Source organism: Manduca sexta, chromosome 11 (assembly GCF_014839805.1).
Source record: "Manduca sexta isolate Smith_Timp_Sample1 chromosome 11, JHU_Msex_v1.0, whole genome shotgun sequence".
In the NCBI taxonomy this organism is placed as follows: domain Eukaryota; kingdom Metazoa; phylum Arthropoda; class Insecta; order Lepidoptera; family Sphingidae; genus Manduca; species Manduca sexta.
Window position 1 is genome coordinate 6,309,919 of NC_051125.1, and position 124,507 is coordinate 6,434,425.

The following is a 124,507-nucleotide window of genomic DNA, read 5'->3' on the forward strand; positions in this document are numbered from 1 at the left end:
ACCCGGCGACGTCAAAACATTTCAATGAGAATAACATACGAGCCATTTATACGGTTTTACACCGCAAAAAGCGGATATTTACCGCGTTATCGGTAAACGGTTGATACGAGTACGTTGCTTCTTTAGGGGTAGACAGAATTTATCGCAACTTATTTATCATTGATATTCTAATTGTATAGAATTTGTATTCTGTAATTATTATTTTTCTTCATTTCTAATATAGTTAATATATTCGTAAGCTATGGTAGTTTCCGCTGAAATTCTATGATTGAAATACGTATAAAGAAAATTGCACTAATAACACGTCCTTGCTTGCCACAAAAAATCCTACTCATTCTAAATATTTCTTTTCTGAACAAAGGCTCTAAGAACTAACTAAGGACCTGCATAGGCAGGTTTGCTGTTCTTCCTTTGTACATTTACTTTATCCGTCGCAATTTTAAGGACTTGTTCCATATAAATATGTAGTAATTCGCTAAAAACATTTCTTTTAAACCGGTTTAATTGCAATACCGTACATTTTTGGTGTTCCACGAAATTGATAACATATTAATTATATTTTACTGTTTTACGAGTGTTTAAAAGTTTAAATGCTTAGCAACAGAGCAGCGTTTTTTCAACTGTAAAGTGCAATAAAACCATTTTACTTCCAATTCGTACACAAAATGGTTTATCTACTAACCTTAACTTAAGTTAAGCGTGTATATTTTCCTTTTTTATGTCTATTGACAAATTGTTTTGGTTCGTGTCACGCGAACTTCACTTAAATTATTCGTTTGCACTCATTGTAGTCGTCTGCATAATTCGACTGTTTGTTTTGCATAACGAGTCCAGACGCATGAATAACAATATATTGAGACATTCACACTCAGCCACCCCTCGCTTATACAGGGTGTGTTAAATACTTCCTGCTCATTCTCCTTGCAGTACCTACAATTTCCACGTTTCCGTTTACGTTCACTTGCCGCCTTCCATTATCAACTTGCGAAATTCCTTCGACGAAAACTATTTTCCTCTAATTCTTGTTTTCCCAACTCGAGATCGGATTAAACCCATTTTAACATTAAGCTGGATTAAAATCCTTCTCAAATCGTCGGAAACGGCCGCGGGGGATTAAATCCTATTTGTCTCTGAACTGAGCACTTGATAACAAAAAATTCGCGGCAAACGGTTGACTCCGGTGCGGGCCACGTGCGGCACGGGCGGGCACCACGGGTCTGACTGCGCGGGTTGGATGCGCGGTTACCTACCCTTAACGGTCCTCCTTGTGCCCTCTTATTAATAAACCAACCGATCCGCTAAACAAAGGACACAAATCAATTTGGTGCATTCCGAACGCTCCGCACACGATTAGTGCACGCTCCGTATATAATCTGAAATGTGGTGTGTAGTCTTTTACACTTTTCAAACACTTCAAAGTACGTTCACGGCTCGACACTGGCATATGACGCGGCAAAAGAAGAAAAACGCGCAATATGCGCTGAAAAGGGACGGAGATATCATAACAACAGGCCGTCGGAATAAGACGGCCTCAGACGTTTTGTAAGCTGATAACCAGAGGCAGTGAACAGAGCGAGGGGAACCATATTCTGGCGCGACTCTCCATGAATGTAATGAATTAAAATTCAATGGTACATTGGCAAGACTTTGTGCGTGCGTGAGAATCGCTTTTTACACAAAAGCTCAGTGCGTGGCTATTACATAGCTGGTATGTGGAATTATATCGCGAATGGTGTATGCGGTCTTCTTAATTAGAAACCAATTAGACTTTTAAAAGACTTTCGGATATATATCATGAACATTATACTATAAGGAGTAAAATATCTAACGCAACATTACACAATGGACCGTGGAGGAAAACATTTCGTAAGACTTCTCAAGGTCCGACTGACCTTATTGGCCGAGATAAGAAAACTAAAAAACAAGAAAGCTCACAGTTTTATTCATGCTCGCAAGCCACGTTATCCCTATCGATTCAAGGATACGTCCTTACATCGGAATACATGCGCTACGATATAAAGACGGCTGCGATTTTAAAACAAAGCACTCGCAAACGGCGATCGAAGAGGATTTCGGTAAACGCGCACCGCACCGCCAGCCAACATCCACACAAAAGGACGAAAGAAATTTTCTAGTGATATTACCTACACATCCATGGAAATGCAATCCATCATTGTATCCTCGCGTAACCACGCGCCACGGCACGCACACTGGCCCGCCAGCGCGCACACTAGCGCACCGCGCCTCCTCACGCGAAGGGAAAATCTTCACACACGACACAGATAAACATGTCAACTGCTAGACATTGTTACCCTAAAGTCCTTTCACGTTTTTCACCACAAAATCACCATTATTCACAAAACATCACACAAATAGCATATATGAACACAGAAACACTGGATTATTTTGCAATATCACCCGCGTTTGAGTCACGAAGACGACGGATACGACAAAAATACGCGTAGGTATTGTAATGTCGATTCGGCGACTGTTCTCCCCGCCCTGTTCCAGAGGCGAATGGCGCCGCCATATTGAATCTCACTTCACGGGCGCACAGTGGAGCATCTAGCGGCCAATTCTGGAACAAAATTGTGTGGTTATTAACCGTTGGCGTCTCATTTAACTTTCGTAAAACTGTATCAATCTGATTATTTGCATAAATGTACTAATGTTACCAATTAGTCCATGTTATGCAATCGAACGTAGTATTTATAATCGTATAAAGTCTTAACGTGATTATTTTCAATGCGATTTGAACAGGGGCGTTTGTCGATGTTCATATTGTTATCCAATATTGCCACTAGATAGCGTTGTGTGAACTATATATAATATTAACGTAGTTGTGTATACGCTCTAGTGTGTATACTGTGTGTTTATGTTTTTCTAGTGGTAGAGCTGTGTATTGTCAAAACATTCCATTCCGGAACTGAACGCAACCACAAAATATTCCCCAATCGTGTTGCATAATTTACCATTATTTTTGTTTGTAAAAGACTTTTCCGCGTTATTTGTTAGATAGGTGTGATTATTTCCATTATCTATTCTTGCAATATTAACAGTACTTATATGAAATACTATTTCCGATTATAACAGTAATTAGAAATCAATCCATCTATTTCGAATGATTATTTTCTAAAATTAACGTACCTGAAATCATATTTCCACTTTTGAAGTTATCGTAATATATAGTTCTCATTGACTAATTCATCTACCGTTTACGTAATCTCAACAAAATAAACATATTTGTAAATAGTGTTGTGTTCGTAAATTTCTTTATGTTTTTATTTTTTATTGCTTTGAATGACGAGACGACCTTACTATTCGTCTGATGGTAATTGATACAACTGCCCATAAAGAATAAAATCACTAATTAAATGTTAGGTATAAAAATATTAAGCCGATTATTATAATCGTGGCTACCGTGGTTACATTATTCGGTTAACATTTTTCGTGCCAAAACAAAGTTATTTTAGTTCTTAAAGATATAAACTAGACAAGCGTATAAATTATATTTTTTATTACAGCACAACGCTTAATTACGGTACGTACATAATATTACGCAAATGGAATATAAATCAATTCGCATAAATAAGTTGATTACATCGATTGCGGTCGACCCACATGCTCACTCATGTTACAGCTTACGCTGCCTCTGTTCTAACTTTTGTGTGTTAAAAATCTGCAGCGTCTTCTATTTGCAAAATATTTGCAAGTTTGTTATACGAAGTACCTGTATTTTATTTTGTGGATGCCAATTTTTTATAGTTAATACTGTCGTATCTGAACTTTTATTAGTTATTTTTACTGTAGTAGTAGCTACACTCTAGCATGTAGGTAGTAAGCAGACATTTTCAAATTCGACGTCGGTAAATACTTAAAAATTAACAAATAATTTCTATTAAACAAATATTTACAAATTGAAAAATCCATTTGTACATATAAACAAAAAATATAAGTACCTGTGTTTGTTGATAGTCATATTTTATTTTTTAGAGCTCCAAATAAAATTCAAACACATTTTTACATAAATGCATACAGTAGTTTGAATCAGTTAAATGTAACACTAGTTTCCAGTCATCACTGTTCATATAATTCTTTCGAAAGAGGTACGATACTAAAATTATATTAAATATTAATCTTGAAGAATGGCACTAAGTATTTTAAAGTACTGTTAACAGATATATAGAAATCGCGATAAAAATATTTAGGTGCTTTTATTAGTTCATAGGAATCGACTGTACTTAAGTAACTAATGCAGTAAAATAAACAATTATTTATTTTTCTCGGGCTTCATACGAGTGTAATATTATCGTCACCTCTATGACAAATTATTATGTATTTATATAATTTTAAACATTCATTTGATTATTACCAATAAACATATATAGTAGGTATATCTAAGCTACAATTTGTGGTCTAACGAGCAGATGTACCTAATAACTTTGACAGAAATTGGCATAGTTTTCTTTTTCAATAAACTCGGACAAAAAAGTCTTATGCGACTCAATTATCTTCGATTTGTGAAAGTTTTTAAAAGTCTTTATTGTGAATAAACTATATTCAAACATAGCCACTTTCAATATACCCATTTAGGATAAATGAGGTGGGTTAATAGTGCACACCTTATTCGGTTTCAAACAGTTTCGACCTACTCTCTGTTTTCTTTTAGCAATGCTCGTAATATTAGGTATATTATATATGTAACGATAACACGTGCTAGTTATGACAAAGTCCTAATCTATACAATAAATAATATATTTATTTTAGGTTCTGAGTTTTAGTAAAATTACATCTAGGTAAGCTGTTTGGGCCGAGTCTTAAATGACTGAATCACGTTTTAGGCAGTTTTGTTTAAAACGTCAAAGAGTTAGCCCGGCTGGGGCAGGTCTACGGTGCAGAAAATGTACGTGATACTTTTCTGTTGATTATCAATCAGCTAACTCACATGCTGGTTGGGTGACCTGCTGCTACAAAATAAAATTGGAAGAGAAGTTTTTTAATTTTAACTTATGAAGACAGTATTTTAAATCAAAAAACTTTCTTGACACAGCTCACTGCCCACTAAAAGTTCCTGTTTATGAGTGTGTCTGGATTGAGTTATAAACTTGACTTACTTTATTAAATATAGAACAAATAATATCTTAAAAAATGGTTGTATTCCAATAACGGTAGAGTGCAACTAAACAAATTTCGTGTATCCTCCAATTTTAATATAACTCATATTCCCGAAGCCTACAAATTCTTTTTTTTTACCACGTATTTACACAAATTGACGTGGGAATATCAATCAAACCACAATCTGTAATCTCGGCACTAGTTTCATTGCAATGTAAAATTTCAATGAAAAATCGAACCACTTCGGTATGCGCCGCGGAACTCATTCTTTGCTTATTCCATTTCAGTTTATCATGGTGCCACGGAAGTGGATACAATATCTCTTTTCACCGTAATGCATCGTTATACGTTGCACTCTACATATTGCTAAACTGCATTACTGGATGACAAATTGCTGTTAATAATACTCGCTTCATGCGTTCACTAAGAACGTACCATTAAACGTATACTAGTAATATTGAAGCCGAAGAAAATCGTACATACTAAAGCAATTAAATTAATTAGGTGAAGTAGAGTTAGGAAATTTGATGCAGTTGAGAAAAGTGCAATTAAATATAATTGCGTCTAAGGATGTTGGAAAAGTAATTGGAGATCGGAATGTTTCGCTGCATTATCGGCTAATATTCTGCACGGTTTAAATATACCACTCTAATATTACGAAGAAACTTTTAAAGAGTTTAACCGCCATGGATCTTTACCGACGAAAATTGAGAAAATTTAAGGAATAAAATATTTCTGCACAATGCTGACATTATATTATGTGAAGATATCATATTACTACATAATTTATGAATAATTGTATATTTTTTGTTATGTTGTAATGGTTAAACGACATGTAATATGTAACAGTTTCATTAAATATTTTCCCTGGACATACTAAACAATAAAAAATTAACAAAGATGAAAAAAAATGTATGGCTATTTTAAATTCAGAAATACGCATTACATTAGTCTCGGTTGTAGGTATAATTCGTTTTAGTTGCACATTTGTTTGCGAAATTATATGATGATTTAATATTCTTAACTGGATATGGCCATCCTGTTAGTTCCTTAGTAGGTAAATAATAAAAAGTGGAAAGTGGATTATTAGAATTTTAGGTGAAATGCAGCTTGCCGATTTCATCACGACAAACAAAGAATTTAACTAGATGATTTATTATACAAAGGCGTAAGTTATGGATAATGTGTTTAATTTTTAATGTATTAATAATATTTATCAAACGTAGCGATGTAATTTTATTAGAAATTACGATGATATCCACTTTAGAAGTAATAATGTATAAATGAATTCCTACAATAAAAAAAGGAAATTTATTAAAAACTTGTTATTAATATAGTTTTATTAAATACAATTTCTTTAATATGTCTGGTTTTTAACATAATATATAAAATACACTTTGAATTTACTTTTGCGTCTTCCTTTTTCCTGTTTCTCATTGCAGTTTTTTATTTAAATTTCATTAGAGTCCGGGCTGATCGGATGTTCATTAGTTCCAAGCGATATTTTAAAACCTTGTTTCGCTTTGAATATTGTAAAAAGATACTTCCAACAATGTCATGAAAGAAATATTTTACAAGTAGACTGTGAGAGCGGAATTAATTCAATAGTTTTTTTTTATTGCTTTGAATGACGAGACGAGCTTGCCTTTCGCCTGATGGTAAGCGACACGACCACCCTTAAACAGTAGAAACACCATTCAACACCTTAAATTACAAAGTATTGTTTGGTATACTCGCACGCCATCCTGAGACATGAGATGTTAAGTCTTATTATGTCCAGTAGTTTCACTGGCTACAATGTCCTTCAAACCGGAACACAACAGTGACTTCACAATGTTGCTTGGCGGCAGAAATAGACATTGTGGTGGTACCTACCCTGGCGGACTCTCGCGTATGAGAAACCTACCACAAGCATGAGTTATGAAAATAAATATGTAAAGCATAAACTTGAAATATCTAGTATAATAAGTTATATAAAGAGAGAAGAAACTCGACAAGTATTATTTAATTTCACTAAAAGTATGTGGTCATTGTCCTCTTGTTATTTCATTCCGTAATGGAATGTTTAGTAATCCAGCGAGCTTATATCTGAGATGAAAACGTAAAATCATCTCATCTTATAATTATTATAAGATGAGATTACTTTGTTTGTTGGTCACGTGATAATGATATTAAATTACCACTGTTAGTTACAACTAAGCATCTAGATGTTTCATTTATAAGAATCATGAACCAATGGACACGTGGAACCTTCGTAAATTCGTATTCTATTCAGATAAGTACCTAATAAAATGATTACTGCAGAAAGATATCTTTATTATTTTCCGCAAGGATTCAAGATTGTTAACAATTCCTTTGACTTATGCGGAATGAGTTGGTTATACTCTTCGAGGCAGCGCTCTATTTTTATAGATCGCTTGCCGGCTTAAAACGAATGCAAAGATTTAGAATGATTAGCAAAGAAAATCGAAATTTATTGTTTTTACATTAAATTTTTAGTAAATGTATTTCAAAGGGTATACAATACTACGGAAAATATATTCTCTAAATATCTCCCCACAGACATCTATTATCATCATTAATATAGATATCTATTATTAAAATGACATAAGATATATATTTTTCCGCTCACGGTCGCTTGTATCATCCAAATGATATTTTGTATTAAAAAACGACAACTCGTTTCTATTATTCAATAGTCATAAAAAATACAATACGCTCGGTAAAAAACAAAAGTATCGTATTTGGAAAGCCAGTGGGGCTTCGGACCCGCCTACGTATTGTCACAAGAAGATGAGTAACATGAGCGAGTGAGTGCATGCAGCGATTTAAACGGGTTTTCGGTCATGAGACTACACAGTAGTATAGATATTTTTATCGGCTAGATTTTTCATATTATCGACTAAGGTATACGTTAATTACGTTATGGCGTCATTTACTTGATAATTTTTCTTTTTTACATGCCTAATAAGGTAACAACAACATATGTTTTCATCAACAAAATATTTCTTCATTCATCATCATCATCAACCGGGTATCGTTTACTGTTGGACATAGGCCTCCCCCATTGAGCGCCATAGGGACCGGATTTATTTATTCATTTCTTCTTTAATAATATTAAAAAAGGATAAAACAAACATTTTGTTTAATACGAACTTTTATTTTTTCGTACAGGAAAAATTACGCCATTATGTTAGCCAAAAACATCGCAATCATACGGATTGCTTTACACTATTACTGTAGTAAGTAAGTTAACCAAATAAATTGCACAAAAGATGATGCTGACAAAACAATACAGAAAATTGGTTTTCATTTAAAATTAACTTTTTGATTAGCCAATCAATCATGCGAAGGAACGGACGCGAAGCAATTTGCTTAGACCGAAGCTTATTTGCCGTACGATTAGCTCATGAATTATTCATCCAATCCGCTATCACCCGTGCCTTACGCTGTTTACACTGAGTCATGCTTCATTTGCCACATTATCGACAAGTAATTTGCATGGCCGGTAATGCCATCGGTGTAACGGGAGGCAAATTGGAATAACGCTTCTTGTCATATTCCATATCTGTTGTAGAGGAATCTTCGATATTAATCTATATTTGAATAGGTAATTGAATGTCTGCGGTCGACGGGCGAGCTTGCACAGTTTCGAATTTCGAATAAATGTTCTGTAATACCTTTATGATAAATGTAGAGTTTAACGCATTCATTTGTTGTACTTAATTATCTGCTTTTGTAATCCAAAACTCGCTTGTTTAAATAATGCATATTGTACTATAATTAAAAGAGGGTTCTACGGAATTTACCTAGGGATTCGTTTAGTAATAGAAGCATTCACCTATAGAGAATTTTACACTTACCGGGTTTTGAAGCAAAATACTTTGATATTTCGAACAATTGTTGCAATCAGTCACAATTGCGAAAAGTGACTTCAAATATTACAACTTCAACACAACCGAGTCCCGGGATCCCGGAACACGACAAAACACGGGAAAAATTTATGTATTCGTGTATCTCGTTGCATGTTCGCTATCACGTCCAAAAATAAAATGAGAGGATTTTTTCCATATTTGCATTTCATGAATTATTTTCGAGATTGCTACAAAACCGCAAAAGTTGTTTTTAATCTAACAACTTTCTCAACTAGATAATAGAGAAATTTCTAACAAAACATAATTAAAATTTGGTTAATGTCCCAGAAAATCAGAGGTATCATTTTAACTTATTATTCCGAGCACAAATACTGTTGTCAAACAAGGCGCGGCAGATTCGTTTCAATGTCGTGCATTGTGCCTTACTTGAATAAATAATTACAATCAATGTCAGGAACTGAAGAAATTGCAATGAATTATACTTACATACATTAATTATATGCACACGTACGTAACGTATAATGCTGTGCTATTTGTTACATAGTCCCTACATAATATAGGTAGTAAGTATATCTACTACCCAGTAGCGTAACTATAGGGCGGTATCAAGGCAAAATGCTACGGAACCTAAGCATCAGAGAGCCCCTGACCCAAGAGGAAGAGAACCGTTCGAAATTCAAAAAAATATGTTTTATTTGCAATATTCGTATATCATTTTGCCTGATGTTCAGGCTATTTAACAGATAGATTTTGCAAACAAAAATAGTATTAGTGACCTAAAGATAAAGATTGGATTTTGCACTAGCGAGGAAACGGAGAATCTAAATGTACTATTTCATAAATTTGCCACGAGCCTTGTCGAATATTTACGAGCCATCTGCGTATAACAATACTTAATTTATATTGTAACATGTTCACCGTTAATGATAAGTGTATCAGATAAAGAATTAGCGACATTAAAAATCAACTTAAATGATCAGTGAGATATCCGCAAGATTTGTGCAATATTATTAGAAACTGTCCTGCTATCTGCTTCATCGACACGCGGCGTAATGCAAAGCGTGATTACAGAACTACGCTTATGCATGATTTAATTATATAATGACAGACCCGATAAACGGTATTAAATGGAAGTATGAAATATTTACGTCAGAATTAATTTGTGTCTGAATTTGTGTAAGGAGAATTTTCTTGCAGTTCAATTTAGTAGTAGTAGTTCAATTTTATTCGCGTGAAGACTTTTCTCAAAATAAGTATTAATAAAAGACAACCACACATCTCGCATTTATCCGCGAAGGGGTATGCAAAGGTACAACCAGGGCACCCACTTTTCGCCAATTGTGTTCCGTCCCATGATGTGATAGGGGGCGACCCTATCGCCATATTGGGCACAAATTCCAGACTCCGGGCTGATACTGAGCAAAAAAAAACAAATATCACTTTCCCCGACCCTGGATTTGAGCCCAGGACCTCAGAGCGTTGCTACACCGCGCATGCAGTACAACCACGCCACCGAGGTAGTCCAAGTATTAATATGCGGGTTAAAACGTAGAATTTATATCTACGACTTAGTTCATTACTGTGCCATATTTCAACGTTCAGCGGTTTTTACGTTTATTTCTAACACACATCGAAATTCACTTATAAGTAAACAGATTTAGCCCCAGTGTATATTCAAAAGTAAATTACACAGGGGTCGTAGGAGGGGACAAAGAGATTTGAAGCCGCGCCCACCGTTGATACCTATAATAAAAAACAGGTCACGGAGATTGATTCTGGTATGTTGAGTATGGAAATTTACTAGACATTGAGCCTATTACATTTTTAAGACCGTCACCATTTTTAAAATACAGTTGCATTGTTTCAAGTAAAAAGTATAATTAATAAATATTCCTAATGCGCGATTTACAACTCGTCATTTTTTTTATTGCTTTGAATGATGAGTCAAGTTTTCCGTCCCTTCCGTTCGTCCGTTCTAATGGTAAGCGGTACGACCACCCGTGGGCAGTAGAAACACCATCCAACACCTTGAATTACAAAATATTGTTTGGTATTCCACTGCGCTTGCCATCCACCCCATAAGTCAACAATTATACCAGAGTATTCATTCGTCTATTCGCAAAATTACACGAATGATTCTATCGCAGTTGTAATTACAGCGCTAAATACGAATCGCAGCGATATTCGGATTCGCAAACGGTATCCCCATCGGGACAGGGGAATCGCAGAATTAAATAGGTATACCCTGTTCTAAATATTTTTTGATCCCCTTAAAGTGTAAAAGTAACAGTATGCAAATTTGTACAGTCAACAAAATATTTGTCTATTATTGGTGTATATAAGTGTTTAGGCAGTGAGAAGAATTTTGCAAGCCAACTGGTTCAATTTGAAAGACCATTGAGTCCCACTAACGCTACCTGTCCAAATTATACTACGTAAACTCACACCAATAAATCTCTTTCTGTCGGGAAAACGTACATCATCCTATTTGCGTAACAGACATTTTTCTTTGGAAACACAGAAATGCGAGAACAGGCGGTCGGCACCGAACCAAAGTTTAATTGAGTGGTTTTTGCTTGCCACATTACGCGTTACGAAACAGTGGGTAATGAGCGTTTCCATTCGTGTCTTGTGTGTTGATTGAATGCGGTTCGGTTGAAACAAGTAGCCTTGTGTGTCCTGTTTTTAAGAAATCGTAAATGCCCCGGTGGCGTAATTGTATTGCGGTACTACTGCAGCGCTGAGGTCTCAGGTTTGATCCCGAGATTGGGCAAAGTGATAGTGGGATTTTCTACTCAGTATCAGGCCAGAGTTTGGAATTGGGGCCGTTATGGCTCGGCCCGAACAATCATACGACAGAATATGCACGGCGAAAAGTGGGAGTCCTGGTTAGCGATTGCACCTTTGCTTACCTCCTAGGAGATACAGGCGTGATGTGTGTTTGATTTGATTATTTTAATGGTTGTGTAGATTGCAGTATAGATATGTTTTATTGATGATTTAATATTATGTAAATAGTGGTACAGCCCTACAGAGCGGTCCCATTTATTATATAGACAAATTTTATATTATATTTACAGCGGGTCTAATATTTTTACGTTAATAAAAGTCGACGATTCTTTATATAAAATTTTAAATCTTCGTTTGCACCAAATTAATGTCAATCGTCTTCTTAAATTTTCGACCACAATTACAAAAACATGCTCTACTTCCAATCCATACAAATAGACAATAAACTGTATGTATGGAACCCACCTCTACTTTTTAACGTGCAGTAATATGCATTCACATTAATTATGTACTGAATGTTTATATTCGTGACATTGAAGCGAATACTAGTTTTGGGAGCGCGTTAACCATGGCCAACATACGATTTCGGTGTAAATGTTATGTTGAATGAATTCATATCATGTACATTGTACATATGGCATAATTGTTTTATTAAGGACGTTAATAAATATAGATGAATATGAATAAGTGAAAATAAAATGGCGTACTGGTTTAATACATAAATCTCTAAAACTAAATGATGAGGTATACACGAATGGAAGATGATGTAGTTAGTATTGACTCGACCATAATTAAATTGGCTTGTCCTTAGTAGTAATTTTCTTATAAAACAAAACAGATGTGGATAAAGTAGAAATTACTTTTGCGGTTCATGCGATAAGTTAGATTTCCGAGTGTTCATTCTCCCTTCCAAAATCTCCTTTTTGTAAAGGTTGATGAAGTGTTCCCGATTTTTGTAGTATTGAGGTTATTATTATCAAAAGACCTATTTCCTTGTAGACTACTATTTTGTAATAAGTATTTAGTAACTTTGCGACTATACTAAATTATCTAAAGTGAGGAATATTACGCCACATAGTTAAGCAAATTTAAAACCGAGGATAATGATAATAACGTCGTAAATAACTACTAATATATCATTATAAATTTTCCAATATAACGTATCAAATCGTAACGATCAAATGTAGAATTAAAAATAAGAACATAAATAAAATAGCCACATTATCATATTTTTGTAACCGCCAAATTATACGTGAATCTAGGTTAGACAATTAAATTTCAAAGCAAGTTAAAATTGTTTTTACTGACGGAACGTCCGGTAAGTGTTACGCAATCGTATCACAGGGCAATTATGAACAATGAAACTAATAGTTTGGACTATACGGCGCATTATATTATTTACGTTTGTTTTAAAGTTTGAGTAACTCAGTTGTTGGGCGCAGTTCAGACTGCGATGGAAGAAAGTTTGTTATCAGTTTCTGTAAGTTTTGTAGTTGAATTGTTCTTGTTTTATTGTTTTTAGTATTCTTGTTGTAAGTAAATAATCCCGGAAAAAGTTCGGAATAATTTTTTTTTGTTAAAATAGTTGCACTGAATAAAATTTACCGAATGCTATTAAAACGCATTATGATATGAAATTATAATAATCAGTTAAACTAGTAAAGTATATTTTTTGTCCGAATAACCGATATTATTTTGGAATGCCACATTAAAACCTCTTGTACCTACTAAAAGTTAGAATGCCATATTCAAAACCTCTTATTACCTACTCTAAGTTATTTTTTAAACTAAAATGCAAAATACTGCGGCAATAAACGGCTGCAACATTCACGTTACAAAAAATCTAGCATAAATATATTCATAATATGACTTGCAAGTCCTTGAAAATTAAAATATATCTTACTCGTGCTACCTTTTAATTTAATGTTACAATTACACGTACCATGGGCTAGGTATTTCACAATATGAATAATATGTTTTTATTGTCTCCATAAAATGTACCTACTACTAATACAATTTTTTTCATATATTTTTTTGCAAACATATTTCTAGATAGATAAAATTATACATACAACTAAACCTATTTATCTCTTACCACGAATATAATGTTTCCAAGGAGGGCAGTCCCGCGATAGAAAGCTAGTAGCCCAGTAAGTACCATTGCAATCAAACTGTCATACAGATAGGCTGTTCACATGTTTAACACCGTTACTAATTAACACTTCAAATTTTTTCGACACAGACGCAACCTCGTTAGTGGTTTCGAAACGATTGTCAATACTAACACAAATAGTGGTAAACATTACAAAGCAATACGATCTAGATTACAAATATTTTATTTGGACCTAGTTTTGTTGTATAATTTTTGGACTTGAGGCAGTGGCATTCTGATAATTATCGCTATTCTTAATTTTTCCTGCATTTCCATAAATTTAAATCCGCTTATTTTAATGCATATATTATCCCCCTTTTCTTTCTCCTTCCCTTATCCAATTCTAATATCAGATTAGTTCAACACCATTTCCAAGCATATCGCAAAAAATATTTCGTTTAAGTATGTTCACCGGCCGCCAGATAAAACCCTCTCTGGGATTTTCAGTGCCGTACAAATCGTGTTTCCAAAGTCTACACAGTGTTCCCCAATCTGGGATTAATGTCATACGTGTATGCATGAATAAACGTTGTAACAGACCATCAAATACCACAGTAACACTTTTATTTCCACTACATTTCTTTTAAAACCGAAAATGCAGTCCATATTTTATTTTCAATTTTTCCGATAACCAATATCTTCAAAGCCACTATCGGATGTTCTTTTACGACATATGCAAAAGCCTTTCTTTATCGAATAGACAGCTTGCAGATGTTTTAAAAATCGCATTCAAGCTGCTATTGATAAAACGAAATACTCCAACATTGTTTCATGTACGAATTGTATAAACATATTAAGGTTGTTATAATGTAAGCGTGTAATTTATTAGCCAACTCAAGTTGAAATACATACCATTTATATAACGGAAAATTCATTGACGTTAAATGATGTGCCTATTACAACTCATTATATCCAATTTATTACCGTTATCCAACATTCGGTGCTTAAATCAAACCTTATAACATAGTCACGCGTATTATTCATAAACAATATTACGGATTAATTACGTGTGCTGAAAAGCCGGCAAAAAGCCGAGCACGCATAATAATGAAGTTTAACGCTTGAAACTGTTAAATTGCAACTCGCCGCTCCATTGGATCGCGTCAAATGATTATTAATTTTTCACCTGTTTCATAATGTTCGATCGCAATCAAAGGTATAAGGTGACAGTTTAAATAAGTTTTATAAAGTGTTTTTCAGTACGATATAAAGTTTTATTTTTGTAACAAAATTGTTGTTAAATATGTTCCTTATGTGTTGGTACTTGTAGATGTAAGCCTTGAGTTCGTTCATTAACCACGTGGGTCGAAATATCATGAGTTGATAGTAAGTATTCGGTATGTTATCCATATTTTTGGACTTTGTTATCAAGATGACTTTCCCGTCACCTGACGGACACAAAAATCTTTTGCTTATTTATATGCTTGTATTTTGCGGTTCGACTGTTAGGTCCTAATCTGTCTATTAATTGCGCTAATATAATTTAATCTATAAAGTATAAATGTATCTGCTAATAAAAGTTTTGTCTTCACTATTACAACAACGCAATGGAAACAAACTTTAAAATGCATGTTTTTATAGCGGAAAGAGATGAGTTAATCATTAATCTGAAGGTAAATTATCGCTATGCGTGTTCTACCCACAATATCAGACGAATCGTGGGTATTTGGAAGTTTGAAGCCAGGAATAAAAAGTTAAATATGTGATACGTGTTCATACGGCAATAGTATCATTGACTTAGGCTTTTTTCAATTAACAGATCAAAGTGTTCCATCAAATAAATTATAACTTACCTCAATAGAGAAGTCAAACACTCGTTCTAATTTATTCTTACAACTGCATCTTTTACTTTGTTGATATTATTTTATTCGAAAACAGAACAATTGCTCCTAAGATAACATAGTTGCTGTTTTTTAGACGCTTTCATTCATGCCCTCACGTCAAATTTCTGTTCCACCATATTCGAGGTTTTTTTTTACTGTAGATTTAACCGACTATAACATATCACAGATAAGATCATTACGATTATATAAATCTATCTATTGTCTAGTAACTGATAGAGAGTAACTAATTTAAATTAAATCTACTCACTTTTGTATTGGTAGTTTTCTAATTTAGTTAATATGATATAATCAATGCTATCTACCAACGAAAGAACACAATGCGTTCTAATGAAGTTCTTATATAACAATTTAATGATGACTTTTCACTGAAACGTAATAGGTACCTAACTTATGAAAGTGAATGTACTGAAACAGATTACAACAAGCTTCTTGCTCGATGAGACCTCTTTAAGTGAAGAATTTCCAAAAATCCACTCTAAGATCTCTCACCTTCAGATCTGCCATCTAGCAGTTCCTTAAGTAATTGAATGTAAACATTACATTTTCGCAGTCACAAAATAATAGAAAATACCGGCCAAGTGCGAGTTGGACTCGCGCAACGAAGTTTGTTCACAAACTTTTAGGTAAGGTATATGAGTTCTAACTCAAAAAAAACTTAACATTCTCGTTCGATCTCTAGGTTCGATTATTGCACCCACCGTAAATAATATTAAGATTTTTTTACTTTATAAGTATGTCTTGTAACACATTGCTTCCAATTTTCATGATTCTCGGTTAACGGAAAGAACCCTATAAGTTTTCATTTCCTCGTGAAATATCAAAATAAGCGACACAAACAGTCATATATTTTGCTCGCGGTAACCTACAAGTTTTATTTTTACCCAGCAAAATAGACAGTAGACCCGAATGATTGTTATAAATTTCAATTTGATATGACAACATGTTCTGAGAAAAAGGGTCTTAAAAGACCGATGTACAACAAAGTGATCCTAGAAAACTACCTTTTGGGGTACGGAACCGTAAAAATTACTACTAATGCAATTTTATTTTTTAAGGCAATTAAATACATAATATTCATGCTCAAGCCTTCATATCAGTTTTGAAACCAAATACAAATCAATTACGAGACAATTACTTAACGTAGTCAGATAAAAGCGTTGATAATAATTCAGGACAATCTCGCAATTTCATTGACAAGGGTAAATTACCTTGGGTCAGGGGCCGATAGAAGTGCTATCGAGTACTCGTGAACCCACACTTGCCACGTTCTGAAGTCCTCTCTCAGTAGATTTGACTGGAACATTACACCGGTAATCTCTTCATGGAGTATACTTTACAATATTAATAACTCTAATTCTTTATTTAATAGCTAATGAAATTTAAAAATAAACGTTCCTTAGTCCGTAATTTCTAGAATTACACTGATTACTAATAACTCAACACACGATAAACTTATTAAGCACTCAGAGGGAACTCTAGATGCGTTAATAATGAAGGATCCCCATCAATTACCATTTTACCGAAATACAAGTGACTTTAGGTACATATATAATAAGGTTCAATCAGTAAATATCACCCGACTATAATCATCTAGCCTCTGATATTAAATAGACACTTTATGACGGTACTATAATCGCATAAGGCTTAAATTAGCTTCTAATTACAGTAAAAAATTGTTTTATGTCATAACGGAATGTCGAGGTGAAGATTACTACGTCTATAAGTTCAGGTGAACATCATTAAGTCTGTGCTGCTAAACCTAATTTCAATTATTTTTTGTCTTAGAATATACCGGCCTGTATTATAATGTCCCACTGCTGGTCACGGATCTTCTCTACTACTTAGAAGACTTAGGCCTTAAATTGACCGGGCCTAGTGGGAGTTATTTTTTGGATTTTCATTAATATTTTTTTTTCCAGTTACTATACTACTTTAAAAACAATATTTATTTCTCCTTCCTCCGATTAGAGGACATGTTGTTGCAATCAACAAGCTGACAAGAATTTTAATCATATCTATTGTTAAAGATACTTGTCATATTGATCTGGTGGTAGCGTATGTAATGAGATCTTGAGTTTGATTCCCAGGAGATGTAGGTTTTCTATCCTAATGAGATTTGATGATGAATCTTTCACCGAAAGGATCCTAAACCTAAACTAAATATTTGGACCGCCAAATCCTTGAAAAAATGGGATAATGCATTAAAGAAATATAAAAGTAGATGGAGAAAGAAAAGAAGCAATTGGAAAACCAGTCATGATTGTGATAACCATCATGAAATGCATCGTCTCTCTCTTGACAACACTTTACTAGGGCAGCAATTCGTGTAAAAATTTTATCTTATTTTATACGTTTAATAAAATTGTTTTGGTAAAATATTTTTGTAACAGCATTCTTAAATGAGTCATACATATTTTTGTTTTGTAAATAAATGTTAATAATTCATACAGCTAATTTCATTAGCTCGTACGCAGAAATATAAAATAATACTGCAATTATTCACCATCATAATGAAATCCTATAAGTAAAGATCCATCTGAAGACTTTACAGGTAGGAATTATCTTCCATCTAAACGTTTCTATTGGAAATAATCACTCAGGTAAGGCTATATACAATTATAGTGGGTATCAGGGTTAAAAGCAAATCACTGACCCTCGTGTCTTTATCATGCCGACCATCCAGTTTTGCTTACCATGTAAGAAAAATAGCCAAGCCCGACTTGCAGCGCGGCATTCCTCGGCCGACGCGGCGGTCCGACTTCGCTTGCTCAGCAAAGAGAATCTTGAATCAGTTCGAAAGTAGACTCTCGGCCGTGTGGACGCCCTCGCGTCGTTCGAACCTCACGCGCGTTGTGGAATTCGGTGGCATTCCAAAATCAAATTTGAAATTCCAACGTTTTCAAAACATAAAAAAAAAAATTGTGGCCAGTGTCGTGTATTGGATTTATTTGGATTGTGTGTCAAATATTTGGATACCTTTATTAAAATATTTACTGAATTGTTTATTGTGTAAGTATTCGTAGATTTTAATTAATTAGTTCTACGTTTCTAAAAAATTTAAACATCTTGACAACGATTTTTTTACATTTTAATTTAATTAAGCATATCATCGTTATTCGGCAACTAAACAACAAAATAAAAAAGTTTCTACTTTAAATGAGAGTTTTAAAAAGTTTGCAACACAAACTAGTCATATGTAAATTAAAACTTTTATTTGTAACGTAACGTTCCACGCATTTTCCAATAGGCTGGAAACAAGTTTTGAATGCAAATTGATTACTTAAAAAGCTATAAAACATATTACTTCCTCATGTTTTCCTTTTAATATTATAACTTGTCCCCCACCCAAATCTGTTAAAATTGTATAACAAAAAGTGATGAATATTCTAACATCACCAAACAAACTTTTTCTAAAAATATTTAAAGTAAAAAAAGTTTTATTTTCTGTACTGTCGTAATTCATGTTTACAAATATTTTTGAGTTCAATAGATATCGTTATTTTTTTAAATTTCTAAAATCAGTACCTATACCCTTATTATGCGCTAATTTCAGCTTGTGGCTTTAATTACGACAAAAACTATGTATTCTGGTATACATCTGTTACCAGTTATTATTGTCATCCTTACCGAGGCGAACTGTACCAAAAAAAAATACGATTCCAAACTAACGAACATTCTGAAGCCTAAAACATCATAAAGACCGAGAAACACTGCTTTATCGGCTCTATTACGATGATGATACCTTTTATCCACTCTTTAAAAAGTTCCTTAAAAACAAAGTTGTTTAATTATAATTGGTACTTCGACCTGCCGTCGCGTCGGTACCGTATATTTCGAGAAATCGTTTTTGGCACGCACCTGCGCACTTAGGAATGAACTTCCCTTTACACTATTTCCTCGTTGTCGTACTTCGAATGAAGTTTAAAAATATTTTTCGCGACAAATTGCAGTCTGCGACTTTAGCATACCCGATGTTCTTGTGTGATGGTTGATATGTGTATCAGCGCTCAGACAATTGTCTCGTCTGCCTATGAAGGCAGTAAATGTTATTCTTCTGTGAAATAACTATAATGTAGCGATGAGTAACTATAGTGCAAAGTCGATAAATAATCTAAACGGCCCTTTACGATGCTTCAATGCGAATGGTGTAGACTTAACCGAACACCCCACGGCTATCATATCTCAAACATCTCCACAAATATAATATTTCCATACAATATTTTCAATTGGCCATACAAATTCAATTTGCCATCCGCATGCTCTCGGCGTGTGTTCCGACCATAAAGATTTATGTAAACACCCGCTGGACGCATTTTCACTCGCCGTACATTTACATTGGAATCAAATATGTTTGCGAAGTCGATTTCTCGATGCCGTGCGCCGAGCGGCCTAGATGTATGATGCGTGCATAAAACAAAACACACTAACACCGAAACATTGGACAAACCTCTATCAATGCAGTTTCGGTAACTTATCTAGGTCGATGTCTTTATATTGGCAGGTGTTTTCTCAATATTTTGTATTGCATTGATCCTCTTTTCGTGCAAATGTAAAGATATTCCACACTCAGACAAGTATTTTGTTCTATATTTTTTATTACTAAATTCGTTAGTTAGTTAACAACTTATGGTAAAGTGTTGTTTTCAAGAAAATAAGTATAACGTTTTTTATTGGGATCTATGTCTTCATAGGTCGTTACTCAGGAAGGTATAAATAACTATTCTATACATAAACTCTACATAGCTGTCTTCTAAAACAAACAAAAACGTTATATGACATCATCCCAAAATATGTTTAAACACAAGGCCGAGAATTTTCGTAGATAAATCTCTTATATTATTCTTATTTTCTTTGATATGTTTTCTTATTTCACATACGAATATTATGATATCGTTCTGTTTATAGGAACTCTAAAGAAGTAGTTGATAACCTGAATCATCACAAACCCCATTTCGTTCATGAGTAATCAAAATTTATATCTTTGGTTGTGTAGCAATAAGTAATAACTATTTTTACGTGTTTGTGAATTTCAGAAAAATGTTCATAAATAGATTTCCCGTCGAATATGTCTTATTTTAATTTTGACTTCACATAATTATGTTTACGATGTTTCGTTGCACATAATTTTAACTTTCGCAGAAATAACTTAATTTTATATCGGGTAATAGCAGGAAATGTGTAAAGCACGTTTTATGCTTTAAGTCAAGTTTATATTTATAGGTGCTTTAAAAGATCTTTTGGTGAATCCATTTCCTCGCATTAATTTTGGTATATCCCGGAATATGATTATTAATTTAATGGCACCCTGTGATGTATGCATAAATATACGATAGATTTTAAACATACTTAGTTTATAAATCCTAAACGATAGGGTCGCCATGATTTCATGCCATCGCCTCGCCATACATCGCCATGATTGCATTGTATTCTCATTTATCTCTTGGTAGTGGTTTTAAAGCAAGTGAAGATTTTATTTACCTCCTTATAGGCGCAAGCTTATTGGGCATATGTATACTAATATATAAAGCTCAAGAGTTTGTTTGTTTAAAGGCACTAATCTCAGCAACTACTAAACCGATTTTAAATAATTTCACGAATAAATAGGAAGCTACATTACTCCTGAGTGCTTATAGGCTACTTTTATCCCGGCAAAATATAAAACGGGACTTTGATCCTAGAAAAACTTCTTCACGCAAGCAAAAATGCGTACTTTAATATATATACTTCCCTCCTTTCGTATATAAAAATAAATGTAACACTATAAATTAAATAAATTTCAACTGCCACTTTGATCTCTGATTAGCGTATTATGAAATCAAACATCAAACAAGCGTTATCATACATTGCCTACTTCCCCTACAGACGAAAACAATACAATTAAAACACCCGAAGCATATCGTGGCCTGTTATAAAACAATCATACAGCAAGTGCGAATTACGTAATTAACAGTTATGAAGTTTTCAAGCCTGGCCTGATTTACTGGCGAATTATTCGCAAATTATACACTGTAATTAGAAACTCGGCTTAATGCCTTTCAGTATTAGAGGGGCCCGTGCCCAGCAGTAAGACAGTATATAATACAGGGCTGATATTATTATTATTATTTTTATTTAATTAGATCCGCTTTTAAAGTTCTGTTTAGTTGGTTCATGTTTAAGTTAGATAGAAAATGTTACGGCGAATTTAATTGTATCGTCAATCAAGTTTGACAAGCATGGCAGCTGCTTAATAATGTCATTAACTGGTTATGTAACTAATAACTATGATACTGTTATGATTTCACTGAGAGTAGATGTCTAGCATTTAGTTGTCAAATAGATGTTATTAAAATTTTATATAAAAAATAAGAATTTATGACTTCCTGCATTTACAAGTGGAGGTATATATGTGCAATTTAAAATAGTATATACTGTAGTTTAAATGCGCAGTCATATTTTCCAGTTACTCAACAGTAGATTGTACTTAATAAAATGTTGTCACTTGTCGTACCTAAATATTTAATAAAATGGCGAAACGTATAATTCACACTGTGTGATAAAAAATGACTCTTGATTTAAAACTTTAAAATGCACATTTATTTTTTAAATACCATCTTGACAAATCACTTATATTAAAATTACAAACTATTTTGGGTGCGTCAATATTTCTTTAAAATACCCATACAGTCTTAAAAATTATACTTACATCTACAAACATTAGAAAAATAGGCGACACATTTTATCTCGCATAGATCCCATTTTCATGTTACTATAAGCATCGTAAAAAACATTTCTTATTATGTTCTAAACAAAATTCATGGAATGCACGCAAAAAGACCGCTAATATGAGAGACAGAGCTACAGAGCTATGTAGGCCGAGAAGATTAAAAGATATCTGATATACATTACAACCGAGATTTTATTTCATTACTGTATCTAGCGGCCATAGCTATTACAATTTATTGCTTATTCGAGATCATTGGAATATTAAATGGGAAAAGGAAAGGAGAAATTTTGCATCATACGTCGAGTATAATGGAATCGAACGTCCATTACACGTTCATACAAACGGTATTCAGTTCCATCACTCATGGTTAACGAAAAAATGAGTGACTGATGGAATCAAATTGACATTAAAACATATTTGGCCTCCGTCATCACGTCTCTCGATTAGGTTGAAGTTAAAAAACCAGACAAGTGCGAATTGGGCCCGTGCTCCGAACGTTCCGTACCTGTAGGTAAGGTATCTAAGTATATAAGTTCAAACTTGATAAACTTAAGTTTGCCATTCAATTCATAAACACGGCTATGGCACCAACCAGAAATAATAAAATTGTAATAGTAAATTTTGTTTTTTTGTTTGTTGTTACATGTTTACGGTTTTGCAGATAACTTTACTTGTGTTATACATTGCTTCTTGCCAAATTATAAGAGTCTAGGTCTACAGAAATTAACCTACAGGGTTTGATTCCCTTGTAAAATCGCAAAATATGTGACATTAACAGTCATATTTTAAGATCGTGTTGACTTACACTGAAACTTATATTATGAAACTGAAAGAGACAATATATCCGAGTATTTGATATTTCAAATTGATACGTCTACGGGTTCCTGAGGAAAAGGGTTTTGACAATCAGACAGACTGAAAACAGAATGATGCTTTAAGGATTCCCTTTGAAGTATCTAACCCTAAACATACATGACAAGTATGTGATTTATATTAACTTAAATAGATTTTATTCCCAGAAAATGTGCTGTTTTATTAGGGTCCTGTACCGCAAAAAGAACCCTTATAGGATCACATTGTTGCCCGTTTGTCTAAAGATTGGAGAAATACATTAATAATACGGCGTGTGAAATTACTCACTTTCAAATAATTTCATTTTATTAATCATTAAAGTTATTGAAATCTCCCACGCAAGAGATGGCCAATTGAATATTCATCTCTCTTTAATACTCCTCAAAACGATATTCTAATAGAGCTCTCAAAGTTTCTAAAATCTTTGCCAAAAACGAAATGAGAGATGGATTTAAATTCGTATAACTTAAAAGATTTTGATAATAAATTTGGATTCATTCAAGATTTTTTATCAATTTTATGATCGAATATCGTTTATCATCAAGTATATTCCCGCATTCTTATTCCAAATTACTGTTATAACTGTCCCATTTTTTAAATACTTCAAATACCACTACATTTCTCGGATCCATTAACAATGATGTATCTATCAACTCATAAAATATTTTATCGTCCCCAAAACGAATACCAACAAGACCACCAAAGTAGTTTGACAACATAATAAATAAGATAAATACATTTGACTTCTTTATTGTGCTCTCTTTTAATACAATGCGTCATCTAGATTATTTATCGCCTCGTAGTGAAGCACTTAGGAGTATCTTCACTTAAGATGCCTCATACTTGAATGCATTTTTTACTTGCATATTTGTAGACACCAACACCTACTCGCATTCCGCGCGAGCGTCTTCGTTGTCATGTTTTTGTAGGATAATAATTATCTGGTGATCAATATTTTTGCTGGGAATGAAGGTGCTATCGGAGAATGTTCCTTTAAAATGTAATTATGACTTTTTTGTTAAAGAAAATTTAGGTTATTAAAAATATGTAGTTTAATTTAAGTTTTAAGTAATCTAAGCGCGTATATTTCTTTATAGAAATAATAGATATGTGACAAGATTGGATGTAGTCATACTATGTATAAAATTCCCTATCTAAACTGGAAACGAATTCTGTTTTTTTTTGTTATTAACTACTTTCTTTTTCAACTTACTTCTTAAACTACGTTAGTCTTGCGGTTAAGATCATACTACGACATAAATGTACTTAATATATTCAAAGTCTTAATTTCTAGTTTAAAACAGTGTTATTAAAATCATAAACTCAAGTTCTGACCATAAATCAGTCAGTTTCTAATAATTACATCAATCTGAAACCCGCCCCGTCTTGAAACTACCACCGTGTATTTAGAAAAAGTTAGACAAATATAGTTATTAATTACCTCCGGTCTAATAAATTCTTAGTTAATTAGCAACGTGCAAGTTTTGCGGTATGCTAGATCCCTGTTAGCGGTTTCCAATGTAGTTATGCGGAACGCGGCGTGAGCGAATGCGGTATGTCATGAAAATAAATACCCAAGCCTCTACCTGTAACTGATCTTGAAAAGTATATGAAATGTAGAATGTAGTAAGTTAACATAGCATGTTTTGTTCCAATTATAAGGAATAGTTAGGTATTGTTAATTGTTTAAAATGATTACTATATGCTTGTTATTAAAATTAAAGATTCTGTTAAGCATCAGAATATTTTACAATGATGATTCGTAATGTAGTTTTCAGTATTTAATGAATAATAAATTGTGTTTATTATAACTTCATTAGTTCGTCGACCTTTTATTTCAAGATGTATTTTGTCGAATTAATTTGAGATCCACCTTCCCACGTTACTTTGAAAACAATAAGCTATTATATTACTTTTCAATGAACGTGTATTCAAGTTATCGCGCATAAATTCATTTAAAATTGTGAATTTGATAAATGAGCATCGTATTCATGCCTCCAAATATGACGGGATGATGACCTACGTACGTTCCTAGCGTAGGATTCATACAATTTTCATCACTTATCATGTGATTCATGTAACTGTAAGAATAGATGTTGAATCAACACCCTCGCAAGCGGGAGGTGAACTATAACCAGTATAAGAGCGCAGTTAGCTTATATTTAGACCTAAGTGATGCCGACGATACCATGACATCATGCCTTTGCACTGAGTACATCTGCCAGTAATGTAAGTGATTTTGCGTGTCTAAGCCTAATTATACAATTGAAGTTCATTGTGTGAATATGACACAATACAACGCAATATAGCACTTAGGGGCATGGACCATTAATTACTATGTTGAGTTTAAAAAACTAATCAGTTATTATGAATGGTTTTCGATTATTATTCTTAGATTTTTATGAATAAAAGCAGCATTTATTATTATAAAATACATAAATCTAAGAGCATTGAAAAAATATGTCTTTAATCCACCAGCGGATTTGTCACACTTAAATACATAACTTACATGCAGAGGCAACGAAAGGTAATGCATTTAAAATATTGTTAGTTATTTGTAAGGTTTAGTTAATATAATGTTATTACCCCCGTATGTGATTAAAATAAATTAATAAAATATTACCGCTCCACTATTTGGACTCCATAGATACGATCGTAAAATAAATAAAAAGTCACATAGGAATATATTTCAGTAAGAGCACAATTTATTACATTAATTATATACGATTAGTGTAGATTGTTACTGCTTTAAAAATAATGAAAAAACAGATTTAAAAATTGAATCAAAGATCTTAGAGTTATTTTCATGTGACTTTAAAAATATCTGTTGCTTTGATATAGCCCTGAAGAGGTTGCTTGTTACGTAACAACCAATAAATAAATCTTGTATCACGTTGAAAGCAGATTTGTGTTCGTTTGGTTACATTAAATTTGTTTATTTTGTTAAGTCTAACATTCGTAGGGAATGTTTACGTTATGAAAACTAGTTCAGCAAACTAGATCTGGGCCAAAGCTTCTAAACATTGTTTATAGAACATAAAACATTATAATTTGTTTGGTTATACAGGTTGTAAATCTAAGTCAGCCAATTTGCAATTTCTAATACCAATGAGATAAAGTTCAAAATACATTAAATAAAATTACTTTATTGAACGCTTTGTATATTTTCCTAATGCGAATCTTTAACAATTTTAGTGCCATCACCATTATACACGTGGAGTGAACATGACTTTCACTTCACAACCATCAAGTACTTCACTAAAGCTCATAAAGGAAACAGTTTTTAACGGAATACAAAGTACTTCAAAGCCAGTAAATCAGTTCTCTCAGGTTTGTTTACAGTCACTTTTTGTTACATAAATCTAACGTTCTTTGCTCTTTCCTCTCTCCGGCGCTGCGAGCTACATTTTTATTTTGTTGCTGTTACCATCCGTCTGTTTACATTATGCACTTGTCGGAAATATTTATAATGTAACCGTGTCTTATTTGATAGTTTTACGCAGTTCCACAAGCGTAAAGTTACTTATGTTTTGCTAGGATAACGGCGGTAAAAAAATTAGGCCAATTTTCGTAGTTTATATCAGATAGTTTATATCGAGTCAGAGTCGTGAACAAAGTGAAGAGACCGCCATATCATAGATGCCTTTGAAATATGGTGCTGGAGAAAGATGTTCCGAATTCCTCGAAGAACTCAGGCTTGACAAAAAACCGAGGCTCTCTAAAATTTGTCTGAAGAGATTTCTTGAGTTATGTTGAGTTGATAACCTCCAGAAATTGATAATGACTGGACTAATAGAGAGTAAGGGATCGAAGGACAGGAATCCTATGCGCTGGACGAATCAGATCCGCACCCCACTCAACATTAATATGGGTGAAACGGATTATGTCGCCAAACACTGGATCAGATGGCACGACATCGTGCGCGAAGAACTCTTTACCTCATGACTCACAACCCCCAGCACTGGGGAATCGACGGAGGAGGATCTATTATTAAACTGAGATTACGAATAACTGTTAAATCTTTATTTCGTTGTATTAGTATTTTGTGAAAACTAGCCGCACGATTTGAACCAAGGCAAATCTTTAACATTCCATTTTACTGAGTTACCGGTATATTGTCCATAAATCGGATCAATAGAAGGTCTTTTTTGATTTCTAGTTGATAAAAACAATTGGCCTACTATTAAAAGGTACATTCGCGTGCAAAAATCTGTGTTTTATTATTCTGTCTCAGTATCGACTACGGGCAGACACAATGTGAAGTCACGGAGTACATTTACCTAAAACAACGCCTGTGACCCCGATAAGTGGTTGGTACCTTAAGAACGTGCCCCGGGTCAGGAGGCAGGCGAAAGCGGACTTATAACTGATAAGTTGATATGGTATTCTAAAGGTCATGATGCATGTCACTAAGAGAGATCAAAATAATGTAATAAGGTAATTTTTTCTACCATTCTGAGGTTTAAAAATAACAATTTAATAATTTTGTAGAAAAATAATCAGTGTAACATGTTCATGTTATTAAAAAAATAGTAACGGAATAAAATAATGTCATTACGTAATAAGTTGAGCGCTAAGAGAAAAATTATAAAGAAAAACAAAGTTTAAAAAAAATTATAGACCGTGTTTTGCGTGTAACTCAAATTTCTCAACACTTTTAAGGCAATAACAAACTCAATTTCCGATAAAAGCCTAGGCAAACTGGAACGAAGATTAAATATTTTAATCCTTACATAGCGGTTTGCTAACAACTTGGCCCCTTTCCGCTAAGTCCGTGTTAAATGTATACGTCCGGCGATTTGTCGTGGCTCGGTTGACAAGAAGTACACTTAAGCCATCGGTGTTGGAAGTACTTAGTTGTTCGGTCGTCTGCCGGTCTGTGTGACAGGCGGACGCGGGTTATAATGAGAAAGAATTATAGGCGTGTCACGTAGTTAATTTTTATTCATAATTATAATTTATCAACGAAGCCTTCAAGCAGGGGGCGTTTCTTAATATATTTTATTTTAGTAACTTCTAGAAAGTTAGGTAGGTCTACTATAATGTTAGTGGCCCATATTCTTAAATTTTAAATTAATATCTGGTGTTAAATAAATACACAATAAATTCACAATATCTACTGAACATTTTATTTTTTTAATGGAATTTATCTATTTATTGTAATATTCCGAATTTGAAATTGTGGGAGTCGAAACGTGTTAATTGAGCGATGTTACTAATAGCCCTAAATCCGTCTAATTGTCTTACTATCGCGAGGTATTTATTACAGTAAACGATCCAATATAAGATTAACATTTAACGCTTCGGTGAGTACGGACTTGTGAATAAGTTTGGGAAGTTGTTATTAATTGCAACGAAATAATAATAATGTTGGTTCATCATTTAGTTAGTGTCATTTGGTTCGTCTATAATGAATGATATATTATTATTATCGAAGGTGTAATTCACATGCAGGTTTTTTGCATTGTTTCTCTAATAAATTAATTATTAATAATTAATAATGTCACCAACATCAAGCTAGTGGCGAGAGCTGGCGTAGGACAGGGACAGTTGGAATTCTGTCCTGTCGGAGACCAAGGCTCACTTAGGGTCACTAAGCCAACGGATTAACTAAGAGTAAGCAATAACATAAATAAATTTAAGTTTAAGATCTTTTATTTCCTTATAAAGAATTACATAAATCCACTTACTGAGAAAATTATTTATAAAATAAAATCACGGTTAACTACGAGCGTACATAATTTAAAAGAGTAATACAATAAATTAAGGTTATATATAGAAATGAGTGGGTAAACTAAAAAAATAATAATTATATCAGCCCTGTATTATATACTGTCCCACTGTTGGGCACGGGGCCTCCTCTACTACTGCGAGGGATTAGGCCTTAGTTCACCACGCTGGCCTAGGGCGGATTGGTAGACTTCACACACCCTCGAAAATTCTTATAGAAAAATTTTCAGGTTGCAGGTTTCCTCACGATGTTTTCCTTCACCGTTTAAGCAAGCGATAAATTCACAATTAAGAATACATACATAATAAAAAATAAATAAAATACTTTATTTATGACGTAGGCGAGCAAAGTTGCACATATGATACGTCAAAACAATGTATAAGAATAAATATTATTATTTCTAAGCAACAATTAAAATTACTTATATAACTATGGACATTTTAAATTAGGGATAAAATTTATAATCAAAATAAGGTACAAACCGAAGTAACCAGCTCGGGCTGGCAGGTAGGGGGAAATAAAAGGATAACGCGTCGCGATCCTCACCAGCAAGGACATGAGCCCTAACCTAGCCAACCTACCAATCTTTCACTAGCTACCTGTGATGACTACCCGAAGAAGAAAGGCAGAAAGAAACTCCGGGCTTACTTTTTTGTTATCAATTGTTCAGTATATCTTTTGTATTTTCTTTTTCCTAGTTTTTCTTGTACACGTCCAAGTCTTTCTTGTAACGAATGATGATATCCGTCTAAACGATAAAAATCAACGCAATATTATGTGTATTTTTTTTTCTTATCTAATCATGACTACCAAACCACATTCATGCTATTACACGTATCCAAATTAACAATAATAAACCAATTCTATTTTTTATTCTTGACGCTATTCGCGTGCAGAAAATATTGTCTAAATTACAAAGTAAGTGCTTTATAATAATATGGGTGCGGTGGGTTCGTAATCACCAAAGATTTTTGCCAGATTTTGCCTTGATTATAATTGCATACTAAATATATTTATACCAGTCTATATCCTTTTCTTCTTTGCTACAAATTTGGGTTTCAATGTAAAAGAAAAAAGAAATTCATGTTATTCGGTGAACGGTACTATGAAGCTAACTTTTCTCATGTCAATTATAAAAATGACAAGTTCAACTGTTTCGCATGCTCTGGATTAATATACCATTTCGAGACGAACAGCAGTTTTCGTATTTTCATTATATCGCAAATTTGAGAAAACTATAGAAATTGAAATGTCTATGTGAAATGTACAAAATTCTTATCGGTTTTTGTTAGTTACAATTTTTGAATTTAATTGTACGAAAATTAAATATCTACAATATTACTTTCACTAGTAATCGAATAAGAAATTTACGGTACCATATTAAATTAATTTATTCGTAAAAAGACTTTATTAGTGAAACTAACCGGCTCTAAAAACTAAACTAACTAAACTAACATGCGTGTGAATTACATCTTTAACGATAATAATAATAATAAGCCTAGCAAAACAGTAGCAATTCCTCTCATCGCGGGTCAAACGTACAAATCGAGACTACTCCGCGGTAAATGTGAATGAACTACAAAAGACGCCGCAAACGAGTCATTGCCGTGCGAACTCAGATCGTCAGATACACTATCAAGGTCAGAGATTTTTTAATAATTGCCACTTTTTACAGACACACATAAAAAATTTAATCGCTCAGAAAAAACTTTTCCATCAAATACATTAGTCAATTGTAGTTTTTCCTATACGTTGAGAATGCTTTACTAACAAAATTATTCCATATAAACCAATGGAACTTGATATTAACATAGTATAATTGATAATATTTTTCAGAAACGTTTATACAACACGTTGTACTTAGTATTTAACTTTAAAAAATAAGCAATATGTACCTAAATAACTGTTCAATAAACTGGCAAAAAAGATCCACCACTGATGACAAAAAAACATACCATTTCGTGCAAGAAAGCGGAAAAGTCAAGCGATGTGGCGATGGCCGGCGACGTGACGTTATTGCGAAGTAAATACGTGACGACACGCCTTATTGGTGAGTATTATGTGATTTCAATAATCCCCAGGAGAACAATAGCTATTGAGGTAATCAGGGCAGTCTTTGTTTACCAAACACGAATATTCCAAGGTATAAATGTCTATCAGGGAGAAAGTCATAGATTTAATGTGATTTGACTTATGACAACAGCAAATAACTTCCGTTCGGGTCATCAATATGACTGGAAACACTGTTTAGCTTTTAAAATCTTCTGACTCTATTCCTCTTGGGCAAACTGATAATATGTACGAAACAGAAAGAATGTGAAAAGTACGACGAATAGTATTTTATTTTGTAAAAACGAAGTTTTAAAAATTGCGATTTATTTTAAGACAATGCCTGTTTTTTGTACCTAACTCTTAAACAAAACAATTTACTACCATATTAAATCAAGATAACTATATAACAGTAATTGTTGATTTAATGAATGAAAGGTCCGATCTTTCCGTGTCGTTTTGATTTTTAAACATGTTTTTATGGCTACAAAACACCTATGAATATTACATGGCTGGTTGTTCAAGTTAGAATTAGTAAATCCGGATTCCATTACAAACGTGTTTTGATTTCGTAATCGTCTGTAAATGACTTTAAGTACAAAAAAGACACAAATTGAGCCAAAATGTGAATCCAAACAATACAGAAGCGCATAGAACATTAATTGCAATTTATTACTACTCTTCTTCACAAAGGGGCGATAGCCTAGTTGGGTGTGGAACGGACTGCCGAGACGAATGTCCGCAGGTTCAAATCCCAAAGGCACACACCTCTGACTTTTCTAAAAAATCATGTGTGTATTCTTTGTGAATTTATCGTTCGCTTTAACGGTGAAGGAAAACATCGTGAGGAAACCTGCACATCTGAGAAGTTCTCTATAGGAATTTCGCAGGTGTGTGAAGTCTACCAATCCCACTAGGCCAGCGTGGTGGACTAAGGCCTAATCCCTCTCAGTAGTATAGGATGCCCATGCTCAGCAGTGGACAAGTATATAATACATGGCTGATATTATTATTACTACTCTTTGAAATAATATGGTTATTTCGTAAAGTCATGCGACACGGTAAAAAAACTTTTACCCATTATGGCGTGAGGCAAATTATCGCGTACGTTGATAGACGTGAAAACACTTGAACGGGTAAAACAAATTGTTTGTACTGTGAAGAAATTGGTTACAGTGTAAACTACAACCGTAATACATTGTGTAACCGGTGCATTGCGATCGCTCGATAAAACGAAAGTTAACGTTTCTGCTCACGCGCATGTGTTGATGGCTATCTTAGGTCTTCCGCAAACTCATAAGGTTTTTTAAATTGCGTTCATATTATGCGTTGATTATTTAATTGGTAAATGGGTTTTGCAACAGCATATAAATTTTCAGTTTCATCGTCACCTACGGCTACGTGCTGATGTCGGAGTGAAGCTTCTCTATTGATAATGGTTTATGATATGTCATTGATTTATTTATTGCTTTATTATTTTTCAAAGAATGAAATTATAAAAATAAATGGTCGCCATCATCTATAAGCGTGACATGTTCGTTTTAGTCATATAACGGGAGATGTTCAAATTAAGCTTTATCTAAAAATACCAAATAGATCTACATTTACAAGGAACAAATCAATGGAATTCCTCAATGACATAGACTTGCAACACACGTAGAAATTTTTTCGTAATGTTCGCAAACTGATAAGGCGAAAACTCTACCAGTCACGCGTAGCATATAAAAAAGACTCAAGTAATGCGTATAGCCAGTGTAGTTGGTAGCTGCCACATTCTAGAGCAATTTATAGTCTAGGCTCTCTAAATGTTGAACATAGTTTGAACTAAATAAATGAGTGTATATCTCAACTAACGTTGTAAAATTGTGTTTTCCAATGTATCCTTTTTTATCTATACTAATATGTAAAGCTGAAGAGTTAGTTTTTTGAACGCGTTAATCTCAGGATCTATTGAACCGATTTTGAAATATATTCACTAATACTATTAGTACATTAATACTGTTATTACATTAGTAGCTACATTACTCTTGAGTGCTATATGCTAATTTTTATCTCGGTTAAATATAAAGCGAGGTTTTTATCCCGGAAAAACTTGGTCACGCGGGTGGAGCCGCGAGCAAAAGCCACATGGTAACCAATGGAAATTTGGACTCACTTTATAAGTGAGTCCAAATTTCCATTGGTTACCATTACAGTTATGTCAAATAATATAGTTTCTCCAACTATTCTGTGCATTTACAAAATAGTCTTCGATAATTCGTCAAGAATTATTGACAGACGTTTAAATTTTTTTGATAGACGTTTCATTATTGTTACTCAAAAAATATTTTGAAGCCGGCAGCAACACTCGACTAAGTATAAAATATTTACTAAAAACAAACACTATTTGTCGTGTATTGCATGTATCGCTTTATTTCCTACATCAGCTATTCTCTACAAAACATGCTAACAAATCAATGTCGTTCGAAAAAGTAGCAAAATCGCGGAAACGATGCAGGAAACGGCTAAAAATGATCACCTGTCAGTAATACCAACATACGTGTTGTTCGTGTCTCATTTCAAGTAGTCGAGTAATTGGTTTACGGCCAAGGTTACTACGAGGTCGATCTGATTCATTTCTAAACAATTTTAATAAACAATTTAAATTTTCATATCAACCTTTTATTACCATCCGAAACTTTTGTTTCGAATATATTTTGAGCAACGTTTTGTTTCCTATAGAAATATTATTTAGTTATATAGTCAGTAATATATTTTAATCAATATATTACTTAATTATCAATAAATTAACAATAAATATATTATTTTAATTATCGGATTTTACTATATACCATACAAACTTTTGCTCGCGTCTCAACTCCGTCCGAGTGAAAAAGTTTTTCCGGGGTAAAAGTCCCGTTTTATATTTTCCAGAGATAAAAAGTACCCTATAGCACTCAGAAGTAATGTCGTATGTTGTAGGTTCCTATTAATGAAAAAAAAAACAAAATGATTTAGTATTTCTTGTGATTACTGCATTAAAACGAACAAACTCTTCAGGTATATATTTTAGTACAGATTGGTGGAAACTCATAACAAAATTCTGCATAATTCATAAAACGTTAAAAGGGAAGGTTCAACAAGATTGTAAATATCAATGCTTTGCTTAATCTGTGACATTAAACATGATGCTTTCCAGATGTTGACGCAAGCTGAGGACCGTCGCGTCGTTAGGACTTCTTTGTCAATGTCGCACGCCGCCTGCAACGGAATGTCCGTTTTCTAATAAAAACTTGTTTTAATATGCACGTATAACAAATAGAATTTAGCTTCTCGAATACCGGGCCATTGAACCATATAAACGTAAATATTTCAGACAGATAAACGGTTTTGTTATTGTTGTATACAATAGGTATTGTTCCAACTACCGACAATAAATATTTTCCTTCTTTCTTTCAAATTCGTCCCACTGTATATGACATTGCGTAAAATTTTCTCTAAATTAGATTATAAAATTACCTGACGAATATCATCATAGATATTCTGATTAAAGTTGAAGTTGCAATTACAAATATTGGCCTACAATTGCTCTGTTTTGGAAGCACTACAATTTACTTATATTAAAACGAAATAATAGGAAACAAAACTCGAAATCGATTTTTATTTATCATTAGATTTATTGTGTTATTATTTTATATTGGAAGATAATTGAAATTTCGATTGCAGTAACGCCTTACATAATTATTTGACGGAGTTGACAACCTACCTCGAAATTTTAAAAAGAAATGTACAGTTTTTAATAATGTACTACCTTCAAATAGTCTGCTCGTAATTGTGTCACGTCCAATATTTACAATAACAGTGTGAAAAACTAACGGCTCTGCAGATTTTAAAAGGCTAAATAAATAAAACCTTATATTCTGAGAAACCTGTTTGTAAAACGATTGAATGTTTTGGAAACAGAATTCAGTATAGCGTAAAATTCTTTGGGTGCTAACAAAATACTTATTTTGTTATTTTTGAATAAAAGAAAATAATTTAAAATTAAATAGCGCAGTAATCAGTTCTACAGAAATACAATAACGAACGTTTGAAGTTATGAAATCGCTTTACAAAGTGTAGATAGCAATAAGTATTACATTTGGTCGATAGCGTCGTGAACCGGCTTTCATTCGATAAAAACGTCTTGAAGCGATACGTGATCGCAATGAATGGAACCACACGTTTAGACTCCAACAAAGGCGTTGAATTGATTTTAGATCTATTTATATACGAGGCATTGAGACTTCCTCTTTCCTTTCCGCAGCTACGCATTCTTGGCTACATATTTTATAGGTCTGGATATTAAATAAAACTCTTAGAACTCAATACCGTGGATTGTGGAAGGTTTGTTTTTATCATCATTTTCCTAAGTATTTACATTATACTCGTATAGCATTTGGTTGAATAAGTTATTTATTTGACTTAACACAAATCAAATCATTTTATAATTTGTAACGGTTTTAAAAAGATATTTAAGTATATTAAATTTTTGAATAATATTGTTTTAATGCATAGTAGTATACCTTATCTTACTAGTATTATAAATGCGTAAGGGATTAAAAATATTTGAATGTTTGTGAGAAGTAAACGCAGGAAGCTGAACAGATTTGGATGAAATTTTGCACACGGGTAGAACAGTCCTTCTGGATTAAAGCATGGCTTACTTTTTATCCGGATAATTTACTCCCTAGAGAAATAAGGGTTTATAAATCATATTTTTTTTAAATAGATAGCACTGAAGTTATGTAGGGACTTTTGTAACGAGAAAAGCATTACACGCGGGCAAAGTCGCGAATAACACCTCGTATTTCATAGAGTTTAAACATCAATTATTTACACGTTTATTTAAAATAAACCTATTTCAACATATGGTATACATTTTCATCCACAAAATTAGATTCAACGAGTATCCGTTACTGAAATTAATGATATTAATTGGACAATGATATATAGGTGCTAATTATCAATAATTAAAACCTCAATTATCGTTGCGAGGAAGGAAACCGGTAATTTCGAAATAATTCGGACTTAAAATTGCTGGAGTTCACCAAATATAAATTCACAGTTACGTAAACAAATACATTACAACAGATTTTTAACAGCCAATTAAGTTCGTAGTTCGTACGCAACCGCCCTAATTAGCAAATTGTTTCGCAAAACTATACGGCAAATTTTTTATACATAATTTAAGATGGATTAAAAATGTAATATTTAAGTCGATATTAATTGTCGGTTTAAAAATTGTGTTAAAGGTTTTGAGGGTTACAATTAACTCGATGTTACTAATCTCTTAAATATGTATGTTAAAGAAAGTCGTTTAGACGTAGTGTAATATTTGGCCGTAATGTTTTCGTTATAGTTAAATACTTAATTCGCTTCAAAAGTGACGCCTACAGACTGTGCCTGCTCGCCGACTTCGTTTTTAATTTCATATATTTCAATATATCCGCAATAAATATAGGTGCTTATTATTCTAAAATATTTGTAATAATCCCCAAGAAAGTATATATAGTTTCAATTCTTTTTACATACTGTTAACAACTAACCTTTTAAAAATAAAGTCTAACACGAAAGGTATCAAGAAGGTAATATAAACAGTACCATAAAACGATGAACATAAAAGTGTTTACATAAATCCCTTTACAATATCTCTCAACAGACGCGGCGCAGGTATAAACAGTACCTATGACCTTCTCAGTTAGGAGCGGCTGAAGGTCAAAACATAATGATGACGGCAGACGTCCGAGACTTGTTAATCTTATGCCGATAAAAGGCTGGAAGCAAACGGGCTTCTCCTTTTTAAAAGTGTTAATTGTGCATTTAATTTTGAATGTTTAAAATAATTCGATCGTTAATGTTAGTTAATATTGAAAAGAGTTTTAAGAGTCCGTGCCGATCTGAAGCCCAGTATATGTAGAGCTAATTTATTTTTATTTGTGAAGTAATTTTCTTTAACATGTTTAAATATACTAATCTATGACATGTATATCATACATCAATTCATGTAAGGTATATCTAGAAAATATGTAAGATATAATATAAATCACACAGAAATTTCTCGAAAAGTAAGAAACTACAATTTTCACTTTTTAATTCTAGACAAGCAACACAGTGCAAGGAGCATTTTTCCTTTTAAATTATTTATTTTATTTTATTAAGGCTTTTGTGATTCACATAAAATCACAAAGATGACATCACTGCTACTTTGTAATTTTAAATATTTAACAGATGCATATGTTTTAAGTAAGCAATGAATACCTGTATCCTATGTGGTAGGCCATACCTTGGCATTTATGAAGTGACATGTTCAGTCTGTTTTAGTCTTGCTTCGACATAAAATCCTAGATAATCTGGCAGACATGTCCAGTAGGCCCTGATTAACATTCCATAATCGTTGTCAACTGAACAAATAAAACTGCAGCTGTGAGTGTATTTGCACTTTATGAATATGTATTTGCTAGATCGCGGTAGAACGATGCAATAAATTTATTTATATCGCGCGGTAAACAACAATAAGTAGAGAAGTATATTACGTACTATTTACACTGGTTTATTTAGATAACCTAGTAGCCACGATGCCTATCTACAATCGCAAACGCTAATACAATACAAAAAAATATACAGGAATGATATATCATATAGGGAAAGATATCGCTAGGATATGTCATTCTCATACATAATGTTAGCGATAACGATTGCAGGAAAGCATCTTGTTTACAAAGACAAGATGCTTTCCGTACCCTGCTTAGAAATCCTAGATCGGGGGCGATATTATTATATGTAGGTAAATTTGGGTTTGCCCTGTGTCCAGAAAACCACTTGCCGTGTGTTTGGTTTTTGATTAATAATATAAGTTGTGATTATTTGTAGTAAAAGTCAATATTTTCCCAGCTTTCATTGCTGCATTATCACTACTGTATGTAATATATATCATTGTAGATATCAAAATAACATATTTGCCTTAAATTGCGTAATTCCATTTTGCATACCTACATTTGTCACATGTAACGCGCCAGAATAAAATGAGTCAACTTTTGGACCATTCAATTTATTTAGAGCTACAGTGCACAACGTTTATAATTACGTCTTAATATTTTAGCAGTGTATAGATGAATAACTGATCGTAAATTTAGTAATAAGCTGGAGTTACTGCATGCCAGAGGATTGTGAAACTATTGTGTAGCTAAATGATAGGTAGTAGGAACGATAAATGATTTTGTGTCGAAAATAATGTGCGGGTGTTGTAAAGTACTTGATGCATCAGAACCCACACGAAGAGCTGTAATTTGGTACACCAAAACCGCTACAGTTTTATAATCAAACAAATGTGTTGAAATTTAATGTTGTACAGTCGTGAGTCGTCATGATATGTCGTTTGGTAGAGATATCTACGAACAAGCTTTTACTTTATACTGGAGGACTCGAGGTTTCTAATTTATAACACTTATAATTATTTTATTTTATGGAATTGTAAAGGTTATGCTTATTAAAGAATGTCATAACGGTAGACCTGATGATTCAAATATAATTAAAATTTATCTTCTATGCATTATATATACATATCAGACATACATATCTTTAAAAACATAAAATTTAATTTGATGTTCAAGAAAATTAAAAAATGATTTCGATTTCTATAACTTATTAATGTATAACCAATTTAATATTCCGGCTGTTAAACAGTTTCCCTTAACGCTGTTGGAATGATAAAATACCGACCTTCTTGTTCAGTCGATACGAATTGTACGTGCGTTTAACTGAATAGCAATGCATTTTTATTCGTCTCCATTGTTACATACGTTACGTTTTTAATATTCAGCTTTTTTATTAACTGAAAAAAATAACAGCTAAATTACAATGCATAAGAAATGTCACACCACAAACGTTGTAATTTAGCTAAAAGCGACGTTAAGTTAGTATCTAATTTACTCAAAATTGTGTCTTAATAACTATTTCATGATGTCTAAGTAAATACTACTCGTCAAATAAAATATACGACGACCAAACACAAAAGCATTCTATCAATTGCACTCCTAAAATAAATCTTTATCATACTTGTACATATACATTTTTTTTGTTGCTTTTAATGACAAGCTTGCCTTTCGCCTGATGGTAAGCGATACGACCGCCTATAAACAGTAAAAACACCATCCAACACCTTGAATTACAAAGTATTGTTCTGTATTCCACTGCGCTCGCCATCCCGAGACATGAGATATTAAGTCTTATTATGTCCAGTAGTTACACTGGCTACAATGTCCTTCAAACCGGAACACAACATTGAATACACACTGCTGCTTTGACTCAGAAATAGACATTGCGGTGGTACCTACCCAGACGGACTCTCACATATGAGAGACCTACCGCCAGTAAGCTTTTACTTTAACTGACAAATTAAATTCACTTGAACATTGTGAAATAGGGTCTAATTTTGTGTACAACGTATGTAATAAACATAACTGTGTCGACAGGTGCCACCACAGATAGGTTATTACCTGCAAAACACCTGCTACAAGCATTAAAAAAACTTAAAGAAAGAAATAATTGGTCAATTAAAGTCAGCAAAAACTTTCGCTTACATAAAGGAAATCGTTTATTGAATTAACATATTCCCATTAATCGTACATACAATGGAGCCGCATAAATTATTTGTTTGTAAACATTGAACGTGGCTCAATAAAATTCGACCTACATTCATCACGAACTAAACAAAGCCAATGTTAATTGTTAGAATCAACTGCAATTAGCTTATATTGTTTCTTTTAAAACACAAAGTTATAGCGGCGAAGGGTAAAAAATTTCAAAACGGAAGCCACTTACAGTATTTCATAGCATTTATTTCTATTTCTTAACCGCCTTAAAAAAAAGGAGGAGGTTATCAATTCGACGTGAATTTTTTTTTTATTTGTTAAGTTTGTAATGGCAAGCCTAAGGAGTTATTGGAAATGTTTATTACAATATCATTAATTATAAATTGAATCAGTCTCATTGATGTTTAAAATAAAATATTGTATATATAAACGAAATACCTATCACTGCATTAAAAATAGCAATTCCGAATTCGGAGAAAAACAACTGCAACATGCGATTAGCTGAAATGCAAAAACGTTGGAATATAATGACTCTTTTTAAATTATCTTTAATTCGACTTTTGTGTCAGAAAATTATTTCGAACCGACGCTTACGGCGAACCCTCGGCACATGTTTCGTAATGTATCGGTATGAGCACGATTTACGATAGTGTTATGGTAGTTATTTGCTGATTTCGGAAGGTTAGGTTAGCAATCGTTACGCACGTTCTAGTGAGGTATCTGCGTATTATAATATTAGATAAGTATTATTAGCCATAACCTTACTGTTATTTATATACAAACAAATTAAATTTAAAACTCTAATTAAATATTGTAGCTGCCATATGTTACGACACGTATTTATTAAACACCTTTACGTACGACATCTTTAGTTCTTTCATTTAAAGAAAAGAAGAAGAAAAAATAAGTACAATTTTCAAATCTTAAACTCAGCTTGGAAACCACACTTATCTCTAATATCAATGGAGAACAACAGTTATAGTTTATCCACCCAACATTGAAGTTAGTTGAATTAATTTTGTGAACAATATTGCCCACAATACAGGAAACAACAGGGTATATGGCACGCGAATGGTAATTTCCTCGCCACAAATGGAACAGCGACATGAACAAGTTGCACGAAGCCTTAGCCTTGCCTACATTGTAGATAAAAAGTTTCATTAACTTTTAATAGCTTTTAAACTTCTGTTTTTCTGACATTGTTCTTACACCAGGGCAACTATTATGAATATCCATTTGAAAACAATTTGTAAGCATTAAAAATATAGACTTTTTAAATTGTAAATGTCTTAATGAATTAACATCAATACCAAAATTTTTATTCTATAAATAGTAAATATTTATCATTGGCCTGTAGTCGGGCAAAACGGGCAATTTTACCATGTCTTCGACTTATCGCATCCAGCTTTTCAGCTAGCAACCTTTCGCAGGTAGTCACCTCACCTAGTTGGATGGCATCTTACACTACGCTTGCCAACTCGTAGTCTCGACTTAAAACTTCGTTTATCCCAGTGGTTATCAATTCTTTTACAAATATTTTTAGAAATGTAATTGGATTGGTATTTGATAGATTTGATTAACGACACAACAATGCTGGTTCAGTTGGGGCGGAATTTCTGTTGCACAGAAAAGCATGGTGTTAAAGATTGCTTTAATTTTGATTGCTTAGAAGTCAAGCCTTGGCTAACTGCATCCATTTTCCTAAAAGGTTGCGTACTCGTAATACGTCTGTGTTAATACGTGTCCACAGATGGTGATTACAACCAATCGTAACGTTACCGACATATCTGCCACTCTGCTTTAAAACAATTAAAATAAACCGAAAGCGATCAAAATCTCAGCAATTAAAAAACAACGAGGATTAAAGTACGCGTGGCTCCCTGATGAAAAATCAAACAAAAGCCATTGTTCCGAATCAAAGCCCTGTTTTTATGCCGGTGAGTAGCATGGTAACTGTCGACCTTGACTCCGTAATTATAATTGCATGTAACCTCCCACGAGCTTCATAGTTGTGATGCTGATGAATGATAACATTTAACACCGTAACGGTAAAGGTAATGAGCGTTGTTAAGACTCTTCCCAAACACTTAATGGCAGTTGTAAATGTATTATGTTGTAAGTTGTAAGGTGCCGTTACGTAAACGATGTAATGGTAACGTTTTGTTCAATATACTGATAGTGAGTTGTGTTTCGTCCGATATATTTCTAAATGAATTTATTTTTGTTTATGTTTGTTTTTCAAACTTTAATGAGGTGCAAAGTGTTCTTAGAAATAGGTATATTAGTATATTTTTTTACGTAAAAAGCTATTTACAATTCATTCTTCTCTACTCTGTGGTTTGTTAGCGACGTGACCAAATCATCTTAAGCGATTACAAACTATTTAACCAGAATAACCTTTCCGCGGTGTAGGAAATGAAAGCTTTATAATATAACTGTACAAATATTGCCGTTCAAGTAGTTATTTGTTTTGTTTTTATAAATGCTACCATCGAAATACATGCCATTTACCATTGTGTTATTATCCTATAAACAACACGAATAACTTTCCTTAACGTTTATGATTATAAAGAAAATCTTTTATGACTACTTACATTAATAAAAAAATAAGAACATTGTTTTAATGATTTTGTAAACAATCTCAATACTTTGATCTTTATTTACAGTTCAAACTCTTGGTGCTTCGGGTAAATTTAATCGTCTTGTTTTTCTAGAATCGCCTACACTCAATAACAGCGATCCCTCTTTCAGAGACTATTACAAATTGGTTTGCCTTTGTTGTATTGTCTCTTATATTCGACATCCGACACAATCCAACGATATTACACCATCAAATACCGCAAGTATTACGCTCCACTTCACTGTTTGGAAATTAAAATAAAATCTAGATCTATCTAGGTAACAATATTATATTTGATGGCAAATGACTAGCTATATTACTTATTACTAGTTACACCACTTACTTCTTACTCTAAAATTTTATAGGAAGTAAAGATGCTTCGATGCTTTTTTTAGAATTGAAATTAGAAACCACTGAATGGATTTGGATACAATTTGGCACTCAGAACATGTCGTGGATTAAACCTATAATTTTTATATCGGAAACGCACTGTTTTATTGCACAGAGAAAGGTCTAGCACCCCGCGGAGATGCAGGTAATATTAAGATATTGATATATTTGTATCATGAGATCTTTACTTTCTTCAAAGTGACACAAATTTATAACATTTTTGCAATCATTTATATATATTTTTCTCTCTAACTATAGTTCTTTATACATTACACAAGACTTAAATGGCATGTTAAAACAAAGTTTTTTTACATGCCATGCAAAAATTACTAGATTAATAAATAGTGTTTTTTTATTATCATGCCTAAACAATCTTCTATATTATAACTTTAGATTTTAATATATATTAACGCGTGTTAAAATAGTTTCTTGATATTACTTTCTTTGTTTAGTTATATAAGTTTAAAAATTTCGGATAGTTAACGACTAAAATCTAGATCAATTCATTGCATCAATAGAAAATCTATACGTGTTTATTGTATACAGATGTAGACAATCTTAAGAATGCTGCATAAAAACTATCTTACAAGGTCTCTTGCAACCTTATATTATAAAGTAACGGTACTTTTTCTAACAAGTGGCTAACAACGACTGCAAATATATAGACTCTATATTATGATACATAGAGACTATATTATTTTTACAATGATAAGGCATTTTTGTTCTTTAGTATATTATTTCATAAATAATCACATGCTATCAAGGGAACAAAATTTTTATGAGTTGTCCATTTCTTAAAAAGAGTTTTTATTTACAATTATTGTTACTGCCTATTTGGCACTGGAAATTGTTAAGATTGCAACTAATTACTGTGAATTATTGTTAAAATTCATTGAATTTCGAAAGGACGCTATGGTAGGTTTTCCACCATGGTTACATTATTTCCGCTACCTTCCCACCAACCGAATTAGAAAAGAGCTGTCAGAATTTTAGTTTCCAATTTGCCGAACCACACATCAAGTGACACTTGGTTCTAACAAAGTTCTCCAATCCCTCCAACGTGATCAAGTGGTAGTCTGGTATTTAGATATACCTTTTTGAGGTTTTATTCAACGAATTGTTGCTTTATTGAATAGTACACTCTTTTACCACTCGTGGTTGGCTATAGCGGATATTATTTGACGGTTAAATGTTTGTACGCAATACCTCAGGTCGTATCCCCCTCAAGACAAGAGGCCCGTGCTCAGACGTTACTAATATTACTAAGAAAAAGTAATTGCATTAGAAATGAGCTGCTATAATTGAATCCGTGCATGATATATCTAAAACTCATCTGCATAGAGAACTTCATGCATACAAATGGTATCAAATGCGTAATAGAACTTGTATGTGAGTCATGACATACGGCATACCCAGGACCACCCAAGGTAAATATATTTTTTTATCTATTTACTTATCTAGTGCGAATGATAAGATTGTATTATTTGTGTAAGTTTTTATTTATTTAAATAAGGTTCTCCAACAGTACACACATTTCTTGTTAATAACATAAAAGTAGTAAGGTCACATTCTGATGTGTGTACCAGTTATAGGAGTACACAACACTCACAAATTTTTTGTCAAGTTCATATGTACTTTGATATGTTTTTATTACTTGTTTCTGATTCCATTGGAAATATTATTATACTTAAATAGACACATACTTCTGCGGTAGAGTTGTATTTATAGAGTCTGTTATCATTTGACTAATTAAAACTTTATACTTATTTGTTCATACTAAATCAATAACCTAATATAGGTGAGGGTCACTTAAATAATAATATAATGAGTTGTTAGTCTCAAAGTGATAATATATAGCTATATTTTAACGAATATTCAGTAATTCATATAAAGTGCGTTTACATAAAAAATAAAACTGTTTAAATTAATACCTAGTTTGTCATTATAACATCGCTTTAGTACTATGACTATTATGGTGTTATATATTTAAATAAAAATGTTAGGGATTTTATATCATTCTAAAAATATGTAAAGAAACAGGGGACTTCACTTAGGTATCTCTTAAAATATGAAAGGAGTTTTCTCAATGTGTGCTAGATTTTCTACGTGCGAAGCAAGCAAACATTACTCGGTTATAAAAAGTGAACCGCATTGGTTGTTTAAGTCGTAGCGCATTTAGTATGTGTGTCAAACATCGGAATGTTTAGGAGGGGCGCATGCTGTGTGGATTGAACTGTTAGGGTTGTCACTGATTACAAAGTTTTTGCTCTCATTAAAAAATTGATAAACGACTTAGGGAGGTTGAATGGGGAACTGGAAAGGATTAAGCTCGCTAACCAATGTAATCGTCTACATAAACTGAATTGGCTCTAGTTGTACTTAAATCTAGAAGTGCAAATAACCCCTAAAAATTTTTTTGGGGATTTCTCTATCTCTCTCTCTCTCTCTCTCTCTCTCTCCTTTCCTTTCTTATAATCCAGTATAAATTGATAAAATGTAGTAGCCCCACTATGGCGCTGCGCAATTATATTATTTGTCAATAACGCCCATTGTATATATGGAAATTAACTGATTCTACAGAATGAAAGAATGAAATTTGTACGTTTGATTTTTAATTATATATCAATAAAAATAAGAGTTTTGGATTAATTAACGTAATTCTCATCCGTTACCATTTCATAATTAAATATTATAAAATCCAAACAGAGTACTATAAATCCGTTCTGTTTTACCGATCAGCACCGTATCAGCACTATTTGTTTACTGGCAACATATGTGCATTTTCAAATTAACTACTCCGTCGAATCAAAAACTCGAGTATAGTTAAAACGGAATTCATCTTGACAATTTTATAACATACATTCATAAAGTGACTCGCCAGCTCCTCTGCGGAATATTGCAAAAAAAAACATATAGATACTTAAGCAACCCTGGCACGACAGTTTGGGACAATGCATGCGTCTAATGGTTTTACGCTCTTACTTCGTGCTTGAATCTGGTAGGACCTACTCTCCTTGGTTTGAATATATTTAGTTAGTTCTTGATTTCATTTTAGGTATTCGGTCCGAAGCAAGGACTCGACTATAATCGAATCTCAAAAAACACGCGTAACTGTGCAGTATTTATATATTTTAATGAATTGATCCCATTACCATTCAACTAATTTATCGTGTCATATTGATTTCTTATGTTTACGCGAATGTTAGACATTAAAATTAAACTATTTTTCGGATTTTTTAGCGGTTTTTATATTTTCATTTTCTCCCGACGTTTTAGGGTCCAGTAACCTCTCCCTTCCCCCGTAACCACGAAGGTGTCAAAGGCTTCGGAACGTCGGGAGAAAAATAAAATATAAAAACCGCTATAAAATCCGAAAAATAGTTTAATTTTAGTTATCGTGTAATGATAAAATTAGTAATAATCGTTTTAATAATCTGATTTCTCAAAAATTGTTTAACATAATTATGTCTCGCTATGTACCAGATGAAAGAATATATTAAATATAGTTAAATAATATACGGATAGACTTTTATGCACATCTGTGCTTTATTGACAGTCGTCACCAAAATAACCAATAAAATAAATTAACAATAAAAGGCTTTTAATAAAGAACAGTCATGTTTTAAAAGTTTAACAATTACATGCAACATTGAAAATGTTATAGTAATTTTGATGTTTTATTTCCATCCCCAAAGGTCGTAAATATTATCAAACACGAAAACCATTAAACCACATATTTGCAAATAGAATTAATTTAACTGCACATCAAACGTTACCATAGTAAATTAAATATACATAAGTAGGTTACCCCTACTACGTGTTTCGGTAGTCGACTCGCTAACTATTGCGCTAAGTGTTTACTCACGGTCGGAACCATATCCACATTTTATTGCACGCAACAAAACAGTATTTACTGGTCTTGTAGGCTCGCAGAATTCAGCCAACGGTTCTATAAAATAACTGTACCGATAACTAAATAGTAGCTAAATCAATTGGATCTCTAAAGCGTTTGAAAGTGTGTTTATAGGTTTGATTCTTGCTGTATCATGCCAAAATGGTAAGTTATTTAGGACGATGCGTATGAGATCTATGGTATGTATTTAGTAGAAACTATTATTAGCGATATTGCGATTGTATTTAGTAGTGTTTGAATAAAAAACCTTGTTGCTATAATATAGTAAAGTAGCAGATGTGTCATTAATGGTAAATAATTACAAACGCTCATAAAAACGATATGCTGATAAAGGAATTGTGACTGCATTGACAACCATAGGATAAGAAAAGACTAATTGGACCTTAGTCCAGGCCAAGCATTAACGACAACTTCATTGACCATTGCCAATGAGATCTTCGTTATGACCAACAAAGGTACCACTTCAAGCCGGTTTTTTTTCGGACAGCGGTACGATCCTAATCTATCCATATTGCACACAAAACTATACAACGTGACTTTATCACTTACAAAACGACTATAGTATCGCTTATAAAAAGACCGTCTGTCATATTTATCACAAGGACGGCGTCCTAAAAGGGTTAACGTGTCCTTTCTACCCTAACATAACATCTGATCGTATTTGGGGTCCACTAATATGACCGGACGCGCCCCGGGTGTCGGCTGAAATGCGGTCGACGTAATTGAATCAACCCGGAAAGCTTCGATGACAATACCGGCAACAGGTTAAATTGATATAGGATCTTGATGCATAGGCTTTCAGTACAGTTTATCATTTATAATCAACCCTTTCAAATTCCGATTGTATGTAGAAATAATTTGATAATTCAATTGTTTTGGAATGATCGTCTATATAGCAGACAATGAAGTAATATAAATATAAATCATAAAATCTCGCACTGGAATATACCCTGTTCAGAGGCGACCTTGTACAGATGAGGTCACGCGAGCCGTTGTAAACACGATAGGTACCAACTCGAGAAACACATTAAAACCGACAGTAATTACGAATGAAATTAATCGATTACAAATTCAATTGGACATTATATTGGTAGTTGGTCGGCCTGCGGTCGATCGATGACAATAATTCATTATTCCTAATACTACCAGTGTTTGTTATTGTAATTTATTGCGTTCAGTTTATATTGTTTTAGCCCTTAAGTCATGCTTCTGTAGTAAATAGCGAAATATTTATGTATTAATTAACAATATAAAGGTTTTATTATAATACTTATAAACGACTCGCTTTACCTGCGACTCCACCCGCGTGAATAATTTTTTCCAGTATAATTATTTTCCCGGGATAAAAGTAGCCTATAGCACTGAGAAGTAATGTAGCCTCCTTTTAGTGAAAAAAAAAAAAAAACAAAGTTGGTGTAGTAGTTAATAAAATTAACGCATTCAAACAAATAAATTCTTCAGCATTATGTATTGGTATAGATATAGATTAGATAGTATCGCATTGAAAGGGGTTCTTGTGCCTCTTACCAATCGTTCTAGTACAGAATATGATTATTTATGTCATGTATTTAATCTATGCATTTAATAACAAATAAACATAAATATATTTAAAATATGAATAATATTATATCTGTGACTTTATGCAATCATCTATAACGTATAATTTTATATTACATTATTATTCCATCTTCAAGAAATGTTAACGTAACACCGGCGGCCGATTGTAAATATTAAACTAAATCTATTTCAAATCACGTGTGAAAACGCATGTTGCAGCGACCCCACATTAAAGTCAGATAAGGGCAGGAGATAATTTATCGTTATAGATGCTACCAACAACTATGTAATCTATCATCAACACGTTCTATTGATAATGCTTATATATCATAAAAATATCTCGGAACTATTACGAGGGATCGTGGACACATGGTAGTGGTAAATCAACCCGCTGATTAGGAGTGTGCGGCCGGTCGGATCATTATAACCGTACGATCCGTACAACTGACGATTACACGGCCATCGACGGCGACTAATGATAGGAAAGCGTTTAGAGCTTTTAGTTTTCACATAACATAAGCGAGAGCTGTCATTTCACTTGATGTGTTAATAATTGTTATAATTGTTATAATTCAAGGTTTATTGTATGTTTTAATCGAATGTGAAGGTTTGATAACTATTTCAAGATTGGATTTTTAAAAATCTGTCACATATTCGTTAAATTCTCTGGATGTAGGCTGCTTCCAATAAGTCTGAAAAATTTTAGGAGAGGTTTAAATTCAGCAATAGTATTTCTTACGGCGGTGGTGAAGCAACCATCAAGTATAAATTTTATTTATAAACTCAAATTTTTAGGAAGAAACATTTTTAGGCGATTTTTAGAAGCTAAGAAATTTGCGTATTAAAAATTTAAACTTACAGATATCTCGCCTGCAACCTTTCATGCTCAAATGAGATAATATTTTCTGTTGTCTAACGTTACTTTCTCTACTGTTACTAATCGATACTCAAGAAAGTTTAATGAGTATGTAATAACAGTTATGTCAGACTATGTCAGACAATGTCATTTTGTAACTACTGTTACATTGTATCTGTGTTGAGTCTACAAAATCAACACGTAAGTAATAAGATTACTATAATACACATAATACACTAAAATTGTTACGAAACATATAGAGCTTGAATAAATTTTAACTTTAATCCAATTAACAGACAGCAATGTAATAATCAAAACCGATAAGAAAGAATAATAAGAATGATACCCTCTATTCCGTTGGAAAGCTGCAAAAGAAAACAACCACGGATGCGAAGTCAGAGAATTTGAAATTGGAACTGAATATTTTCTTATGAATAATAAATAATATAAGTTTATTAGTCTCAAGTTTTTATAAAGTAATTAATTTCCTGTACACGTGATATTAATTCTTTTCAATGTGAGTTCACGCTCCGGCGGCGATGACGACGACCGCCATTATATATAAGAATAAATAGCATCTTTGGTAATTTTTCTTTATACGATACATGTAAGTGCGAGACATTGGTATACTTATAAATTAAACTAATTCATTGTGGTTCGAAAAGAAATCCGTTTAAAGTTATTGTTGCCAATGTTGTTATTAAAAGAAATTTTGGAAAGCAAATTACAAAATACCGTGTAAATCGATAAAAGTTCACTTTCATTCATTAATAATAAAACATTTTATTATCCATTAACGTCCTCTACATCTTTAAGAAAAGTTATTGAATAAAGAGACATTTAGCAGACAGAGGCTTTCTTGGAAGTAATTTCAGCAGGCGACCTCGATGTGTGGCCATCATTCAGATGACACTCGCACTAAGTGACACTAAGTGATAATTTCCTGCATTACCTCATAAACAAATATAAGCGTGGTATAAATATAAATCTTGAATCAATCATTACAATTAGAGATCTTTAAATTATAAAATAATGAAATTTTTTGAAGAAACAATTTTTACAATTATTTTTAATATATTACAATCAAGCTAAGTGAAGCCCTAATCCGGAGTAGGATTAAGTAATTCAGATGTACTTGCTACTAAACATAAGACAATAAAACAAAAAAAAAACTTGTTTACACACTACGGCAATAAATGTCAATAAAAATATTAGTACTAAAGTTATTTATGGTTATAATGCGCATTCATCAAAAGCAAATAATTAACAATAAAAACATTAGTACTAAAATTATATGTTTATAAAAATGTGTATGAAATAAAAAGATCCAAATACACTACAAGACTCCGAAATATACTTTTATGATTAGGTGGAATGCTCAATCACTGAGAGGCATGAGGGCCCGTTCATATTGAGAGGACAGTTACCTCTATTGTCAAGGTCATTGATCTGAATCCACGAGGAAGGATGGTGGAATAACTATAGCTATACACACCTTAGTATTGTTTAACTACCAACTCAAAACTGTACCGTTGGAAAGAAGTAAAAGATTTAATGTAGGTGTTAGAGGTGCGGCAGGACCGTAAAATGTGTTTACGTATTTTAAAAATAGTATGGTGTAAGTCAGGAACTGTTTCGCATTATTGCCGAAAATCCATTATTCACAGAGAATATTAGAAGGTGACAATACTGCTAAGTAACGGTAAAGTAGAAATTCCAATTTCAAAATAATTATAGTTTGAAAAGTTCCCCGTAAATACACCTTTATCGGTTAGTTAGACTGTTCTAAAACAGTTGTGATATTTTTTATTTTGTAAGACATAAAATTATGCCCTGGGTGAGGATCGAACTCACGACATTAAGATTATGAGACTTACGCGCTGCCTACTGCGCTACCGAGGCTCCGGTTACCGTAGACGAAAAATGGGATAGAGTCTTTATGAATTATAAAACAAAAAAAGTCGTATCAGGATGTGTATTTAACTACATATGAAACTAATCGTTGAAGAAATTACTCGCAATATCAAGTTTTGTCACGTCTATTTTTTACTTACGAAATATGATAGCATATAACTTTCTATAACCGCCGCGTAAAGATGGGTACCCTGTCATCGATTTATTTTGGAGACTTTGGTGAAAGTCAGGTTATGTCATCAACACCAAACGGGCGACGCGATGCGACGTCTATGCACACAATATAGGTAATTTATTTTTCTGTGAATTAGGCTTGAATATTGGGACATTCCATAACACATCTAGGAATATCCCGGATATTAACACCGTAGATTTTAACTATATACAAACGATTGCGTTCCTTTGCTTTTTATTATTTCTTATATGTAATAAATTTAATATTTAAGTACTATTCCCACCATTTAGTATATTCAGTTGGAAGTAATTGCGAGCTCAGTAAGATATTATCATTATTTTTCTGCACAGTTTATACTTGTCATTATAAATTTGAAAGTATAATCTAAAGTGGTCATTTTAAGTAGGTAAGGATTCTTAAGTGTTGTCGAATGCCTCATTGATCTTATGGTTATGCACTTAAGCCATCACTATGAGGATATTGATTAGTTTCTCAAATCGGAAAACTAAAATTTGCGCGAACTATTTTATTCGTTAAATTGTGACCTGCTCGGGTTAGATTCTGGAAAATGTCTCTGAACTCTGCGATATCGCAGTCGCGGCGTCTATTGCAGCATGGGACTGCAATAAACCAAGCAAACTTGCATCCATTAGGAATAAACTTCATAACACTAACAAGTATGTTGGGTTTACAGTATGTTTCACGTTATTGAAGATATAAATTCCTTATCTGTCATATTTCTTTTACTTATTACGTCCACAGCGAAGTTATCGATATTGGTTTCACTCAACAAACAAATGCAATAACCGTGAACACAGTATGCAGTGTCCAGTAGAAAATCCGCGAGTCCCATACTTTCGCGACTTTCACTACGACACGCTGCGCCGGCGCACCTATCAACCCAAACTAATGGACGCGACACAATAGACACTTTGATTATTACGACACGATTTTATGATATAAACATGCTTTATGTACTTGAAAGAATGGCTTGTTATCATGCATTGTGAGGAAATAGTTCAATATAACGTATACCTTTAAATATCGTACATGTAATTAATGTATTACAACTAGCAGCTTTTTTTCTTCTTTTATATTATAGCTGCCACCGATTATTATGACCTGCAAAACAAAAAGAGGCAAAAAAAACAAGCATTATCAAGAAAACTCAATTTTGAAAACCTACGTTTTTTATAATTACACATTTTTATTATTAAATATCAAAAACTGACAGCACAAAGACAAATATTAGACCACCAAAAAGGGTTTTTTGTCTCCTGATCGCCACCACAGACATGTCCGCGCAATATGTTGGCACGAAGCCAATCTAATAGAACTGAATTTATCCGCTTATATAATATAAGACATGATATTATATTGCATATTATACTATAATAGGAATAATTTTATCTTCTACTTTATATAGCTTTTGTAAAACGTAGGCCAAGGAAATTAATATTAAAATTCGAAAGTCGAGTTTTAATGAAATAAACAAAAAAATAAATTGACGCAAAAAACGGATTCGTTTCAAAAGCGTTAAATCAATTATCATTTTTAATAACAATTACAATGAGTCGAGTTTGGTTCGATGATTTTTATCGTGTATTCATAGTTTCGCTATAATTTTACTATGTTTACCGAATCAATTAACTATGTTATAATTTCTATTTGAATAAACATAATGTTACAACCACTTAACACTTATTTATTACCACATTAAGTAATTTAATAATTGCCGCTACTAACGTAAGATGTTAAAACGCCACATAAAACCTAATTACAATATTTAAACTTAATCTAATCGCAACAAAGTATATTTACGCGCTGCGTTGGTGTACGTTGATCTCGAAGTGGAGGACCGTAGTTTTTTTTCTTTTCAGACAGACGATGCAACCATGAAGACCGTATAAATCCTTCAAATATCGATTAAGCTTAAAACTTTTTAATCTCTATTTTCAGAATCGAGTATATGAATGGTACATTTTTAAATAAATTTTACACGTAAAAGGCCTTGAAGTCAATGAACCCGCCGCAATAGTGGCAGGTGTTTCAGATATTTTAGAAAAAAATACTTCTCGAAAAAACACGTTTCTTCTGCCACTGATGTTGTATATCACTACACCTAAATTATGCAAGAATCGAATTAAAAAGGGTTTACGCAGCTGGCGAACTCGTGCATTCCGAATTTAAAATCCAATCAAACATCCGAATAGGGGAAAGAACGCATAAAAATGCCGGTGAATTAATTTTATTTAGGTTCAAATTCCAAATCTGGCTGTGTAAGTACGCAATAAACCGAGCCATAAATATTTACTGGCAAATCTAAGTTAGGCCTGGTATTTCTACTTAATATGTTGAAGATGAGCAAGACATTCACGACTTTACCCTTACTGCTTACATGGTATTTGGTATGAAAGACGCCTGTTTAATACTAAATGGGACCAGAGTCACGATTTAACTGTGTAAATGTGAACTGCGCAAATTGTTTTACTTAAAGAATGTCTAGCAGCCTTGATCATTGATCAGGTAGCTAGAGTATTGTTTAGGTTTTTTAACAAGTTCGTGGATTACTTAATCTACGTGAACATTTTCTTCGAATGTTTTCAATCAATTGTAAAGTTAATGTTTTGTTATTTTATTTTATTCAAAACTTACTGAATTTTTACAAATAAATTGTAATCGTTTATTTGTACATATATTTTTAAGGGATTTAATCAAATAATCGTCTGAATAACTTATAATTAAAAATATACATATTTAACAAATAATTCCTTTGATGCGCGGCATTTTAACACCACTTAGGCAATAGCTTACACACGGATGGGCTCCAACTCTCGTTTGTTTTTCGTGTTGCAGTCGAAAGTGAAACGGCTAAATTACCGCGGTTACGCACGCGGCTCGTCAAAATCACACTCTGTTTACTGTTGAGTAACATTCGTTACTCATTATTTCTTTGCGTGATCCTTGCTATCGTTCATTTGTACCTTTCCTTTTACATTTCATATTATTTGTAAGCAGTATACAATTCAAAATTTACAAATCGATTGATCCAAAAACAAAATTATTAATAAACGCACTTATTTATATTTAGAATTAACAAGAGTTACTTTGAAGGCACACCGCAGTTCAAAGTTGTACTACTCTATAATTCAAATATCCAGTGTACAACTCTTTGCCGCGCCAGGATAAAAAAAACTAGACCCAGTCAAAAATAACATTCCAAGGAGCAATCACACGCTTGTGTAATGCAAATGACATTACGCATTGCAAGTCGGGCGCGAAGCGTAGGCGCTGAAATAACGCCCCATGAATATCAATAACAGGGCGCAGTGCTATCGGGGCTGCATTCAGTGTGACCCTGGGGCACAATATTCTGAAAAGCAATTGTGCCAGTCGCATATTGACTTATATTATTTTGATATTATGTGGGGAGGGTGTGTAGAGCTGACAAAGAGTAGCCGTGTAGAGGGGAATATTTTTTCTAAGTATTGTGTAGTGTGATTATGGAATTATCACACATTAATCTTACACTAACCATAAAAATATATTGTATTTTTATATTAAGTTTGGATTCATGTTTGGTAGGTTATCGTCGATGTTGCAATCATTCAGTATCGAGTTTATATTTTGCTTTGTAGCAAAACTTAAGTGGTCAACATGTCATCTACCTCAAACCAACAAAATAAACAATGTTGATAGTACTATAATTTCCCTTATAGTTTTGATTGACCGCACATTCATCACAAAAAGTTAAATAATTTTATAAAACATGTCACACTTTATCTTATTACCAGGGGGTCAATCCCCTCACGTTCCGCACCGTGGCTCTAGTCCTTTATTCAATACGACACATGCGTGTAACGTTTAAGTCATGAGGGCCAAGCTAATTGTTTTATACGATGCAGCTCTATTAGTAATAATAGTGCTATAATATAAGTAAAGGTCCACTATGAATATTACCGTTCATACTGAAATTATTAGAAGACTAAAGTTGATCGTTAAGTTTATAGTTGGTGAGTTGTTTAATAATGTTTATATCTCGCTTGCATTTGCATAATATTTTAAGTTTATTTTAATTTCAAGCAAATAGAGATAAAGATAAATATATATTTAAGTTTCGAACAAATTTAAGTGAAGTATATCCTAAAAACTATTAACACTTTAAATTCATTTATTTAAACAAGCCACGATATCACTATCTCATATGACTTGAATCGCAATAAGCATGCTAAGTGCACGCCATGGTTAAGCAACACTATAACGAAACGGCACTTCGGTCGACTCTACAAGCATATGTCCACGGACTAGTAATAACTAATAACTCGACACACATGCTGCAATTGAAAAATCAGGCTAATTGGCTCATTAAATAACAGGAATGAGCTGCATTTGTAATCATAGAAGTGGAGTGGGTGAAGCTCTTGAATAACTGTTCTGGTTCCGGCTCAAAAAGACGAGGTTGGCCTTTAGGGCACTTTCTAGAGGATATTGTTAAGTAGAACAAGAAACAGAATATAAACTAGCAACTACACAGAAACAAGAGGTCATATTTGGCTGTCTTAATATTATAAAGTTCCATGGTATATTTATTGCAAAATTTTAAGTATACATATCTGATGATTTTATGTCTCTTCAGTAAAACATTTCTTGTCATCTCGAATGATAAATTATTCCTAAAGAGGAAACGACGAATAATTTTTCTTTTCAAATTTGTTAACAATATGCAAATTTGGAATCAAATTTCTCTAAAATTAACAAAAATTGTATCGAGCCGTGTAATACATAGTGCAGTTGTCAAAATGAGCAAACCAATAATAATAATTATTTAAATCCATTATACTTTTATTCCACCTACTCCTTGAAGTTGGGACTAGTGCGCATTGGATCGATGTGGTTTTCACAATGTGATAGCACATTGCAGAAACAAAAATACTTTATCTACACAATATTACAAACTTTTTAAAGACATGATATAATATGTATTCATGTTTTTGAATTTTAATCCATGTTGGTAGAAATGAATCTAAAGAATTTGTTATTATCCAGTTAATAAACAAGTGTACAATGCGTATTGTGATTGTGAGACAAATGTTCGACTATAATAGTACATTCAAAATATTGTCTCAACGATCGCCTTTGTTCTATGCATGTTTGGTACAAATTGAAGTGTCTTGTTTTTTAAATGACTCGCACAGATTGCGTTCTGTATTATCTGTGTAGAATAAAAGTAATAAGAATATTTACTAACATAACTACGAAATACTATTAAAAGACTCCCAAAACTATATAGTACAAAATGTGATTTTTTTATAAACTACACCATCCATTAAGTTATATTAAATTAATTACTAAGATAAATCAACCATCTCTCAAAAGTTTAAAAGTTCTGTATTCTAATCATCGAGGATATCTCATTAAAGTTTTTTCAAAAGCTTCTATTTTATTTTTAATATAGCGCTTAATAATTTTAGTTCTAAAACAACTTTAAAACATTTTCCAGAATTGCAATAAATATTCCGCAAGATTCAACAAGCTGAAACATAGATTTCCAACATCAAAACACCACTTGTATTTCGATGAAGACCTCACTATAATTTACGATGCCGAGTGGATCTAAAATAAACACAGAATTCTAAGTACATACATAACGTTCTATTTTATTGCGAAAAGGAACATCACAGGACGAATGGCGTCGGCGTCATCCAACGGATGTTCTAAATTTAAATTTCAACGGGCCGCAGCTCTTGCTATTCATTTATGTTGTATAGATTATGTTATGAGTGGTATAACATGAAATGAAAATTGAATTTCGCGATGTCGATTAAAATTCTTATTACAGCAAATTCATTTATTGAATAAAACTATTTTTCTATTAGTCATAAAGATTAGACATGATCTAGACAACGTCTAAGACCTTCAAAACGGCAATTAGCTCCTCAAGACGGACTGAACATTAAACTCAATTATAGTTAAAACACCTTAGTGCAATTGTGGATAGATGTAACAAACGAAGCCACCCACTACGTTCTACTAACGCCCGAAATTAATAACCAATCCTAATCCAATGTATGCCATCTAAGATTGATAATTCATTCGTTTTTATGGATAAAGCATGCCAATAACCAATCCATAGATTCAGTAAGCTATCTCTAACAATAATCGATCTTTGAGAGGACGGATTACAGATCATAGATTACCCTCTGTTTGAAAATGACAGTTTACGCTTGCCAATACTCTATCTACCCGTTTTGACATTTGATTTGATTGTTGTAAACAATCGAATTTTCCAATCGGACCAATTCCTCAGTTTACTCCATATGTTTTGAATATCGCTTACACTGATTTTAAGGGAAACGAAAAGGCAATGGAAATATCCATATTCTCTAGTGACAGTGACGACAGTGATTTGGAGGGACTAGCGATACTGATAGCGAAACTGAAAGTCGCGCTTCATCACGGGTAATGAAAAGAGTTAACTACATGCAGACCCTGAATGAGTTTGATTTCACGTTTGGATAGGCTTTCGAAATCTGCTTGCCAATCATTGTTAGTTAAACTGATCTCGTATATTCGTGTTACTTCTATGTACAAGGTAAATAATTTTTGACATTATTTACAAAAAATACCGTACCTACCGAACTATTAGATAGGTACTAACAAGGGAGCAATTGCATCGTTTTTCAGGAACTATGGTGTTTCTCCATTCCATCAACTTTTGCTAAGGAATAGGAAATATTTATATTATCTTTTTCAGGACATTTGGTACATGGAAACGTCGCTTCCCTGTGATTGCATTGACATTGCGTTTATCTTTACCTAAAGTTCAAACAATAATAATTGCAACTGCAGTTTTGCACAATATTTGTCGGAATCACAGGCTAGAGGAAATTCCAACCCAAGTGGAATTATCAACTGCTGATATTATTAATTATGAGAACAATATAGAGAATCAAGATGTTGGAGAAAGAACATCATTAACAAATAACTTCTTTACTTAGTAAAATAAAATACCTTTACAATCACTGCTATTTAGTTTTATTGCTTTATCTACATTTGTCATTCAAAATAATAATTACAAATTAACATAGTTTTATTAGTTGAAAGTTAAAACATAACAGGCAAAATTTCCATACATTATCTATACTATTATATAAAGCTGAAGAGTATGTTCGTTTGAACGCGCTGGTCTCAGGAACTTCCGGTTCGAATTGAAAAATTCTTGTAGTGTTGGATAGCCCATTTATTGAGGATGGCTATTATAGGGTATATGTATATCATCACACTATGACCAATGGAACCAAAAACGGCTAAAATTGATTACTTTTGAGAGCTTCCGTTGCGTGCGCTGCATAAACGGTTAAAGTTATGCAACAATTATGTATAACGGAATTGTAATTTGTTCCATAACACTGGATAATGTGTACAGAGTCCAATTATTATTATATGGCACCGAGTTTACTGCGTACTTCATACTAAAAACTAAATCCTTTAAAGATTTATTAATATATTATGAACAATGTTATTAAACTTCAGTGTCAAAATATGTCAGCAACCACATTACTCACGTTCCATTTTGAAACTAATTAAAAAGTTTGTATCTTAAATATGACATGTACTAATTATTAATTATTTCTTTTGAGGGCTAAAATACATAAAATATTTTTTATTACTCCAAGTCTTATTTTTCGCAATTAGGCAAATATTGAAACGAATAGTTTGTATGGAAAATACAAAAAGTATTTTTTTTACGAATGGAATATTCTGCATAAAATGGAATGGTCAGGAGGGAACGCATCTGGAAAGGATTGCCAGCGATCTATCGTTGAAGGCAAGCAAGGATAGGCGAGTTAAGATATTGGCATGCCAATAGGAGAGCAATCGAAAGATAGTCGGCAATCTAAGATAGGTTTCAGTCTTCGATAGTAGATACATTATTAATTTCGGGCGTAAATGAAGACTAAATTTGCGTAGTATAATGAAATGTCAATCAACTAAATTAAGTATTTAACATTCGTTTATAAATTACGAGTAACACCATTACCATTAGTTATAATATAGTACCTACTCTATACCATCAAATGTCTGATCTAGAAACCAAGTTAAATCTAACCACATAACCCTAAGTACTCTATGGATAAGTAAACCGGGATATGCTGTTAAGCTTCAACGTTACCGTTTGTTTGAACTAGATCATCGGCGAGTAGATCCTGATCAAACACCGAGCGTAAACTTGTTACTGCAGTTACTGGCGCATCGGTGACGAGGACCGATGTTGATAGACATTAAAATTAGTAAAAACTTTTTATTTAACTCCTCTATAACAAATAGAAATAACGATAAAATTCAATTAATTTTTGTTTTATTATGTAGGGATATATACATTACGTTAAATAATTATTGTATTATTTACACAAGTAAATCTCCTGACAGGATTTTATCTCCACATACAGCAATCAAATTTTGGTTCAATTTAAAGGTTTTTCTCTTTAGAAGATTTAAATTAAAACTTGTTTATAAATATATTTTTTGACTATTGCTTTTTGTCAGCAAATCGTTTAATTAAATACTTACCTATTATATATTATAGCAGTGCGTAAAGAATAACTAACCTGCCAAACTGGATTTAAAGTGTAGTCATTTTTTTTTCTCAGCATCCCTTTATTTGATACCCAAAACATGGGCGTGCACAAAAAATAACTAGTCCATCATCTTGGGCCGTTCGCCATATTACATTTAAATGACGTCACTTAACTAACCACGCATTATCATCCAAAATAAACGTGTATGCAAAATTTTATCTTAATAGGCTGAGGATAAATGCATTAAATATCATTTGTAAGTAATGTGTGAGTTTTTTAGAACAATATACAATATTGCTTTGCATCAGCTGTCTCAATCTCAAAAACTAAAGCGTCCGAATACAGACCATCTGATAACAGATAGCACTAAACTAGCTTCTTCTTTATCAGTGTTGACCTCACGTCCAATTCTTAATATGAATCACGTACAAAATGTGACCCTGATCTTGCGGTGTTATCGCCGAAAACAATGCACAATGATTATTCCCATATTTTTGTCTGTCTGTACGTGTATTTGTATCATATCTCGTAATGATAACGAGCGTAGTGATTATTTTCTTACCATCTGCTTAACTAATGTTTTTTGTATGCAAATGTTATTGCTATTATACGGCAGTTGTGACGTCATCATCTAATTAATACGAGCGTTATATTATACACATAGACCATCCCATTATTAGACATAAAGCTTCTATTGTTATTATACGATTATAATATGTGATTATACGTTGTATTTTGAATAGTTAAAATATTTATTTTCTTATTTTCAGTGACCATATTTTGTTGATAATTTTTTTTAAATAATGTAACGAAACCCTCGGAAACCCACCGAATTAAACCTTGATTGAAATGAAAACAAAAAATAAGTGTAAACAAAAAGCTTTAATTCAACTGCAACATATACAATTTAATAATAAAAGAACTAAGTAACAATAATCGTAGTAAGTATTCGCATTAAAATACAAAAAAAATATATATAATAGGCCATGTTAGGAAGTGGCTTTCTTCGGATCTTACACTTTATTAGGTAATTAAAATTGAATAAAGAAAGGCAAAGATTAAGTACTAAATTATTAAGTTAATACCTAGCATAAATCTTAGTTTAAAGTTTTAACTTTGAAAGCGTCTTGAAAACAGACTTTCAAATTATACTCACTTAACAAATATTTTACAACACCGACATTAAATAACTCTAATTGATATTATTTTATTTGTGTTATTTTACCTATCCATGAGCATGCTATAAGTAGGTACACATTATGAACGATCTTATGAATCTTAAATTAAATAACCGTGAACGCGATCAGTTAGAAATTATATTTTTATTTTATATCCGTTATAAGAGAGTATTATCTTTATGTTTATACTTTATCTTGATTCATATTTTATTTGTGCTGGTCGACTTTCATGCGGAACCATTAAGTAGATAGTTGGTTAGAAAAGTATATACTTTCTTTTAATAATGAGCCATAATACGATAGAGAAATCTTACCGTGTGCAGAGATTACAATACTTCAGTGATTTATAAATTACACAAAAATTTAAAAATAGGTACATCACGCTAAACACAGTTTGGCATTAACAATTTAAAACAATTAAATACTCCCAATGTTGTCCAGATTTTTATGGCTATTTCAACGATTCGTAGATAAGTAGTTTTTTAGATTACTTAATATACAAATATTGGTTACTTCCTAACCCAAATATGCATTGGAAATGATTTACCGATATTATCTTTAATACAACATTAAATTATCTAAGCGGTTACAATGAGTATTAATGGTCATGGGTGGTAAAGTCACATATTAGGAATGCGACAAAATGTGAGAAGCTCATTGTTCATACAACGGTGTTGATCCCATTACGTTCATTGTTTGCTCAGCCAACATCCGCCGTTTCTTACTAACTATAAACATGCTAAATGTTCAATGAGTAGATCGGTGAAGGACACCATCCGTTGTTTACGGTTCTTTTTCCCTTGATTAGAGAGGTTATAACGCGTTGTTTTAGCACTGTTAAGTACAATGAAAGAGTATATGCTGCATGTTTCTGCAATATGTACCTACTGTTTCTAAAAAAAGGTTAAACTGAAGTAATTACAACTATAAAAGAGCATTTACTTTACGACACAACTCACGCCTTTTATCCCCGAATGGGGTAGGCAGAGGCGCAGTTAGTCACCGTCCATATAATACATGTACTACGAAGTATAGGTCAATGTAGTGCACCCACTATTCATCGCGTTTATTCCGTCGCATGATGTGATAGGGGGCGAGCTTATCGACATATCGGGCAAAAATTCCTTCCTGATCCTGAAACTGAGTAAAAAAACCCAATGTCACTTTGCCCGACCCGAGGATCGAACCCGAGACATCAGGACTGCAGTCGTACCGTAAAAGCACCACGCCATCGAGGCAGTCATTTACTCTTTTCTAAATGATAAAGTCGATTTTATATTGGAATCAAACTTTCGGTAACGTTTCGGCCGATCCAATCCATCAATGTAATAATTCCATGACAAATTTCATCCCTATTTGCCACGCTTGACCTTTATAAAATTTTTACTTCTATATCTTACGTATAAATATAATTTTTAATTAAATTAACAAATAATTAATTGTTACAGATCGTTATAATGCATGGCTTCTAATCAAGAAATGGATCCCCTCACTTGGTTGTCGCTGGGGTTGCAATTAGCGGCCCTATGCTCCATCGTGGGAGCTCTCCTTCTGTACCTGTTGAGGAAAGTCAGAGTAGCCGAGGTCCTGCCAGTAGACAGCGCTAAAACCGTACTCGTCACTTCTGTGGACACTGCACTGGGACTACAGGTATCTACCTACCACTATTATCATTAAGGTCCGATTTCCCCTGGGAGAGAGGGCTTCCACAATGAATATTCATTTCTATCAGTCTATATTATGTAAAATATCACTAGTTACGTCGATATAATTTAAAAAATGCGAAAGTTTGTTTGCTTGAATTTTGATTAGAAGTAAACGCTGATACCGTTGGCCGTGGATGAAATTTGGAAAACGTATAATATATTATAGGCCACTTTGTATCCCGATAACCAAACAATGAAAAATGTATACGCTTCTTTTTAAAATGTCAGAACCAGCCTCTATTAATTCAATGAACTACCTTTACTACACGCAACGTCTAATCAAAATTCAAACTAGCACTTGGATTACCGATGGCTTACTTACAGGAAATCATTTTTGTCATACATGGTATGTTTCGTATAAGTATGCCTAAGTTACTTACTACTTATAAGTGAGATTTAAATCTTAATTGGAATAAAATCGTCGATAAATAATAGGGTTAGGTCATAGAGCTTTTGTATGCAGCATATCGAAGGGGACATTGTCTTACAAAAAATCGAAGTGAAAGAAAGCATTGCCGCTAAATTTCATACGCCTAGAGTGATTTAGGAAGGCTAAAAAAACACAACATCACTAATCCATCTTGATGGACGGCAAAACATTCAAATTTCACTATCAGTGTAATAGTAAAAAATCCTGAGAGTGTCCACTTATAGGTATACGATTAACTTGCCTATAATTTACTAAACACTCATTACAGATAGCAACTTACTTAAGCAGTCGTGGATGGCGCGTGATCGCTGGTTGTCGTTCTGGCGGCCTGGGTGCGCGGCTGGCTGAATCGTGGCTACAGACACACGCGGCGTCTACGCCTGAAGACGAGCCCCCGCCGAGGCTCGTCACCCTGGACTTGGATGTGGCTAGAGAAGACTTACTGGAGGAAGCGGCGAGGGCCACAGCACAGCATTTGCCGGCCGGAGAACACGGTACGATGAGCGTATTTTTTTTTATATCTTTTTTATTTATGTTTTTTATTTATTTGGCCACATTGTTCACACTAATAGTTATGAATTAATTATAAAAACTAATACAATTAAGTTGCACAAATGTAAGAATTATTTAAAGGTAATGGCGTAATATTACGTGTAGAAAATGTACTTAATTGGAATCACATATTTTTGGCTTTATTTTCTGGATGCATTTGTAAATTTAAAAGCACGAAAAATCTCGCTATTTGCGTTGCATTATTCGAATCATAATATTTTACATTTTTATGCATTCTCGACTTTATCCTCGCGCCATATGCCATCGACATTTATGAAAGTAAGTATTTGTAGAAAGTACATAAAATAACATGTCAGTTTAGTAATGTGTAGGTAATACACTAAAGAAACATTTCTCCATAAGTCCCTGTATGGGAAATAAGTACCTAGTGGGTAGAGATTTATGCATTTGATAGGTAAACCAGCTTTCACCACATTCCTTCCAAGATATTTTTTTTAATAGAAATAAGAACGGAAAATAATATTTAGATTACATTTAAGATTATTTAAGGTTAAGTAAGTAAGTATTATTTAAGGTAGTAAGTATTATTTAAGGCGATACCTCATATTAAATTTCGTCATATTAAATTTTAAAGGCCGAAATATCCATGATTATTAATTATTTTTACGTTTTTCTTTCAACTGCGAGAACTAATCACTAACTAGACGTGAATTTAAATTCTTTACTTGCCAATACTTGTTTAGTTACCCAGATTAAAGCCGAAACAAAATGTATGAAAATGGACCTTGAGGTATCGCCTTAAGGTAGTAGTGAAACATGGGTATAAAATACATTTTAATAAAAAAATTAAGTAAAAGTTAAAGTGCACTGCCCGGGAATCGAACCCGGGTCGCAAGAATGGGAATCTTGCATGATACCACTACACCAGCAGTGCTTGTGTAACTAAGACGAAATAACTATATATAAATGTAAAAATAGACACTATCTATTCAATAAATGTAATAAAATTATAATTAATATTATAACAATCTCTTTAACAATTAACATATTAATCGGAATACAGCCTACAATCAAAATACTATAATACTTAGTTGATGTTTATATTGCGCCATCTGTTATCATTTTCTCAACTAACTTAATGCGCAGCTCGACATGCACTTCCAAGTTATTGTGATGGTAATGTAACTGATTCCTAAATCATTCCATAGATGGCGTTGTTTAATCTCACAATATTTACAACTTTTTAATTTTATAAAATATCTTTATCTTGTATCAGTATTAGAAAACTAGCAAGTCTAGGAAGACTAGGAAGTAGAAGCACACTTTTAGCTATTTTTTTTACTATGGGACCACGTTACATTTTATATTTGGCGCTAAGTATGAAACCGATCTTTAAAACGACCCTAGGTCAATATTATTGCTGCATATCTGGGTTTATACAATGTTACAATTGATAAACGCAGCCTATGAAAACCATGTCGTCTGTTGGCAATATAGTGCAATATCTCGTCAGTCGGTATCAACTAGTGGTGGATGTAAATCTATGACTTAGATAGCGAAAATTATTGCACTATAATAAATTTCACCTCCATACGATTCAGTTTGTTACACAAACCTATTTATTGTGCAATTATATTGAAAGTCCATATGTTACCCGTTCAAATATTGTGCAATCCGTATTGCGCAATACTATTGTCCGTTCAAGAGCCACCGCGCCATGTCGGCTTGCGCAGTGGTCTATAGTTACTAATAGCAACATGGTTCTATAAAATCTATATGATTCTTGATACTTACATAAAACAATCAAATACACATATTTCGGGTCTATCCATTATATCCCCGAAATATGCGTACTATTCTCGATAGGGCAAAGGCGCAACCAGAGCAACCGCTTTTCGTCAAGTGTTTTACGTCCCATGATGTGATACGGGTGAGTCTATCGCCACGTCGGGTACAAATTTTAGACTCTGAGCTAATACTGAGCAGAAAATCCCATCACTTTGCCCGGGATTTGAACTTAAAACGTCACAGCAGTGTCGTATCGCGCATGTATACAACGCCGCCAAGCCAATGCTAACGCATACATAATACTTTTTTAACAAGTTTGTAAAGGCAAGCCGGTTAAATTGTATTATATGGGCCAGTGGTACGCTTGTCGCAGGCATATGGGCGGTGATCAACACAGCGGGTAGCAGCGGCCGCGGGGGTGCCGCGTGCTGGGAGAGCGCCCTGCGTGGCAACGTGCTCGGAGCGCTGCGAGTCGCGCGCACCTTCTCTCCCCTGCTCGCCGCTGCCGCCGCCGACCATCCTCACGCAGGAAGACTCTTTTACATCGGTAATAAATGTCAATCATAACATTATAAACTGACTTTTGCTCTCGACTCCGCCCGCTTAAACGATTTTTCCGGGACAAACGTCTCAAACAAAATATATTTTGAGATCTTTATAAGTATTTGAAACGTTTTTCATTGATGCTCCGCTCCTATCGATCATAGCGTGATGTTACATAGCCTACAGCCTTTCTCGATAAATGGGCTATCCAACACTAAAATAATTGTTCAATTAGAACCAGTAGTTCCTGAAATTGGCTTGTCCATACAAATATAGTCGTCAGCTTTATATAATATTATAGGTAGATATGATTTTTTATCTACAACACACGATTAATCCGATAAGAAACCCATGGTGGCAATCAGCTTCGTCTTTAAGAATGCTTCTGTAACTATTTTTGCCAATGACGAAAATATTTTTTTATGTTCAAGGACTGACATCAGATACAGCATGCGAGAGTCTGGCCCGAGCTGACGGCGGCGAGAACGGTGAGGGTAGCGCCGGAGCGGCCGCGGCTCGGTGGGGGACTTGGGGCGCCGCGCGGGCCTTGCGCGCTAACTTGCGGGCGCGGCGGCTTCATGTAGTACTGCTGCACGCGCCTGATCTATCCGCCGCTGAAATATACGCCCCGCCAATGCAACTGCAGCCCTCCACTCAGCCAGAAAGGTAAATTCCAATTAGATAAACATAAGATTAACGAGTATGTTAATTTCATACCTCTCTGTCCGACGAAGTAAAAACAAAATCCACTGGTGACCATTTGAAACAAAAATATCTCAATGAAGGAATAACGGCACGGGGATTGTTATCGGCTGCTCCCAACGGAGTTCACGCATCCTTACTTAGGTAATTTCATGTTATATTTTTACTCTTTCTAGTCGGCCAGATACTCCGAGCTCGGAAGTGAGCGCATCAACAACTAGCTGCGCTGTCACAATGCCCGGTGAAGCCGCTGAATACAGCGCCAAAGTCATTCCCACCAGCGCATTGAAGGTGCTCGAGGAAGCCCTAACAGCACCATCGCCGAGGGACTCATACTATCTTAAGCTAAAACATGACTCCTGGTTCACAAGAATGCCGTCCTTGAGAGTCGCGCACTGAAGAACTATATTCTATTAATTCAATGCCAAAATATTGTGCTTGCAAAGTTATATTTAACTATATTTGGATTTATAAAACCATATTATTTTCGTAAACAGCGTCAGCATTTTTCTGAACCAATCATTGCTTGGTTTTTAGGGGCCAATTTAAATCTAAAATATGGAGCATATACTTAATATTGATATACTAATATTAATTATACACATTTTATAAGGTGAGGGATGATCAATTCACTTCCGGTGGTTTTATAATATTTGCAAATGTCTATCACGCTATATTTCTTTATGATATACATTTATCTGATTTTAGTGTAAGAGATTAACTTTCTTAAAAGTAAGTGTTTTAATGTTCTGTTTTATAGCCACATGTGTATTTTATTATAATGCGTTATATTTACTCACCAATCAATTTTTATCGACCTACTCATCCCCCAAAAATCGATGGCACGGGATAGTGGATGTAGCGTGCCCTATAATGTATCCAAGATTTGCTAAATGTGACGACACGGAAAGGAAATTTTTTGTCGTTGTTCACATCATAAAGAAATTGCTGCAAAAATGTTATATTAAGTGCTTTAACTGTGAGAATTGTAAATATTCCAAGCTCACATAGTGCCAATGATTTTATATAACTATTGGATTATTGATATGAGATAAGAGGATCTGTGCATGATTGTACATTTATAAAGTCAAATCTTCACTGTTTCTTAAAATTTGCTTATCAAAAATAGTGAAGCTTTGTATTTATTAGCAATTATTCCAAGATAAGAAATAAATGCGATTATATTTTAAATTTTAGATCCAGTGAAGCCAGTACGTTAATCTATGGATTCATAGTGTTACAAGTTCGTGGTAATACGTCTAGTTTTTTACGTCTCGTTACTTGTGTGTTACAATGAATCATAATCATGTAAATAATGTTTGTGTTGTATATTAAACATTTTATCTTAAACTATGGTTTTATTTACGATTACCCAATTGCAAAAGGCTTAAAGTTATACTATTTATTGAGCTAATTAAATCCGATAACGAAACCTTTTTATTTTAAACATGGGTGGTATATGATTGATTAGTATACCTTATAAGTACTAATATATTGTAACTTCACGCATAAACAACCACGAATATGATTTCTCAGTCATGGGATTGTAGACTTTATAGGAAAAAAATAGGGATAAAGAAGGGAGGAGAATCTTTATTGTCCTGAATCACCACTTATTATTAAACCTTGGTAGACGGCCAATGGCCCGGGACGTCATGCTTTAGAAGAACCTCCTGTCATGTCCATCTGATGCCATTATTCTTATGAATATCTTTTCTATTCAATCTTATACACTAAAATCGGGCACCTTTTCTTTGCATCCTACCGGAGACTTCGCGCCAACTAAGGCCGCCACTGCATAGTGATACCCCTCTGTTGGAGGTAGCATATTTATGTTGTAGAAAGTTTGAGCCTCGCTGTGTAGCTACTGACATGTTAGTTATCAGTTAATCATTGTAAATATTGCCTACTAGCTGACCCGACAGACGTTGTCCCGTCTTAACTATGAATTTGTAGCGCGCATTCTGTCAATCGCCGACAGTTAATTCAAACAATTGACAGTTATATAAAATTAATATTTTCGTTAAGTTTTCTTAAATTTTCTAATTTTCCGCGCAATGTTTTGATTTTTTCTTTCATAAGAACCTTCTCCTGACAATAACAAACACAACAAAAAAAATTGTGAAATCGATCCAGACGTTCACACGTCAAGGCGTGACAAAAGGAAATAGGGATTCATTTTTATATATATAAATTTGAATTGTCTGAATTGCTGTTGTAAGTCACAAGTTTCAAATTTAAACACAACTAACAAATACATTAAAGAGAACCAACACGTACAGCATACATCGATATTACTAGAAATAAAAAAATAAATACTTTCGTATTAATTACTTATGTACGGCAGTTCACACTGGGTCAAAGTATGAATTTGTAATAATCAGAACATTTATGCAATATTATAGCAATTGATTATTCGATATTGGTATGTATTTATTGTTATTAAAAGTATTGCGTCATATTTATAATTTTTTATTATACGATATAAATATCAAGAACTAGACTGTAGCGAACAGTTAAGATCATTACGTACATAGTTTTATCTTTAAATGTGTAATACCTAATACTACTCTTTATTTTATTAATTTTATTGAACACCATAATTATTTTATTGATAAAAACTAATTATTAACTGACTTTCTTCTCCAAGAAGCAAACGATCACGGATACAATAAATCATTCGTAAAATCCGTACCGTATTTCATATTTAAATAATATACACATACACTTATTCACTAACAACACTATAAGAACGCACAGTGCGCTGGAATAAATAGTAACGGAAATTTCATAGTTTTCTTTGGCCTTGTTCGACTTCGTTTATTTGACAGCCCAGGAAGCAAATTTGTATCGCAATATTAGCCAACCACAGCGCGTCTTTACCAACGCCCTACGAAGGTGGTCAAGCCGCATGCAAAAACAGACTTATAATAGGATTTCATATACTTGGCTAGTAATGTTTGTAACGACGGGCCTCAGTCAATCCCTTCATTTGAGGCTCTATAGATCTCTAATGCCAAATTCCAATAGAACACTGCAAAGACTACTATTTGTGAGTAGAGTTCTACAAATTATTTTAGCTCCATTACGGCGTTTATTAAATTCCTTTACAAAATATTCATGTTAAATTTTTTGGTATCAGAAGATTAAGAGGGTCATGAGATTCGTCATTGTCTTTAAGATTAGAGCTGTTTCGGCGACCACAATTACGACAGTTGAAACTTTGGTAGTCTTCATTTTCGTAATCAGAAGTGCAGTCTGGCGATGTCGTTAGCACTTCACTTTTAGCTACTGTTGAAGTTTGTAGCCTATTGTCTGGATTGTGGTAGGTCAAATTACAGCTGCCAATATTACAATTAGTAGTTTGGGGGCCAAAATAATTTTGGGTTAAACCAATACAATGAGACATCGACAGCTGTCCCATTTCCGCCATAAATAAGACTTCATTTATCATTTTCTCTGCCAATAATCTTTGTGTGTCATTCCGTATATCCTTCATTTTCAAAGTCACATTTGTGGCGAAAATTTGGTATCTATCATCTCCCCATTTACGTTTCTTGGAATTATTTTCTTGTTCCTGTTGTATGGTTTCAGTACCGTCTGGCGGGTTACGCTTTGTCAGGCTCAGGAGCTTCTTTGCAGGTATGTTTAGATCTATTGATAACAAGGAAGGTGATTGATCCTGGAAAACACAAGATATTGGATTCAGGTACTTGTGTTGGGAGGATTTTTGGGAATACAATATACGGGTGTCCCAAAAATATTACGACAGACTTAAGAGAGAGAAGATAGCTTGTTCAATCTGATATAAAAAATGACATCCATAAAAGTGTCACTCTTTTTTTCTCTCTTCTCTTTTTAATTCGATATTTTTATCGAAAATAAGCAATAACTTTCAGATACATATTTTTACACTAGGGGAAATCGTATAATATTTTTATACACATGCGACTACGCGCAAGTCCTACAAACTTCAAAATATGTAGAAATTCGTTTGCCATGTCCGTTTACTCGGTTAAAGTTGTTTGGGGAAGTCGACCTCTGCTAGTTATTTTGCTAATCTAAATATCGCTTAAGACACAAAAAAACTGATAACAGAAATAAATCCAAAACAAATAGTTACCTGTTTCAAAATAACATCAATTGTTTATTACCTGCGCAACTAGTGATATTTTTTGTGGCTGGTTACTAGATGACAGAACTTCTTGGAGTCCGTTAGAAGAATTTGTATCCTGACTTTCAGAAATATCATCCACATATGCTTCGGTCTGTTGGCCTGCAGTTAAATCCTGAAATAAATAAATACATTTTACTTACGGTTAAAATGCAATTAACAAAATTTTAACTTTGGTCATACTTTTAAAATAATAACTTTTAATTCAATTTGTTAGGATTACTGTGAGTTACATTTTTATTTTTACTTATTGCATTAAAAATTACCCTCTAATTCAGAGTAAGCGGTTTGAATTAAATACTCTATAAAAAAAATTTTGCTTCGATATTTTGATTACCCACATCACGCATTTATCCCCGAAGGGGTATGCAGAGACGCAACAAGAGCACACACTTTTCGCTAAGTGTGTTTCGTCCCATGATGTGATAGGAGGCGAGTCTATCGCCATATCGGGCACAAATCCCAAACTCTGGGCTGATACTGACCAGAAAAACTCAAGTATCACTTTGCCTGTCGCGGGATTCGATCCCAGGACCTCAGAGTTACCGTTACCGCAACAGAGGCCGTCATATATTTTTTGATATTTTGATTGAAACATATTAAACTTCATTTCTTATTACATGCACGCAATCACTAACATACCTATCTGTAGAGTGTAGACTGTAGAGCCACGACCACACACCTATTTATTCATAATATGTCACCAATACTTACAATAACAAACATCAGTACACTAATATAAATAAATAAATTTGGAATTTAGGATACATCTAAAATAAGGGGAATCACACACAAACCAAACAAACTATTATAATATGATCACAGCACTGGCCACTAGATCTGTATAATATTCCTTGTCAAAATGTTACTTACATCTTTTTCATTTCCGTTGTAAGTTATTGTATAATTTTTATGAGTTTCCAAAAAATCAAATAAGTGGTAATACCACAATTTAGGAACATAAGTGCCGTTGCCGGACCGCTCTGACTCTTTAACTTTCTTCTTTTCCTTCCTGTGATTAGTTCTTAATATATTTATTTTCTTAACAACCGTCATACGGTCAGCTCTGGGCTCTAGGAGTTGATAAATGCGCAGCAACTTAGCGTACGCTACTTGTTTTTTCATTTTATCATGATAGTCCTTTGATTGGGTATCCCAGAGGCATGGCTGGCTTTGATAACACTTGATAAATTCTTCTAACAGTTGTATAGTGCCTTTTCTTCCTTCGCTAGTCATTATGCATGAGTAGTGACTGATAACAGAATAAGCAATAATCCAATCGCGTCTGACACTATGGAGCTCTCGAGAGCGACTGCCAGCGATTGCCGCGGTTTACGCTTGCGCCTTGCGCAAGCATAATATTGGGGAAAGTAAAGTTGCGCTATGCATGCCCCACACATCCAGTTATAACTGTACAGCTTTTGACTCTTGAGGCGCAATAAAAATTGCCTTAAGATTGTGACCAAGTATGCTCTGTTTCATCGTTAGACTTTTCAATGTGAAATTGCTTTAGAATGGGAAGAACAAGTAACATTTAAGTTAAACATAATGTCGACTGGGCTTTCAATTTGATAAATATTGCTGCAATAAAAAGTTATAAGGAATATTAAGTATTTTAATACCTAATTTAGACGTCTAAAGAAAAATTGCGAATCTATTAATTAACGTAACTTGCACTTTACTTTTTTTGGTCAGTTAAATTTGAAATTTACTCTCTCTATTATCGTCAGGTGTGAGGTAACAAACAAAACTTTAAGGCTAAGTCAGAACAAAAGAAAGTTAAAGTAAAATTAATATTGTTAATGTTAAACTATAATAGATTTAAGTAGATAAGATGATAAATGGATAATAAAAAAAAAAAACAAAATACGCAAAATAGTGTTTTAGGCGATAAGTATAATATGTTTTATGTCATAATCGTCACTATTATCCAAGTACCCGAGACACATTTAGGTAAGTAACTTCAATGGAGAAAGAATTAAGTCATTGAAATAATTTACACAAATCTAGCATTCGGGTTCCTTTATTTTAAGGTTATCAAAAGTCAACCAAACTTTGTAATCTTCTACGCAAAGTATTAATCCTCCTTTAGTGGTTTTATCTTGTCCCTCTACGTTGCTAGTACATGTCCAGTATTGTTGTGATCTCGACGATCTTCTTTGCCAATGTGCTGTAGTACTCACTGCAAATCCTATGCGATCGGTCCTATTGTCTATGTAAAATACTTTTTCTGGGTATTTAAGTGATATAGCATCAATGCTGCGGATACTGAAAATTTTAAATACGATTTAATAATGCTGTAACATTTCCAGTAGATTTAAGTATTTCTATTTGCTAGGTCAATTAAGATCCGCCTACTGTTTTTAATGTTTCAAGATGTCAAATATACATCTTTTGGCCGCCTAAGAAATTGGTGGTTTGATGAATGACGTTCGTCGCCCCTAAACCCGTAATACCAGGAAGAATCATTGCGGTTCATATAATAATAGAAAAGGGGACGGTGTATTTAGGCCTCTGGAATTCTTACTAACTATTTTCTTAGCCAACAACTGACTGAATCTTCACGTTGGATTTCTATGATTAAGTGGTAAAACCCTGACCGAGCTAGTTCATTTGGCTATAGGTAAATATGTCTACAAAGTTACTCTTCCACTTTCATCCTTACTTCTTAGATACTAGTTCCGGATAAGTAAAAGTTTAACAATCCTTCCAGATGCAATTACCCAATATTTTTTTACCTATAGATAAAGCCAAGCCATAGATTCGTCTTTGTCCACATACCTGTAACCCTTGTCACAAAAAGGTTTCCTACGCAAATCGTGTCTATAAACATCCAGGACAATGCCATTGTCTCGGGCAAAGGATTTGTAAAGGCACCTCTTATCGCCTGGCGAGCGGACCATCATCACTGCTCGTAGAGATTTCTTTCGAGTAACGAATTCGAGCGGTGGCTTGCTGGAAGAACGAATTATTACGAAAGGTGCCACATATTAGACTGTGAAACGAAGAGATAACGCTTGTATTCCAAATTTGGCCAAATCTTAATTCTAATCTAGCAAGGCCCATAGAATATATTTATTTCGATGCAATTGAAAAATTTACATTTGAATGTCAAGGGGACTTAAAATTATCAACTCAATTTGATAATACATACTTATATCATGCCATGTCCAATATTTACTAGGTAGGTATGATGCAGCACAATTAAAAATGTTGGCGATAATAAACAGATCCCTAGAGATAGGTACCTAATTAGTTATATTTTTTAGATTATACCTACCTGTAATGCGCTATTATCATTTAACACTATTTGCGTAATATTTTAACCTAATGTTGAAGGGCGCATAATGACTAATCAAAAATAAAAGTTTATTGCATAATGTTATTTCTTTGCACCGTTCGGAGCAATGTTCTATAATATTTATAAGTGTTAATAAAATAAAAAAGAGTTAGTAGACACAATACATACTCGTGTACCTAGTTATGGGCAAAAATATGCTTTAATCCATATAATATACCTATATATACCAGCAAAACCCAAACTTAAAAATATCTTCATTATCGTTGCTTGCAGTGATGGGTCTACATAATATCACTGTATTATGTTGCACTATATATAATATAATAATATCAGCCCTGTATTATATACTTGCCCATTGCTGAGCACGGGCCTCCTCTACTACTGAGAGGGATTAGGCCTTAGTCCACCACGCTGGCCTAGTGCGGATTGGTAGACTTCACACACCTTCGAAATTCCTATAAAGAACTTCTCAGATGTGTAGGTTTCCTCACGATGTTTTCCTTCACAGTTAAAGCGAACGATAAATTCACAAAGAATACACACATGATTATTTTTTTTAGAAAAGTCAGAGGTGTGTGCCCTTCGGATTTGAACCTGCGGACATTCGTCTGGCAGTCCGTTCCACACCCAACTAGGCTATCGCCGCTTTTGCACTATATAATGTTATCAAAATTGCGTTGTTACGACCATAGACTATAGCATATTTCATATGCTATAGTCTATGGAAAATAGCCATCAGATAACTAGCGGGCAGCGGCTTTCTGATCACGTCATACAGTTACATAAAAAACACTTAGTTTAGTAAAGGGCACAAGTCGAAAAGACAATTGGACGAAAGTGCATAGAAGCCGGATGCCACATGTAAAACCATAGAAAAATTTCATCGTCTTACCGCCATTTTCAACAAACGATTCCAAACGCTTTTTTCGAAATATCTCAAAAATGGACCAATCAGAACAAAGGTTTTTTTTGACATGCTTAAATGAATTAATTTGATTGGTTCATTTTCGGGATCGGATTGAAAATTGAAATTGGGATCTTGTAGAGAGAACGGCTGTAAGGAATCAATCGCGTGAAACACCTACGGCTTGTGTGAACGACGTCAAACTGACTAATTCAATATAGACTGTGCTCACGACTTTACTAGTTACAAATTTTTTTAACTCACCTACCTACTTAAAGGAATCCTGTCTATGGTCATGTACTCCCAATCAGGTAAGAATGGTTGTATCGCCGGTGGAATTTTTATGTCAACTATTTGTGGAGTGACGGTTCTCAGCGAAGCAGCTACCTCGTTCAGTGTTACGAGATCTAATGACATGCACATTAACATGTGCCCTGATGATATTTCCTGTTCAGGGAACGTCGGCCTATCTCCTACAACATCAACAGTAAGTTTGTAGGTAAGTACTGGTAGGTTTTTATGTGATTCTTCAGGTATTTTTTCATTTCGGATATGAGAAGCATACATGTTGTAGGTGCATAACTCGACGCTTTGATCGCAATACAATCTAGGACGGCTCATAACTCATTAAGGGTTATTAATGTATAATATATAATAATATAATATAATTAATATATAATGTATAACCTATATATTGGCAACCCCCAATGCCATTTTTATGGACAATCTTGCCAGTAGTCAACGATTGCATTTTTCAGAAGTAGTAATTTTTTTAAATTCTGTCTTGAAGAAATATGCTTTATATGTAAAAAAATGTATCACGCTATTTCATTTCTAAACCAATGATTGGTAAAATTTTAAATGAAAAACTTAAGCATATCACAAACGTCTCAAGTCCGGAAATCCTTTAACTGAATGAGAGATCCAAAGACCGCCCATTTCATCCGCCATCATGACGCCAAGAGCTGAGGAGCCTGGGAACTCCTCGTCTTCTTGTTTATCCGTGTATGCCACCATTGCGAGATAATCTGTGTAGGTCGGCTAAAAATGATGTTGCGTTATTTTTATAACTTTTTTTTATGCATTAATACTTAATTAACTACATGGTGTAAAAATATATTTTTGTTAAAAAATATTGTTGCGTGTTATAAAGAGCTAGACCATTTTAATAGATTACTATGGTTGGCCAACGCAAGGTATATGTAGATGTCTCAGGGAGAGAGCTGGAGGCTCTACGCGCAACTAAGTCGACTAAGCGACTCTGAGATTGACTGCAACGCAAAGAGCTGGTTCGTTACTTTGAAAAATAAAATATTTATATCACTTGCCCTAAACAAAGGCGACATAGTGTACTGAAGCATGGAATTGGCAGTGATGTATCTATCAGAGGTCTGCCAGCGCCCTGAAGTGTCCGGCGTGATGAAACTAAAGTTGCGGCCCGATTCAAAATATACACCGACATCACTTGGAGGCTTGTATATATACCACCTATAATGCAACATTTATATGGGTTTCTTAAGTTTACAGAAATGGTAGATGCAAAAAATAGTTATTTGCAGATTTTATCACGATTTTTGATATATTTTTACACCCGAATTTGCGAAATCTTTCCAGCCTTCATGGTTACGGGGCGGAATACTGAAGACCGTATTTCAATGTAACTGATACGGCCCAAACGATTCCAATCGCTCTTTTTGATCGATCGCGGTAATGGCCCAATCAGAACAAAGATTTTTTTGACATGCTCACAATGGCTTATTTTAATTGGATTATTCTCGGGATCGGATCGAAGGTAAAGATTGGGATCATTTATTGAAAACATCCGTTAATTTTGTAATAAAGTCAATGAATGTAATAACGCATGTTAAACAAAAGATGCTGAATAAACGCGCAGACAACAAAGATACTGAGATAAAAAGTACGACCATAGCCCATTAAATGTAATATTGATATGATAATAAACGGTTTTAATTTATCTATGACCATTTTTCATGCTAACTTCGTCAAACCCTGTATATTATTATTTATCAGATAAAGGTAATATACCTTAGGCGTATTATGTAGATTAGGCACACCTCAACTATGTTGCAAAAAAATTGTTCTCACCAATCAACAGGTTTGTTGTCATTATCTCTGCAGTGCAAATTAATGTAATTCCAACCTTCAAGATGGTCTAGTCCGTATAATGCAGTTATATAATCACAAGTAATAAGAATATAAGCAAACGACAGCCGCATAATTCAATACTAGACCGTAAATATAACTATTTCACATAAAAGTTATGGATTTCATAGCACACAATTATCGTAAAAAAATTCTAACTTGTTGAAGAATAAGTCAAACATTTTAATATATTTTTTTTTATTATCACTACAAATAAGTACAATTATCTTATATCTTAAACAACGAACTTAACAGTAATTAAGAACGCCAATACCCAAATGAGCGTCTTGATCAAGATGAATACTTAAACTAAACATATACTATAATCACAGAGCATATTCGCTACATTAATCGATTTTTAACGATTACGGTCGTATTGGCACGGTAAAATTATTGTACTAACTTACCTACGTTTATGTATAGAACATTTTGTTATAGCTTAAAAACAATTCATTACGACAACCATAAAGAGGTAAATGTTTTTGGCAGTCGAGAGTAAAGTAGTAAGATTTTACCAAATCTCCACATTTGTGACTATCGTCGTTCTCTTTAAGCCACTCTCCAACTCAGAAAACTACATATTACCCACACGTTGCGACGCGTTTCGTTACATTGAGCGTTGACTATTAATAATTGAATAACAATCCACTTAAGTAAATATTAAATTTACATTTACATACGCATAAAACAGTTCATGCTACTCCAGACGAATGGAGAAACAACTTGATAAAAGTCGGAGGTATTCGGTGGATCTAGGCCGGTTCCACCAGGTCGGTCTAGAAATCTTTGGGGTAGGCTAACTTTCACAATATACATCCTGTGGTTGATGGCGATGTTAATCAAAGTTCTCCCAGAGATTTAATAAACGCGGTAGAGTTGCGTCTGTCATAATTATATTATAATGTTTTGTCTCGCTTCCTGTGATAGTTAAAGTCATCCACTATAGCAAGACAAAACACTGAATAACTATAACAGACGTATACAACTATTATTTGGTAATTTTATAGTACGCTTGTATTGCAAAAAAATCACGCGATATTCAATTTAATGGAAAACACATTTGAAAATGTAATTATCTACCTAATTATAATTCAGTCATTAGCAATTTTCTAAAACTTATTTTACTTAATTACATGTCTGAACGGATTCTATGAGATGTGCGAAGTTGCCCCAGAGTATTGGCCCTGACGTGCAAACTGTACCGCCTCCGCGCGATTCTTGTGGCAGCTGAAATAGTTGAACATATTATAATGACTGCTATATACAAAAACGCTACTAAAAATTTAAAAAAAGAACAAAGAAGAGTTGAATTAGGTACAGTTTAAATACATTTTCTGTTTCGTATGCAATTTTATCATATAATACTTAATTTGTTAGTTTTATTTAAATTAGGTAAATATTTTGCGTATGGTAATGCCCCAAATCCAAATATGTCCATAATCCAAATACCTATAAAACTTTAATTTTATAATAATTGAAATTTTGGTTTAATAACATTACAATACAAACAGCATTGAATTTAAAACTCGAGCTGTTTTGGAGGAATTAAATCATGTAATACCAACTATTAAATTAATACATACCGCTCTATTTATGTCTCCAACGCAGACCCAATAATCTGCCACTTTGGTATCTTGGCTGTTGTGCATTTTATGGGCAACCGCCACGGCCCATTTGGAGTGATCGTTGTGTGATGTGAAAGACATTTTCGCTATGGGGAACTTTAACCGCTCTATGTTTCTGACTCTACGAATAGAACAATAAATATTAAATATCTATTTATCGTGTATGAAAATTGCCAGCAATGCACTGGATATTCTATTACATTATACTGATAGTTAGTATTATGCTTCATCTGACCAATTCTTTTAAATTGACAAAGTATTGCATGAGTAAAATAGTGAGGAAGCTAAATAAATATGGGCTTATTTAAACGAAGATTGTTTGGTTTTCTAGGTCGCAGAGGCAACTATGTTCCTCTGATGAAAAATGTCTTAGTCTTATAATAAAAATGATTCGATGTATTACTTTCTATGGTTTAGCTGCTAATTATGATGGAATACGACCTTTTGTATATGGTAGAGCAGCACTTTACACTACAATCTATTGCATAAATATGCCGAGTTTGCCGACTAAACAAAACTACTGAGTCACCGATGTTACGCGTGTAAACGTACCATAATATGCTACGTTTACACGCGTTTTGAGGCTTGGCAAATTTCCATAAGCACCAAGTCCTTACAGACGCTTGGATGCCATTTACACGCTTGCGAGTGTGTTAATGTGTTCCGGGCAGGCAAACTGTCCAGACAAATATGGCAGACGTGGACGTTAAAGTTGTGTCGGCTATTGCGTATGGACACTAAGAACGCACCAACGTGTAAATACGTCAAAAACGCTTACTGCAAGTTTCTTTTGATCGGTTTTCTAATACCGACACTAGCCCGGATCAGCGATAAGCTCACGCAACACGCTCACGTCAAGCCAAACACCCTATTCACCCGCTTGTGTTTGTGGAAACTTGTCGAGACTTGCCAAGTGTGTAAACGTAGCATTAACTGCTTTGTTGTTGTGTAATGAAGGTCAGTGAAATTGCGAACCTACCGTCAACACTATTCTCCTTTGTCAAAAATTTATAATGAACCAAGCAATAAAGGAAATAACTTACAGCAATAATTTATGCCTTATTTACTCATATATAAAAATATATATATATATATATATATCAATTTTACTTACTGAAAGTTTCTACTGCATTCTGAATCTAACGTGCCTGGACCGTTGGTCCATGATTCTACGAGCAGATCTGATTGGAGTACTTCTGCTACCAAACCACTGTATAAGTCATCGTTGAACATAGCACTCTTGGCAAATGACAAGAATTTACGACCAACTAGGGTTTCGAAACTTTCTATATGGTACCTGAAAATTAATAAAATATAGATATAATTATATCAAAGATACTAAATCCATTTCACCTACACTTTCGGTATATTTTTTTAGCAATTATCTGTGAAAAATTAAAAAGAACAAATTATTAGTATGATTTGAAAATAATACTCACCATGGTGAAGCATCAATTGTCTTATTATGAACAACATCAACTAAATTGGGTAATTCGCTTTCAAACTCTTGAGGTATATTCTGGTACACAATAAGCGGTTCATTGTACTTCAATTGGGTTGCAATTTGGTTCAATGTAGATGTTTGAACCGACACGCATAAGAAAGACTGGCCGTACTTCATACCAGTTGTGGGGTAATCGTATGCACTTACGTTAAAACCGTGGACAACTGAAAAAAGTAAAGAGATATTCATGTGTAAGTTTAAATTTGTATAATAAAATAGAAATGAGTATATTAAGCCACCAGTACATATACAAATTAGATTAGGAAATACTGCATATTTTTTTAAACCCGAGTTTAAATTAGACAGTATAAAACTGTCAGCAACGATATATTTAATTTCCGACGTTAGACCGTTAGATTGATCGTCAATGAAAACAATTAACAGCCGACCAAAAACAAACCTGTGTCATGTCTGTCCGTTTTAAGGGAAACAATATGTATCTGACTAAATCGAATAATGTGAATAGACTTATATAGATAGATTTATATACTGATATATTTTTTCTGTTTTATTAACGTTAACGATTGTAGAAACGTAACTTGGCTGCGATCCTAGGTGTAAAAATATGTAAAGTTTGGCGATAGTAGTTACCTATCTATTTTTATTACGTTTAATTGTAGGTTCGCCCACTATATCCTGGGACAGAACACATGTGACGAAATGTGAGTACCCAGGTAGCATCTCTCCCTACCCTTACGGAGATAAAGAGGTAATGTGTGTGTCTTCAATCATGGTAATAACAATCTCATTTAATCATTTGAACATGGTAATAATATAATAATATAATCTTACGGTCAGGTACAGGCGGGAACCTCGGCACCGAATGCACCAGCCATAACGAAGTGAACTTGTCTCCAAGTATCACGCCCTTGGTGTGCCCGCTCTCTACTCTTGTCTTCATAAACTTCGAGTGCATCTTACACATCTCCGCTAAGTCGTAGTCGTCGTAGTATTTGTCCCCTAATTTAAATTTCTTGAATTTCTTTACGCCAGCTTGTTTCATTTGACCTGGAAGTATTGTGAAAATTAATAAGGATTGAAAAAATGAACATATACCTATTTCAAATCTGAACTATGAGCTCTTAATGATTAACTAAAACTGTATTGAAAATATAAAGTTTTTTTATCAGATGTAATCAAGGAATCATCATTTCACAAAGTGCATGCATTTAAATCAGTGACAAATTATAGTCGGCCTCAAATAAATCTATACATGGATAAGGACCGAATTTATATACGGTCAGTCACAAAAATAGCTAAACAAATTCAAAGTCTAAAATCGCCTATATGCTTAAACTTTGCTGGTATGGAACGTTTTTATCTCAACGTAGACGTTAATTTAGAGCTGACTGTAGGTAAACAAATTGTGTTCTGTAATATTGCCTTACCTCTTTTACTTTTGGAATACATTTCTGCCACAGACTGCAAGATGTCTGGTTGATTTTCTGAGGCTGGCGGTTGATCATTATAAACCAACGAAATTATGTTTTTGTCCTGCAAATATACATAATGAATTCAATCATACCATATTACAGACAGCTAAAAAACTTATAAATGTAAACAGTTTACAATATCTTCATATAAACTTATGCCTTTGTTCGAAACCATTAATTATAATTATAAATTCAATTTAGTGGTTCATTAATTGTTTACATTTTGTTTTGCCTTCCTTGAATACGGTATCATACTGTATGACATCGTAATAACAGAATATAATTATATTTTACTCATGAAATTAAACCTCAAAAGAAACCACATCAAATGCCCTTTTGCTAATATATTTCAGTGACATCATTATAATGGAAACATTGCCATTATTAATTATCCAGGCTTAACCGAGTATAATATAAAATATTGAAAAGATAGTTCTGAAGACAATCATGGCCCAATCTATCCCAGGATCTTTTTCGTACGCTATCTAGGCTGATTAAGAAGACAATTATGTGTTACTATTACCTGATACAAAGGCGCTAAGGTCCTTCCAAGCATGGACCGCGGGTCACTGATAGCTATATCGGACATTATCCATCCCCCTCTTAGTTTGGACGGTGTTAAGTGCATATACGCCACGCCCCTGCGTACAAGGGGATTAAGATGGTTCTTCTCTCGAGGCAACTTGTACATGTAAAACCTGGAATGATATAAAATGACAACCACGATTTAGCTTGAAATGAGGACTGAAACTAGAGACCCAGCGTGGTGGTGTAGTCTCCTCTTAGCACTAATTAGGGGATATCCGAGTCTAGTTGTACAATAGGTACCTACCAAGGCATGTAGGGTAAATTTGACATTGCATTAATAAATGAAACCACATGCTAGTCTTTACCTCTCCTTTTTTTTTTTTTTTTGTTTTCGCGGAGAATGTGCCTTATGACTACCGCTCAGCCTTCGTGGGGGGCGACTGAGCGGTTATGTTGGGGTCACCGTGCCTTACGACCCGACGTTGCGCCGCCCGGAATTGATGTAGACCTTCGGGCGACCGCCGGGCCGAGTCCCTAACCTATGTACAACGCACGGCATACCAACTAAAACTCCGCGGTGGCCCTCTACTAAAACTCCGCGGTGGCCCTCTGTCTTTACCTCTCCTAACATTATGCCAAAAATGTATATATATTTTCGCCAAAATCCCGGTTTTGGTTTGGTATAGTTTGATAATTTTGTTCTTAAGAATATGGCGTGTACGTGAGTATATTTTTGACTTAACGTGTTATGTTGCCACTGCGACAAATTCTCTTAGTACTGGACATTAGAGTGTGTACAATTTTATAATTATTTTTTAAATATTTATTTCGTTCGAATTTTACATTTCTATTTTACATATATACTTTGAATAACTTATTGTAAAGTGTTATTTTCAAGAAGACAAGTAACAGTAGCATGTATTATAATGTCTGAGTATTATGAGCCTTAATATTACATGTCTCAGTATTGTGATGATAAGCGCATGCGTCATCTATTTTTTTGTGACTCAATGCTTTCCATATATATTATAATTCTCTTTGCTCAATGCTCTGGGTAGTGCTGTCAGAGTTATAGGAGTCACTCGTTTTAAAATTGAATATAAAAACAGTTTTTAAGCCGGTGAACTAAATTTATTCCAAGCAGTACCTTCCTGCCCATGCACGGTTACCTACACGGGTTGGGTGTGAATGTTTATAATGCCCATTATGCACAACCGAACACTGTGTAATCAAAATAATAACATACTACAATAATGATTAAGTAGGTATTCAATAACATAGTATATTTATATAACTATATAAGGAAATAATGACCGGTAGGTATGTAGGTAACAAAATAATTTTTCGACCATTTTAAGTGATGTCTTTCAGTAATTTATACCTAAGGAATTACTAACATTGGGGATTTGTTCAGCACATTATAAATAAAATAAAAAATACCGATTATAAAATGGGGTCATAATATTAATTTTGTCAAAACATTTAGTAACAGTGGCTTTAAATATTATTAACGATTAATCAATAGAATGACTAATACCTACCAATTAATAATTGTATCAATTCATAGTCTACTCATCACTAAGAATTTAATACTTAGGTGCCTACTAAATTAAATAGGTATTTATTATCGATACAAATAAAAATCACATGGACAAAACTAATAATATCGACGGTTGAAAGGCTAAATCATTTAGGCAACATTTATTGCGACACTATATTTAATACATATTTAAAATCAACACTTTTTTCTATGTTTTTTCAACTTAGATAATTTTTTTAGAAAAATAATGTCGCAAGTCAATTAGCCTTTTTATCAAAGATATTGAATTCAGACTTGTTTATTGTCAAGGCAATTTTACTTAACTGTACCTAACCGATGTCATATTAATAAAAGGGTCTCCCAAACCCAAAATAATGCCTCGGACAGAATAATAATATAGAGATTTTTTAAACTCACCAATCGACCGGTTCGCCCTTTTCGTTCCTGCATTGCGGCGTCAAACATACACAATAACTTAGCAATAAAGATACAACGAACAACTTTATAGAGCACATAACGTGTTTGTATCTCGGCGACCTCCCACAAAGTAACTAGACACGCAGGAAGTCACTGGCGATTTGTTTATGACGTCATGTCGCTCATAACAAGAACTAATGTATCAAACAACCATTGTTGTGATAACAATAACTATTATTTCCTTTCTAATAATGTACGTATAAGTTTACATATTGGCTATACTGTAATACTGTAGAACAAAGGGAAGCGAATGCAATTTTTGTATTGTAATTGGTACTGTTAAAATGAACCTTATTTATGTGTATTTAAGAACTATACTAACAGAAAATATTTTTTTAGAACGCATAATGAATCGGTACTTATTGGATCTTGCGGTAAAATCAATGTGAAGTATAGAGATTACACAAATAAAATGCATATGATAATTATAAAATAAATTTATTATTTAAAAACAAGTAGAAAAATAAAACGATCGGTGAACAGTATTGACTAATGGAAGACAAGTTGTTGATTGTGTAAATGCTTTGTACACTTTTGCTTATACCTTTAAACATTAACATTATTGTTGAGTGGGCATGGAGACCGCCGCTTTCGTGTGAGACACATCACTCTGCCTCCAGAACGATACAACCGTTTTCAACTCAGTGTAGAAATCGATTCCTTGCTTTCCACAGAAGTGATTTGTTCCCAAGAAGCTGCCCCTTGTACCACTGAAGGAGAACATAGATAAGGGCACTGGAATGGGCACATTCACTCCCACTTGTCCTACATCGATTTCGTTTGCGAACTTCCTGGCGGTGGCTCCGTTCGTGGTGAAGATGGCCGTTCCATTGCCGTAGGGGTTCGCATTGATCATTTGTATGGCCTCGTCTAATGTGTCGACGAACAAACAGACAAGCACGGGGCCGAAGATCTCTTCCTTGTAGCACTCCATGGAAGGTTTCACGTCGGTAATAATGGTCGGTCCTACAAAGTTGCCCTTTTCGAAACCGGGCACTTTAATGCCGCGACCGTCGAGAACAACCTTTGCGCCTTCTTTGACTCCTGCGCAACGAAATGTTTTATATTATTAAATGGTATATTGTGCAACTAAATATGAAAATGATTAAGAACAAATTTCAAGAAATAATTCTCAAGGAAATACAGGGAAACCACTTACACGGAAATGACAGTAATATTATAAGACAATAATTGAATAATTATAATGTACGCAATTTTGAGGAAATGAAATATTTTTGAAAATGGATATATATATCCATTTTCGAATTTATTTCGAATTCAAAGTAAAAATTGTAGTAGTTTTTAAAAATATATATATATTTTACTACAATTTTTACTTTCTGTCCATAGTTCCCTGCCACAAGCTAATGATACGATTAATCTTTACCTGATTCCACAAGCCTCAGGATCCTCTCCTTAGCCTTGACTGAGATGACGGGACCAACATCAGTGCCGGGAACGTGGCCAGCATTCACTTTCAGACCCTGAGCGCGGTTCACTAGGTCTGGGATCCATTCCTTTGCCTCACCTAAGGGTTAAACCAATAAATATAAATTACGAGTTTTTATAAACATTTTAAGGATTTTTGATTTTTAAACCACCAAAGCAGAGATTTCTGTAGTAACCAAAGTAAAGATTTTTGTAACAACCAGAGTAGAGATTATTTATGTAAAAAATTATAATTTCGAATAGATAGCTTCTAAAAACGGTTAGCGTGCCGTTTTGCTGGGAGGAACGCCGTCGCTACAACAAATCGAGGTAGGGTTAATACCCGGGCGGATATAAATAAATCTGCCCGGATAGCGTACACAAGGTGTATTGACCAATGACCCAGATTTGTCACGTCCCTGGATCAGCCTGTACATATCCGGTTTCAAACGGATCAGTATAATAATGTAGACTAGCGACAGCGGAGCTGGTTGTGTGAGCGAGTGTACGTACCGACGAAGACGGCGGTGCTGAGCGCCATGCAGCGCTGGCCGGCGAGCTGGTTGTGTGAGCGAGTGTACGTACCGACGAAGACGGCGGTGCTGAGCGCCATGCAACGCTGGCCGGCGAGCTGGTTGTGTGAGCGAGTGTACGTACCGACGAAGACGGCGGTGCTGAGCGCCATGCAGCGCTGGCCGGCGAGCTGGTTGTGTGAGCGAGTGTACGTACCGACGAAGACGGCGGTGCTGAGCGCCATGCAACGCTGGCCGGCGAGCTGGTTGTGTGAGCGAGTGTACGTACCGACGAAGACGGCGGTGCTGAGCGCCATGCAGCGCTGGCCGGCGAGCTGGTTGTGTGAGCGAGTGTACGTACCGACGAAGACGGCGGTGCTGAGCGCCATGCAGCGCTGGCCGGCGAGCTGGTTGTGTGAGCGAGTGTACGTACCGACGAAGACGGCGGTGCTGAGCGCCATGCAGCGCTGGCCGGCGAGCTGGTTGTGTGAGCGAGTGTACGTACCGACGAAGACGGCGGTGCTGAGCGCCATGCAGCACTGGCCGGCGAGCTGGTTGTGTGAGCGAGTGTACGTACCGACGAAGACGGCGGTGCTGAGCGCCATGCAGCGCTGGCCGGCGAGCTGGTTGTGTGAGCGAGTGTACGTACCGACGAAGACGGCGGTGCTGAGCGCCATGCAGCGCTGGCCGGCGAGCTGGTTGTGTGAGCGAGTGTACGTACCGACGAAGACGGCGGTGCTGAGCGCCATGCAGCGCTGGCCGGCGAGCTGGTTGTGTGAGCGAGTGTACGTACCGACGAAGACGGCGGTGCTGAGCGCCATGCAGCGCTGGCCGGCGAGCTGGTTGTGTGAGCGAGTGTACGTACCGACGAAGACGGCGGTGCTGAGCGCCATGCAGCGCTGGCCGGCGAGCTGGTTGTGTGAGCGAGTGTACGTACCGACGAAGACGGCGGTGCTGAGCGCCATGCAGCGCTGGCCGGCGAGCTGGTTGTGTGAGCGAGTGTACGTACCGACGAAGACGGCGGTGCTGAGCGCCATGCAGCGCTGGCCGGCGAGCTGGTTGTGTGAGCGAGTGTACGTACCGACGAAGACGGCGGTGCTGAGCGCCATGCAGCGCTGGCCGGCGAGCTGGTTGTGTGAGCGAGTGTACGTACCGACGAAGACGGCGGTGCTGAGCGCCATGCAGCGCTGGCCGGCGGCCCCGAAGGCGGCGCCGGCCAGCTGGTTGAGGGTGTGCTCCTTGTTGGCGTCGGGCATGATCACGCCGTGGTTCTTAGCACCCATGTTGCTCTGCACACGCTTGCCTGCAACAAGCAAACAATTTTATGTTTATAGCCTGACAATGATATCCATAAACTTAAAGTAAAAGAGACACCCCTGTTTTATTTTTCTAGTCAAGCTAAAAATGGCATAATTTTTAGATTGACTAGGACAAAAGTTATGTTTTTATTTATGCAAAAGAAATATATATTTTTAATACTTTATGTAATAGGTGGCATATTTCACTCTGTTCTCAATAAATTTAGGAACGGATTCATGTATATTATGATCCGATATGCAGTGTCTAAATCTGATATGAGGGAATTTCGAAAATATCCTATTAAAACATGAAATAATATTTTTTTTTTTATATTTTTGGTCCAAACTAAGTAAAAAAAAAAATATTTTATTTATTTTTCTGTCAAATTTTTCAAATTAAATACACTATTATTATAATCGAATTCAGAAATATAATAGGAACTATTCATATACGCATCATAATATCAAATCTTTGAGAACGTTACATTCCCCGCCAGAGAAGAAACTATTTTTATTCAAGGTCAACGGGTTTATAGAAAATTCAGATTTGCGCATTCACATATGTTTGCTAGCGTCCAGTTAATTCAAAAATAGACGAAGGACGATCAGCTTCCAACACATTACGATGACTAACATTATGGTTAGGTTGTTCTAATGTACAAGTTGAATACTATTGACGACCTATTTAATATATCAATTGATCCTACATTTCAATAAAATTTTTAGGTTCGAAACAAAAACCCCTCTGTTTTTGCTTGGATTGTAATTTTGTGTTTGATATTGCGATAGTTTCGCCCCTAACAAACCAAAGTTTGATTGATTAAAGACTTGGAGAAATATGGAAGCATTAGTTGCGCTTGCGCTTGAGCTTGTTCTGGGAATCAAGGCGAGAACGAATGCCGTCGCCTAGATTCATTTGGTTTACTTTCGACTGAGACTAGATAAATAAGTCTATATTTATTGGTTGGCAGACATTTGTCGGCATAATATCCAGTTAAAAAGTGTATGTATACTGTATACCTGCAGCGGAGGCCCTCTGGTAGATGTGTGTGCCGGCGCCGTCGCCGCCCACGAACGACACCGCCTTGATGGCCGGCTCGTCGCAGATGAAGTTCACAGCGTCGTGGGTACCGTGTATTATCTATCAAGTAGAAATATAGGTGGTATATATTGTAGGTGGCATAATTTTTTGTTATATTTTACAGTATTATATTTTGGTATTAACAATGTTTACATGAACCATTCATATGATTATCCATTAACATGATTATGTATATCTTGAAATAAAAGACACAGCATATAATCTTCTCTCATTGGTTGATATTTTTAAACAACCTCTATTTACTATTTATACATGGTGTTTTCATTTTACATACTTAAATTTTTTATCGACTTCAAGAAAAGTGATTCTAAATTCGATGTGTGTATATACTAAATACTCACGTTAACAACGCCAGGTGGAGCGCCGGCTTCCTGCAGCAGTTCCATCATCATGAGCGTCGCGCCGGGATCCTGCTCCGAGGGCTTGATGATGCAAGTGTTGCCAGTCACTAGCGCAGGCGGGAACATCCATAACGGAATCATCACTGGGAAATTGAATGCTGCTACACCTGTAAATTTAAAATGTGAATTACTTTCAATTATAATAATTAAATCAAAATTTGGGACTATTCTATCTTACTTAGAAGTAGAGTATATTTTTTTATAAACATATTCCACCACTTTATTCAATTCTTTCATAAGGATTATTGTGGGTATATAATTAAAAATAGCATAATTGACGTCAGCGGTTGTGCAGATCGGCGAACACGCATCGAACCCGCTTTCAACGTGCGCACACGCTTATAGATCCGCACCGATATTGCGATAACCGATAGTTAAGTTATAAGTAAGCGTCACTAAATACGATCGATACTAAATTGCGCTGTATTGGTATGTTTTAATAATTACAGTTTTTGCTGGCGACGCCGCCCTCATAAAAAAATCTTTGCCAGAATAAAAATCCCGCTATATGTTTTCCGGGGATAAAAGGTAGCCTATGCCCTTCCCAGGATCTTAAATTATCTTTACTCCAAATTTTGTCAAAATCAGTTCAGTAGTTCGGCCCTAAAAACATACAGGCACACATTACTTTCGCATTCATAATGTATGGATTTTTCTATCCATTAAAGCCAGTATATTTTTTTTGTACATTGACATATAACAAAAACAAAATCCGTAACGGATGTAAATGATAAATCGGATGTTTGATAAACATAACCTAAAAATTCAAGGCGCATCGGACCTTCTGATAAAGGTCAACCCGTAACGCTTTGTTAGAAAAACAAATGTTTATAACATGATCGGGTTGCATTAGCTGACCATAATTTGAATTTGTGAATTCAGCCTTAACTCTGCCACCGGATATGTCATGAATGGTCCAAGGCTATGAAATGCTGGAAAAATGTACATAGTATTTATATAGTATATATATATAAATATATATATACTATGTACATCTTTTCAGTATTATACGCATGCGTACTCCTAATTTTAAAAATACGTAGTCTAGTCTTGTAATGCAACCCGATACCTCGGACTGAATAGTCCGTTTTATTTGCGATACGCTACATCTGCTTTTATTTTTAACTAAAATAGTGTTATTGGTAAAGGAAAACATCATAAGAAATTCTAAAATCTACACACGTGAGAATTTTCTCTAAAAACCGGACATGTTCGTGTTGGACTCGCGCACCAAGGGTTCCGTACAATATGATAAGCAATATATCTAAGTAACTAAATACATATTTCCGGTTTTCAGAATTTTTGTTCACAAGTGGTGTACGACGTCGTTTCTTGCTAAATTTCATAATTCCAGGTCAACGAGAAGTACCCTGTACGTTTTTATTCCCATGTGAAATAGAAAAATATGCGATATAAACGGTAATTTCTTTTGATCGCGTTGACTTACAAGTTTAATATTTTCACAGCTGAAAGAACCTGTCGACCAGAGGTTCCCAAACTTTTTTTAATTCATACACTTTAAAAATTTTGCTTTCAAAAGTTTCCGGTGCACCCCCGCAGCAATATTTCTACTATATTCCCCAGAATTTGCACATTTTAAAATGTCGCTGAGCTTCTTAAAATACTATCTGCTAACATTGATTGGTGAAATCAAGCCATCATTTTAGTTCTTTACTATCTAAACCAGACAAAAATATATGTTTGTTAGAAGTTAACGCAGAAACTTGTAAACAAACTAACATGAAATTTGCCACAAAGATAGACTGTATTTATCAAAGAAATTAACACGGAGCATTATTCCGGGAATATATTGTATTTTACCTCCAACAACACCGAGAGGCACTTTGTAGCTGTGTGTGTCCATGTCCTTGGCAATGTTCTGGATGCTGTCTCCCAGCTGCAGCGACGTGATGCTGCAGCAGTGCTCTACCGACTCTGCAAGACAAATTTAACATTCAGTACGTGTTACTACCACACGGAACAAACTTGGAAACGAAGGTCTTGGTTTCAATACCTACTGGACAAATACAATCTGTAGTATCTCGATATGAAATAGGAGAGATGTTAGTATATGGCATTTACTGCCGATATCTCTTGTCATTAGTTGAAATGTATAACAATATGAAAAGCTAATGAATTTTTTTGTATCCTTTCTGAAGGCGCTAATCTCAGGAACTACAGTTTTACTCCTGAGCTATAGGCTACTTTTATCCCGATAAAATAATTATACTGGAAAAAGACATTCATGCGGCCGGAGCTACAGGCAAAATCTATTATATAACATGACAAAATATATGTCTGTAACTTACGGCATTATTAATAATTAATAATATCAATAATACATTTGACAGAACACGTAATACATTAATAACTTCGATAACCTCTATAAAATGTATTATCTTGAAAAGCAATACGCGTATGATCGATATACAGATTATAATTCATAGGTAATAAAAAATTATAAAACTAATACATATAATCGTACTACAATACCAACATGTATTTAAATTTTACAGCTGTATCAATTAGTGCATAGATGGATCTTACCTTTGGAAGGTAGGCAGAGAATGACATAGAAGAATAAGATAATAAAAAATCTTCGGTATCAGAAATACTCTCAATGTACCTTTGCATTTATTGTTTTAACATAATATACTGGTTAACCAAATAAAAAGCTTTTTACATTGAAAATATATCCCATGGAATCTACAACCGACAAATTATAATCACTAACTTAACTAAAGACATTTTAAAAATAATATTTTAATAATACACAATTAAAATAACGTTCAGTTGCTTTCTTTAACTTAGTATCAAACCATAAGTTGAATTAAGCTTGAAGTGCTTTATAGCTCATCTGTATTTGTAAGTACTTAATAACAGCCTTCAGTTCTAGGATTTGCCATATATCGACCATAAACCACATGTTACTATTTTTCTGCAGTTATAGTAATTACACACTATTCAGATGCGAACTCGGGCAATGTATGTAAACTGCTGACTTTAAATTTTAAATTACTTTTGACTACAAAGCAAATGTTTCACTGGAACTCAACCAGATAGCTTTATCCATGTTTTTAAGTGTTGGTTAACTGAATTTTTATCGTTTACTCGGTCTAAAATGTTTTTTTATAATAACCATGATTGAACTAAGTATGATGCTTGTCAATTTAAGAATACATGTCCTTTTTTGGGATGGGATTTGTAATAAATCTTGAGGTATTTTCTGACAAATCCTCTTAACCAATAAGAAAGAAACCATCACTATATTCATGTATATTGCATTATCTATTTATTCAATCTTTTTTCAAAGAAGCAATTGATCTAAGGTACTAAAAAAGTATACTCGTTAAGCAATAAATATATTCGTATAAAAATGTATAAACATGTTATTTTGTTTTTTAATTTGACAACCCTACAGTGGCGAAGGGTTCATAAAATCCAATCCCTGCCGGCTTCTCTTTCGTAATTTATATATAATCTAGTGATCATTAAAAAGATTTGCAGACCGCATTTATGTATATTATTAGTATTTATATGTTATGTCGATGCTTTCAAGACATATTCACCCTTGCTACTTACTACCTTCAACTTTTCTGCAACCCTATATTATAATCTATATATATAAAAATGAATTGCTGTTCGTTAGTCTCGCTAAAACTCGAGAACGGCTGAACGGATTTATCTTATCTTGGTCTTGAATTATTCGTGGAGGTCTAGGGAAGGTTTAAAAGGTGAGAAAAATTCGAATAATTGCCGGGAAAATCCTCAAAACAGCATTTTTCTATTTCCCATACAAACGTTTTCTAACTAATACGTAGAGTCAATTTGAGCTTTATAAAGTTCACTGTTGTCTAAGCAATGTAGGTGTGTTCCTAACATCAAAGCAGTGTGCGTTGGAGCACAGAATATAATAATGTAATGTCGCGTTCTGAAACTCAACAAAAGTGATATCGCGCACCTGACTAAATTGAACAGTCACAAAATTTAATATATCATTAGTTATTTGGTTGGCTTCACGATATTATTTCTTTTGTTTTACTTTAAAATGCATGTTTTCGTTATGGTCAATTTTTGAGCTACTTTTGCATATCTATACTTATAATAAATCTGCAGAGAGGTCAATTCTGTACATGAAATATATTTCCAAAATAACTGGGGGTGATTAGGGATCGATACTGATGCCAAAAATGCAATTAGTAAAATTTTTGTCTGTCTGTCTGTATAACCGTTATAGAAACAAAAACTACTGGACGGATTTTAACGAAACTTGGTACAATTATTTGTCATACTCCTGTGCTGGTTATAGTATACTTTTCATCATGCTACAATTAATAGGAGCAGAGCAGTGAAGGGAAATGTTGGGAAAACGGGAGAAGTTACTCCATTTTTTAAGCTTCCGTCATTTCGTGTGCAACCTTAATGGTTAAAAGTTCCTTCGATTTCACCAGGATCCCATCATCAGACCCTGACCGGACAATCGGACCACCTGCATACCACCATAAATTAAAAAAACATCCCGACAAATTGAGCACCTTCTCCATTTTTGAAACCCAAAATCCACGCGGGCGAAGCTGCGGGCGGAAGCTAGTATAATATATAATATAATACCTATTCGAATAAGGCGAAACAGTCACGCACATAATTCTTCTACACTGGACTAGTTTCAGATGACGCACTATCTCCACATGCACAAGGCTTATACTCTTATTTGCTGATCCAATAAGGACAAATATACTTACGAATTCCTCTAAGCACATCTCCCTCAGCGTCAGCTAATGTCTTGCCTTGTTCCTCAGTAATCTTCGCGGCCAGTTTGCTTTGATTCTCTCGCAGTATGCGGGCGAATCTAAACGAATATATCAATTAAATTAATCCCGTTATTGAGTTTACAAGGCAAGGCCGTGATATCATAGATATGAAATGAATATCTAGTTTCTAAGTTTGACAGTTATCATTTAATCAATTACATTGATTGAATTTCAGTTATAACCGTGACAATTTTCATAAATAAATGGTTGAAGGGTATGTATATGGGCATTGAACGGTTGTCGTGCCGATGGTTTTTTTTTTAGATATAAGTAGTGCTTTGTCAATTCTTCAAGATATGTGAAACACATAAAAAGCATGTCAGTTTTATACGTGTATTGTACAGCTGACTACAAATTGGATGTCGTATACTGACTGAGGAAAGAAAAAAGTCTCGTACGAATGCTGAACAGAATGAAAATAGCTTTTATATGACATTCGCCATTTTATTTCAACATGTTTACTAGACATAAATAACAGATTCATGAGAATTAGGTGCAATTCTAGATAAGGCAATGGAAATCTCCAAGATATTACATCCAGCAAACACACGTCCAGAATTGAAATTTGTGGCAGACGTTAAGATGACAAATACGGCCGTAATCTCTTATTTGTAGCTCTGCCAACTTCTTAGGGGCTTAGAAAAGAAAAGCATATATGTATAAACGTAAAACGTAGTGTAGGACTCCCTCCAGCTACGTGGTGTGACGATCTGCGAAAGGTCGCTGATAAGAACTGGATGGCTGAAGACAGGGTAAAATGGCGCATATTGGAAGAGACTTATGTCCAGCAATGGACAAAGATATAGGCTGATGATGATAATAAAATATGATTCCATACTTGAACATGAGTTGCTGACGGGTCATTACAGTGGTTTGGCTCCATGATTTGTAAGCCCTTTTGGCGGCTTCAAGAGCAGCATTCAATTCCTCTTTCGTCGCTTCTGGTACCCTGCAATGAAGAAAACTATGGTAAGAACCAAAAATACTTTAACAATAAGGTATTTACCTGAAGCCGTTAATTTCAATATACGATTTGTTAACTGTGTTTTGTTCATAAGTTTTATAAAGAAATAAGAACATAATGCATGGCTTTCCAAGCCGTGTCTTTAATACCCAAAAGATAAACATAAAATACTATTTCGAATTTCGTAACTTATTAATATAATAAAAAAAATAAAAAAATGAATATAGGTTAGTATACAAGATTCGGGAACCAGTTTAATATTTGTAAACTCATTTAATTTGTACGTAACATTTGCTTAAGAATTGGAAACGTATAAAAATAGAAAATTAAACACAGTTATCTGATCAACACAAGATGATAATATTCAAACTTCAGATATGGCAGGGAAAAATTAAAATAAACTAAACAAAACCTCTGCAAATCTGTTTTAACTTGTTATAAGCAGTTTTCACTGGTTAAAACTAGTAAGACCTCAAGAGGAAATTTGAGTAAAGACAGATAAAGTCGGCAATGTGAGATTCCTTCTTATCTGCATATTTTGAATTAATAAAGTGTCTGTTAAAACGACACGAATGTTATCATTGTTAAAGTATTACTTAATATCGAAATAGTGGCTATCGAATGGTTGCCAACATAATATAGTGTAATAATACTAAATAATAATAAGCAACTATAGTTTTATTTATAGTGTTCTCAATGGAACAAGGTGGCAGGAACCCGCTGGATGTGGCAGCTTTTGACGGGTCCGTTTGGAAATCTTTAGGGGAGGCCTAAGTTCAATGACGTCATCAATGATGACTGATCATGGTATCAAACTCTTGTGGAATTAAGAAGTAAAAAGAAAATATATAATGCCAAGGCCGGGATCGAAACTTAGCACTTTCATTGTATAACACCGTAATCCTACCTATGTACCACAATAAATATAATAAATAAATAAATAAAAAATTTCATATCAGAGTTCTCTCTTACTCATGTTCATTTTATAAACGTGCCTAAATGTTTAAATTAACAGGGTCTAATATAAATTATTTTGCTGTAAAATAAGTAATTTGAACAAGCATAAAATAGCAAATAATATCAACATTGTTTATTTCAGCTTAATCATTTATTTGCCGCACAAAATATGACGCAACGTACAAAAGCGAGATAATGGAAGAGAATAGCGATATCGGCAATCAGGTCGTTATGGCATACCAGATTTAATACGATCGATAACACAGGTGGAGTAATAATCTGCGATTAGGGCGTGTCACCATGGCAGATATTAATAAATATATTATGTACTTTTTTGTATATGTTCTGTTAGGTAGATTTTTTTGTATAAGTAGTATATGTTAACTGGTAAGAAACAGGTTTGGACGCAGCTATAGCTATAATGACAATAGAATACTGAATAGTTGGCTTAAATCTACTTAATGGAATTTTGTAAATTAGATAGATATTCATATCGTAGTTTACATAAGGTGTATACGTCATTCGTCCGAATTATAACAATGATATAATCAGCATAGTGGTTCTTTCTTATTTTAAATATATAGTAGTATTAAAAATATTTTTAAACTTTCTTCTTCTTTCCACCATGATATATCAGGTAGCAATAAGCTTTCAAAAATTTTGCCATCGTTTGGCTATAAATAACATTAATACAGAACAATATGATTACATTTTTTTTATAAATTGAAAGATTACCTGCCAATAACTTCATTAGTAGCTGGGTTGGTAAGTTCGATCCAGTTGCTTGTTTTAGAGTCAACATACTGACCATCTATGTAAAGCTTTGTGGCCGGAGCTGCACTACTGTATTTCCTTCGCAAGACTAGTTGAGACTGTAACAAAATTACATATCATGCTTCTGAAAGCTTAACAACTATCTGGGGTAGCTGCTTGCATTAGTTTTTGGCATTAATACAAATAATAGAACTTATTTGAAAGTAATTCACAATAGTAGAATCTTCTGATTCGTATTTAGCTAGTTTAGTTTGCAGCTGTGATTTAATATTTATCATTATATTACACCATTTGGTTTTTAATTCAACTACCTACCTCAGCCTGAGTTTTTATTGTTTAATAAGACACCCTGAACATGATTCTTTACTGGAATAATAATTAAGGATATAGGTTCCACACCTGGCTACGCCGGCATTTACAAATACCTACCACAAAAATTATCGACTTTTTCAACTATCATTAATTATAAAACAAAGATAACTTGTTTTATCAATATTTTGTTTCATAAAAAACAATTATCAGGTTTATCACAAACATTAAGATTTTTTTATGTGATTAAATTCATAATGTTCAATATATGAGTATAAATACACAGTAAAAGGAAGAATTAACATGGAATCATAAATTGAAATGATATTGGCAAATACCCAGGCCAATGTGCCAATTTTAAATACAAACACCTTTGTGAAAGATGGGTTGGGTTGAATAATGCATAACAATGCCGCTAGTGATGGAATATGAAACTGAAAATACTCCAGTGGGTCAAGTTATTTGCAAGCATTTAAGGAGAATGTGGCAAATGCTGTCATCTATATTTATTATATTTGTATCAAACAGGGTTGGGAATATAAGAACTTTGATACTGTTTACATCCTTGACACTAAAATGTCTAAGCCAAGAGTACTTTGTACCTTACATTGCAGAAAAAACAATAATATAAAATATTTCACTAACATAAACCACTTTTATGGTGACTTAAAATATAGTAACTTTTAGTTAATGGATTGAAATAAATTAGATATGTTTTGATGCTGAAGAGAAATAAGGAAAGATATGAATTAATGTTGGTACTCAGTAAATAGTTTATGTAACTCAGTAAACAATAATGATGAAATGTTGTAATACATAAAATTCAAGATCAGTGTCATTGATTATATTATTATTATGATAGCAACTTTTATGTTGTAATCTGATTTGAAATTTACATACTAAGTTAAAATATCCAACCATCTCATGCATAATACTGGCTTCTGTTGCCTAAAATGCAGTTATACAAAAACCAAATTTTGAGATATACCAAAAAAACACAAAAAACTGTACTGTAATTTAAAAATAATTCTCTTGATATATTGTAGTAATATCCTCGACTTCTAGATATCGAAAAATAATCCTGATATTACAGGAAGTTATCAATGAGCATTATTTCTAGATTTGGGTGTAATTTTTGCATGTATTAAAATTAATTGGTTTTGGAGATATAGTGATTTCAGCCAGCAGACAGCAGAATAGTGCAGATGGCTTTTCATCTATGATTACTTATATCATAAATGCTTAAATTTCACATATAGACTACTTTTTATCCTAGTTATGTGTTTCTGTTGAAAATATCTGAATTTTTGGGTCATATTTTTAAATAGATAATGCTCACTTTCAACTGTTGATTGCTATGGAAAGAATGAAGTGGGACTTCTTTGTCATGATTCAGGAGAGTTCTTTCATAGGGGGAAACCACAAATAGCTAGTATACACTGACACTGCTTGGAAGGAGCCTCCTATACTACTGAAGCGGTACTAAGAGGTAATACGCTATGATTTTTCATGATCATACTGAAATTCTCAGCAGGTATTTTTAGACAACATTTTTAAATTTAACTCTGATGATGTACATAGCAAATCCAATAAGTAAAACAAAATATTTAAATAGTTGCATATTGTAACTCACTTAAATCTATAAATATAGAGACTAGTAGATGACAAGCATGATGTAAATATATGTTAATTATTATGTTAAACTCCACAATCATTGATTTTAGTTGTCAAAGCAAAAATACCAGTAAATAAAATGCATGAAAATGTAGATTTAAATATTATGTAATATGATTAAGTTCCCTAATTTGTATAGCAAAAAAGAATAAATTCACTAATGTAATATTAAATATTAACCTTAATATTGAGGATTACACTGTAGATTGTATGCAAGTATATGATTTCATAAATTGCAGTGTTAACTGATAAATACTTAATTAATGCAATACATGATTAAATAGGTAGTCCTTATTTTACTACAAAAAGGACTAAGTAGAGACCATGTGCTCTACAAATTGTACATTTACCTCACTGGGATTCATAAAACCATCTTCACTGAAGATTTGTTGCGTAAAATCAATAAATTTGAATTTAGAATCAATAAGAAACGTGATGAAACATTCTACTGCGCAACACGACCCAACAGAATCAGTTATGAATAATGGAGTGATTTTAAATAACAAATTGCGTGAATGATGTATAACAACTTGTTTGTCTATAACGCGGCTACTTACGGTCCTACCTCTCGAGAATTTGAAATTGGAGCAACAATAGTAAGTTATTGTTTTAAAAATCTACAGAAAGATATTCCTGACAGGAATGCTATTTTTAATTTAGATTTAAATTATCAGTGACTGATACCCATATCTCTATTAATAAACGGCTTTGAAGCTAGTATGTTATTTTAATTCCCAAAATAATACAATCTAACTTACTTCAGTTTTCAGTAACTTCAACATTGCGGAAGCCATTGTAGCTTATTTATAAAACGTATATTTTAAACAGAAACCAGTGAGCGGCTGATAGACGGGAAGGGGGCAAAGCCGACTGATTAAAATACAAATGTTCTGACCTTGAGTTGATAAAATAAATTCAGTTTGTCGTCACGAAAAGTTTGTTTTTGATTTTTGATTAGTAAAATGGCGTTTCATTCTACTAAATTAATTTCATAAAATTGTATATATTCTTTTCTCTATTGTACTTAATATTTATCTTTTACTATTCATTATACTATGGATTTTTATGGTATATATTAACATATTACTTGCTGTAGTTAATAGGATCCAATATATTAAATTTAGTATATTTATTTCCATGTCTTTAAATTATTTGTAACAAATGTTAGACTACGTAAAAAGGAACGCTAACATCCGTAACATTTGTCAGTGCTTGTCAATATGAATTAGGCAGTCTTTAAACTTTAAAAAACGAGGTGAATTCCCAAGTAATGTTTGGATTTGTATTTAGTTCGTAGTTTCCAATACACGCAAAGCCAATCTTGAATAGTGGCATAGCCGCCTATTGATTATGCTTTTATAATTATTGATTTTATTATTTTAACAGTTACAAAGTAAGGAATAGATTTAAGCTAAAGAAATATACATACAATTATGACGCTAGTTGTGTAATTTAATTATTAATTCCAATTGCATGCGGCCGGCCTTAAAATCACTGAGAAATGTTGCCAATAAAAAATATTTTACTTATACGTAATAACATGATGTAAAATTAAATAACAACAATAAATAATCACACGAAATAAAAACCCATCTTTTATTATAATCATTAAAATAATATGATTTTGATTTAAAGAATTTTTATACTGTCATGAAATAACAATTTATCATAATATAGTGCGCTGAGTTACTAAGAGATGGCGCTATGTACTACAATTTCAATATGCTTTATAAATATTTGAATTTGCGATACGATTCGTTAGTTATTATTATTGTTAGAAAAAATATTGGTTGTGTGTCGAAGAACTGCAATTCCTGTCAAATTGAATAATGACGATAGCATGAATACAGTAGCGGGAACAACAATAGCAAGTCCTATGCTGCATACCGACTGTCATAATTCGATCTAGACTCACATACATAACACGTAGTTACATGCTAATTTAATAATACAACTTAACTTATACCATGTAGTATGAAAATCATTACCTCACACACTTACCTACACCTATAAGTTCTGCAATCCATAGCATTATCTCATACAATAAAATATTTATAGTCTAAGGGCTGGTTTGTGTCGACATTTCAGACGTTAACATACAATGCTTGTTGTTAGTCGCGTTTCGCATCCGGTGGGGTTGTCATGCAGGGTTGTATCACAAAGACTTCGTTGATCGGCGCAACAGCGACCACTGTGTTGATAAGCCAACACTTGATCAAACAGCCACATAGTTTGCTAGAGAGGGTACTTTTATGTATTAAGTAGTTTAAAGTAGAATAACGAGTGTGTTATATAGATACCTTCCCAGTAGCCACTCGAATGTAAGCTTATTGATTTTGACCCCATTTCCATTTATTATGTAAAATAATGACATACCTAAATAAAATAATTATTCTTAAATTTTAATTAATTGATTTCAAGTTTAAAGGTTATGGATTGCGTCATAATTATCACAAGATATAAGTAATAATCTTCGTTTCCTTGTAAATAAGATACCTACTGAATATCATTTTCATCGTGTATCTATCTTCCTACTGAAGAATAGATGGACTCGCAATACGATTCAGAAATACTTAGTACTTATACATGTATAATATAAATCGCAAATTCGAATTAGGCAGGTGGTTACTTAATTTGTGCTTTTTAAGATTTGTTCAGCCTTCATATTTAGTTGTTGGATTTTCGTAAACGATTTCTAAACCTAATGTCGCGGTATATCTTTTGAAACTTAGTATCTGACTACCTGGAAATAATATAAACATAAACGTCCAATAAAATAATCCACCAACGAAATATTAGCGACCGCAATTCATACTATGACTAATCACTAATTATACTTACCAACCAATATATCAATAAGTACCTATGTATTATGTTTGCGTACGTTGAACTAATCACGCACAGTTTTTCATACGTGATCTAGTCCCACATTAATTAGTTCCACCTAGCCTCGGCTCAGAAAATAAGATTGTATGCAATGCGCAGGCGCACATAGGTACGGTGATAAGACGTGGCCAATGACCTGCGTATCGGTCATGCAGGCGACGCAGCCGAGCGCCCTACACGTATGTAAATGAAAATTATTAATGGCTGAAACATTTACGTAGTCATTGTGTTGTTAGTGATTAGCTCGCTAGGAAAATTACGACGCACTCAATTGTTGTGGTAATCTTATGATATGGTTAGGTATTTCCTTCACAAACATACAGCTCGAACTGCTTAAAATAGAAACATAAGTTAATATTCATGTAGTATTTCCACTATGAGAAAATAAACCTAGTATAGAAAAATCTAATATGAAGTTTATTGTTTTTTGTAAATCAAATTTATGCAGTCATAATTTTTAACATCTGAATAATAAAATAATAAAGCATCTGCAGAGGATGCGTGAAAAGATAGAGACAAATATACGGTATTTAATTTAATTTACCACAATTATACCCTATATAATTACTGTTGTTGTGGATTTAATTAAAATGTTATCCTTAATGATGTCATATCGGTAATTTATATGTAAATGTAATTAGGACAATTACTTTTGAATCGTATTCCATTGATTATTAAGTTCTAGTAATCGAAATTAGATTATATGATTTAATGATTTATAATAAGTATTATACAATTTTAATTTTTTACTCTTCTCTAAATTAACTCTAATTATGCCAAATCTCATACATCTAAGTGCGCACAATGTGCTTAAAAAGGGTACTAAGTTATTTCTTCACGTATTAAAATATAAGTGACTTTAATATGTCAGCAATAATGACAACCGCTATAACATAAGGATGTTGCAAGTCGCAAGTATAATTTTGTTTTAAGCCACAACCAGGGTGAGAAAAAACAAAAATGGAAACAATTCTATGGTACCATATTATTTTATTAATTACTAAAGGAATAACTACTTGTGTAGCTTTTTTCTTTTTATAAATACAGCAGAGCATACAGTTTCCAGAATATGACGTTTATAAAAATTAAAGTAAGGTGTCGTATTATATATTCTAAGGGACTATGCATTTGTCTTGTTATGTATGGGTTTAAAGAATTTTATTCTCAAAAAAGACAATACAAGTCGCTTACATGAGAATGCTTGCTAATTACTTAGGAGTAGATACAATATTGATCGGTATTCGCACAAAGATGCTCTTCCAACACAATCATCGTATTATTGGTATTGAAAACATCAGTATTTGTCTACCTATAACATATTGAGCAAGTTTTACTTTGAATGTGTTGAAATAGTTTACATTTTTTATACTTGACGGTATTTTGTTATAAGTTTGTGCACCTTCATGAGTAAACATTTTTTGTAAAGTATGGGCTATTGAATAATGAATAATCCGAAAAAAATCCCAGTCATTTTAATTTTAGACTAGGCGTACAGGAAGAAATTGGTAGAGCCATAAAATAAAAAAGAAGAGAAGAGAGGGAAACACAATAAAATATAACTCTATTCCAAGTTTATTACTATGACTATCATCTTGAATTTTCTTATAACGAATAATATAAAGTAAACGGTTTAATTATTATGCAATTTTTTATAACTCTTACTTCTCCGCTTAACATTTTTAAAATTGTCTAGTTCAGAAACGAATTCATTGATACAGTAATAATCTTTGCAATGAGTTTATGAAAATAGTCAAAGTACGGCCTCGTTACAATTATTAAAATAGGAAATTATTGCTACATTGTAACTTGCAAATACATAATAACATTAGTTAATAATTATATTATAAACAAACATGGTTTTGCTGCACGTATCGCACTCGATAAGGGAATCAATGCATTTAATTACATTTGTCTACTCATATTGCGCAAACAATAACGGTGATAAATAGTTCATAGCAGACATAATACGTAATAAAACAGTGTTTATACGATGACAAATAAATAGAACGAGTTTCGTTATGTAATCATGTTGACTAACCGATTAGGCAAAACCATTAGGTTACTGGTTACGGAAGCGTTTCATACCTATAATTATTGCATTAATTTCAACCATTACGGCTATATGAATAAACATTAATTAAAACAATGCGCCTTTACCAGCATATTATGCCTGGACTGGATTAGTGTTGTTTTTTTTTTACACATTACATTCATTTTTTTTTCAACTGTCGTAGATATTTTTCTATAAATAATTAGGTGCATTAAATTGATCAGATCACTAAGCTTGTTCATTCAACATCTACGATATTCTTTTATTTAATAAACTTATTACAACTCGCAACATATTGAAATCATACAGTAAGTATGCTAAATTGCAACCGGCACATTACAACACGCATTGTTACCACATTCCTGAAATTACCAAATACATTTGAAATGAAGTAATCTGGAACCCTAATCGGCATCAACAAAGGATCACTTTCGATATAACTGTCAAGGATTAGATTGACTCGATAACCCTTAAGCGGCCAGACTGGTCGGTCATTGTATCGCGAAATTTCGAGACAGATTACAATTACCATGCGACTGATTCAAAATGTTTATTGAGATAACATGTCGGCATTTATTTTTCAGACAGCCGTGTAATTTCCAAGACGTGATAGCGTTCACGTGTATTGATTAGAAAGTGATTTCAGACGGTTGAATGAACGCTTGGACCGGTGAATTTTCAAAATGATTAATTATACCCACAATTTGTAAAAAGTTATGAAGCGTCGGCTAATTTTTTCTCGGATACGCTAAGTGCCGACTCTGCACTTAAGTGTTAAATACTTATAGGATTGTTTCAAGTTATGTTGATATGCACTCACCGGTTTTTAATGGCGTTGATCATGTTTATATGAAAATGGTTTATTTCATTGGGTAACTGACCGTTTAACAAGTGTGAATGCTTTGTTGTTTAACTTGAACTATGAACAATTTTTAAATAATCTACAAAAGATTTATTTAAATAAATTCCTTGATGGCCAGCTATCAGTAATTACACTGGTTGAATTTTTAAAAGGCTTAGACCGTGCTGGCACAGTCCTTATAACAATGAGCGTTAAACAACATACCAAAGCTAAAACTATGCCCTAATACATGCCATTGCTTGCATCCTGACGCAGCTGAAGGTCACATAATTGTATAATATACATTTATTAATTTAAAACAATCCCTGAATAAGATCACAGACAAGGTTGTGAACTTGGTGGTGTTATTTTAGGTACTATTTCGTAACCGCAGTAAGATAATACTATCAGTAATAAGCCGAGCAACTTTAGTTAAAGCCCTTCGGTAAAAGTACGTACGGTTGGCAGTTACGAAACGGCCGTCAGTTATCACAGATAACGGGACAAGGTTCGAATAGACTTGATACGTTAACAATTGTTTAATTAATTTAATTTTCAATTGTATTTAGTAATACTAAAAGGTGAGAAAGATGAAGGTGTATTCCTGATAAAGCCGTTCCTATAATATGTTAAAATGCATTAAAAAAGTAATTAAAAATATACAATTCATATGTACGTTAATTCTACATTCGTAATATTTAAAGTACAAATTATTAATTTTGGTAATTGCTATTAAGATTCGGATAGACTTTATTGCACATATTGGAAAAAGATACAAAACACAATTTGTATAAAATACAGAATTATTAAATTGTGATATAAATTTTACAACGTCTACTAAAACTAACTCAAGCGAGCTCAGTTTGGTCTGTTTTTCATTTTGTTAGGGCGTTTATTTGTCTGACGACTGAAGTTCAAACGATCTTACAAATCAAACATGAAACACGCAGCGCTGCTGGCTGAATTATCCCGATGCGATCTAATTGACGCGGTGTAGTGCGTATGCGCAATCTAAACGCACATACTCTATTTCAGAGGGAGGTCAACGCACGCGGTATCGCACATTTGGCTATAAACAAAGTTTATCGAACGCATTCTCAGTACACAATAGCACAAAACGACATTAAAATCACCTACGGTAACCACAGGAGGTGTTTTTCATTTGTAATGTTAACGCGCATTACTAATGCGTGTGATCGCAGTTTGCTTTATAATTACCTGTTGCTTTCCTGTACTCATTAAAATTGGCTAGATGGATTCCTTAAAATATTTGCACTGTACTTCACTGGTCAAATCTTTTATATCACCAATTAACATTTTTGAAACGATCACGTTTATCCCTAGATATGGAAATAGTAGTAACAAATGCGTATTTTACCTGAAAATTAGCATAGTTCGTCTATAATTTATAAATAACAAATATATAGCTGTATAATAAATACTTAAGTTTGTTGTAAATAAGCAAATAAATGTGTTTACTGGATTCCAAGACAAGTGGAAGCGTGGCGAACAGTGTTAAAATAATTTAACGCTCAAATCACTTCTATATATTTACACGAAGGAGGAAATAGCCTCTTGTGGGATGGTTGACGTGCGTGCAACCCATAACGCTACGTGCTGCGCATATTGTTGACACGTGTGGATTAGGTTTCGTGGACGAGGGCCCTTACATTGTTATGGCACATAATTCATTTAGTGAGCCGATATATAAGTGGTAAAACAAATAGCAAACACTTGAATAAATATCCGTATTGTCCTCATTTTGTTTCATATACCTGCTGGAATATTTCTACTGACGTGCATTTATAAGGTAAGCAACAGAACAATACTGTCTATGACTAAGAAAAGTGTGCATTTTCGAAGTGTTTCAATGTAAGAAACACCTGATGCAACACGGCATTAAACAGTGAGCACTTTACAATTTACCTACATCTGAAACGGTTCCAACTTGAGGTCGCGTGTATTTTCTGTAACAATAATTTATTGAAATAAAAATATGTATTCGGCACCATTAAACATTTAAATTATTGTGGAATTTTACCAGACTACATCATTTCATCCAGATTTGTGTCAATAAAATACATGTAGACTATCATACATACATAGTATCACGCCTCCATCACATAGGGGTAGGCAGAGACTATGGATTGCCACTTTGCACGATTCTGGCATACTTCTCAAGCTTCTTCCACCTTCACTAATCTTTTTATGCATTTCCGCCTGTTCCGGGTACTTTTGACCTGGCCTTTACTGAGAATGACTATCAGTCTTACATATAAAAAATTCTAAAAGCTATGCTTAGTTAAAACCAAAATTTACTCGATATCTGTTAGTCAAAACCCGCCATCTTGCCTCTTAATTAGGTTTAAACTAGGAACCTGGGGCCTTATTCTCTATCTCGCACGTTATTTTGACAGTGTGTAACAAGCACGTAACACAACGCATCATGTTTAGGACTATAGAAATTTGGCTTACAGAATACCATTCCACGCACATTTCTCGAAGATAACATGACACGGCCGCGTTACGCGTTTACACTATCATACAGAATAAGGGCCCTGTGATGTTTTTGACAGCTATTTAATTCTTAACCACCTCTTAATGCTTAAACAAGTTTATAAGTAAAACTGTATATCTACATAATTGTTTTCTCTTGGGGAAGTAACAACCTTTTTTTTTCCTATCTCGTAAACAAATTAATCGAATTGTCACCTTTGAAGCGGGAGCGTCAACTGACTAAAAGGCCGTGGAAGCACCCTAAATTTCCATTAATGTATTGCAATTTGCTCATCTTATGCTATGTGCGAACATTTAACGCCGAGAAACTTACGACACTGTCAGCCTTGATTTAATTTATGAGGTTATACGAGTATAATATCAGAAGAATGACTTATAAACAAGGAATTCGTGAAGAACTTTATCTCAATTGTCATAATTACAGGCATGAACTTTCAAAATCGAAATTTGAATGACAAGTATGACTTACAAATTACTAACCAAAAGTATAATAAAATAATCTACAAAGAATATTTTTATAATGTCTTAACATGTTTGCTGCGTTTAATGTTTATATCCATTGTGGAAATACAACAAGGTATATACACAAATGAAACTTTAGATGAGTGAATATTGACGTAACCAATTGCTTATAGATTTTCTTGGAAATAGACAGATATATCGTACATATTGACAGTTTATGAGTATTGTTTTAAGTATTTAGATGTATTATTAAGCGCTGAAGCGAGTCTTCAGTACACTTCAACGTAAATTTGAGTACCTATATATGTCTATTTGTGACGTTTGAATTTATAAGTGTTTGGTACGCAATGTGCCATCTGTTTTATATACGTATACACGTGTTCTTTTGTTGCCGGGGACACGGTTATTTCAATACTAGGTTTTGCCCGCGGCTCCGACCGCGTTATAAAGTTTTTCGGGCTAAAGTTTTTCGTTATAAATGTCACGCTATATATTTTCCTGGGAGCCTATGTTCTTCCCAGGGTCTCAAACTGTCTCCATACCAAATTTCATCTTAATATGTTGGGTAGTTTTTGAATTTAACACGTTCAGGCAGACAGATGCAGCGGGAGACTTTGTTTTATAATATATTTTTGTAGAAATTTTTAAGAGAAACAATCCCATCATACGTCATTGTTGCATAACTTTACCATTTACGCAGCGCATGCAACGGAAGTTCTCAAAACTAATAAATTTTCCCCGTTTTTGCAACATGTTTCATTACTGCTCTGCTCCTATTGATCATAGCGTGATGATATATAGCCTATAGCACTCTAGGAACACAGGGCTATCCAACACAAAAAGATCTTTCAGTTTAAACCGATAGTTCCTGAGATTACCGCGTTCATACAAACAAACAAATTCTTCAGCTTTATATAATAGTATAGATTAATGTGTATTTCAAGTCTTAAAAGAGACTTTACCTTGTTTTTATCCAGGCAAAATTAGTTTAAGAAAGTTACAACATGAACCTAGACAAGCTAAGTTCATATTCTACGAAGTTAAGTACCAAGTTTATATTGAACGAATTATATTATAGAGGCTGTAATTATACAACGTAAAAGTCGTTTGTTGTTTAATCAGTCGGCCCTCACACGATTATAAGGCAAATAAAGAAATGAAGCGGCACAGGTGCTTCTTTGATTCTATTTAGTCCCCGCATACCATTCCCTAATATTCATCATGTTTGTTCCTACAAAACTCACATTATGTAATCTTTGTAATAACATGCTGGCATTCTACTGCACATGCTCGAATACTCAAGTCCTGCTTTAAGGCAAACAACATCATAAATCTCAAATATTTGAAAAATACAAGCTATTAAAACGGAGCTGTATTTTGCATATAATATTGAAAACCACATAAAAGATGTTCTAAACGTGTCTTACATATTTATTTTTAATATAAAATACTTACAAAATGTCATCTAATTTTTGATCGACGCATATAATTTTATATTAGGATTAGGTATGTTAGAGCGTCCAAAAATAAGTTTATACAAATAATTTTATCTTGTCTACATTATATATAAAAATTAATCTGTATTTCCCTGGATCACGTCATATCTTTCCAAATCGGTTCATAAATCACCGAGTTCTGAGGTAACAAAAAAAATACACAGCGAATTGATAACATCCTCCTTTTTTGAATTTGGTTAAAAAGTAATAAGGTAAAAGCACTTTGAAATAACAATTTTCTTATAGATACAAGATAAACTTGTATAAGATAGCAAAGTCGTGCCTGACAACTATTACGTATCTTATAAAGCTATTTGGCATAACGCGAAAATGTAATAGAGATTCTCTACAAATGTTTTATAATTTTCCTGGCTCGAGCGCGAGACTTTTCGACGACGCTATTAAGTATTATACACTTATGTATATTATACAACGCTTTCTGACTTATTTGCTTAGTGGAATGTGAATTCTAAATGATTTACACTGCAAAGATATTACTAAGTGCTAATCTAGTTCAAATTATTATAATGATTTCTTATATTTACGCGAATGTTAGACATTAAAATTAAACTTTTTTCGAGGGAGATATTTAATCCCCTGTGACCATTAAGGTTGAAAAGTCTTCGCAACGTCGGGAAAAAATTAAAATATAAAAACTGCGATAAAGTCTTTAAAAGAAAATACTTTAATTTTAATGTTTTAAAATTATTATTACGAAAAATGTTATTTTTCTCTATACAAATGATGTTCCACTTGACCTACCAAATGGTAATGTATGTCGACTGTGCATCTTAAGGAAATACGATCGAATTCCATGTCAAGGATATAATGAATCCACTTTTCAAATTAAGGGATAACTTTTGTCCAGACTCTAGATTGTTCTCAATGAAAATAATAAACAGTAGAAATTCAAAAATATACATAATGCGTCAGTTTCACTCTTGATTTTCATTTGAACATGAATAATATATGTCTTCATTTTTCGTTAAATAAAACAGACAACGACTTGATACATTGCCAGTTTTTTCGTGTTTCCATGAACTTGAATCACACCTAATTGTTTAGTTTTGACTTTTGACACTTGTGTCGTGCCTGCCAGCTGAGATACAGGTGTATCAAGACCTACTGCTTATATAAACATTTAGACGGATATAAATGAGCAATTGTTTTGAGCATTAATTTTATATTCTGACTGCATACATCAGATAAATTCATAATATTGTTACAAGGTTGATTTACGTAATTCAGACTTTTAAGATATATATCAAGTCATCTAAAAGTCTGTAGTTAACTTAAAACTATCTTCCATCAATCCTTTTCAGCAACTTATAAAACATAATAATTATGGTTTATAACATTTAGTTCGATATTTACATATGAATATACGTTCACAAGGAAAATAAACTTCTTATGGTATTTAAGCAACTAATGTTTTTAGTTATAATTCCAAAACAGAAGTCGACCAGCATTAATTGTAACTTACACACACACATACAACATCACGCATTTAGCCCCGAAGTGGTATGCACAGGCGCAACCAGGGCACGCACTTTTCGCCAAATGTTCCGTCCCATGTTGTGATAGGGGGCGAGCCTATCGCCATATCGAGCACAAATTCCAGACTTCGGGCTGATACTAAACAGAAAAACCCAAATATAACTTTGCCTGACCCGGGATTCGAACTCAGGACCTCAGACCTTGCGCATGCAGTACAACTACGCTACCCAGGCATTTTTAATTTGACTTGTAGTTTACAAATCATTGCCGATTTGCCCTTTCAGCAAAATAATAGTTATATAATAAACGCTAGAACTGTATTATACATGTAATATCGTAATATTGTGTAAGTAAAGCGAGCGATCGGCAGCATAATTACGAGATGCCGGGCAACTTTATAATTATTGCATTTAATAATTACAGCGTATTTACATTATATCTGTGTTGCGTGTAGGCTAGGCGGAGCCGTATAGACAAACGGAACTGGTTACAGAGTTCCTACGAAAGTGAATTTGTATAACGTGCATGCTTTATTAGCTTCGATTGGAAACGTAATTCTTGTGTAATCAATTATATCAGAATGAATTACGAGCTTGCACCGTGGACTCCTTGACAGGCATTACTGATGGAAGATAACGTGTTCTTTAGATATTGTGGCTACGATGGATTTTAGTTGACATCAATCACATAGTACTTTTCTTTTAGAAACTGCATTATTAACCTAGACCTAGAGAAAACGATTACGAGTGTAATAAAGAAAGAAACTAGGATGGATATTCCAATTTTAATGTATATTACATTGATTTTTAAAAATGTTAAGTAAAAAACTTATATTGCAGTAAATGGAAGACAATAAAAGCAGTAGATGTTAGTTATTGTAAAGTTTAGTATATTATGTGCATTTATAAATTCAACGATCACACATTAGCTTATAGTTACTCGCCATGGAGTACTCTATGACATGACTTCCTTTAACTCAGAAAAAATAATTATTAAATTCCAGAAAATATAATATTTATTATTGTTACGTACAAAAGGATGACAGTAAAAAAAATCAAATAAATGGATGGATGAGGAATCGATGGATGGAGAGGTCTGAGATAAAAAACGTCTGCATTCTTTTGTTTTATAGAGTTAATAAACGGATATTGTTACAAAAACAAACTAATATATTTATCGTAACATGACTGATTTTGTGTGACTTAATTAGTCGATTTGTTATTGTACAATGTATATAATTAAACTAATTGTGTTGTTACACGAAATTCGTTTGTTGTCCTATATAATTAATAAAAAAAACCTTTGCTACACATTATAAAACTGTTCATAAGACTTGGCGACCTTTCATTAAGCCCTTAGATTTGATTTGTATACCATCGACCTTTATTTTAAAATGTTTTGATGTACCGAAACTATCTTGGAAGACATCGTCACAAAGCGCCAAAAAGACTACTCACCTATAAAAGGTGGCGTTGGCACATATCTATTACAAGTCGAACAACTTAAAAGAATTTATTTTAATACACAGTCGTTAGCCTTATTTAAAACATTAATTAATCTGAATGTTTAGAGTCCATAATTTTAGCAACAAAGGGCGATATCAGATAAGGGTTATGTAGGTTAGTGGCACCGATAAACCCACGTCGCGATGTATACGGATATAATATAAAATAAAATTTTTGCCTGTAAACAAACCATTAATTTGTTTTTGTTATAAATTATTACGCATTATTAATAGTATACCATATGTACTATTAAGTCACAGCTGTATAGGTAATTTGTGTGACAAAAACACTTGAGATATGAGAATATAAGTTGCTAAGGTGGTACCCATCCATAAGAAGGGAGACATAGCTCAGGTACAAAATTACCGCCCTATATCTATATTATCATGTTTCTCCAAGTTATTTGAGAGTCTTGTCTGCCCAATAGTTACGCAACATCTCAATCCACTTATCTCGAACCATCAACACGGCTTTCGTAGTCGACGTTCAATTACCACCAACCTAGTCCCTTATATTACCAACATATCAGCTGAAGTTGATCAAGGTAGACAGGTTGATGCAATATACACCGATTTTAATAGCGCCTTTGATAAAGTCAGTCACACTTTACTTCTGACAAAACTTAATGCATATGGTGTGTTTGGTTCCTTACTTTGCTGGTTCCGTTCCTACCTAAGCAATAGAATGCAGATGGTGACTGTAAAGGGATATGTGTCTAAAGCATATATTGCTACATCCGGAGTACCTCAGGGATCCCATCTTGGACCTATCTTATTTACAGTATTTATTAATGACATAACTGAGGTAATTTACAATTGTAACTATGCTCTTTTCGCCGATGATCTCAAATTATGTCTTCCAGTGGACTCTTCAAATGATATGAAGTTGGTACAAGAAGACATAGATAGAATATACGAATGGTGCTCTGCTAATAACATGACTCTCAACAGTAACAAATGTTTTCATATCAAATTCACACGCAAAAAAGTTCCAATAAAATCACATTATAATATAAACGGTCACACTCTTCACGAGCTTACTGAAGTGAGAGATCTAGGCGTCGTGATAGATAGTAAGTTGACATTTGTTCCACACATTGACACTATTGTCCAAAAAGCAACTAAAATGATGGGCTTCCTTAAACGTAACACTAAAGATTTCCATAGTCCCCATATAAAGATATATCTTTATAATACATTAGTTCGCAGCACGCTAGAATTTGCCAGCGTTGTATGGAATCCAACATACACTATACACTCGCAAAGAATCGAGAACATTCAACGGAATTTTACACGTCACTTAGCTTTTGCAGCACCTGGTTTTTCACACAGGAACCCCTACACTATACGCCTCCATCACTTTAACAATATGATGTCCCTCAGACATCGCCGACAACTACACGACCTAACATTCCTGTATAAGCTGATCAACTCACAAATGGATTGCTCTGCCATTTTGTCACTTATTAATATTTCCGTACCTGCCAGGGTTCCACGATACGTTATTACTGATACATTCAGATCTCTTCCCTGTAGAACTAACTTGGGCCGTAACTCTCCTATTTCGAGACTGTGTACCACATATAATGCTGTATGTAAATCCGTAAAAGATATTGATATTTTCCACGACTCGCATAACAAGTTTAGACAAAAACTGTTGAAATATTTTGAATCTTATGCCTCCGATTGATTCCCTTTTAATTTTTGTCCTTTTAGCTTTTAAGTATAACATAATATAATTTTAGTTAGTTCTAGTTATATATTCTCATATTATGTAATAGCATAATTTAACAATGTACGCATTACTTTAAAGAATGTTGTGTACTCCTTTAAGTTGGTTGTGCATCAGAATGTGACCATCGTTATACTACTTCTGTAAAAATTCAATGTATAATCTGCTGGAGAACCTAAAATTAAATAAATAAATAAATATTTAAAATACGTATTCACAGTTAATTTTAAATACTTTCCAAAATTCTAGAATATTCTTGCTAACAACGTTATTGTATTATAGTATTTACATAGAGATTTGACCCCCGTCGTTATCATTTAGTATAATGATTCATAGTCAACGATTAAAAGCACATGATGAAATTCAACATGTTTTTTGTAAATAAGAACTTGTATTTGCACGTTCTTTGCGGCTTTAATACTCCAATACTTTGTCATAGGAATAACTCATGTACCCTTTACGAAAATTTTAATTTGTAATTGACATTCCGCAGTTATATCGTAATATTCTTTTAGTTTTCCTCGAATAGTACTACTTACTTAATATAATATTGTATTTAATCTTTATACTATAATACTAACATTACATTCTACATTTATGTTCAGACCCTTTATTTCCACATTAAATTTAACACCCATCGGACACGCCAGTAATCGTCATATAAATTCTATAAGGTAGATACATTTTATTATTATATAAAGAAATTGCCAAAAAATCAGTAATGTTATATATTTCATATAATTATCTGTTGATTGAAAAGTAAACTTAAGCTTCAGAGTACTACAAGGCGATGAAGTACAGCGCTATGCAAATATTATGACATGCAATGTCTGCGAAAAGTGGTTGCACCTCTGCCTACCCCTTCGGAGATAAAGGTGTGATTGTGTTCAAGATTTTAATGAAAGGCAGGGTAGTAAATATACCTTATTGTGATACCTCCACCCCAAATACACTTGATATTACCTAATTTTGATGTAATTTAAGTTGACTTATTACTTAAAGTCTAGAAAAATCTTGCCGTATCATGAACTAACCTGCACCCATGATACAGCCACGTTGAGCCATCGTAAACAACATTAAATGAGTGTCTGCTATGTGAACAAGCTTGACATTTAAATGAGTCAGTGTCAATACCACGAATTTTGTGCTATCGTTTTAAAATACTGCCGTTCTATTCTTTATGGAAGTGCATCTTTATTACTGCATTTAATTTTTTATTATGCGATCATAGCATTTTAGCGAATTTTGCCCTGTTCGCGGTGATAAAGGTTAGTTAGGAAATAGAAAAAATAAAAACCAAAATATAATTTAACATTACCTACATACTGGCTACCAATTTTGTATTCGGTTAAAAAGTATATGAAGCGTAATAGAAGTATCGCAACGTCTTTATACGAATTAACGAATGTGTCTCCATCATTCCAGAGATGCTAAATCATAAAAGCATGAATTATTTGACGAAAACGTAAGAAACTATAATTATTACAGATTACAGAAAACTGGCCAATATCTCAGTTAGATACAATGTTGTTCAAACCGGAATACAATACCAACAGCCTGATGTTTGGTGGAAGAAAAAGACAAAGCCGCCATATATACTGAAAGAAACTCTTGCGTACAAGAGACCTTAACTTAGTAATTGCGAAAGAGAAGGAGATAGCGAAGATAAAATATATTTAGTGACGGAAAGTCTGTCGCAATATTTCTGGTCGCGTGGGCTAATTCGGGTAACGTTTACAAGTAAAAAACTTATGTAAATTATTACCCAAACTGGAAATAGAAATATAATAAAACTTCAGATACAACATTAAGTGACGATTTTTCAATCATCAGACTGTTTTTGTCGGATAAAGGACAACTCAAACGTATTAAAAATTATAGTTGTATGTATAAAGTTGTCTATTTATCTCACTTTTATATTCAGGTTATAATTTATGTGATACATACTTGTATCCGATTGACAAATCAGCGCTAGATCAAATGCAGCATCAGACGTAAAGAGAATATTTGGACTGTGCTAATATCAGTATTTAGTTGTATGTATATGTATGCCCCAGCAACCCGCATTAGGACAGCTTGGATGACCTTAGTTGTGAAGGGAAGCCTGTTCCCTGGCTGTTATTGAACATGGTTACCGGTTAGTATACTGTTTTATAATAATGTAAAATAGAAACCTACGTAATGTAGGTGTAGCCAAAACCTTTACTAGTTAATCTACATATTTTATATATAGGCATCAGCTTTTGTTCAAAGAACTGTCAAATTCGCAGAATCGTCTGCCTTGATAATTTATATAGACAGCATTACAACTTATGCATTTGTCATCTAAAATGTTTACACTTACAAACATTTAGAAAATAAAATTCCAACAGCTTATTTGAATGACAATAAAGAAATTTATAACAAGTGAGCGCTGCACCTTCGTACGCAGCGTACTCCTATCTACTCGTACAGATAAGCAGTCAAACACATGCACCTATAAAATAAGTTATAATGAACTAACGAACAGGGTGAGTCACTAAGTACGAAGCAGATAAAAGTGTACAACGCCATACTGACTAGCCGGGCTGCGGGTTGCGGTCACGTCCGAGAACTGGTCTCAACTCCATTAAATTTTTATTTTTAGTAAAGCACCTACCTCGTAATACGCGCAGACGTAGGGTGAAACGGAAAAAACATAACGCCCGTGTGTAGGCAATAATTGCTTCGTGTTTATTGATTCAGCTTTCCTTTGTGCTCGAGAACAAAGGCGTCATCGTATTTTTGGACGATATTTTTTTTGTGATTTCAGTCTGAATTTAGTAAATAAAGTAATTCCGAATCCAATTTAGTACTTATTAATGAGTAATTGGTGTTCCTTTGCGATATGTCTCCCCATTGGCTGAACACATGGGTGTGGTTGTTGACTTTTTGCGTTAAACAAAGTTCCACTTAGTCGGCTTGATTGCCCGGCTATTTATGTAGTAATTGCAATTATGTTTATGTTACATTTAATTGACTATGACTCAATGTATCTGGCTGTAGAAAAAGTTTAATTACGCAATATTTGTTTTTTAAATGTGACTTAGGACTCGGTTAAGCCCCATGTGGTCAATTTGGATTCTTTGAAACGTTAATTCGCATAATGAGTATCGCAAAACATCGCTGCGACTCGGGGTTTTGGGTTTTCTATTTATGTACTGTAGACATTTTTTTTTTCACTTTCGCGCGGTAGTTGTAACAGTATTTTTGTTATAAATAGTTTGTATTCCACAATGCAAACTATTTATACGGTAATTGCATTTTTTTTAGATCACTTACACCGAATATATATATATATATATATATATATATATATATATATATATATATAACAATCATATGGATGTGTAGCGATAAATATGTATGTACTACATACGTACATAATATATACAATGCACTGTGACTAAGTCAGAAGAATATTTTTGATTTTTAGATTCTCAGACCTTTTGCTTAGCTATAGCCATACCTTCATTTAAATAGAGTCTTCATTCTACGCATCACCTCGCCGTTACACTAGGAAATTAACATCTAGTTTAGTATAAATAACTATAGTAAGGGTTTATAATAAATTTACATGCTATTGCCTCATCGTTATAAGGTTGCGTGGAACATACTACGTGTTCAATGTACGTTTTTTCAAACCTACATCAATACGACTTTAAGTCACGAATTTCGTATTTCCATTTAAGTTAAACAGCTAATTTTACCATTGAATCTTTTATGGTTAGTTATGTACTGTATATTTTTCATTTGTATTATATCCTGTAAAATGACATAGCATATTGGTACTTAAAGTCGAATTATAAATTGTCAACTGAAATCAACATCAATAAATGCACAAATATCTGCTTGCATTCGTAATTCAATACGCAAAAGGAATAAATGGTATACAACTTCATTTACATCCATTTGGTGTGTCGCAGCTGTGATCAATTTACCGTATAAGTTAACAAGAGAGTTCATTCTGTAATTTGTACACTCAAGGACTAAATGTACGGACGTACGCAAAAAAATAAAATAAGTCTAAAGGACTCAACATGGTCTCTTTTTGCTGAGAATAATGACTAACTTTTAGACGCTATTTTGCATGCTTCGTTTTTAACTGCTTCTGACACGGGATTTGAATAGTTTTATATTTTTAATTACGTGTATGTGAATGTTAAATATTCGTGGTAATTTCCAATTATTTAATACCCAACAAGTTTTGTTTAATGTAGTTATAAAATTACCTTTAATTAGAAATTTCAACACTTGTCAAAATATTGAGAAAAAGAAATTGTGTGAGATACAAGAACTACGTACATAGTGCTGTATTTTACAGGGTGTGATATATTGGATTTTAGACAGTTTATTATGCAATTACCGGACACGTTTTACATAGATCTATCAATGTTTTTTTTATTTATAAAATTTAATATATCACGTATTAAATAAGGTCCCTTTAGATTTCAACGCATAGAATATACTTTATTTTAAGAACATATACCTATAATATAACTTAATAAAAAACAGCCTTAAATGTTTCTATAAAACATTAATCATTTGCGATTTTATTATTCGACTAGGTGAAAAGCCTTACCCGCTATATTTTCTTAATCGTATTTTTCATCACTGAGGGTCGTATCCGTCTTGAAACGCTTTGACAGAGCTGATGAGGAGCTATTTCCATGTCCCCCTGTCTTCAGTTTTTCTCAGGGCAATGGTAATGCAGATCTCGTTATTCTTATTTGATTGGATCAACGGGTAGGTGATTTCTTCTCACAAAATTCTCTAAAACACTATAACGATTCATAGCACCGATTTATACGTTGCCAGCGCCATCTATTTGAAAAAAAAAACATATTTAATAACTCCATTATTTTCCATGGGAGCAAAATACTGTGGTAAAAAGTAGCATATGTGTTAATCTAGGACATGATTTATTCGTATGCTAAATTTCATCCAAATCGGTCTCGCTGTTTTAGCGTTCACTTCAAACAAACATCCTTACAAACTTCCGCATTTATAATATTATACAGTAAATATAGTAATAAGTAGTATACGTAGTAAAATTACGTATCTTAAAACCTTGGCAAAATCTAGGAAATAGTAAATTTCTTCGTCTTAGTATTAGTTAAAGGTTCGGCATAAATTTCTTTTAATAACAATCAGTGAGAATATGTATAGGTACATCAAAAACCAATTATATCGATATTATTGCTTAAAAATTCATAACTCTGAAAGTACTAGTAACAACAATACAATGTTTATGCTGACTCTACACAAACATATGGCTTTTCAAATCCTGTGGTTTTGAGCTTACAAAAAGAAGGAAGACTTTCTCATAACTGCTTTTAGTTGAAAATGGCAATTATTTTGCATAAGCAGCATGCATTTTATTTCGCGATATTTTATACGTATAAATCAATTGTATAAATAATAGAGCTCGCTCCAGATATTAGCGTCACATTTTTAAAGACAATGGAAATTTGTTTCAAAGAAAATAATCGATTCGCAGGTTCACCAGACACACCGACCTCCTTTTATCACTCTATCGGTTATCTGCTATCATAGTTTAAACGGTTTTTTATCTGTTATATCGCACGATGGCAATATATTAACGCATTAGCGAGCCGCAAAGGTGAATATACGAAACTACTTATGTACAGCTAATTGGTTATTCAATTTATATTTAGCATCGTGTTCTACGACGTCAATCGGTCTACTTGTCTAGGATTTTCCTGATGGTCTTAATCTTTACCCAATATCCTACAAATATTGTAAATGTGAAAGATTGTGAGGATGGATGTATGTATGTTTGTACCTTTTTTACGACAAAACTACTGAACGAATTTAGATGAAACTTTACAGTAATATTGGTTATACATCAAAAAAACACATAGGCTACAATTTGTAATGTTTTTTTTTTTGTGATTTGGTCGTAATATAACAATACATAGTCAAGTCAAGTAAGTCGAAAAAAATGTATACCGGAAAACTCCATCACGTGGGCGAAGCCGCGAGCAAAAGCTGGTATTGCATAAATGTTTATAAATAATTTTCGTTTCACAAATCATTGGATAATTGTAAAAGTACATAAAGGAGCTATGTTTAAAATTAAAATGTTGTGTAACATATTCTGTTTATTACAGTTTAATGCAAGTTATCACGAGTTATAAATTGCTATCGTATTTATAGTAATAACAGAATGTATATGAATAACACATGATGACATTAACAAATACAATTTACGTTGGAATAGAACATTGTATTTTTGTAAATCAGAGGTGCCTACCAGGTAAACTTATGATGGAGAGATATCTTATACTAATAGTATGTAAGTTTGTATTTTCTAGAATTAAGTCAAGTCTCATCGAATATCTTAACGTAATGATACGAAGAAGACAGTATGTAAGTAATTTGACATATTGTTGAAGTTATCCCGTGTAAGCAAGTATACAGTGGGAAGTGCATTTGCTAATACTCAAAAAGAAAGATAAATATAAAACTTTACCACATATTTATAAGCAATTTAATAATTCAATAATTATTATTAGCCCACACCGTATATATAGCATATTTACTTCATTTATAGCGTATTGTAACAACACGTAAATATTAAAGTCCCATGCTACACATTTTCTTTTAGTGTATGCATATTGCATATCTTTTTTTAAAGAACCTACAATAACGATTTAATATAGATTGTTTTATTAACTGACTTCAGATAAAGAAGTTCTGTGTTTGACCCGTATGTATGTTTGTTTGTCCACGATTTTCTAAAAACTACTGATCCAATTTGTATGGGCTGATCTTTATTTAAACGTATATCTTTCAGAATAGGTTTTGGTATTAATAGCCCATCTTTAATTCGATAAATTTTTAATATTGTTGTTGTATTAATTTCCTTAAATATGACCAAACATAAACTTTGACAAATATAATAAATGATCTGCGCATTATATAACTAACTTTGTACTACATACTTAGTTTCGTATTGCAAAACAACATCGAGAAAATGATTGTTCAATTGTAAACAACTTCAGCTGTAATATTACTCATTATTGATAATGTTATTTTTGACTTAACAAGATAAACAATATTCTATGTTGTGACAATCTTTTATGGCTGTATTTATTGTTTTCTATTGCCATTTCTTACAAAATCCTCTACAGTTGTCAGGATAACATTTCAACATTTGCTACAGAGTTTTAAAATGGTACGTCGCCAGAAACAAAAATAAACAACTGGAATTTAAATTTTATTTCCAATTTTATAGCCACTGTACGTTTAAAGGATATAAATGAGAGATATGAAAGATAAAATAGTCACGTCACCATGTTTATTGTTTGCTAATCAAAATACAATATGTTTCGTAGTCAATGATATTATAATCCATAGATATAAGATATACCTTATTTATATTTAAAATTGACTTCTGCATTATGATACTTAGTATAAAGAATAAAAATTTTGATGAAAAAAATTATGATTATATTTATTAGGTATACTAAGTTATGCACGCATCTATCTGAAACTTACAAAAGGAGATGAACAAATTCAAAATTTCAAGTAGCCTTGAAACTTCACGCACAATGGCCCGACTTTTTTACGGGCTAAGTGCGGAAAAAGGAGCCCATAACCATAACCATAACCATAGCCTTGAAACTTTTGGCTCCGTAGCAAATACCGTTTTTCTTCACTTAATCAAATTTAACAGGATTCAATTTATTTTAGACAATAAAAAACAATATTTCGATTGAAGTAAATGTGTAGAAGCGTTTTGAAGTTAGAATTTGTTAAGCTACTTGTGTAGCCGACTGTATGTATACATACAAGTTACATCTAGTGTATAATGTCTTTACGTCCATTGTCTGCATACTTCATAATGCTAAATGGTTTACCGCTTGTTTTTATAGCCATGTGAGTGACATAATCCATTAATTAATTACGAGACCGTTAGTTCTAAAATGTCAATAAAGTTGTACGGCAAAAGATGGAATATTCATACTTTACTTATTAAAAACCCATAAAACTTATCTGAGACTCTATCTTCGAGATAGAGTTGTAGTGACCGCTCTTTTATCAAATTTACGATAAAAATATTCCAAATGAGCTGCCGTTTGCACCAGAAGTAATAAAAATATATTCACGAAGTATCTATTATAAAAATTTAACTTTACATATTACTAGTAAATTTAATAAAGATGGGGTATTTTCGAGACGCAAAATCGATTGGCTAGATGGGTTTAAACACCACTGTCTTCGGGAAAACTGAAGTGTAAAGTTTAGATTACAAAAATCCCTATGAAATACCAAGAACACATCCACAATCTCTCAAGCTATATGGAAATTCACGAACTGTAGGGACTTATTATCAGGTGAATCATCAGTTCATTTACCTTCGTTCTGCTGTGAAAAATTTGATCATTCTGCACGGCGCTACTACATATTTTCACATAAAATAGTAACTCTAATTTCCGTCTTGTTTTAGTGATTTGTTACTTCAACTGGGTTAAATATATAATCAATACAACCACCTATACTATCGTACGATATTTTATTACCAAATGATAAAGATTCTATGACCCCCATTGGTCATTTGACGATATAATGTATATATTCGTGGTTTAGGGCTAAACAATTGGCTAGTCAATGCATTTTAAGCGGGTTGAGGTGATTGCCTGAGTTATGTAAAGCTATCGATACGTCGCGTATCTTTACGATCCTTTGTCTCGATTGCTGCCAACCATATTGCTGGTACTGTTATCGACTAATGTGTTGAATAGTATGAATACAAATACTGTCACATTATGTAATAAAACACTTGAATATTTTTATAATGCTCTAATGTTTCAAGTTAAACATTCGCAATATGGACATGCATATTTCAAAGCCAAATAATAATATTAAGTTTTTATATTTATAACTAACTGTCCCATTATTTCGTCTGGTCAATGGCCTTTATAACTTTAATATTAGAAACAGTATTTTGTAATGTTCCGGAAATGACGTCGCTGTATTCTCCAATACTGTCTTGCAAGGTTTTTACCATGTAAAAGCTTACGTTATCCTTAATGATTAATAAAAGTTACCAATAATACGTTGATTCCAACAAAAACTAAGTATAGATATGACTATTTCATATTTTTGACTTTACTTAAATTCGAACAAGCCAGCATTGTTTTGCCCACTGACGAGAGTTAAACATCTGTCGTATCTGGACTTAATTTATCATCAGATGCAATTAAATCACTTTGCAGTGCTTGTATAAAAGTAAGTTATTATTATATCCAATTATTAACACTTTTGTAAGTGACATCACTCGCTTCTAGTAGTAAAAATTATCCAGCGCTAACCCGGCAGCGGGTCACCGATCGTAGAACACTTGAACCAACAATAAATTCCCACATAATAATATTTTTCCTTTACAAATTGACTGTGGTATAAAAGTATTGTTTTTAAATATCGTTCGATGTTCGATGCAATTGACTGATTGCTCAACCTTATTTTGTAAATGGAAAATAGTTTAAGTTATCATCTTTAGGATTTAATAATTGAACGATTAATTACATCATTGATAAGATTAATTGCTTAGAAATATTGGCAGCGATTATGACGGTTTTTGATATAAATGACAAAAACAATACAAAATATACAGTTGTTTTAGTGAGTAATGCAATATGAGACAAAAACACATTTACTTTTATTAAACTATTCTGACATTAACATAGATTATGGTTTGAGAATCAACTTCGTCTCCTGAGTTTGTCACTAACTAGTTACAACTTATAAGCTACATATAAAAATAAAGAACAGAGTTGTTAAGCTTTTTTTGGGGGCAAAGCAAATTAAAACACGTGACACCATGTAAATTGTCATTTTCTTTTTTCTATTCGGTTAATATAAGGTAGCCCTATCCCTTTAATAACTAATGACACACAATCTAATTACATTATCAGCTTGCACAGGGTTCCAACTAATATCTCTAAGGCGCCACGCAGACGCTATCATCATGAACGAGACACGACACCAAACGAGGACAACGACCTGTTAATATTTATTTTTCATGTAATTACCATAAAAAATATAGTTTCTTTATCTAATATCTCGGCAATTTCAAGTTTCAAAATCTCCTAATGTCCGGGAGGACATGTATGAGAATACATTCGGACAATAGTGTCAGGGTGTACTGGTACCATTCAGAACAAAGATCAAAGCATCAGCGTCACCCATTCGCAGGATGGCTGAAGATAAAAAGCCAAAATAAAATTCCAAATACGATTCAGGAAGCCTTTTCATGTTTCAAGGGAATATTAGGTAAATATGCACAAGAAACGTATAATATACACATCACGACATTATTCGCGCAGGGGTAGGTGGAGGTGCAACCAAGTGATTTTTCGCTAAATGTGTTAAGTCCCTTGGTGTGATGGGGCGGGCGTTAGATACAAATTCTAGACTTCTGCATAAGTTATCAATAATACTAAGCAGAAACCCCAATATCCGGGATTCGAACCCAGGACTTGAGCACTCTCGTGCCCTCGTCACCGAGGCAGTCGAAAAATAATAATACTTATTCCAGTAAAATGTAAATTTATAAAAAAGATTATGAAATACAGTTAAATACTGGCACGTTATCGAATTACAATGTAAAAACCTCGCCTTATTTCATATTGACGATGCGTTTATAGTTTATACAGTGTTATCAGTGAGTTCGCATGTCCTTCATAGCATGCTCTCGTAAATACGGAAAGACTACGTCCGCACGGCATGCGAATTTGTGATTTCCTTTTTTTATATCTACCCTTGTAGACGTGACTTTCCTAATATCTCGAAGCATTAAACGACAGGAAGCGGACGTAAGAACGTCATTCGTTTACAACGTTGTTTATAATGTCAATATAAATAACTTTCAGTTTTAATCCTCGTTAATGTTGTGTATTGCGTTACTAACTCGTAGATTATATATCACTCAGCCACAAAAGGAGATAAACATATTCAAAATTTCAAATCGCCTATACACTCGTGTTCCTACTATAATATTTATTTC

At 33.6% G+C, this 124,507-nt stretch overlaps 4 protein-coding genes and 2 non-coding genes across 7 annotated transcripts; 1 reads left to right on the top strand and 5 right to left on the bottom strand.

The window, feature by feature from the left end:
• The first annotated feature begins 18,551 nt into the window (after window positions 1–18,551).
• Window positions 18,552–67,940, top strand: LOC115442877. Of its 2 annotated transcripts, none has more exons than XM_037437381.1 (6): window positions 18,552–18,785; window positions 62,357–62,558; window positions 63,313–63,538; window positions 65,719–65,892; window positions 66,320–66,554; window positions 66,767–67,940. In XM_037437381.1, the coding sequence occupies exons 2-6, from the start codon at window positions 62,370–62,372 to the stop codon at window positions 66,987–66,989; spliced, it is 1,047 nt and encodes a 348-aa protein (XP_037293278.1). In that variant the 5' UTR covers window positions 18,552–18,785; window positions 62,357–62,369; the 3' UTR covers window positions 66,990–67,940. The 2 variants fall into 2 exon arrangements, with proteins under 2 accessions (XP_037293278.1, XP_037293279.1); XM_037437382.1 differs by lacking the exon at window positions 18,552–18,785 and adding an exon at window positions 30,978–31,115.
• On the bottom strand, window positions 50,892–50,964 carry Trnam-cau. The gene has a single exon. It is a non-coding gene; the product is annotated as a tRNA-Met (tRNA).
• Window positions 64,421–64,491, bottom strand: Trnag-ccc. Its single transcript has one exon. It is a non-coding gene; the product is annotated as a tRNA-Gly (tRNA).
• Window positions 67,941–69,046: 1,106 nt separating the features above from the next.
• LOC115441812 lies at window positions 69,047–72,513 on the bottom strand. Its single transcript, XM_030166725.2, has 3 exons — window positions 71,638–72,513; window positions 70,745–70,879; window positions 69,047–70,272 (listed from the first exon to the last, which is right to left on the bottom strand). The coding sequence occupies exons 1-3, from the start codon at window positions 71,998–72,000 to the stop codon at window positions 69,709–69,711; spliced, it is 1,062 nt and encodes a 353-aa protein (XP_030022585.2). The 5' UTR covers window positions 72,001–72,513; the 3' UTR covers window positions 69,047–69,708.
• A 127-nt stretch (window positions 72,514–72,640) lies between these two features.
• Window positions 72,641–84,444, bottom strand: LOC115441803. Its single transcript, XM_030166714.2, has 13 exons — window positions 84,180–84,444; window positions 82,218–82,392; window positions 81,650–81,755; window positions 81,054–81,269; window positions 80,197–80,425; window positions 79,872–80,054; window positions 78,716–78,878; window positions 78,268–78,359; window positions 76,298–76,457; window positions 75,857–76,010; window positions 75,238–75,442; window positions 73,546–73,719; window positions 72,641–73,032 (listed from the first exon to the last, which is right to left on the bottom strand). The coding sequence occupies exons 1-13, from the start codon at window positions 84,275–84,277 to the stop codon at window positions 72,771–72,773; spliced, it is 2,217 nt and encodes a 738-aa protein (XP_030022574.2). The 5' UTR covers window positions 84,278–84,444; the 3' UTR covers window positions 72,641–72,770.
• A 354-nt stretch (window positions 84,445–84,798) lies between these two features.
• LOC115441793 (probable methylmalonate-semialdehyde dehydrogenase [acylating], mitochondrial) lies at window positions 84,799–99,433 on the bottom strand. The gene is made up of 10 exons (XM_030166702.2): window positions 99,228–99,433; window positions 96,448–96,584; window positions 94,630–94,740; window positions 93,723–93,829; window positions 90,802–90,915; window positions 88,921–89,087; window positions 88,498–88,618; window positions 87,333–87,482; window positions 85,627–85,767; window positions 84,799–85,283 (listed from the first exon to the last, which is right to left on the bottom strand). Exons 1-10 carry the CDS (start codon window positions 99,261–99,263, stop codon window positions 84,799–84,801), a joined length of 1,569 nt encoding a protein of 522 aa, XP_030022562.2. The 5' UTR covers window positions 99,264–99,433.
• Window positions 99,434–124,507: the final 25,074 nt, after the last annotated feature.

Coding starts and splice junctions, on each gene's coding strand:
- LOC115442877 (XM_037437381.1), top strand. CDS start 62,370: ATGGCTTCTAATCAAGAAATGGATCCCCTCACTTGGTTGTCGCTGGGG. Junction 63,539..65,718: donor TTTGCCGGCCGGAGAACACG/GTACGATGAGCG, acceptor CGCTTGTCGCAG/GCATATGGGCGGTGATCAAC. Junction 65,893..66,319: donor AGGAAGACTCTTTTACATCG/GTAATAAATGTC, acceptor TTTATGTTCAAG/GACTGACATCAGATACAGCA.
- LOC115441812 (XM_030166725.2), bottom strand. CDS start 72,000: ATGACTAGCGAAGGAAGAAAAGGCACTATACAACTGTTAGAAGAATTT. Junction 70,880..71,637: donor ACAACGGAAATGAAAAAGAT/GTAAGTAACATT, acceptor TATTTATTTCAG/GATTTAACTGCAGGCCAACA. Junction 70,273..70,744: donor AAATATCACTAGTTGCGCAG/GTAATAAACAAT, acceptor TGTGTTTTCCAG/GATCAATCACCTTCCTTGTT.
- LOC115441803 (XM_030166714.2), bottom strand. CDS start 84,277: ATGTGCTCTATAAAGTTGTTCGTTGTATCTTTATTGCTAAGTTATTGT. Junction 82,393..84,179: donor AAGGGCGAACCGGTCGATTG/GTGAGTTTAAAA, acceptor ATATCATTCCAG/GTTTTACATGTACAAGTTGC. Junction 73,720..75,237: donor GACAGGATTCCTTTAAGTAG/GTAGGTGAGTTA, acceptor TCGTTCTTCCAG/CAAGCCACCGCTCGAATTCG.
- LOC115441793 (XM_030166702.2), bottom strand. CDS start 99,263: ATGGCTTCCGCAATGTTGAAGTTACTGAAAACTGAA. Junction 94,741..96,447: donor ACTAATGAAGTTATTGGCAG/GTAATCTTTCAA, acceptor TCTTCATTGCAG/GGTACCAGAAGCGACGAAAG. Junction 87,483..88,497: donor CCAGAGGGCCTCCGCTGCAG/GTATACAGTATA, acceptor TGCTTGTTGCAG/GCAAGCGTGTGCAGAGCAAC.